General features: G+C 46.7%; 3 protein-coding genes and 1 long non-coding RNA gene across 7 annotated transcripts; 2 read left to right on the top strand and 2 right to left on the bottom strand.

The window, feature by feature from the left end:
- Positions 1–26,793: 26,793 nt before the first annotated feature.
- ATPSCKMT (ATP synthase c subunit lysine N-methyltransferase) lies at positions 26,794–56,908 on the bottom strand. Of its 2 annotated transcripts, none has more exons than XM_043887198.1 (5): positions 56,738–56,908; positions 49,623–49,912; positions 48,814–48,951; positions 46,949–46,999; positions 26,794–39,589 (listed from the first exon to the last, which is right to left on the bottom strand). In XM_043887198.1, the coding sequence occupies exons 1-5, from the start codon at positions 56,754–56,756 to the stop codon at positions 39,419–39,421; spliced, it is 669 nt and encodes a 222-aa protein (XP_043743133.1). In that variant the 5' UTR covers positions 56,757–56,908; the 3' UTR covers positions 26,794–39,418. The 2 variants fall into 2 exon arrangements, with proteins under 2 accessions (XP_043743133.1, XP_043743132.1); XM_043887197.1 differs by lacking the exon at positions 56,738–56,908 and adding an exon at positions 54,756–54,816.
- Positions 56,909–57,028: 120 nt separating this feature from the next.
- On the top strand, positions 57,029–68,557 carry CCT5 (chaperonin containing TCP1 subunit 5). Its single transcript, XM_043887196.1, has 11 exons — positions 57,029–57,297; positions 59,941–60,001; positions 60,530–60,694; positions 62,036–62,234; positions 63,867–64,059; positions 64,140–64,289; positions 64,495–64,614; positions 65,190–65,375; positions 65,999–66,136; positions 66,556–66,736; positions 67,992–68,557. The coding sequence occupies exons 1-11, from the start codon at positions 57,193–57,195 to the stop codon at positions 68,117–68,119; spliced, it is 1,626 nt and encodes a 541-aa protein (XP_043743131.1). The 5' UTR covers positions 57,029–57,192; the 3' UTR covers positions 68,120–68,557.
- Positions 68,558–74,630: 6,073 nt separating this feature from the next.
- On the bottom strand, positions 74,631–97,717 carry CMBL (carboxymethylenebutenolidase homolog). 3 transcript variants are annotated; one of them, XM_043887509.1, is made up of 6 exons: positions 97,577–97,717; positions 86,418–86,651; positions 83,019–83,126; positions 79,259–79,401; positions 76,224–76,315; positions 74,631–75,377 (listed from the first exon to the last, which is right to left on the bottom strand). In XM_043887509.1, exons 2-6 carry the CDS (start codon positions 86,630–86,632, stop codon positions 75,198–75,200), a joined length of 738 nt encoding a protein of 245 aa, XP_043743444.1. In that variant the 5' UTR covers positions 86,633–86,651; positions 97,577–97,717; the 3' UTR covers positions 74,631–75,197. The 3 variants fall into 3 exon arrangements, with proteins under 3 accessions (XP_043743444.1, XP_043743443.1, XP_043743445.1); XM_043887508.1 differs by lacking the exon at positions 97,577–97,717 and adding an exon at positions 93,910–94,080; XM_043887510.1 differs by lacking the exon at positions 97,577–97,717 and adding an exon at positions 90,701–90,859.
- An 870-nt stretch (positions 97,718–98,587) lies between these two features.
- Positions 98,588–109,711, top strand: LOC122683704. The gene is made up of 3 exons (XR_006337793.1): positions 98,588–99,074; positions 104,595–104,855; positions 109,579–109,711. It is a non-coding gene; the product is annotated as an uncharacterized LOC122683704 (long non-coding RNA).
- The last annotated feature ends 2,576 nt before the right edge of the window (positions 109,712–112,287 follow it).

Here is a 112,287-nt window from a genome sequence, read left to right as displayed (position 1 = left end):
TTCCAATCAGAGAGGAAAAGGTAAAACTGTCTCTATTTTCAGACTGCATGATTTTATATAGAGACAACCTTAAAGATCACCAAAAAGCTTTTAGGATTAATAAATTCAAGTACAGTTGCAGGATACAAAATGAACGAATCAGTAATCAGTTACACTTCTATACACTAACAACAAAATATCCGAAAAAGAGTAAACAAAATATTATTTATGATAGCATCAAAAACAATAAAACAATTAGGAATAAACTTACACCAAGAAGCTGTACACTGAAAAGTACAAGACTTAATGAAAGAAATTAAAGGAGACAGAAATAAATAGAAATATATCCTGTGTTCATGGATTGGAAGAACATTGTTAAAATAGCCACAGTACCCAAAACAATCTATAGATTCAATGCAATCAAAATTCTAATGATACATTTTACAGAAATAGAAAAAAATTTTCTATGGAACAATGGAAGACCCTGAATAGTCAGAGAAATCTTGAAAAACTGGAAGTTTCACACTTCTTGGTTTTTCAAACTTTATTACAAAGCCATAGTAATCAAAACTGGACGCTGCTGGCATAAAAATATAGACATAGACCAGTGGGACAGAATCAAGAGCCCAGAAATAAACCCATAGATAAACAGCCAACTAATATTCAACATGGGAGCCAAGAACACTGATGAGGAAAGGATAGTTTCTTCAATAAATGGTGTTGGGAAAACTGGATAATCCCAAGCAGAAGAAAGAAACTGAACCCCTATCTTTTTCCACTTACAAAAATAAACTCAAAATGGATTTTAAAGATTTAAATGTAGAGTTGAAACTATAAGACTCCTAGGAGAGTGTTGGCAAGGGTGTAGAAATGGAAACCCTCTGTGCTGTTGTTGGGAATATAAATTGGTACATTATGTAAAACAGTATGCAGATTCTTCAGAAATTAAAACTCAAATTATCATATGATCCAGTGATTCTACCTCTGGGTATAAATATACAGAAAATGGAATCGATATCCTTTTTTTGGAAAATACAGTTTTCACGCTGTATTTTCAAAGCTCACAGTTTTCAGGATCCCGGTTCCCTGACCAGGGAATGAACCTAGACCCCGGCAGTGAAAGTGCCAAGTCCCAACCACTGAACCGCGAGGAAATCACCAAAATCAGTATTTTGATGAGATATCTGCACCCTTGCTTTAACCGCAGCATTATTCACAATGGCCAAGATATGGAAACAACCTGAGTCCATCTATGGATGAAAAGATAAAGATGTGAGACACACATACACACACTGGACTGTTAATCACCTGTTAAAAAAAAAGAAAAACTCCTGCCTTTTGCAACAAAATTAATGGATGGATGGATGGATGGATGGAACTTCATGGCATTATGCTAAGTGAAATAAGTCAGACCGAGAAAGACAAATACTGTCTGATCTCACTTACATGTGGAATCTAAAAAAGCAGAACTCACAGAAGCAGAGAGAAGGATGCTGGCTGCTAGGGGCTGGCTGGGATGGGGGAAATGAGGAGAAGTTGGTCAAAGGGTACAAACTTCCAATCATGAGTAAGTCCTGGGGCCCTAATGGTTGACTACAGTCAACTACACCTGACAGCATATACATGAAATTTGCTAAGAACGTAGATCTTAAACATTCTCGCTGTTTTGGGGTGGGAGGCGAGAGGGAGGTTCAAGAGGGAGGGGACACACACATACCTGTGGCTGACTCACGTTGATGCATGGCAGAAACCAACACAGTATTATAAAGCAATTATCCTCCAATTAAGAATAAATAAAATTCTTAAATGGCAATTATGTGAGGTGATTGAGGTGTTAATGAACCTCTTGCAGGCATCATTTTGCACATGTAAGTGTATCAAATCATCATGTTGTGCACCTTAAACTTACACAATGTGACATGTCAACTGCAACTCAATGAACCTGGGGGAGAAAAACCATAACATCTCAGAAGCTTATCCAAACAAACATCTGAGAAGTTATCTGAGAGGTTTGACCTTATGGAAAATTTTAATAAAAGATGGAGAAAAAAACTGGTTGAGAGCCTGAAAAGATAAGATCAGAGAGAGAGATGAAGAAATACATAAAAGAGAAAACAATTTCCAGGAGAAGGAACCAAAAAAATGCACAGGAAATGAAATATAATCACTGAGATATAATGTGTCTCACTTGTAAACAAGATTTACACAGCTAAAATTATGACAACACTAGATCTCTAAACCCATCCATCCCTGAATGTGGAGAAAAAGAGAATTACACACACACAAAATGGGTTCAGCATTTTAAGGCGAGATATGAGAAAGGGAAACACGTTCATGTGAGGATTGTATGATCATGTAACAAGCTAAGTCCTGCATTTTCATAATATAAATTCAACAGTAATAAAACTGTAATACATGCTGAAAGTGAAGAAACAGCAGTTCAGTACAGTTCAGTTCAGTTCAGTCGCTCAGTCGTGTCCGACTCTTTGCGACCCCATGAATCGCAGCACGCCAGGCCTCCCTGTCCATCACCATCTCCCGGAGTTTACTCAAACTCATGCCCATTGAGTTGGTGATGCCATCTAGCCATCTCATCCTCTGTCATTCCCTTCTCCTCCTGCCCCCAATCCCTCCCAGCATCAGGGTCTTTTCCAATGAGTCAACTCTTCGCATGAGTTGGCCAAAGTATTGGAGTTTCAGCTTCAGCATCAGTCCTTCCAATGAACACCCAGGACTGATCTCCTTTAGGATGGACTGGTTGGATCTCCTTGCAGTCCAAGGGGCTCTCAGGAGTCTTCTCCAACACCACAGTTCAAAAGCATCAATTCTTTGGCGCTCAGCTTTCTTCACAGTCCAACTCTCACATGCATACATGACCACTGGAAAAACCATAGCCTTGACTAGACCGACCTTTGTTGGCAAAGTAATGTCTCTGCTTTTTAATATGCTGTTTAGGTTGGTCATAACCTTCCTTCCAAGGAGCAAGCGTCTTTTAATTTCATGGCTTCGTAAAAGCATCCTATTTAGACTTATGGAGGGAAGTACAAGAGAAAACAACAAAAGGGGGTGGAAAGTGTTTGCTGCGGAAGGGGAGGGCATGGGAGGAGGAGACAGCGGCAGTTTTCAGCGCAGCCTGTGACGGTCGGTTTTGTGTATTGACCTGACCCGGCTAAGGGATGCCCACGGAGCCAGGAAAACATGGTTTCCGACATGTCTGTGAGGGTGTCTCCAGAACAGAGTCGCTTGGAACCAGTATACGGAGTAAAGAAGATGGCCCTCACCACGGCGGGCGGGCTTCCTCTGAGATCCTGAACGAAGCGGAAAGGTGGATTCTCTGTCTCTCTGCTTGAGCGGAGACACCCGACTTCTCCAGCCCTTGGACAAAGGCTCTCCTGGTGCTCGGGCTCTCAGACTCAGAGGGGACTGACCTTGTCCCACCATCACCACCGCCCCCGTCTCAGGCCTTGGAACTCAGCCTGAGTTACCCCACCGGCTTCCCTGGGTTTTGAGTTTGCAGAGTTAGACCCTGTGGTTTCTCAGCCGCTGTAACCACATGAGCCAAATCCTCTGATAAATTTCCGCTTCTAAATCAATGTATATCCTACTGGTTCTATTTCTTCAGAGAACCCTGCCTGATACAGCAGAGCACAACAGACACATTTTCTACTTCCCAGTGGTCAAAGCTGGTCGCCTGGTCAAGCCCAGCTTCAGAGTGGGAGGAATCTAAAAGGTTAGGGATGAGGCGGGCTCATTCATTGGTCCACTCACGTGATCACCATACCCCACTACCTTACTTTCTGCGGTCGTTACAAGAAGTAAATGAAGGAATACCATGCTTTCTGCGGTCGTTACAAGAAGTAAATGAAGGAATACCATGACAAGACTGAAAAAGTAGATACTCAAGACCTGAAGAATCTATAGGGGTGTCTAAGCTGAAATATCCTAGTTCAGCAGTCCCCAGACTTTTTGGCACCAGGAGCCAGTTCTGTGGAAGACAAGTTTTTCCCTGGACCTGGGAAGGGGAGGGTTCCTGGATGATTTAAGCACATCACCTTTTATTGTGCACTTAGGACTTCCCTGGTGGCTCAGAAGGTAAAGCATCTGCCTGCAATGCCGGAGACCTGGGTTTGATCCCTGGGTGAGGAAGATCCCCTGGAGAAGGAAATGGCAACCCACTCCAGTACTCTTGCCTGGAAAATTCCATGGATGGAGGAACCTGGTAGGCTACAGTCCATGGGGTCGCAAAGAGTCGGACATGACTGAGCAACGTCACTTTTACTTTATTTCTATTATTACATCAGCTCCACCTCAGATCATCACGCCTTAAATCCCAGAGGTTGGGAAACCCTGTCCTGGGACACCTCTGGCCTCTTCTCTCCAATTCCTTTGTTCGGCTGAACAGTGTCCTTGAACTATTTTAATATTCTGCAATACCTTTCACCATAGAGAGTTCTTCACTCTTCCGGTAATTTTTGTGTTCTGAGGAATGCTTAGGTATCTAAGTAAGCTTAGGTTTTGACGCTGGAAAGACAATACATGGATCTAAGCCAGGAGCTTATGAGATTTTCTCCCTAGGATCCTAGAGGTGGGAGGGCAGGTGGGATGCAGCAGTGGAGGCATCTCTGCTTCACCAAGCACGAGTTTATCTTATGTTTTATCTCCTGAGCCTCTACAAATGATTTAACATGAACCGGACTGAAACCCCACTCACCTAAGTGCTGTCGTTGGTGCCAGGCTGTCAGGAGAAACAAGATCCACCTGGAAATTCTCCCCGTGTTAATGGACAGGTACCATATATCACAAGATAGGAAGAGCCCCAAGGAGACAGGCTCACAGAATCTCAGAGGATAAACAACTGCAAGTTTGGGGCAAAGGTCCTAGTTGAGAGCTTGGTTCTCCCATCTCTCTCAATAACAGCTCTGCTACTTTAATTACAGGTTGTGGATGGTTACAGCAGGGCAGAGGGTAGAAAGGTTTCAGAGGTGCCTGTGGAGAGATGTGGGCAGCAGCCCACAGAAAACCTTAGCAGACTGGCTCCTTGCACCTGGGAGAATGCAGGACATCACTGAAGGTCAATAAAGTATTCTATCCCAGGTTTCTGCAAGGCCCCCTCACCACGTCATGTCAGGCAGGAACATGTATGAAATTTTCAGGACCCAGTGTGGAAAGAAAAGGCAAGGTGGGACTTCCCTGGTGGTCCAGCGGTTAAGAATCTGCCTTCCAACGTAGGGGATACAGGTTTGATCCCTGGTCCGGGAACTAAGATCCCACATGCCGCCAGGGCATCGAAGCCTGAGTGATCGCAACTACTGAGCCAGGGTGCCATAACCAGATCACACTGCAACGAAAGACCTCGTGCGCCACAATGAAGACCCGATGCAACCAAAAATAAACAAACATGAGAAAAGGGAAATGCAAGGTTCCTCATGCAGAACTATTAAGACAGCGACAGTGGAGCGTCCTTCTGAGCGGGGGACCCTGTACCACCACCAGGGGGTGGTGCCCCGGTAGCCAGCCCAGGTTTCCAGACCACGGGAAGCCCGCTGCTAGTGAAAGGGAGGGTCAGAGTTTGCCGAGAAAGGGCTGAGGGATTGCTGGTTCCCTCCCTTTCACAGAAACACGGTCAATCCTATCACTTTGGTTTTCTTATCAAATAATTGCACAAAAATAGCGAGTGGATGTGAAAGCTAAACACTGCTTTAAAAGCCACCTTTTCTCCTCCTGTATTCTAGAAAAAATAATCAAACCTCTGCTTCATGTGCCCTGCAGAGGACGTGAAGGGCACAGAAGGACGCATAGCCGTCCAGCTTTCAGAATAAAACTTATCTCTTATGAAAGCCCTGTCTCCTCTGAAGGAAAGATTGGCATCTGTGAGAAGCTGGGACAGGCAATTCGGGAAGAAGGGGATGACTGCCCCAAAGAAGTTCCTAAAACCTATGGAGGCATTGACTTGCTCGGACTGGAATGTATGTCAGCAATTCCATTCTCATACATCCCAATGTCTAGGTACATTTTTAATTATAATGGAACACTTTATACATGAATCATAGCCAAGAGCAGAGAGAAATATCAGCTGACCTTGAGTCACAGACACAACTTCAAGGCAGTTAAGAGCTCAGTTGTGGACTCAGAGACACTCTTCTCAAGTTCAATCCCTGTGACCTTGAGGGAGTTAAGCCTCAGTTTCCCAGTCTGTCCCAATCCCAACGTTGCCTTTCCCAGTGGTAGCAGAATTGTGTGTGTGCTCAGTCTCTCAGTTATGTCCGACTCTTTGCGACCCCACAGACCGTAGCTCGCCAGGCTCCTCTGTTCATGGGATTCTCCAGGCAGGAATACTGGAGTGGGTTGCCATCTCCTCCTCCAGGGGATCTCCTCTCCCAGAGATGGAATCCCCATCTCTTGCATCTCCTGCATTGGCAGACGGATTCTCTACCACGGTGCCACCAGGGAAGCCCGATGACAGCAGGTGAAGATACAAAGAGATGGTGAGTGGAGAGCCCACCTACACCCTGGCACCGTGAAAACGCCACACCGAATGTGTTGTCTCATTATTGAGCCACAGATCCCACAAGGACGCTCGGTCTGATGCAAAGTGCTCAGGGGTTGAGTCAGGAGCAGAAACGGAACCCCAGGCCTGCAGCCTCCCCCCAACCCCGGGATGCTGCACTCTTGACTCCAGGGATGCACCTGAGAGTCCTGGTGTGAAACGTGCCCCTTGTCTGCAAGCAGCTCCTGTCTCAGCCCTGAGGAAGAAGCCCCGAGTCGGTGGCTCAGCCTGGCGCTGGGAGGGCACGTCCACTCAGGCTCCCCTGCTGGGTCACCTGCCCTCCCCTCAATCCCCCACCCGGCCAGACTTCCCAAAACACAGGGACTGCAGCTGTCTGTTCATAGCCCCGTTCCTTCATCTTGGGCTGACGCTAAGGAGCATCCTTCTGGTGGCCCCATCTGCTTCCTCCTCACATCGCCAGCCCCATCCTCGGCCAGTCTCACTCCCACCTGTGACTGTGTGGAGCTCACTTCTGCCTCCAGCTCTGCCCAAACACCAAAAAAGTCTCTCCCTGTCCTCTGCCTGCATTACCCGACCTGGGGCTACTCGAGCTTGCTGGTGGGATGTCTGCAATTCACAACTTCTACAAAGAATACAGCTTAATCTAGAACTCGCTGCTTTCCTTTAGTCCATGTGGAAAATATTAAGTTAGATCCCTGTGACACTTGTCGTACCAAAATAAATCACAAGTGGGTCAAACATTTACATTTTTTAAAAAATTCATAAATATTGCTGAAGAAAATTCAGGCAAAGTCCCTTATGTTCTCAGAGTAGGGGAGGACTTTTATGGATGACGCAAAATCCAAAAGCTATAAATAGGAGATTTTTTTTAATCTGGATAAAGAACATTAAAATTTTATGCACAGCAAAAAAGAAACCAGTACTGCTATATGTTTGTAGCACCATGACAAAAGCCTCCTATAAATCAGTAAGAAAAAGTGCAACAGCATAATATAAAAACGGGCAAAGGATATGAATAGACTCGTCGCAGGAGGAAAAAGTGTGTTAGTCACTCAGTCGTGTCCCACTCTTTGGGACACATAGCCCACCAGGCTCCTCTGTCCATGGAATTCTCCAGGCAAGAATACTGGAGTGGGTTGCCATTTCCTTTCCCAGGGGATCTTCCCAATCCAGGGAAGAAAAACTGGTTTTTAAAACTATGAAAAATAATCTCATCACTTAAAAATACAAATTAGAAACTACAATAGAATATTATTTTCTATTATCAACTTAGCAAAGTTAAAATCTTTTTTAGAATCCGTTGTGTTGGCAAGAGTGTAAAGAAAGAGGCATTCTTATAAATATTCTTTTATACTCTTGACCGGAGATGTAAATGGGTACAGCCTCTCTGAGCAGCAATTAGGCAGTTGTGATTAAATTTTTAAAGTTCACATACCCATCAACCCGGCACTTCCTGACACACTGCTTGCACCGGATGGTCTGTCGTCAACTCTTCATCACCACCTTCTAAAGTCTCTGAATCGTAAAAGAAAAGGGAGGAGCTACATCCCCCAGAAGCCCCGCCCAGGTTCTGAGTTACTCCGCCAATGAGAAGCCCTCGCGGATACGAGAAGGGGAGGGGCCACCACTGTTTTGCATTCAGAGGTGGAGCCAGGCTGGGGGACAGGGGCCTGAGGCTTGCTCCTGGCGCCTCTTGAGAACCACCACTTTGCGCTACAGTGTGAGGTCCCTGGTGAGGGCTTCTGGGAGCTTACAGCAGTTTCACAGCGAGCTTGTAAGGACCACCCACTCAGGGGCTTCAACCTGAGACTGCTTTTTGCATCTTCTCTAACCTTAGCTCCCCGGTGGCTCAGAGAGGAAAGAATATGCCTGCAGGGCAGGAGACCCGGGTTCGATCCCTGAGTGGGGAAGATCCCCTGGAGTAAGGGAATGGCAACCCACTCCAGTATTCTTGCCTGGAGAATCCCAGAGCCTGGCGGGCTAGAGTCCATGGGGTCGCAAAGAGTCGAATATGACTGAGAGACTAACATTTACTTAATCTTCGCTGACCTGGGTGTGCCAAGGATGTGTAAGCCCTCACTCCCTTTATTAAAATCTTTAACACCAGAAATACATGGACTGGCTTCTGTTTTCCTACTGACCCCAGTCTGACATATTTATCTTGAGAATGTATCCTACAGGCATACTCATAAATGTATACACACAAAAAATCATTATTTCTAACAACAAAAGACCATATATATATATATATAATATATATATATTATATATATATATAAATAGTCGACAATTAAAAATATCATGATGCATCTATATGATAGAGTGCCATTTCCAATTTTAGGGGGAAAAAAAACACAGTGCTTCATGGATCCATGTGCACCAATTTGCAATGAAAATAATTTCAAATTAGTTTATCTTGTAAGCTACCATTTGTGTAGCAAATACAAAGAAGATTGCCAAGTATATGTATACACAAGAAACCAGTGACCAAGCATACCTTTAAGGAAAAATTAAAGAATCAGGAGTGGGAGGTAGAGCTATATTACCCCAAAGACATTTTCACTCTTGAATATTCTATCATGTGCACATATTTCAAAAAAGAAACTACTAACTAATCAGATGACATAATCATCATGAAAGGCCAGTGAGGCATCAACAAACTGGACAACATATTTCTTCCGTTTTCCTTTCTGTTTTGCATTTTTCTTGAAATTTAAAACAAGTTGGAGATGAGGACTTTGACCTTCTTGTTAGAGCATTTTAGAATAATGTCCATTTACTCTTTTGAGAATAATTTTCTACATCCATTCACACTGTCTAACACTCTCTCCTTATACCCCAAAGATGAGGTAGGAACTGCATGGAGACCTACATGCTCCCTGTTCTATTCGAACATAGGATTAGTACTTTAATTAGCTCTTTATCTTGCTGAGCTGAAGTTCCTACTGTCCTTTGGTTGATAAATTCAAGAGGTTGATTTCACTGTTTTCATATCTTACCTCTAATGAAAAAAGAATGAACAAAAAAAGAGGCACCCTGAATACTTGGGAATAGAATCCACATTCTTTCAATTTTGTCACCATCCTCATCCTTGTCGAGAGACTGGACTGATGGATGCCCTCCATGGAATGGTGATAATTTGAATTCCAGTAACACTGAAACTGGTTTCAAATCACAAGCCCTGAAAAACTCCAGCTTCAAGTCACTCTTTACAACCCCAGACCTGTGATAAATAGCTAATGTGATTCATCAGACTAATAATAGCTAGTATTTTAACTTTTCATGAAACCTTTTCTATTTCAGCAAAAACCTTTCTTTTTTTAGACCCTTATAATATTATGTATAATTGAAGTAATCAGTCGTGTCATATGTAGTTTTAAAAATGGCCATTCAACAATGTATTCAAATATACACTTTTAAATGATTATTATTATTGCTATTATTCATTTTTAGATGTAAGAAGATATTTCCCGGCTCTCTTTGATATTCCCACATAACAGAGCACTGACTATGTTTTACTCTGCCTTATACACAGTGTCCCCTGCCTTCCCAGCTACACGTGTCAGTAATCGCACATCTCTTCTTTACTTAAGCAGTTTTGAGCTGGGCTTCTCTCTCTTCAGAAGGCAAGAGTCCCAGTAGCTCTAACCCTGTCTGTCCTCCTCTGCAGGGCCAAGAGATAGACAGCCTCACACGGCTCTCCCTTGAGTCATTCTGTTAATTCAGCACCTGATCACATATCCCCTCTGAACACAGACGGGGGGGTGTTCTATAACTTATGTCAGCACTTTCTTCCCCTATACCTGCTCTGCCTCCAGGCCCCCAAGGTCTGCCTCAGGTCCCCCTCCCTGCAAACCTAAGTGACACTGCAAGAGACAGCGATCACGTCCAGGAAGCTTAAGGTAAAAGATGCATACAAGGCGTTATGGGTTGAATTATGCCCCCCCCCCAACCAGAAGATGTGTTCAGGTCTGAACCCCGGCACCTGTAAATGAACCTTGTTTGGGAATAGGGTCTTGGTGGACGTGGATCAAGTCAAGGTGAGTTCATTAGAGAGGCCCTCCTCTGGTATGACTGGTGTCCTTAAAAAGAGAGGAGAAAGGACTTCCCTGTGGTCCAGGGGTTAAGATCTGCCTTCCCCAATGCAGGGGGTGCAGGTTCCGTCCCTGGTTGGGGAACTGACATCCCACATGTCTCGGGGGCAAAAAAAAAAAAAAAAACATAAAACAGAAGCCATATTGTAACAAATTCAATAAAGACTTTAAAAATGGTCCACATCAAAAAAAAAAAACCTTTAAAAATAAAAATAAATAGAGGAGAAGAGACATAGAGACAGACAGACAGAAGGCGGTGTGAAGCAACACAGAGAGCATGCGTGTAACAGCAGAGGCAGAGATTGGCGAGACGCAGCCCCACACCAGGGACTGCCGAGGATGGCCACCCATTCCCTGGAGCCAGCAGAGGGACCTGGACTGATTCCCTCCCTCCTACCTCGAAGGAAGCCAACCCTGCCCACGCCTTGGCCTTGGGCTTCTGGCCTCCAGAAATCTGAAAGGCTACATGTCTGTTATTTTAAACCACTTAGTTGGTGGGCTTCCCTGGTAGCTCAGTTGGTAAAGAATCCGCCTGCAATGCAGGAAACCCCGGTTCAATTCCTGGGTTGGGAAGATCCCCTGGAGAAGGGATAGGCTACCCACTCCAGTATTCTTGGGCTTCCCTGGGGGTTCAGCTGGTAAAGAATACACCTGCAGTACGGGAGACCTGGGTTTGATCCCTGGGTTGGGGAAGATCCCCTGGAGAAGAGAAAGGCTACCCACTCCAGTATTCTGGCCTGGAGAATTCCATGGACTATACAGTCCATGGGGTCATAAAGAGTCAGACACGATTGAGCAACTTTCACTTTCAGTTTGTGGTCATTTGTTACAGCAGCCTCAGGAAACTCATACTTAAGGAAACTCATACATAAGGACGCTGGGTCGTCTTTAAGTTAGTCAAGGACAGGACCAGGGGAAGCCAGGCCCTGGGACCCTCCAGGCTTGGTCTCTAGCCCGTCCCCTCTACAGCTCACTTTCTTCTTCCCTCTCTCATCACAGGCCTTCCAGAGGGGCAAGATCGCTCAGTCAGCTCAACTCCAAGCTTCATCTCTCATGACTTCTGCCTCTAGAGAGACTCTAGGCTCTTTGGGTCAGGAGCCCCCTTGGACAGTTAGCTGTGGGCAGAGGTGGGAGGGCCACACTGCACGGAAGCACTGTTGAGAAGAACGTGGCCAAAGACAGCTTCCGGGAGACAGGGACGATGCTCTGACTGAAGACTACAATTCCGCCTTCTAACCTCATATGCCTGCATACATGCTCAGTCACTCAGCCGTGTCCAACTCTTTGTGACCCCATGGACTGTAGCTGCCTGTCCATGGGATTTCCCAGGCAAGAGTACTGGAGTGGGTTGCCATTTCCTTCTCCAGCCTCATATGCAATCTTCCCCCAAAGTTTCCTTCTTCCAGATTCTTCTCTCTCTCTCTCTCTCTCTCTCTCACACACACACACACACCCTTGATGTTTTCTGCTTTCTGAAGCATTGTTAGAGAGCAAACAACCTACCATACAACAGGCAACCGTGCATTCTACTCCACAGAATGTGTTCAGCTAGTTTTCAGTTCAGTTCAGTCACTCAGTCATGTTCGACTCTTTGCGACCCCATGAATCGCAGCACACCAGGCCTCCCTGTCCATCACCAACTCCCGGAGTTTACTCAAACTCATGTCCATCGAGTCGGTGACGCCATCCAGCCATCTCATCCTGTCATCCCCTTCTCCTCCTGCCCCCAATCCCTCCCAGCATCAGAGTCTTTTCCAATGAGTCAACTCTTCGCATGAGGTGGCCAAAGTATTGGAGTTTCAGCTAGTCTTAACCCCTATGATAACAACACACCAGTCTACACTCTAAGAGTTTTATTGATGACTTATTGGCAGTGCACACGGTAAAACTTCCTTGCAAGCTCATTATTCACAAAGGTATACAACAGGTATTCCTCAGGGCACTATACTTTGAGCTTGCAAATGTCTGCAATCTGCAGGAGGCCATACCTCGCCCTGTGCTCTGGTGTCCGGTTCATGTTTAAGCTAAACAAGCTGAGGATTCCCTGGTGACTCTGCCATGTTGCTGTCAACTGCTGGTGCCCATTCATTGCAGCACAAAGTGAATGGAACTGACATGGTGGATTTGAGGCCCCGACTGGCTCTGGAGACATATAACCCTTGCCTTCCTAGAGGTAGCTGAGTGGAGAAGAGTGAATGGTTATGAGAATCCATTACCGCTACTGACAAATTAACCGAAAACATGTTCTTCCTATAGTCATTCAGCAGCATCACCTTTGAAGACAGAGGACAATGCAGTGATGGATGGGCATCCTCCAATATCAGCTCCACTTCTTTATCTAATGAAGGGCAAGCTCCAATATATTGAATTAATCATATGACACAATCAAATTTTCTGTGAGAATTTTGGAGATTTTTCCTACCCATATTATTGATTACATCAATCGAGACAGACTAGGCTATGCCACAGTAATAAACACTCCCCGAAGTCTCAACGACCGTAAACATCATTTCTCACCCTGCTCGTGACTATTATGGATTGCTGGGACCCTGCTGCATGTCATCACTATTCAGGGACACAGGTTGGCAGACACTCTACCATCTGGGACATCACAGATGCTGTGGCAGAGGGGAGGGTGATCAGCACATCATGCATTAGCTCTTAAGGGGCTCTGCCTAGACAAACACCAGGTCACTTCTGCTCACATATGATTGGCCAAGGGAGCCACATGACCATGCCAATCCTCGAGGGGCCATGGAAGTACCATCTTAATGGCCGAAGAGTCCTAATGGTAATCTGCCTCTCTGGTGGCCAGTCAGCTCCGTTTTCTTCCTTTAGACAAAATTCACTTATTCCCTCCCCAAGAAGGACAACATAAAAATCCATCTAGTCACTGATCCAGCACCTCTGGGTGATATACGCTTGTCCCTTCATCAAAGGTATATTAGGCTCTTCTGGCTGGTGTGACGAAATACCGCAGACTTGGGACTTAGACGATAGAAGTTTATTTCACACAGCTCTGGAGGAGAGCTGTGGCGTCAGCAGGGCTAGCTGCCCCGAGACCGACCGTGTCAGCCTGGACCTCACCTCATAGCCTCACTTAACCTTGATTCCCTCTTTCAAAGTTCCTGTCTCTGAGTGGGGTCTCCTTGGGAGTTAAGGCTGCCACATTTGATTTGGGGGGACACAGTTCAGCCCGTGACAGCAGGTGGGACACAGCAACTAAAGTGGTCCCAGATACAGCTTTTCTCATTCTGGAGACACAAAATAAAAAGACACAGACACCCAATTTTCAAAGAGGAAACAAGGAACAGACAATGCCAACAAACATTTCTCTTTGGAAAGAGGGAGAACAGGAGATATATGACAGTGGTCTTCACCAGTCCTGAAATCCCCTGGACAAATATTGGGTTGGTCAAAAGTTTTGTTTTTTTGGCCAACCCAGTACTATGAGGTCCACCCTGGGGGAGGGGGACATTGGTCCCTGAATGTGCTCCCTGCAAGAAGCCTCATTATCCCTCATCTTCCACAGGTCTTGGCTCCACATGCAGGTCCTTGCCCCATCTGAAGTAAGCATCAGGGGACATGCTCTGCTCGGGAGCTGTATGGCTTACTCAGCCCACTTCCTGACCTAAACATTTAGGGTCCAAGGGCCCTAAACAATTTTAATTTTAATCCAATTTTAATCCGGCCTGGTGATTCTTTAGGAAGTATACTTCTTGCAACAACTTCATCAGTCTTTTATCTATTTGATTCCAGAAAACTCCATGTGCCAACCAGTTATTTTGAACACCTGTCTTGGGACTTCCCTGATGGTCTAATGGTAAAGACTCTTCATGCCCAGTGCAGGGGGGCATGGGTTCGATCCTTGGTCAGGGAACTAAGATCCCATATGGCATGGCCAAAATAAATAAATAAAAGTAAATACTCTACAAAATTAAATAAACCTTGCAGAGGTTTTAATAATGGTGTGATAGCCAAGGAAATATAATCGGTTGAATGGTTTTTAACAGTAGGCACAGAGGTCATGCCCTGGGCTGCAAGACTCAGATTTAATTCCTTTTTATTACTAAGAGGTTTTCTTGATTTTATCTCCTGCTGTTTGGAGTCTAAAATCAGTCAGCTTTTTCAATATTGCAAAACCTCAAATCTTCCATGAACTCCTGCTTGGAATCCAGCTAATTCTTTTCTGACCTTATTTCGTACAATACTTTGTCAAGTGCAGCCAGTGGAAACCAACATGTCAGTAATGCAGCTGACCCCCGAACAACACACATTTGAACTGCGCAGGTCCGCTAATGCTCAGGGATTTTTCAACAGTAAATGCTACAGGACTACACGATCCATGGTTGTCTAAGAGTCAACTGTATCGTCTTTCTGCAGCTTTTTCTAGCTGCAAATTCATTAGGCATATAACATGCCTTCCAAATAACTGTGGGCAACAGTTACACCAAAATGTTTGCACCTGCATAACAAGGATTGTCATCTTTCCAGACGTCATCACAGTTTCTTCACTGCCTACAACTTGTCCTTCAAGCCAATGACAAACTATAATTTTCCTGCTATGTTAGCATCCAACTCCTGGTAGCAATTTCTGTATCAGTCAGAATAAGATAAACTATGCTACAGTAAGTAAAAGACCCACACTCTCCACAGCCAAAAAGTGAGTTTTCTCATATTACCTGTTCACTATGCATTGGCCAGTAGGGGGCGCAGAGCAGGCACTGCTACATCTCATTTGTGCTAAGAGACCAGGTCTGACAACGAAGAAGGAAATGGCAACCCATTCCAGTACTCTTGCCTAGAGAATCCCGGGGACAGAGGAGCCTGGTGGGCTGCTGTCCATGGGGTCGCACAGAGTCGGACATGACTGAGCGACTTAGCAGCAGCAGCAGCAGCAGGGTCTGACAAAGACAACACCATCTGGAACTGTTATGGTAGAAAGAAGTGAAAGTGAAAAAAGTTAGTCACTCAGTCGTGTCCAACTCTTTGGGACCCCACATGCTTCTCTGTCCATGGAATTCTCCAGGCAGGAATACTGAAGTGGGTTGTCATTTCCTACGCCAGGAGATCTTCCCAACCCACGGATTAAACCCGTGTCTCCTGCACTGCAGGCAGATTCTTTACCATCTGAGCCACCAGGCGAGTGTAGTAATTGATGCACTAAATCTTAATGATTCTGTCCATATTTTATTGACCACGTTGAGTCACATGGCCATACCTAATTTCAAGGAGCTGGGGAATTCCAATCCTACGCTGTGCCTGGAAAAGTCAAAGTGTGAGTTGCTCAGTTGTGTCCATCTCTTTGAGACCCCATGGACTGTAGCCAGCTGGGCATTTCTGCCCATGGAATTCTGCAGGCAAGAACATTGGAGTGGGTTGTCATTCCCTTCTCCAGGAGATCTTCCCGACCCAGGGATGGACCTGCACCTCCTGCAGAGCAGGCAGATTCTTCACCATCTGAGCCACCAGGGAAGGAGACCGCAAAAATAATAGTCAACAGTCCTTATGATGATCATACTCATTTTTTTTAGATCAAGACACCTGAGAATAAGCTCGAATAAACTTTCCAAAAGACTGCACGCAAAAAGAAGACACCAGGATTTCCCTGGTGGCACAGTAGGTAAGAATCTGCATGCTGGCACAGGGGTCCTAGGTTAGATCACTGGTCAAGAGAGGATTCCACATGCCACAGAACGACTGAGCCCGTGAGCCATAATTACTGAGCCTGCAGGTTGCAGCTACTGAAGCCCCGTGAGCCTAGAGCCTGTGTTTAACAACAAGGGAAGCCAGCACAATGAGAAGCCCACTCACCACAAGCAAGAGTAACCCCTGCTCGCCTAGAGAAAGTCCATGCAAAGCAACAAGAACCCAGTGCAGCCAAAAATTGAATAAATAAATATAAATTATATATTAAAAAAAGAAGACACCAGTCTTCATCTATGGTTCTATATGCAAGAGAATACTTTAGGCCATCTCCCAATCTTTAAAATGCAGGTTCCACTGGATTTTAAGAGACAATACATGAAAAAAATAGAATTCTGTGTTCCAACAAAGTTGAAAAAAATGGATCAAAAATTAAAATGGGTTTCTTCACTGCAGAACTTTTCAGGAGCATCTCATGGAATGAGAGGACCTTGAAACCCATTTGGAGAGAAAATGGCTTTCATTTCTAAGAATATAATGCAGTAAGTGAATTATCTGGGTTGTATTTAAGTTTTGTTTCTCAGGTGAATTTATTCTGGGCTTGGTTATTTTTGAGGATATGAGCCATGGAATCCAAAAAAAATGACCTGTAACCACAGAAAGATATCTCTGAGTTATGGAACCAGGTCTAGCATGTCAGAGCTTCGTAGTTTGTGTTGCCATGATTTTAGGAGGCTCCTGGCATCTAACATAGAAAAATGTTCTCATATATGTAGATAATTCTTCTAACACAGATTCTGTTCTCTACTTCTATGCCTTAATCAGGCAAAGGGATGGACTGGGTTTTCTCTTCTCAAGCTGCCCTTTTTTTGGAGTTCTCTTCCCATAAAGACTATCTTGTCATTCATATTCATGCCATTTACTCACTCAACAGCAGAAGAAAGCTTCATCTAGATTCCATAAGGTCCATGGACCCGAACCAGACTCACTTGTGCAGCTTCACTGATTCCAACCTGTTCCACACATCTTACCCAACTGTTGCGAGGCTTTTCTTTGCTTTTGACCACAGTGTAATTTCCAAGCCCTGGTTTTCTGTTTGGAGGACAAGGAGGCTGGGTACCCATTTACATCATTACCATTGTGTTCACAACTGTTTCTTGGAACAGAACTGCTTTACAGTGTGGTGTTCGTTTCTGCTATACAAGGAAATGAAGCAGCCATATGCACACATGTATACCCTCCCCTTGAGACCTCCCTCCCACTCACTCCCATCCCACGTGGTTACAACTTTAGAAATGCAAGACTGATCATTATCTCCAGACACTAAACTGCATTATGAGCAATTTTATGTGTGATACACTCTCAAGAATGAGTCTGCTCTCTTGCTCTTCTCTTGCCTTATTTACTTCAAGAAGAACACTGGGAGTCTGCTCGAGAAGGATGATGCTCCGTGGTGATGTCTTCCCTGGGAGCTTCAAACAAGACACCACCAGCCTGCCAAGCATATGCAGGGGTGTTCCAATGTGAAAGAGAAGCTTCGCTGATCAGTGAACAGAACAAACCACAGATGCTAGTTTAGCTCTGGCTTGGATCAGAAGATGCAACTTACCCCACCTCCAAGAGCTGGTTAAAGCTCTGATTCACGCATGAACTACCCAGCCCATATGGGATGGGCCACTCAGCTCGAGCTAAAACTTTCTTAGAATTTTATAGAGTTCAGGAAGGCTTCCTTGGTGGTTCAGTGATAAAGAATCCATCTGTAATGCAGGAGATGAGGGTTCAGTCCCTGGGTCAGGAAGATCCCTTGGAGGAGGGCATGCCAACCCGCTCCAACTCCAGTATTCTTGCCTGGAAAACCCCATGGACAAAGGAGCCTGGTGGGCAACAGTCCACGAAGTCTGGGTCACAAAGAATGATACTGAAGTGACTGAGCACTTATGCAGAGTTCAGGAAAACTGCCTCTGATAGCAACCCATTGCTGTTTTCTGATCATTACCTGTTTTCTGATCATGAATAATGCCATTTAAAGCCATACTCTGTTCATCATCGCAGTAAGACTTCAGCTCAGTTCAACTGCTGTCGTGTCCGACTCTTTGCAACCCCACGGATTGCAGCATGCCAGGTTTTCCTGTCCTTCACCAACTCCCAGTTTGCTCAAACTCATGTCCATTGAGTCAGTGATGCCATCCAATCATCTCATCCTCTGTTGTCCCTTCTCCTCCTGCCCTCAAGACCCTGATGCTGGGAAAGATGGAAGGCAGGGGAAAGACTGAAGGCAGTATGACTTGCCCAGAGGTAAAATCTGTAAAGCGCTGCTAAAAGCCATCCTCCCACTCAAACTGCCTGCTCCATCTCCTTAAATGAAGTCTTAGTCTCTGGAAGTTCCCCCTTCTGGCATTAAAAAGCCCTCAGGAATAACCCATTAAAATGTTTCCCAGACTTCCTCACTAGGGTACCCCTAATAGAAGATAAGGAAGGTATCTGGAAGGAAATGTGGGAGGCATTTCTGAAAGGGTGCCAAAGTCCTTTGAAGAAGTCCCTGTTTTGTCTTTTAAATGTAAATAATTTCTGTGCTCTACTCCACAGATATTTATGCTTAATATAATCATAAATACAGACTGAAGTACTTATATCACTCAGAGTCTGATAGGGGAAACAAACTCCACCCATTATTTTAACTGAGAATTTAACATAAAAGCTTGATAACTAAGCACTGGTGTGACCTAAAAAATGCAAATAAGGGACAGTGAGATTCCCAGTCTAGTCAAAGCTATGGTATTTCCAGTATTCATGTATGGATGTGAGAGTTGGACTATAAAGAAAGCTGAGCGCCAAAGAATTAATGCTTTTGAACTGTGATGTTGGAGAAGACTCTTGAGAGTCCCTTGGACTGCAAGGAGATCCAACCAGTCCATTCTAAAGGAAGTCAGTCCTGAATATTCATTGGAAAGACTGATGTTGAAGCTGAAACTCCAATCGTTTGGCCAAGTGATGCAAAGAACTGACTCATTTGAAAAGACCCTGATGCTGGGAAAGATTGAAGGTGGGAGGAGAAGGGGGCAACAGAGGATGAGATGGCTGGATGGCATCACCAACTCAATGGACATGAGTTTGAGCAAACTCCAAGAGTTGGTGATGGACAGGGAAGCCTGGCATGCTGCAGTCCATGGGGCTGCAAAGAGTCAGCCACGACTGAGCTGAACTGAACTGAGGTTCCCAGAGGTTGTAATGCAGAAAGCAACTAAACACCCCAGGGCTGGGAAACAAAAGGAAGCGGTTGGGATCATTAAACCCTAGAAGCAGAGAAGCGAGTCCCAAAGGGGATGAAGGCCTCTGGAGCGGAGACATGAACAGCAGTGTGGGTGTTTCTGAGGGGATCAATGAAACGGGTTGTGTGCACGTGGGAAAAACTGCAATCATTATCACTGCAACATCGCATGTTGTGGGGTAAGGAACCGTCAGCAGGCAGTCAGTCACTGGGTGGTCACTAACAGGAAAAAGCAGCAAGGAGGACCCTGCTTCCTCCTCCAGCCTAGCAGCAACCCTCTGGCGCCCACTTTGGGCAGTGCCTTAAAAGGAGCAGGTCAGAAACAGAACCAAGGTTGCAGACACACAGCCCAACACCAACACACTGACCACAGAAAGGTTGGGGAAGCTAACAGCTGAATCAACACAGTCCTTGATTTTTTTTCTCCAGTATCAGTTCTGGTTGAATTGATGCTCCAAGAAGATGTACCATATGGATTCATCCAATGGCTCGACATTGTTCTGTCACTCAGCCGTGTTTAACTCTGCAACCCCATGGACTGCAGCACGCCAAGCTTCCCTGTCCTTCACCATCTCCAGAGTTTGCTCAAACTCATGTCTATTGAACTGGTGATGTCAACCAACCACCTCATCCTCTGTCGTCCCCTTCTCCTCCTGCCTTCAATTTTTCCCAGCACCAGGGTCTGTTCCAATGAGTTGGCTCTCTGCATCAGGAAGCCAAAGTATTTGAGCTTCAGCTTCAGCATCAGTCCTTCCAATGCATATTCAGGGTTGATTTTCTTTAGGATTGACTAGTTTGATCTCCTTGTAGTTCAAGGGACTCTCAAGAGTCTTTTAATTTCATGGCTCTACACACTTCTGAAAAAACATCTCCTAAAACAGTCCTGAGAAACACCAGGGGCTTCCCTGGTGGCTCAGATGGTAAAGAATCCGCCTACAATGCAGAAGACCTGGGTTCATGCCTGAGTTGGGAAGATCCCCTGGAGGAGGGCATGGCAACTCACTTCAGTATTCTTGCCTGGAGAATCCCCAAGGACAGAGAAGCCTGGTGGGCTGCAGCCCAAGGTCGCTGAATGGGACACAACTGAGCGACTAAGCACACACACTTCTGAAAAAAACATCTGAGAGCCTGGACAACACACCAGCATTGCTCTGAGCAGCCTGGTGTGAACCAAGTCATCAGGCATTTAGGAAGGTCCAAGGACCCTGTGTTCCCACTCCAGTCCAGCCACCTCTCTGTGACCGGGGGCACACTTCCTGGGTTCTCTCTCATCTAACCAGAGGGGGGTTGATTAAATTTTCTTAAACTCTGTTCCAGTTTTATAATTACTGGAGATTGCTATGGAAAAGCTCATAAGCATGGTTTTTGTGAGAGCAGAGTCAAAAACAGTGAGATTTCTGAGATCCTGTGGACAAAGAGTGTCACCAGCCGTTTCAGTAAACAAAGGATGGTGCGGTCATCAAGCCATTAGTCACTGCAGCCGCCTGACAGTGCGCCCTGAGGGGGATTCAGGATGGAAATAAACAGGATACTGACCACAGATAGTGAAGGAGCACATCAGAGGAGTTATCTCAATGAGCCAGACTCTCGCATCTTCCCTTACGTAGAAAAGCACTAAAATTGTTAACTTGAGATATCCAGGTTTTGTGATTAGCAGCTATCTTTTGATGTTCTATGTGGGTTGTTTTTATTTTTTCTACCAAAACTGTGTATCCTGGCTCCTCCCTTTCCTCTTTGGAGCCATCCTCGGAGCTACCTGAGACGCCACATTCCTGGCCACCATCCTCAGTAATCTCCCCAGATAAAACCTAACTGACAGCTTTTAGGCTGTGCATTTGTTTTCAGTCGACAGCACCCAGAAGTAACTTAGGGGTCCTGGGAGGAGGAGAACTTTGAAAAAAGGAGACGAGGGAGAAGGACGTGAAACAGGAATGAAAGAGTGATGAAGAGAAATCCGTAAGGATGTTGAGGGCAGTGCAGACAGAGCAGGAGGTGTTGTTCAGTCACTAAGTCGTGTCCGAATCTTTGCGACCCCACAGACTACAGCACACCAGGCTTCCCTTTCCTTCACTATCTCCCAGAGCTTGCTCTAACACATTGAATCAATGATGCCATCCAACCATCTCATCCTCTGTCATCCCCTTCTCCTCCTGCCTTCAATCTTTCCCAGCATCAGAGTCTTTTCCAATGAGTCGACTCTTTGCATCAGGTGGCCAAAGTATTGGAGCTTCAGCTTCAGCATCAGTCGTTCCAGTGAATGTTCGTGGTTGAATATTGTTGGAGCAGGAGGGCACCCGACATCTCTGTGATTTTGATTACCTGCATTTTGCTCAGTGGCTCCTCTCAGGCTTTCCGGCGGTTTTGAAATGTAATCACGTGTGCTCTACAGTCCTGTGTGGCAACAAGATGAAACGGGCACAAATCTCCTCCGGGGAAGGCAGCCTTTCTCCTGCGGTCAGGGATTAGAGTCCAAGGGTGGACACTTAATCATCTCCTCTCCTCCACTTTTACAGTGGGGAAGGGAAGAGACCTGTATGTACTGCCATCTGCCGCAGTGTATTTCTTGACATCAAACTCCCTTCATAGAGATGAAATACCTTGTCCTTCTTAGCATGATGGTGTTGTTTCAATGCATCATAAGTGTAATTCACTGCCTTGCAGAGGCAAAAACTGCTTCTGTCTGGATCACAGAAAAGGCAGTGAGTACCAAATATAGACAGTGTCGCTAGACTTTGTGTGTTGTGTTGATGTCAACATGCTTACAATTCCTCCTATAATTCTCCAGTGAATCTGGTTACAAATCACTGGGTAATTAAATACCCTCTTCAAGATATCATGGCTGATTTAATGAGGGCCAAACCCATCATAAGAGATTGTTAATCTGAGCTGGTGAGCTTTTTTTTTTTCTTTGTTTCATTTTCAAAGATCTTTATTACTGTAAGATATTTGGTAATATTCTTTATTAGGCTGATAAGTTTTGAATTGCTTTTCATTTTATTATCACATTAGTTCCTTTTTAATGGTTTTACTAGAACTCAGAAGTCTCCTGAGTTTTAATAACCTCTTCTTTTCAGTACTTATAGTCATGGAATTAATTGCATAAAATCATGATCCTTCACTGAATGTGTCACTGGGCCAAAATAAGAAAACACAACAGGAAGAATGAGACCTTGCAGAGTGACTGACGATTCATCTCACTACAGATTTTTCACTTTGAGACTTTCATTTGCTTTGCTATATGTTGCACGATTTCCTTTTTTTCCACCTCTAAGAATATCCTTCAGACTGAAGAGTGCTTTAGAATTCTCTGAACTGGGGGGTAATACAGTTAAACTTTTTGTTGACTTTTTAAACATGGGAAAGGAAACGTTTTTATTCACCTAAGAATATTTTCATTGTAACTGGTTTTCTTTAAAGGAGAGACAATGATAAGATGAATTACAAAAAATCATCAAATTAGCAATTAGCAAATTTTCTTAGGATCATATTTACATGTTCATCTTCCTTGATTCCTGATGGTACCAAATCTCTTAAACACAAATGTTACTTAAAGTCTTAAGGTGAAATCACCCTTGTTAAATCACAATTAATTATTTAAAGAACAAAATGTCAGCTATAAAAGGCTTGGAAACAACAGAAATTTTAAATTGCTTTATCTTAAAGTGAAGTGAAGTGAAAGTCATGTCTGACTCTTTGTGACCCCATGGACTATACAATCCTGGAATTCTCCAGGCCAGAATACTGGACTGGGTAGCCTTTCCCTTCTCCAGAGGATCTTCCCAACACAGGGATTGAATCCAGGTCTCCTGCTTTGTAGGCAGATTCCTTACTGCTCAGCCACCAGGGAAGCCTTAAACCTAAATACAGAATGTATGTAAAAATAAAACAGATTTTATTTTCTTCTAAAGTATCGGGTAACCATATGGCTTCACTGGTGAATCCTATCAAATGTTTAAAGAAGAATTAATGTAAGTCCTTCACAAAATCTACGGAAAAATAGAAGAGAAAGGAACATTTTCCAAACTCACTCTATGAGTCTAGCATTTCCCTGGTACCAAAACCAGATAAAGACATCATGAGAAAAGAAAACCACAAATCATTCCTTATGGCTATAGTTTATCCCTATAAACTCCTCAACAGAATACTAGGAAACTGAATCCAGGAACTAAAAACAAAGATCACAAGATCACCTGAATAGATAAAGAAAAACCATGTGACAAAAGCTAACACGTTTCATCATAATACTCATTAAACTAGGAACAGAAGGAAGCTTTCTCATTCTGACAAATGATCTTTACACAAAAAGCCCACAGATTACTATAGTTAATGCTGAAAGATTGAAAGCTTTCCCCCAAGACCAGGAACAACACAAGGACCTCCCCTCTCACCACTTCTCTTCAACACTGTGCTGAACATTCTAACCAGGGCAATTAGACGAGAAAAAGAAATTGAAATATGCAGATTAGATGATATGGCCTTGTACACAGAAAACCCTAAGGTATTCACAAGTACACTATCAGAGCTAACAGACAAGTTTAGAAAGGTTGCAAAGTACAAGATCAACTGCATTTTCTATACACTAACAATGAACAATCTGAAAAGGAAATTAAGGAAACAATTCCATTTACAATAGCATAGAAAAGAAATACAGAGGAATACTCTTAAGAAAAAAGTGCAAGATTTGAACATGAAAAACTATAAAATACTGTTGAAAAAAGTTAAGATCTCAACCATTACTGAGCCCACGGGTTCCAGAGCCCCCCATGCCGCAACTAGAGAAAAGGGTGGGGGCCGCGAGGAAGAGCAGCCTCACCGCAGTGGAAGATCCCACGAGCCGCAACTAAGATCCAACACAGCCAAACAAATAGTTTTTAAAAAAAGGAGAGACAGTTCTCACGCTCCCTCCCTCTCTTTTTGCCCCTACGCACCTGGAAAAAGAAAAGGCAATCATGTAAGCACGCAATGAGCAGGGCCTCCTAAAGGAGAAGAGTCCTCAAAAAAAAAAAACAAAAAAGTGAAAAGACAACCCACAGAAAAGGAGAAAATAGTTACAAATCATACATCTGATAAAAGTCTAGTGTGTGCTTAGTCACTCAGTCCTGTCTGACTCTTTGCGACACCATGGGGTCTGAAAGCCTGGACTGTAGCCAACCAGGCTCCTCCGTCCTTGGGATTCTCCAGGCGGAACACTGGAGTGAGTAGCCATTCGCTTCTCCCGAGATATTCCCAATCCAGGGATTGAACCCGGGTCTCCCACATTGTAGGCAGATTCTTTATTGTCTGAGCCACCAGGGAATCAGCTATACCCCAAGACAAAATAAAAAGTTTTTCTTTAATGGTAAAAAAAGAAATAACCAAAATAAAAAAGATTCTGTACATTAAAAATCCCAAAGAATCTACAAAGGACCTATAACAACTAATAAGTGGGTTTAGCAAGGTCATGGTCAATATGTAAAAATGAGTTGTACTTTTATGTACTAGCAATAAAAAAAATTGGAAATTGACATCTTTAAAGCATTATTTACAATAGCACTCCAAAACATGAAATACTTAGGTACAAATCCAACAAAATCTGCACAAGATCAGTACACCGGAAACTACAAAATACTGATGAAAATTGTAAACACTTAAGCAAATGTGAGACATACTGTGTTCATGAACTGGAAGACTCAATATTGTTAAGACATCAATTCTCCCAAATTAACCTGTATATTTAATGAAAATCCCAGTAGACCTTTTTGTAGAAATTGACAAGCTTATTCTAAAATTTACATGAAAAGCCAAAGGACCCACATGGCCAAAACAATTTTTATAAAGAACAAAGTTGAACCTTATCATAAAGCTGTAGTCCTCAGGATTGTATGAAATTAAAGAAAGAACAGATACATAAATCAGTGGAAGAAAATACCCAGTCCAGAAGAGACTCACATATTATTTTGTCAATTTATTTTCAACACAAATGCCATGACAATTCAAAAGAGAAAGAACAATTTTTTCAACAAATGCTGCTGGAATAACTGAATGGCCTAATGCAAAGAAGGGCTTCCCTGGTGGCTCAGCCAGTAAAGAATCTGCCTGCAATGCGGAAGACCTGGGTTCAATCCCTGCTTTGGAAGATCCATTGAATGAGGGCATGGCAACCCATTCCAGTATTCTTACCTGGAGAATTCCACGGACAGAGGAGCCTGGCGAGCTACAATCCATGGGGTCACAAAGAATCAGACAGGACTCAGCCACTAACACACACACACACACACACACACACACATACACACACATGCAAAGAAATGGGCTTCCCTGGTAGCCACTAACACACACACACACACACACACACGCAAAGAAATGGGCTTCCCTGGTAGCTCAGATGGTAAAGAATCTGCCTGCAATGCAGGAGACTTAGGTTCAATCCCTGGGTCGAGAAGATACCCTGGAGAGGGGAATGGCTACCCATTCCAGTATTCTTTCTGGAGAATTCCATGCACAGAGGAGCCTGGCGGGCTACAGTCCACGGGGTCACAAAGAGTTGGACATGACTGAGCAACTAACACTTTCACACTTTCACATGCAAAGAAATAAGCCTTAATCCATACCTTACTCCACAATATTTAACCCAAAATAAATCATCAGCCTTAACATAAAACCTAAAACTCTAATACATCTAGAAGTAAACACAGGAGAAAATCTTTGTGACTTCAGGAAAGATTTCTTAAATGTGACATGAAAGTACAACTCATAAAAGATTAAGTTGGACTTCATCAAAATTAAAAACTGCTTTGCAAAATATACTGCTAAGTGAAGAAAAAAAGAAAAACCACAGACTAGAAGAAAATATTGGCAAAACACATGTCTGATGAAACACATCTCATATATATTTGTATCCTAAATATATAAAGAACTATCAAAACTCAGTAATAAGTAAACAAACAACCCAACTTAAAAACAGGCAAAAGACCGGAATAGACACTTGGTTAAAGAACTGATATGTTATGGATAGCAGATAAGATTATGAAAAGATGCTCCCCATGACATCATTTTAAAAAATGCAAAATGATGCTCTAATAAGAAACCAGTACAAACTCATTTGAACAAGGGGAGAAAACTCAGATAACCAAGCGCTGATGAGGGCGGCAAGCTACCAGAACTCTCCAAAGCTGCCGGTGGGAACATGGACAAAATTAATATATGCACAGCCTGGCAGTTTCTTAAAACATAGCATATACCCAGCAATTCTACTTCTAGGTATTTACCCAACTTCAACAAACAGTTGTGTTCAAAAAAAAAAAAAAAACCACTATGCAAATGTTTACAGTGACTTTATTCATAATCATCAAGAACTGCAAAAAAAATCCAAATGTTTCTCTACTGGGGAATGATAAAATCAGATGCATCCCATACAACAGATCCCTACTCAGCAATAAAGATTAATAAACACACGACACAGATGAATCTCAAATGCATAATGCTAAGTTAAAGTAGCCAGACTCAAAGGTTTACATTCTGTATGTGTTCAGTCGCTCAGTTGTATCCCACTCTTTATGGCCCCAAGGACTGTAGTCCACCAGGCTCCTCTGTCCATGGGATTCTCCAGGCAAGAATACTGGAGTGGGTTGCCACTTCCTGCTCCAGGGGATCTTCCCAACCCAGGGATCAAACCCACAGATCGAACCCACGTCGTTTGTGTCTCCGGCATTGGCAGGTGGACTCTTTACCACTAGCGCCAACTGGGAAGCCCTTACGTCCTATAAGACTCCATCTATAGGATATTGTGGAAAATAGAGGGACAGGAAGTAGATGAGTGGCTGCCAGGAAGCAGGGGTTGGGAGAGGGTCTGACCACAGAGAGGCACAATGGAATTTTGTGGATACTGGGATTATTCTATATCTCATTGTGTGGTAATTATGTGACCCTCATGTATTTGTCAAAACTAACAGCCCTGTAAACTAAAAAGTCTTTTCTTTTTCTGTAAATTATACTGCAAATTTTTATGTGTATAGCTTTAATATTTTACCATTAATACCTTAAAACATTAGGTCAAAACATTCTAAACGGTTCTTTTATATGGTATCATTATTGGCCTGCCCTTGGAAGTTATTTCTATTTCCTTAGGCCAGAATATTGGTTTTTCTGAACAAAGGATTGAAAACTGAAAGGAAAAAAAAAAAAACACATATCAAATCCACTTTGAAACTTTCTCCTGCTGTGGGGGAAAAATTGTAAATAGCAAATCACCATCCTTCATCATTTCCCTTCACATACAAATCAAGCAGTAAAATCCTCTTCCTTGTCTTATTTCTAGCAATAGTTCATTTCTTCTGGGGCAGAATTCATCACAGTCCATCTGAATTATTTGCATGTTTGCTTAGCAGTTTGTAAGATTTGACCAATAGTCATATGGATAATTTGAAATATTTGTTTGTTCCTATTGCTCTAAACATAATCCATTGCATTCTTTAGCAAAGTAATTATGCTTGAAAAAAAATCAGAACTTTCTGTTTTAATGGAAACTCTTCTTAAATAGGATCAAAATCGATGTCTTAAAAAGCATCAGGTAAAATCCTTAACAGACAATCACCAAACTACTGAAGACAAAAAACACTGACCTATGAACCAAAGAGTGAAACAGAATAAAATGTAAATCCACCGCGTACTTATCTCAGAGAACTGCTGAGCACTCAGGCTTTTTTCCTTCTCTCTGCCTAACTACTAAGTGGGTGGAAATGTTTTCCTTTCATTTACTGGAAACAAAAGTGATGCTGCGTCAGCAGACAGGCTACGAAATAAAACAGGAAGAAACAAGATGACACCTAGTTAAATGCGAACAAAACAAAACATCAAGAGACTTCGTTACAGCGTGAATTTCGAGATCAAAAACTGTATGTGGAAACATTAAAATGTGGAAGGAAAAGACCCCTTCAAGAACAGAAAGAGGACACAGCAAATGCCAGGTTCCAAGATGCAAGAGACAAGACAAAAAGTAAGATGAAGGTGAGGGTCCAAGGGAAGAAAGAAAAGAGATTAAAAAAAAAAAAATTATTACCTGGAATAGCACCACCTGGGAAGTCCACTACCCAGAAAGTGATTTGTAAATTGTAAATACAAGCAGAATCATGTGGTAAATGTGAAATCCATTGTTTTATTTTGGAATCCACCACTCCCCAAATACTTAAGATTTCTGCACTGAGACACTATAAATGAAAAATTGTTCATAGGGGTAAAGCTTATCTCAATTAGCGATTATACTAAGAAAAATTTTTCATTAGAAATTTCAAATTTAGACTCATTTACTCAGAAAGAAACCAGCACTGTGAGAATTCTATAGTCATCAAACTATATATAGTTTATATATAAACGCAAAAAGAAAAAGTTTTAAAAATCAGAATGGATAGCAAAATGTAATCCAACTTGGGCTTTTTTAATATACAGAGAGACAGCCGGGTGAGTTAACGGCTCTTAATGAATCCATGTTAGAATAAAATATTGTCCAGAAATGACTTTATCCCTGGGGATATTGGAGAAATTGTGTACGACAGGAGAGAGATGGCTATCTCCTGGCAGTGGCAGATATTAGTCCTGAAAAGAGGAGGAAGGTCGATTCTGGAAACTGTAGACTGACAAGAGCTAGACCTCAGAAAAGAGTTGGGCGGAGGTTTATGCACCCCAGCAGAAAGGAAGCAGAGATCCCTGCCGTGTGTGAGTGCATGGATGAATCTGGAGGACACTGTTGCAGCACAGAAAGACAGATATTTCATGATTGGACTTTCGTAGGAAATTTAAAAGATGCAGACTCCCAGAAGCAGAGAGTAGAGTGGGGGTTGCCAAGAGCTTGATGGAGAGGTGAAGGGGAGACCTTCACCTTCAATGGGTATAAAGTCTCAGTTGTACAGGATGAGTCAATTCTAGAAGTCTACTGCCCAAAACAGTGCTTAGGGTGAACAATTCAGTACTGTATGCGTCACAGTCCGTTAGGAGGGTAGACGTCACGGTAAGTGCTCTTCCCACCAAAACAACAACTACACAATACAGAAGAACCAGAAACAAGCCTTGGAGGTGATGGATATGTTTACTACCTTGACTGTGATGGTTCCACAGGTATGTGCACATGTCCAAACTCATCAAACTGTGTACATCAAGTATGTCCTGCGCTTTGTCTGGGGGGAGAGGGTTGAATATCTACTAGACCTCGGGAAACCTGTTTTTTCTTAAAGAAAAATGTGAGATAGTACATAATAAAAGAAAAAAATGTAAAAAACACACACACACAAAAAAACACAGTAGAGACTACAGGAGACAATGTGGATGGCTAGGAATGAACCCTGGCAGGGTAGCAAGTTTTCATTTTTATCCAGGAAGCCAACACCACTGGGATAAAGGAAAACAGAGCACTTCGGTAAGACAGAGGGGCCAGGAGCCCAGCCTCCCCTGACACCCTTCATTTGCCCATTTATTCCACAAATATATATGGACCAACCACCGACGATATGCCCGGACTGCCCTCCCAGCTGGGGCACAGCGACGGAGCCCAGGTGGAGGGGCCGCGGGTTCCGGGAGGGGAGGCTTCAGGGTTCTGCCTCACTGGGAGGCTCTGCCCGCGCCCTTCCCCCAGGGCGGATGCGAACGCTGATGGATTGGCTGTCGGCAACCAGAGGACGGATGCGGAGATGAGGGTCCAGCGGTCCCTTCAAACCCCTGGCAGGCGGGCAAATCAAACTCGATAAAAGATTTCGGAATGTATCTAAGGTTATTCATTGGCTTCACAAACGAAACCCCACTTGGGTCACACACACACAAAAAAATCCCATACATCAACGTAAATCGGCCATAGGTATACAAGTGTCCCCTCCCTCCTGAAGCCCCCTCCCACCTCCCTCCCCACAGCATCCCTCCAAGTTGTCACAGAGCACTGGCTTTGGGTTCCCTAAGTCATGAAGTAATGTATCCTCTAATTAAATTTTTTTTAAAAAATTTTAAACCCCATGAATGTGGTTTGTGTAACTGGGGACAGATCATGACTAACGAGCAAAACTAAAAAGTCCACATGAGTGACAGTGTCACATGTTCAGCTAATTTGAAGATAAGGAAGGAGCCTGTTTTCTGCGCTGATCCGGCCATGCCGGGGGCCATGTCTGGGTCCAGTAGCCACACTTCAGAAAGATCACACCGAATCTAGCTTCTTAAGAGGGCAGTAACCAGCCCAGGGAAGTTAATTTTTACCAAGACCTATGAGAATAGAGGATAAACTGGGAACAGGAGACAATCCTTCAAATCTTTGAAGCTCTAACCCATGGAGGAAGCCCTAGATATGATCAGGGTGGTCCCCAGGGCGTAAAATTAGACCAGTGCGTGGGACATGCCCGGGAGCCAGGTTTCAGCCAGGCTTACGGAAGGCATTTCTAACAGGGGTGTCCATGGTAAATGGGGCTCCCTGAAGGGCTGGGAGCGAACCTCCAGCCCTGGGGATCATGCCCTCAGGGCTCCCTAGACACAGAGGAAATGCTTCAGACAGGACTTACAGTCACTTAGAATCAATAACCTAAACGTTCCATTCAGCACTGTTCGTGTGTGACACTTGCTAATCTACCCAGGATGTCCCTTTTTCAGATGGTACAAAAGAGAAAGCGACAAGGCCAGTTGGGCATGACCTGTTCTGGGAGTTAGCAGCCATCTCCCAGAGGCAGCGGGAAAGGACAACGAGAATGAAGGGGAGAGGAGGGGCTGGACGCGACCTACAGTGGCCAGGAGGGGCGGGGAGGAAGGGGAGGGCTGGTCCAGCAGAGGGAGGCTCTGCCCAGGCCTGCCCGCTCTCCTCCTCGCCCACTGAGTCCACCGCCTCGCCCACCCGCCTCCTGTCTTCGTGTCTAGTTTTGGGGACTGCTGACCTAAAATCTCACAAATCGTATGTTTCTCGCTTTCAATTTTATGATAAAGACATATAACAGGGAGGAAAGAAGGAAAAACCTGAAGATGAAAAAAAAACCTCACAAACAGGATGTAACCAACACAAACCACTGAGAGTGAGTTCTCCATCGTCACAAAAGCTTGCCTCTGACAACCAGCAGACTTGCCCTGGGAGGTCCAGTTCTCCAATTTTCTGCTCTTATTTACCAGCATGGGCTTCCCAGCTGGCTCAGTGGCAAAGAATACGCCTGCCAATGCAGGAGATGAAGGAGACCAGGGGTTCGATCCCTGGGTTGGGAAGATCCCCTGGAGAAGAAAATGGCAACCCACTCCAGTATTCTTGCCTGGAGAATCCCGTGGAGAGAGGAGTCTTGCAACAGCCCAGCACACTTCAGTCCCACACTGCTGAGCCGTTCTCTCTCCAATGAGCTCTAAAAAGTGGTGTCTGGCATGTGAATCAGAGCTAATCTATGTGTATGAACTTGTAAAATTTAACTTTTCATTAAAAAGTTATATGTATGGTAAAACGCAAACATATATATGTATTTTAAAATATGTAACGAAAGATGTCTTCCTCATACATCAAGTTCCAAACGCCACCCACCCTCCTGAGACTCAAAAGCTACTACCAGTTTCTCATATATTCATAGTTTACTTCAGGTAGGATATGCATGAGTGTGTCTGAGTGTGTGTTGGAGCAAGAAGGCATGTGGGGGTGCGTGAATGCCCCATGATGACATGAATAGAAACAAACCTGCCGTCCGCCTCTTGTTGGTTACACCTGGCAACACTCCGCGCTGCAGCAGTCCCTGTTGCTCTAACACCAGTCGGCCGGCGGACCACGGGTGCAGAGGGGAGGGCATGACTGGAAGTCATGCTGGCTCATATCGGATTTTCCTGCAAGGGGAGCTTAGCTTTGAATAATCAGAGTAGAACTGGAAGCTTCGGCTGGAAGGGACGTGGCTCTCAACCTGGAGTCCTTCCTGTTGTATTTCAAGAAATTGTAACAGCAGCGTCTGCAGTGACCCGGGGCTCGCGCTGTCCCAGGCTCCAATGGTTAGTGGAGGCCCTCGGGGGCTCATCGTGGCTATGCGGTTCCCCCAGAGCAGCATTCCCAGGCTGTTTGTATAAATGACTCTCTCCCGGGCAGTCTCCAGCGCCACTGAGCTGCCAGTCTGGGCAGCCCTGGGAGTCTCCCCAGGTAGCAGTGATTCTTTCTGTGGATGCTCTGGTTTCCAAGTTGCACGGTCTCCCCAGGTAGCAGTGATTCTTTCTGTGGATGCTCTGGTTTCCAAGTTGCACGAACGCACCAACTGAGTAGTTTAGGTTAGACCGGGGTAAGGGCAGGTGGAAGCAAGCAATCTGACACGTCTCCATTACAAATTCATCTCTTTCAGCCTTACTAAAATTCAAATTTATATTAACACTCTCCTTAACAAAATACAAGTATCTTTGAAAATATAACACTTAAAAGCAGAGATGCGAGAAAAAAAAAGGGGGTTAAGCGATGAGGGGTATGGGTAAGTTAGGGCTTGGGATTAACACAGTACTTTATATAAAATAAACAAACAACAAGAACCCACTGTGTTACACAGGGAATTATACTCAGTATTTTGCAATAACCTATAAAGGAAAAGAATTTGAAAATATATATATGCATGTATAACTGCATCAGTTTGCTGTACTGAAACTAAAACATTGTAAACCAACTATACTTCAATTATTTAAAAAAGAAAGAAATTTTAAGTGCGAAGAAATGTGCAAAAAAGGGGTGGGGGGCAGAGATTTGCCTGGAGGTTCAGGGGTGACGACTTCGCCATCCAATGCAGGGAGTGTGGATTCAATCCCTGGTTGTCGAGTTAAGACCCCACATACCTCACAGCCAAAAAACCAAAATGTAAAACAGGAGCAATACTGTAACAAATTCAATAAAGACTTTAAAATGGTCCACTTGAAAATAAATAAAAATTTTGAGTACATTATGTTCTTTCAAAGAGTAAAGGATTAGAGCCTAGGACAAGGTCAGCACGGGGGGAGGTAAAGGGAAGACCGCGAGCCATCAGCCTCACGCGCCTCACGATTTTGCTGACTGTCAGCTACTCGGTATTGGCCTTTCGCCTAATGTCCTGTGATGCACTGTCCCTTCTTCAGCTGTCATGCTCTGCATGGACAACACAGCAAAGCTGTATTTATAGCAAACCCTACGAGATCTCACCACGCGAATGCATCCACCAAGTGTGGGATGCAGATGGAGTTTTTGGGGAAATCATCTGACGTTTGCATTCATTCTTAGGAAAAGTAATTCGGCTGCCCAATTGCTCATTCTACAATATTACAGAGAAGAAAAATCACTTGATTCCTCCCTCGCATCCTTGAATTAAAGCTAGTGATTGACGAGCTACTGTTTTATCCTTTCTTCTCAGATAACGTTCACCACCATAATATTAAGTTAGAAAAAGACATCTAATCCCCCTCACCTAGAAAATGCAATGGGATTTTTTTTGTTGTTCACATTCAATTTGCATCAGTCCACAGGGTCACAAGTGGGACAATTCCAATACAATCATAACTTGGTGTTTTTACAGGAACACTCCCCTCTAAAGGGAGACGGAGTCCTGTCCAAAAGGATCCCAGGCCACTGAAGTTTTCCACCTGAGCTATATTGTGTTACTTAGATGGAAATTTTCTTATGTTTATACAAATATCCACTTCTTCCAAGTAAGTTTATAGTTTGTGGGATTCCCTGGTGGGTCAGCAGTAAAGAACTCTCCCGCCAATGCAGAACACGTTGGTTCAATCCCTGGGTCGGGAAGACCCCCTGGAGAAGGAAATGGCAACCCACTCGAGTATTCTTGCCTGGAGAATCCCATGGACAGAGGAGCCTGGGGGGCTACAGTCCACGGGTTGCAAAAGAGTCGGACACGCGGTAACGACTAAAGGACAACGATACAACTTGCAACATCTTGGGGGAAGATTATTTCCTTGTGTTTAATACCCACTATGACAAGTGGTATTTTCAATCGTCACAAAATAACCCCGTTCCTAAATGGAGTTATTCAAGGAACCAACACTCAGCTGAATCCAATGAGGGAGCTGGGACATCCCAGGGACAGTGACAGCTCCTCCAGCCACCCGGCGGCCAGTGGTTGAGGGTAGGCATCTGGCAGGAGCTCCCACCGCCCCCCACCCTCCAGGACCATGGCCAGTCCCCTGCACTGAGCCCTTGACCAGAGAGAAGCCTGCCTCGTCTTTAGGTCCTCTGGCCTCAGCTTCCTGACCTGAACTCCCACTTGGCGGTCCCCAGTCCTCCTGTCCCCCAATTAAAATTCTCAACACAAAACCGCACAGCTCAGCTCGTCTACCAGCCAGCCGTTCCAGATGCCAACCCTGGTCAGACAAGCTGGGGAAGGGTCAGGGGGTTCCTGGTCTTCAGAAGGCTGCTCCTGGGTCAAGGTCCCAGGTCAGGCAGTATCAGAAGGGGTTGAGGGGTCATCAGTGACCTGTTTCCACCAGAGGCTTCAGAAACATTCCCCCGGGTTACGCAGTGCCCAGTGAACTCAACCACGTTCTCTCCAGCTGAGCCCTTGATGGGTTATAGATTCCAACCTCCTTCTCTGGTCCTGCACGCTTCCTAGCTGGAGACCCCAGTGTGTTTCTCTTCACCCATCTGCACCCCAACCCTTCAACCACTTTGTTAGTACATCCCGAAGTAGTTGTGTTTGGGGTGCTGAGTTCTGTGGAGTTGTGTGACTCGCCTTCATGGCTGAAGCCTGTCTCGATGCCGCCCAGACCCCCGGAGGCTGGCAGACAGGATGCAGGCGGCCCCGTCAGACCTGGGGAACTCATCATCAGCCCAGGTCGTCTCAGCACTCAAGTCTGCTGGAGGACGGATTTCTTCTGCAACATCTCCACCTGGTGGCCGGCCTGCCTCGGCTCCAGCATCTCTAGGGACCAGCGACTCACCAGGTACTGAAAGGACTTCATCCTGAGCGTGAACGTCACACCTGTTCGGCTCCCACCTGATGACCCCAGTTCACACCTCGGAGCCACGGAACAGGTCGAACTGCAGAGAAGCAGCCGACCGTAGTAAGACCCTGGGCTCCCGAGGCGGGTTGTAACTGAGCAAGTTAATGATCACACACATATACATACACACACACCAGGGCAGTCTGTAACTGAGCAGGTTAATGATCACACACACACGCACATGCACACACACACTGGGGCAGGTTGTAACTGAGCAAGTTAATGAATACTCACACACACATATACACACACGCACACATACATACATGCACACGTGTGCACACATACATACACACATATGCACACATACATACACACACCGGAGCAGTTTATAACTGAGCAAGTTAATGATAACACACATACATACACATAAACACACATACACACACACCAGAGCAGTTTGTAACTGAGCAAGTTAATGATCACACACACACACACACACACCCCCGTGGCTAAAAAGGAAAAATAAATACAACGCCACCTCCCTGAAGACGAGAGCACGACACTTCCAGCACATGGAAACCGCATGGGCGTGTTGTCACTTTCCTTTCTGCTGCTGCTTGGCAACCCTGCAAACTTTGAAAGATCTTTCCTCCGAACCATCTCTCATCCAAGGTAAATACCACAGCCTCCTATTTTTAATATAAATCTACTTATTTTTTGGCTGCACTGGGTCTTCGTTGCTGTGTGTGGGCTTTCTCTAGTTACGGCCTCCTCCCCAGTTGGGGTGTGCAGCTTTCTCAGAGGTAGTTTCTCCTGTGGCTCACAGGCCCCAGGCACGCAGGCTCATGGTCTTGGCACATGGACTCCGCAGCTGTGACACAGACTTAGCTGCCCCTTGGCATGTGGGATCCTCCCGGGCCACGGATCAAACCCGTGTCTCCTGCACTGGCAGGCGGATTCTTTATCACTGAGCCATCAGGGACGCCCACATCACCACCTCTAGAACGACCCCTCTTCGGATGTGTTTTCAAGACCCTATACCATCCAGAATTCACTCTGCTTATCAGAGCAGTTTCTTCTGTTCCTTTTTCTATTCCCAGTTCTTTCTATCACCCACATTAGTCCAGGGACAAACTGTGTTCAAAGCTTCCCCCATGAGCGTCAGGAGGGGAGATCCAGAGAGAAGACCCCGGCCAGGGAGGCCGCCTTCACGCAGAGCGTCCACCCACAGTTTCCAACCACCGGGAGCTTACTCAGCCCTGCCCTTCAGCGCAGTGGGCTGGTTTCCCGCCCTTCCCGGCGGGTTCCCAGGAGAGTCCTCTTGAAGCCAGGCTCCCTCTCACTTCCCTTCCTCGCCGGGGCTAAGGAAATGTTGGCTGGAGCCCAGATGGGTCTAGGTATGGCTGGCACGGCTCTTCTCAGCACCGGCTGGTCTCAGTCAGATCAGGCCGCTCTGACGGATGCCACAGTAAGGGGCTGGAACACCAAGCATCTACCCCCTCACTGTCCCGGAGGCTGGGGAGTCCAGGATCAAGGTGCTGGCTGACACAGGGTCTGGTGGGGGTTCTCTTCCCGCTGTGACCTTCTGTGGTGGACGGGGCGAGGGAGCACTCTGGGGTCTCTTTCATCAGGGCATGAACCCACCCTCAAGACCTAAAGCCAAGGTCCCCCTTCCTGATACCAACACACTGGGGAGGTTAGGATTTCAACACAGGAAACAGACATGCAGCCCATAAAATAGCTCCTCTACCTGCCAAGAAGGGCAGTCCAAGGTGAGTTCTTTCCCTCCTTTCCCCAAGTCCTTTCCAAGCCTGAGAACTCATCTCTCCCCCAACAGAACTCCCCGGTGGCAGGGATACAGGAGAGGCTCTGCTGCCCACATCCCCAATAGGACGCTCTCATGGGATGTCGGCTGTGAAGGCCGGGTCCAGGGTCACTGACCCCGTGACTTGGTACGATTCCTAAACACCACTTGGGAATGGGTGGGAGTTTCTGGGGGCTCGTCATCCCTCTGGGACATTCCAGACACACCTTCCAACCTTGCCAGCAGGCGCTCCCCCTCTAGGTACAGCCTCACCCCTCCTGTCTCCATCAGACTGCTGAGGTTGCAAATAACACAGCACCCGCGCGAAAGCAGCTTAAGAACAACATGGGTTTATCACTTAACAAGGTATCCTGAGGGCTTCCCGGGTGGCTCAGCGGTGAAGGATCTGCCTGCCAATGCAGGAGACACAGTTTGATCCCTGGGTCAGAAAGACCCCTGGAGGAGGAAATGGCAGTCCACTCCAGTATTCTTGCCTGGGAAATCCCACGGACAGAGGAGCCTGGCAGGCTAGAGTCAGGCAGGACTTAGCAACTGAGCAACAAACACCACGCTACGGCCCCAGTGGGGGACAAGACACGCCACACAACCAAGGGGTGTGCTTCTGGTCTGTCCGCCTGTCGAGACTTAAGGAGACTCCTGACGTATGCTCTGCATACTCTGCCGTACGCTCTGACAAACGTCCACAATATCCCACCCCCTCACCCCAGACACACTCGCTTCTTGTTATACCATCACACTGCTTATGTCTTACGGAGAATTCACACACGGTAACATTCACTCACCTGTTTGTCTCTCTTCTAGAACATAAACCCCGTAAGATCTGGGGACTTGCACGTCACCGACCACTGAATCAGAAAAGTTTATTACGCAGTAGACAGTCAATAAGCATTTGTTGAATGAATGAGTCTCCACTTGCTGCTCATGAAAATGAAGATTATCAAACTGATCGTATTTGTATCAGTTTAGTTAAAAATGCAAACCATCTCATTTTATCAAACCTCTCAAGATGGTTTGGTGTTCAGGTTTCAGATGTATTACTAGGAGTTTAATTCCTTTCTGTGATACACGGGGATTGTGCGAGCCACCAGTCAATATTCATTTTTCAGATATCTGAAGTCTATCTACTAACATTCAAAGGTTTTCTTGATGTGTCTTTATCTAAATCAGTTAAGTCTCTTCTCACAAATGAGAAATATTAAATAAATGGCGGCTTTCATAAAATAAAGAGGTGACTAGCAGAAATAATCTGCAGCTTCTGTTAACAAGCTTCTCTTTAGTGTCTGAAATAATAAACACCACTTACAGGCCTCAGACTCCGTGCTGAGAGTTCTACAGGTCAGACCCCAGTGCCATGTTCAGCACATCACCACCCCAACAACAGCGATCTCAAGGCCCTGCTGCTGCTGAAGTGGGGCTCTGAACCCAGGTCTGCCTTGCACCAAAGCTCAGGATGGTTTACTTCACTATCAAATCAACACCAGCTATTCCACCACAGCATGTATCTTCTCTGAATACCACAGCTCATCAATCTGAGACTCTGCCAACAGTGGCTGACATACAATTGTGCCGTGCAATACCACACTGCCAATTAGGTTACAAAACACCATCAACTGGAAGGTATGTCACAATTCAGAAATGTTAAAATGTGCATGTATGTACACAGATTTACACACACACACACATCTAAGATTGACAAAATATAGTAATCCAATAGCCTTGGAACAAGTTATTCCAAAAAAAGTGTTATAAAATATAACACTTCTCTAAACCTTTAGAAAATTAATCTTGTCCTGAAGTACAGAAAGAAAAAAAAAGTGATAAATCTAAAGTATGAATAAAGTTATAGGAAACAGCAAGCATTTACAATACATTCCCTCTTTAAAAATTATTTCTTGTCATCTGTGGCATCAAATCATATCCTTTACAATCTGCAGAGCTGCTAACGTCTCTCCCAGCCATCAGCATGAGCACAGCTTACTCGAATCTTCGCACGTCCAAGTGCTGTCAGCACACACCATGCAAAGGGGCTTTTCATCTACCTGCTGGCCTCAACTTCTGCTTATTTTCTACCAAAGTCAGGGAAAGTAATTGTCATTTCTCATTCCACAGTGGTGAAAAACATAATCTTTGCTGAAGACACAGCCTTAAGTGTCTAGAAGATCAAAGACTCCAACACCTCAGAAAACTCTGGGTAGAGCCTGTACGGGAATGACCGACGGGAAGTGCCCGGGTCTTCAGGGCCTCCCATCTCTTCCCCTGAAAGAGCGCGCGTCGTAGGCCCACACCGTGTCCAGCCCCTCCCCCGTGACCTGCGCCGGGGTCCAGCGCGGGAAGGGGAACCGGCAAGCGATGACCCGCGCGTCGTCCTTGAGTTCAAGCTCCAGCTTCTCCTCCAGCTGCGCCATCTGTGGGAACGACAGCCGTCATTTCAGGGAGCAGGGGGTCACGGGAAGGGACTCCCCAGGGTCCTTCTGTAGTGTCCCTGAAAATATCTGTGCCAGATTACTGATTGTAAAACAGACCACTCCTGGGCGACAATCCACCAAAATACAGACGTCACATGAACCACCGTTTTAAGACTATCTTCTATCATCAAATATAAAATGTGCCCTTTTTAGCAAATGTGTATCACAGATTCCCACTTCCCTAATGAAATATGGTAACTAATTCCACTTTAACTAATGAAATATGGTAGAATTAGATGATGAAAAAAAATACACTTTCTTCCAACTTGAAATATGATCATTTTACAATTCTTTTAAAAAGATATCCATAATATACCAATAATTAATGTCTTTATAGTCAACTTACAAAAAGTAAAACTCTCTTATGTATCACTTTAACATTATTTTATGAGTAATCTGTGAAGAAAGAGTTTCAATGTTTACTAAAAGTACTGACACTGTGATTACATTAGCAAATTAACAGCCACTTAAAATTTTATCTTCAGGTCCTAAAAATATATTACCACCTTCACCTCCTAAATATATTTTTCTCTATTCTTTTACTATTTTCAAATAATTTCAAACTTACAGAAAGGATACAAGAATAGAGCATAAAAAAAAATAAATAAATTTTAAAAATTAAAAAAAAAAAAGAATAGAGCAAAAAAACTGCTGTACTCGTTTACCCAGGCTCACCAGTTTTCAGCAGTTTGTCACAGCTGCTTTATCTGACTTGCTCTATGCCCCCCTCTCTCAGAACACTCTTTCTTATCCATCTGAGAGCAGGCTGCCTACACCATGCCCCTTTACTCCCTGGTACCTCAGTGTTTTCTGAGGAGCCTCAGCACAGTTATCAAATTCAGGAAACTTAACATTGTATCCCAGCAACAATCATCCCCACAGCACCCGATCAAATGCCCCAGGAGTGTCCTTCACACTGTCCCCGAGTCCAGGGTCGCGCACTGCGACCTGGGTTGTAATGGTTCCTTGAATCTGGAACAATCTCTTGCCTTTCTTTGTCTCTCGTGACAATAACCTCCTTTAAGAACACAGGCCAGTCGACTTGAAGCAGTTGATCAAACATATAATCCTGTATATGATCAATGATTGTAATGGTGTAACTCTAAACATGGCAAGATACAAGAGGGAATTTTGCCCGGACCATGTAAGATTGAGTGAGACAGCCGGCCCAGAGCCCTCTGGTTACTGCCGACAGACCTAGTCCAGTAGGGGCACACTGAGTGACCCGTCTGCAAAACCTTCGCTGGCCCTTGGAATGAGCCTTCCCAGCATCGTTAGGTTAAATGGTCACGAAATGCCTCCCAAAGGATGGTCGAATTTATGACCATAAGTAGGCCCTGTCAACTACAAATTGGCATTTGCCATCTACCTCTGTAAGGGTTAAATCACACGCTGCTGCAGCTGCTGACCACCAACACCCCCTGAAGGGATGGACAGCAGAAAAGAGGCACTCTGTGCTCGGGGAAAAATTGGCAGGGCACACCTTCAGAGAGATAGGTATCTTCAGGAGCTGATTTCATAAGCCCAATTCTTGCATCTCCTCATATCTAAAAAGGCACTAAAATCCTTCATGGTGATGAATGTGTCTCGTGACCAGCAGAAAGCTTCTGCAAAAAACATATGTGCTTGACTGTAAGTATTCCTCCTTCACCAAAATCACATAAATGCTAACCTAACCCCCTGCCTCTTTGGAGTAGTTTCTCAGAGCTATCTGAGGGGCTGTCTCCCAGGCTACAGTCCTCATTTTGCCTCCAAATAAAATTTTAACTCAAAAAAAAAAAAAAAGGACACAGGCTGGTCCCTCTGGTGTCTTGTGATGAGTGGTGTGTGCGTCCAAGGCAACGACCCAGCAGAGAGATTGTGAACTTTGCACACTCCACAGTCCTGAGCCCATGGGGTCCTTCTGCTTTGAGGGTGATGCACCCCTCAGCTAAGGAGGTATCTCGGTGTCTCCACAGGGTGGTTACTATTCCTTCTTTAAAATGAACAAGATACTGTGGGCAGACACCTTGAGAAGATGCAAATGTCTTGTTACGCGTCTAACTGTCCCCCACTGAGTGCTGCATTCTTGACGACTGTGCCAGAGTCAATTTCACTATACAGGTTGAAAGCGGCAACTTTCCAAGCCCATCCTTGCTTTCAGATCAACAGTCAGAATCTCAAGGAAGAGCTCTCTCCATCACTGTAAGCATGAACTCCTGGGTTCATCAACGGGTTATGATCCGCTGTCGTCCTCGTTTCTTCTAACACTCAAGTTGTCCGGTTTGGTCATCGGGAGCCCCTCAAGCTGGCTCCTCTCCCGTGCATGTGCCCTGACCAAACCTTCTGAGTGCTTCCTCACCACATTCAGACTCAACTAAATGTTCCAGGCTTTCACACCTTCCCTTCCCAGCCCTGGGATCAGCCACTTCTCAAACGTTCCTGGTTCCTCTGAGTGAGAAGCGATGTTTAGAAACCAAGACCTGTGCAAAAGCTACTCTCTTTAAAAGTAATCGAGCAGGACTTCCCCTGATGGCTCAGGTCCAGCAAGGCTTTGGCCCCTTCCTGGGTGATCTCAGTCCCCACTTGGCTTCAGCTCCTGGGCGCTGATGCCCCAGTGAGCCCCCTGCCTTGAGCCCAGACCTCTGGGCATGTGCCGCTGCCCACCTGACATGCCTACATGTGTCAACCCACACGTGTCCCAGACTGTATGTGCCAGATAGGACTCTGCCTGCCCATGCAGGGGACACGGGTTTTGATCCCTGGTCCAGGAAGATTCCACATGCCACAGAGCAAATAAGCCCATGCTCCACAACTACTGAGCCCGTGAGCTTTTAACGACTGAAGCCTGCGCGCCTGGAGCCTGTGCTCACAAAAAGAAAGTCACTGCCATGAGGCGCTGTGCCCTGAACTGGACAGTAGCCCCCGCTCGCCGCAGCCAGAGGAAGCCCAAGCACAGCAACAAAGACCCGGCACAGACAGAGATTAATTAATTAATCTACTAAATTAAGATGAACAAATTTTCTACAACAGTTTGATTCCTCACCTGTGTCTTTAAAAAGCAGTTTGGAAAAAAAAACTCCTCTACATGACCTGTGGCTGAAGTGAGCCAAAATTGCGATTCTTTATTAGAATCAATATCAAGATAACAATGAATAAATTCCACTAAGGATGAAATATTTTTATTTTTTTAACAGCTAGCAAAAGATTGTTCCTTAAAAAAAAAAAAAAAAGGAAAAATTTTGTTCCTTGAGGGAAAAATTAAATAAGCAAAGAATAAGACAATATGTGTTTTTCCAAAATGTCAAGGGTTTCATATGGTAATTTTGTTCATATAAAGGACAACTGTAAAGTTATTCAGATTACTATTCTTCTTTTCTCTTTTACAGATCTTTTATTTCCAAATGACTGTCATATGCTAAGTCAAGATAAACCTATGAATGAAAGGCTCTATTTCAATCATAAGAAATTAACGGACTAAATTATACATAAATATGCAACAAACCTAGGTCTTGATATCTTACACAAAGAGAAGCCACGATGTGTCATGTCTGCCTAATGAAACTCAAAATTATTCATACAATTATACGTTTCAAAGTGACATGAAACTCATCCTATTCTAATTACCTCTTCAAAACTTTAAATATAAGTTGAAACCAGGGTGCCCCCCACTGGATCTCCAGCTCATCCTGTTGTTTCTGTCCTCACGGAGCATCCAGAGTCTGACCACCTGTCACCAGCTTCTCCACCCTGGCACTGGCTTCCCCCACTGATGGCCTGGATGCCCACAAGAGCTCAGACCCGTCCCCCAGCATCTGCCCCACCCTCTACTCCCCATGGCAGGCCCTGTCCTTCCCACCTGGTCCCCCATATCTCTCCCCCGCCACCTCTGCTCACCCCCTCCCACCACCCCCACCTCCTCACTGCTTCTGGACCCACGGGAACACACCCCTCAGCACCTTTCCTTTCGCAGTGGCTGTTCCTCAACCTGAAGCACTCTTCTGGAGACGGCCGCACGGCTCCCCCTCACCTCCAATGTCCCTCTTCAAGGACGGTCTCCCTCTCACGCTTTGGTGAGCCCACAGCACTGACCCACCCCCCTTACTGTACCACAGAGTCTACACTGCCATCTCACTGAATACCTACTTTCCCAACTAGCATGTAAATACCTTGGGGCAGGGATGTTTTCTTTTTTCTCTTTATTCACTGAAGTACTTGAACAGGGACTGATGCTTAGTGGGCCCTGAATAAACACTTGTTTAAGGAATGACTGAATGTAGGATTCATGGTCATGAATCCTATTTCTTTAGCAGAACACTGAGACAGTATTTTCATTCATGGATTCATAACAGAATTCGTAACTAAAATTAAATGAGTCATCCTTTGAAGTTATGAAACTTAATTGCCCATGGAAACAGTGTACTTAAGGCGCATGTTTATATGATATTCATCCATTCCTTTAACAAACACTCCCTAGGTGATCACTCTGTGCCAGGAGCTGGGAGTCTGGCAGAGAGCTCAACAGGTCCGCCCTGTCCCTGAGCTCACAGCGCAGTGCACACGACCAACACCACCAAAGCCATCACACAAGCAGAAAAGCAGCCACATGTCCCCAGAGAAGGGAACAAGCTCTGGAAATCGTGGTCTCAGGGGTCATCAAGGGCAATCAAGGATGGCTTCTCGGAGAAAGAAACATCTAACCTCTGAGTGGTCAGCAGAGGTTCACTAACCAGGCCCAGAGCTGGGGGGACTGGAGTCTCGGGGAGGACACGGCCCCACACAGTGTGGTCCAGGAGCCAAGAGGAGGGCAGAGCCAGTGCACAGTGAGCTGGGGCGGCCGGGCGCCCAGGCCAGATGGAAGGTGGGCCTTACCGTCGCTGCTTTAAAGCAGGACGAAGTCATGGGAGGGTTTTCAACAAGAACACGACCCATCTGTCCGGCACTGCTGGCGCATGTGTTCATGGTAAGCATGGATATCTCCCATCCAGGCACTGGCCTGCCAGGTCCAATGGCACTCTTACTCCTGCTTCGCTGGACACACACGCGTGATGCAGGCTCGGGCCGCTGTAAGCCAAGCGCCGCTACGCAGAGGTATGAAGAACCGCCAGTAGGGCACCGGAAGCAGAGCTGTGAGAAACGGCCAGTCCCGCACCGGAAGCAGAGCTGTGAGGAAGGGCCAGTCCGGCACCGGAAGCAGAGCTGTGAGGAAGGGCCAGTCCCGCACCGGAAGCAGAGCTGTGAGGGACCGCCAGTCCCGCACCGGAAGCAGAGCTGTGAGGGACCGCCAGTCTGGCACCGGAAGCAGAGGGAGACCACGTAACACCGGGATCTCGCCCTCTGATGCTCCCAACACCTGCTCCGGCTTCTTAACGGCCCACGTGCGCCCAACCTGCCACAGGAAACCCTTCCTGCCATGCTGGCTCTGTCCATCCCCCAAGCCCCTGCCGGGACACTGGCCAGTGAGCGGAGAAGGGAAATGCGTTCTAACAGAAGACAGCATAGTGGGCCCAGACAGCCTAAAGAACTTTCCAGGGCCCCAGAGGACGCCCAAGAGCCAACCTGGCCCCCTGACTCCCCCGGCAGTCCCCTCCTCTCACTGTCCCCACACAGGCGAGGCCTGGGGAGGGCGGAAAGCAGGGACCTCCACCCGGGAAGCTGAGCCTCCCAGACCGGCCTCCGTGCCCTGATCAGTCCCCCTGCGTGGAGGACTCAAGTTGGCTGAATCCCTCTCGTGCCAGGAGACGTGGGCACTTTGTGCATTTCAGCTGCTCCCTTCTAACTGGGAACCGTGAAATGCTGCGCCTTATTTAAGGCTTCTCTGTGTACAGAAGAATGGCCCATAATCACAAAAGTATTTATCAAAATAACACTCTTCCCTTGGGTGAACCGTTCCCAAAACTGACTACACATCAAACGTGGTGAGAAGCCCGAGGAGCTGGAGCCCGGAGGCCAATGCTGCCCCCGGCTTGGACAGCACCTGGGGGCTTCTCAAGACAGCACCGAACATGTGTCAGCTTTCTATTTGTATAAAGCATGGATTTTAAATTAAGATTCTTTGCTTCAAAATGCCAATTATCCCAAAAGAATGCTCAAACTTCACAATAAGTAAGGAAAAAACCATTAAATTCCATAGCAATTCTGATACCAAATACGTTTTTTGGTGTTTTTTTTTAAATGATCAGAGATCATACCTTTCTACCTCTTTTCATTTCTATAACAAAAGTATAGACACCCAGGTTTCATCTTCATGTTAGGCTTGCTGAGAATTATGAACATACAGAATCCTATCACTTTCAAGAATATTAACAAAAGCACTTCTAAATACTTTTTTTTTAAAAAAAAAGAGAGAGGGAAAAAAACATTTCACCGAAAATTCTAATAGTAAGAAAAAATTTTCTCCAGCACTGAGATAGCTTAAGGAAAAATTAAGATATGAATAAGAAAGCATAACAACAAAAAAAGCCCATTTCTTTTTTTTTTCTTAATAAAAACCATATCACTTATTTAGTGGCATTTCAGCAAAAAAAACAGTATTTGCCAGGATTACTATGCCTACAATTATAGAGCTTGAAAAGTGAACGGGGATTTCTTTCTACAGTCTGTAAACCAACAATTACAATGAAAGCCTCCCATTCTCATCATCTTTCCAAAGGCTAAATTGAGGACCATTTGCAGTCCAATGCTGCAACATTTTCACTTTCGAAAGTACAGAGTCAGAATTCAACACAAATCAGCCAAGTGAGGTCAACGGAAACTAGTCAACGCGTGTGCGTGTGTGCTAAGTCACTTCAGTTGTGTCCAACTCTTTGTGACTCCATAGACTATAAACTACCACACCCCTCTGTCCATGGAATTCCCCAAGCAAGAATAATGGAGTGGGTAGTCATTCTCTTCTCTAGGGGATCTTCCCAACCCAGGGATTGAACCCATGTCTCCTGCATCGCACACATATTCCTTACCACTGAGCCATCAGGGACGCCCCATTCCATTAACTTTCCCAAGTGTTTTCAGCCAGATATAGTAAGTAAGCAGCCGTGAAAACCTACTCACATTAGACACCAGGAGCTCATAAAGCAGTTTTCAGACTCGAATTGTTAGGACTTCGGTAGATCACTGACACCTTCATCTAAAGCAGAAGTTTTAAACTACAAGACTGAATCTTTTATGATTAAACTATTAAGGCCCTAAAGTACTTTGTTAAACCAATGATCTGTCATTCTGCACATGGGAGAGCAGGCCAGAGAGAGACGGTCTGTTCGGGCCAGAAGCCCCCTCCTAACCTAGAAAAACACACTCGGGTGGCAGGAAGGGCGTACTCACCATCTGGGGCACACCAAAGATAACAACATTTGAGTACTGCGAAAAAGTGACCTGAAGGGAAGGGAGAAAACAATTCACAGATTAATTCTGGAAAGTCAAACATCAGCTTAAGCTTTATTTCAAAATGAGTAGCAATTTCCCATTTCAAAAAATAGTTGGTTTTCCAGAAAGAGACTCAAAGACTTAGAAAACAAATTTCTGGTTGCCACCGGGGAGGGGCCGTTAGGAAGTTTGCGGTGGACGTGTACCCAGTGCTATATTTAAAATGGATATCCAACAAGGACCTACTGTACTGCACAAGAACTCTGCTCAGTGTCATGTGGCGGCCTGGATGGGAGGGGAGTGTGGAGGGAAACGGATACATGTACATGTATGACTGAGGCCCTCTGCTGTCCACCTGAAACTATCACAACACTGTTAATCAGCCATTGTTGTTATTCAGTGCTAAGCTGTCTGACTCTTTGTGACCCCATGGACTGCACCATGCCAGGCTTCCCTGTCCTTCACTACCTTCCGGAGTTTGCTCAAATTCGTGTATATTGAGTTGGTGATGCCAACCAACCATCTCATCCTGTGTTGCCCCTTTCTCTTCCGGCCTTCAATCTTTTCCAGCATACATACCCCAAATCAAAATAGAAAGTTCAAAAAAATAGTGGGTTTTCACAAAGAGTGGCCCTTTTTAAGATTTCCCGTGTTAATACTTTCACCCATGTTAGCTCATCTGTTACAGTTTTCCAGAAGTTTCCGCAGAAGCTATCCCAGCTCATCCTCACAGCCACTCCACACAGGGCCACCAAGATAGACGGTCAGAAAGGCAGGGACTCAACAGTGACCACTGGTGGTCACCCTGGTAGACTGGGCCATCTGCACCCCAGCCCACTTTCTACTCTGCTCTATACGAAACAAGCTTATCGAGAACTCAAGGTTTTTCAGAACCACGTTTCTCCTGCGGAGTCATCCTTAGAATTTTGGTCCCCCTCCTCTTCTCTAAAACACTAAGTAAAAATGGCAATAAAATGGTCTTTAGTTGGAAAACTGGGGGGAAAAGTGCTTCGCCAGTCAAAATGCTTATTACCCAATAAAAGTTTTATTTACTCTATAGAGAGATCATTTACGTATATATGGAATAAAAAACAATGCAAACAAAAGTCAAGTGAATTTTTATAAGCTACTGATGACACTATTACAAAGGAAAATTCTTATTTAAGAAAAAGCATTTTATGGAGCATTCCTAAAGCAAAATTACCAGGCACTTTTTAGAGAACAAGTAAACTTGGAAATATCTTATACTTTATGAAGACACAAAGGAGCATCACAGCATGGTTGGTGGGTCCTTTCTTTTCTCCTGCACTATTTCTGTCTCTCCCTAGGTATATATACACATACACACATGAACCCACACACTGACACATTAGCACGCACACACATATACACACACACATAAACATACATACACAAACTCAGACACACAGTCTCAAACACACTTAGACACACATATTCATATGTGCATATAAATACACACACACACACACAAAAAACTATTTACCAAGAATGACATTAACAAGTTAATGCCTATATGACAACGTAGAAGACTTACAAATGAGATAAAAAAATCTTATCACTGCATAATAAAGAGAAATGAGAACATTTTAAATTGAGTAAATAAAGCCTTAGAAGTCACATGACCTGTAAAGTTATAAACCTCAAGTTTCTACTCTAAAGTAGGGCTGATTTGTAAAATCTATCAATTTAAAAGCTGTTCACATTTCATAATGCTAAAATATACACTTTAACTCTATTTTAATTCAGTTTTCAGTCATACTAACCAAAAATCATAAAGTTAGCACGTCCTCTGCCGTACGTACCTTCCACAAGTCTGAGATGTAAAACCTGGCCGACGCCTGCACCCCTTCCCGCCAAGCGCGGTACCTGGAGTACCAGACAAGCCAGGGGTTCAGCTCATAGCCCACAGCTGTGAAGCCTTCCTTTGCAGCTGCGATCACCTGCGGGGAGAGGCCGTGTTCAAGATCAGAAAAAGACATGAAAACTCCCTACTTATGTTGTTACTGTTGTTGAGTCCCTACATCATATCCAACTTTTGCAACCCCATGGACTATAGCCTGCCAGGCTTCTCTGTCCATGGGATCTTCCAGGCAAGAATACTGGGGTGGGTAACCATTTCCTCCTCCAAGGGATCTTCCCAACCCAGGGATTGAACCCACAAGAAGTAGAATTTATTCAATACCAACTAAAGGGTTTTACAGAAAATTATCCAATACTAATGGAAGACTGCAATTTTTTTCCCCAAAACACTGATTTTTCTTCCCTAGGAGTCATCCTTAGAAAAAATATAAAATAGTCAAACTACATGACTTAACATGTTTCTGTTGGTCTGTTTTTTAATGAACAAGTTCATAATAATCAATCAATTGTTCCTTTTTACCAGACATCCAGAGCACTTTCCCCTTTAAGAACAATTAAATCTGAGAAAAATAAATCCCAAAGTCCTGCTGAAGGACTGAAGTAGTTCAGCCAAACAAACACAAAATTAAATGACTATCAGGCTATCAATTTAACAAGGCTTTGCATAAGCCTCATAAGAAAAGTGAAACGGAAATTTTAAAGCATAAAACCTAAAAAAACATAAATCTTAAAACATCTTCAAGTAACTCACAATACGTCCGTCACCACTACCAATGTCCACCAAGGGTCCTCTCCTGCATTGCAACATTTTCACAACATTTTCAATCTGTTTCGTAGTTGCAGGTACAAAAGGCAAACAAATTCTTCGGAGGGCTGGTGTTACAAATGGTGTGGCCACGGCATACACGGCCACCAGCGTGCCCCCAACAATGCCAGTAAATAAGACCCCCCAACTGCTTTTCTTCAATCTGTTGGCTTCAAGACTTGTAGATGGAACAAATTCTGACAGCCTTTCTTTTTCAAGTGTTGCTGGGTGTGTCCCTGAGTTGAGAGCAGAAAAAGATATATGAAACATCAAATCAGAAATCTAAGGTAATGTTTTTTCCCCCACAGTTCTTATTAACAAATAAACTCATGCTTTCTAAAGGCTAATTTTGCTCAATACAATTGGAATTACAAATGTAGAATTCCACAATAAGTTCTACAGTCCATCAACTAGAGTGTTTAACAGAAAATTATTCAATATGAATGGAAGACTGAAATCTTTTCTTTCCAACATACTGATTTTTTCTCCAGGAGTCGTCCCCAGAAAATAACGTGTTCAAATCTATTTATGAATCAGTATCCATTATGAATCAATACCCATGGCATCACCGACTCAATCAACAGACATGAGCTTGAACAAACTCCAGGAGATCGTGAAGGACAAGGGGAGTCTGCCATTCTGCAGTTCATGGGGTCACAAAGACTCAGACAGGGCTTAGCAGCTAAATTTAGCAACTAACCAACAATGCATTAATAAAAATATTAATTATGTACTCCGTATCTTTGCGGTTCAGAACAAAACTCCATAATAAGCATAAAAATGTCTAATCATTATCCTATTTCAAATCGGAGGAAAGTATTCTACATCAAAATTGGTCAGGCATCAAAAATCCAGTGGTACAAATTCAATTCTGAAGTTAACAGAGGAGACAAAATCCTGGTTTTACTAAAAATCTTAAATAGTCATGGTAATAAGAATTTTAAAGCAGATCCATAAAGGACCAAAAAATACTCATTTCAGGGCTATCACAGTATAGAATAAAACAAACTCTAATCACTGATTACTGAGGGAATAAATGGTACCTTAAACATCCTCCTCTTGAGTTTTATGCTTTAGAATGTATTCGTAATAGGATCTCACATTTTTTATGTTGAAATTTATTTGAAATTAATTCTGAAATGGATTAATGATGGGCAAAGCACAGAGGGTAAGGGCACAGCAGCAGAGGCTGGATCCTGGCTCCACCCCTTACTAACAGCTGTGACCCTTCACCTCTTGGAACCTCAGTCTCCTCATCTGTAAAGTGGGGCACAGGATCATTGTGAGGATGAGACAAAGGGATACAGGCAGAGCATGCACAAAAGTGCGCAGCACTGGAACCCCAATGTAACAAGACCACCCTGCCCTGAACCAGCTCTCACTCTAGCTGAGGTGCTAAAACCAAAACCACAGGAATCTGTAGACAAATGGAGTAAGAGGAAGGGACACAAAAGAGTCTTATCATTTGAAGACATTAGCGTTCACAGTTTAGGGAATAGTAAGCTGTTCTAAAGGTCACTGTGTTTAGTCTCCTACTGATGCGATAAGAAATTACCATACACTAGGCGGGTTAAAAAACGATACACACTTATTAAAGTACAGTTCTGGAGGCCAGATTCTGAAACAGGGTGGGAGTGCTTCTGGAAGCCCTGGGGTAGGACGGGCTGCCCGCACTCCTTGGCCAGTGGCCCCACACCAGTCCAGCCACCGGCTCCTCCTCTGACACCCCTGCTCTCCTTTCCTGCTTAGGAAAGGATTCCTTTCCTCGGGAGCACACTGGCCCACCCAGATGGGCCAGGACAAGCCTCCCATCTTGACGTCCTTCACTCAACCACATCCGCCGAGTGGCTCAGGCAGTGTCCTCACAGGTGCTGGAATCAGGACATGGACTTACTTCTGCTTACCGTCCCTGTGTGTGCCTGCTCACTCAGTCCTGTCTGACTCTGTGACCCCACGGACTGTAGTCCACCAGGCTTCTCGATCCGTGGAAACTTCCAGGCAAGAATACTGGAGTAGGTGCCATTTCCTCCTCAAGGGGACCTTCCCCACCCAGAGATCAAACCTGCATCTCCTGCACTGGCAGGCGGGCTCTTTACCCAAGCCACCAGGGAAGCCCATGAGACGTGGTAACTTGTCGCCGTGGAGGTGAGGCCCAAGCGTGGACACAGGACAGGCCGGAAGCCCCTGGTGACCACCTCAGCATCACCAGCTCAGTGTGGCTCTGCTATTGAAGGCTGAGGTCTCCCAGAGTGAGTTGCACACCTGGTATCATGGCAGACGACCAACTCAGAAACAATAACAGAAGTCTGTCTACTCGTGGTGCCAGTGATGGAGGTAAAATAAAAGTCAAGTTTGGAAAAGTGATGGTGTTTGATAGAAAGCAAGAGTTTTAAGTACATTCTCATTCATACTTTTCAGCACTGCATGGAGGAACTTAACATGCTAATGGAAGTGCATTTGATTTTTTTCTTTTTTAAAGGCAGGCACATCTGCCTTGCCTCATATGAAGAAGTCCTTCTGCAGGTGTTACAACTGTAGAGGACAGTGATCAGAAAGATCTCAGTCACACAGCTCTGGAGTCTCAGAACTCAGAGCTGTGTAGCACGAGACAAGTTGTTGGCGCTTCCCTCATAGCTCAGTTGGTAAAGAATATGGCTGCAATGCAGGAGACCACAGTTTGATTCCTGGATCAGGAAGATCCCCTGTAGAAGGAAATGGCAACCCACTCCAGTATTCTTGCCTGGAGAATCCCATGGACAGAGGAGCCTGGCAGGCTACAGTCCATGGGGTTGCAAGAGTCAGACACAATTTAGAAAGACAGTTAAAAGGAGAGAAAGAGAGATGAGTTGTTGCTAAGCCCAAGTTTCCTCGCCTGCAAGATTTTAAAATAATACTATCCTGAGTTACTGGGACAGTTAAATCAGCAATGCCTATAAAGCCCTTAGCACAGCTGGAGAAAGTGATGACTTTTAGCCACTATTATTTTAATGGAGGAGGGGATGGCATAGGATGAGATGGTTGGATGGCATCACGGACTCAATGGACAAGAATTTGAGCAAACTCCAGGAGATAGTGAAGGACAAGGAAGCTTGGCAAGCTGCAGTTTATGGGATCACAAAGAGTCGGACATGACTTAGTGACCGGGCAATACTATCATCGGGAGGTGTGGAGGAGGTCAATAATTTGTAAAAGTTTTATTGAGACATAATTCATGTATCATACAATTTGCCCATTTAATTCAAAGGCTTTCAGTAGATTCACAGATACATGTAACCATCACCAGTTAAATTTAGAACTTTTTCATTACTTCCAAAAGGAACCTTTATGCTTTAGCCATTACCCTCATCCTCCCCGCCCCCTCTAGCCCTAAGCAAACACAAATCTAGTGTCTCTAAAGAAAGCAGACTTTCCTGCTGCATAACACAGGGAGCTCAGCGCGGTACTGGAGACAACCTAGAAGGGTGGGATGGGATGTGGTGGGGGGTGGACGGTGAAGTTCAAGAGGGAGGGAACAGGTGTATGATTCACCTTGTCGTATGGCAGATGCCATACAATACTATAAAGCAATTATCCTCCAATTAAAAATAAATTTAAAAAAGAAAGACTTTCATGAATGAAATCACAGTTCATGGTTTTTGTGACTGCCTCTTCACCTAGCAAGTGTTCCCATGATTCATCCACGTTGTACCACATATTAGCGTTTTATTCCTTCTTACTGCCAAATAATATTCCACTGTATGGACAGCCCACATTTTGTTTTCCAGCTATCTGCTGATGGACCGTTTCTCTAGCTGGGCTTCCCTGGCAGCTCAGATGGTAAAGGATCCGTTTCTCCCATTGGCATAAGCCAATAGGCAGCTGATTACATAAACTCAAATCAGACGACCCAAACAACTGTTTCACCTGTGCAGACACGTGCTCTTCAACTTAACCAGCAAAAAGATGTAATAAAGCGCTCCTGGTCTCCAGAGCACCCCTTTAGCCTGTGTGAATGGTGGGTTACACTGAGACAGTTACAAGGCAAGGGGTAAGAGACGCTCTAACGTTTACCAAACGCGGTGGGAACATGAGAGGAGGTGGAAGAAAGGCTGATCCCAATGATGCAACCAGGAAGGTGTGGGTAGAAACAGAATTTCAGCTGGACCTAAGGGTACAGGGCCTCCCACCCTGTCCAAAAGCAGTGTCTCTGTGAAACCTTTCATAAGCCAAATGGCATTAAAGCAAAGAAGCAATTACCTTAGGGCACATCTTGCTAAGGAATGCACAGAACACAGCTAGCTAGAGTACAGGTACTAACAGAAAGGGTTCAGCGATGCGGCAGCTGGACGTGGAGTGTGGTTCCCGGGAAAGAGCCCCGCGGGGTGCTCTTGCCCCTGGGGTGAATGCTGCCCCTGGGACAGCTCGCTGCCAAACTCAGAAAGCAACTTCCCTTGTCCCCTTTTATCATGAAAGTGAAAATCTTCCTTGGACTTCAGTTTGGGAAAAACAGGTACTAATGTTGGTTTTTCATAAAAGCAAAGTTGTATAAAATTTAAAAAAGGAGGGCTGCTTGTATTGAAAAGGGGACCTTCTCAAAAGAATGCCTTGGGAATCAAGGTAAGGCAAGCGGAAGAGCATTTGATGAGTACAGGGTGGGAGTCCTTGACCACTGGACTAAACGTGTACTTTATTCATCACACTGGGATGAAACTTTTTGAGCAAAGGCAATACACTATCTGTTTTTAACAAAGGCAACACCAACAGCACTGTTCCTCAATGGTATCATGCACTTTCTGTCTCAAGTTTCTACACCTACAGAAGTCTTTCAACATCACAAAAATTTGTATGAGCTTTTGAAGAAGTTACTATGTAAATCCAAACTATATATCCAAAATATTGCTATGTCAGTTCAATAAAAAACATACTGATTTTTACCAGTGAAAACCAGTCACTAAAGATTAGAAACTAAAATCAAGACTGCTTCTACATAGTGGAACTACATGTAACCATGTTCTGTATTTTCCAAGTCTCCTGTAGACATGTTATCGTACTTTCATAATTTAAAAGAATTAAAACTAAAAAGAAAAAGCCAAAACTAACCACACCATATTTCAAGGCCACTCTCGCCTGCTGAGACAGTCAACATTCTTGTCTGTGGAGTGTTTCTCTCTAAATAAATCCACTTCTTACCTATTTAAAAAAAAAAAAAAAAAGACGGCTTCTACAAATCTCTAAATCTTTTTGATGCCAAGTGTTAAGATTCACTCTATTCACTGTCATATAAATAAATCACGCAAGATTTCTGTCACATGTGCTCTTTTGAACATTCCTTTAGATGGGAGCTGTGGAGGACAACTGGCTATTTCTGTTGAGAGGTTGAAGGGAGCCAGTCCTTGAGAGTAAAGACTCAAAAAAGTGAACTTCCATTGTCTCCAGGCTTGCTTAAATACTGACTTCTGATAATAGTTGAAGACCTCAATTTCCAGGGACAGGTTTGGGTCACCTACAGCTAGAGGCAGTGACGGAGACACAAAAAGGTACGGGGTTCTTATTCAAGTCCAAGTCAAAGGAAAACGGCCAGGAAGAAAGGAGAGGCCTTTCTGGGATTATGACCTGCCATTTGTGTTTAAAGTGGCGTTTGTATTTGCACATCACAGTATTTTAGGGCTATCCACTGTGTACATTCATTTACATACAGGCTTAAAACTACAGCATATATTTTATGTCCCTTTACCGTGCATTATTTTGTCCACTGACGAAGTCTCTCCTGTCCTGGTCTAACATCTCTTGTTTCTTTTTGAAATACAGAATGTACTGATATTAGCGGGGGAAACCTTTTCCCCACGTTTTGACAGAAAATAAAGAAACTACATAGCAGACCTCACTAGACATTCCCTGCATTACACCACAATCTAAGGAGCCAAATGGAACGCAGGATTCACCACTGTGAAGGACACCGAACTGGCCAAACTAAAGTGAACTGAGACCTGACTCCAAAAGTCAAAACGTCCTTGGAACATCACTGAAGTGGGTCAAGAGGTTAAATGATCACCACTGGCCCCGGTTTCAAAACCCGTTCCTAACTGTCAGGCCACGGTTAAATGTTACAGCCCCACGCATTCATTTCAACATTTGAGCAAAACAATAGAAGGCTAGGAATAACACAACAGGGTAAGCCCCCGTTCTGTGGCAGCCGGGATGGTGGGAGGCTGGAGAGTCAAAGTCGCTCAGTCGTGTCCGACTCTTTGCAACCCCATGGTCTATACAGCACACGGAATTCTCCAAGCCAGAATACTGGCGTGGGTAGCCTTTGCCTTCTCCAGGATATCCTCCCAACCCAGGGATCGAACCCAGGCCTCCCGCATTGCAGGCGAATTCTTTACCAGCTGAAGCGGGAAACCCACAACAAATCAATTTAGGCCTACAAATGATTAGCTCGTAATCAGCGCTCAGAAGAAAAAGCAGCTGGAGGGATTCAGAGGACCTGGTACTTCACTAGGGTTGCCACGAAAAAACTTTCAGAAGCAGCACAACCCCGGGCTTCAGGGAGTGGAAATTCAGCGTAAGGCCAGGTCAATTTTCTTCTCAGAAGCTGAGTAACTCTGGGCTAGTTACCGAAGTATTTGTGCAAAACATGTGATCTCTTAAACAGTTTGCCAACGGTCAGGCACGGTTCTCCCTGAACCCGTAAAGAGAGATGCTGGTGTCATTACTGCCATTGCTGCAGCCAGGTCACTTCCCCAAAGACGCAGCTAGAAAAAGCAGCGGAGCTGTGATTCCCCAGCCGGGACAGCGGGTCTCCAGTACCCACATCTCGGAATATCGTGCCGGACTGAATGAGTTATTCGCCATAAAGCGCTTGAGAACAGCTCCGGGCGGTCAGAAACCAGGGCCAAGTACACCGCAAGCGCGAGCACTGAGCACCGAACGCCAGGCCGCGAGCCCATGAACCGGCCCCCGCGGGTCCCCGACCCGCCGCGCCCAACTCTGCCAGGCTGCTCCGGGGACTGACCGCGAGCCCCACGCCGGGCCCCAAAACGCGCCCGCGCCCCAAAGAGCCCGCCGCGCACGGCTGCTCTCACCTCCTCCTCCTCCGTCCATCGCGAGATTTCCAACAGTTAGAAAACCGGAGGTGAGCTCTACCACCTTCCCAGAACCGGGAGAGGAACGAGGGAGAAAATAATGTTCTAAGTAAATGAGCTCCTCGTTGGGAAACACTATCAAGAAACAGTCAATTTTAAAACTTTGATGAATGTCTAATTTACATCTGTTCCTGGCTTTTGGATTCTAAAGTTCCCGTCCGTGTCTTCCAACTTCCACCCTCCCCCCACAGCTTCCTGAATGATAGAAGTTTCCGAAGGCCGTGGCTTCCAGAAGGTACTGTCTGGCGTTAAACTAGTCTCAAGTGAAAAATAGGTCTCGGGCGGCCTGCACTGCGTCTGCGCGAGCTCTTGCGCCTTCCCGCGAGAGGAAGGCGGGCTCTGGGTTCCGGCGTGGTCTCCGCCGGTTGACGGAGAGTAACTCTTGCTGCTGCATCATGGCGTCCGTTGGGACCCTCGCTTTCGACGAATATGGCCGTCCTTTCCTCATCATCAAGGATCAGGACCGCAAGTCTCGTCTTATGGGACTTGAGGCCCTCAAGGTAACGGGCCCGGGACGCACTGTAGGTGGGATGAGGGGAGGCGGCCGAAGCCAGTGGTTCTGCGCGTGCGCAATGTCTGAGGGGTTCTGCCATGTGCTCCGGGGGAAGCTTGAGAGAGCCCCCTTTGGCCTCCAGTCCGTCACCCCGCGCCTGGGAAAAATCGACGTATAAGCCTTTAGTCTCATCTGTGGATTAGGGTGGCCCGCGGGTGCTCTTCAGAGTTGGGTGGGGCTGCTTGAATTCTCAGGCGGTGAAGGCGCGTCCTCGCTGGTTTCTCCAACCTGCAGGTATTCCGAACAGTGTTTTCGTCAATAGGATGCAGGAGAGGTGGCTCAGGTCACCTGGGCGGTTAGGACGCTGGCTCTTAACCTTCAGTCGGTGTCCCTGCAACGGCCTCAAAGGAAATGAGGGTAATTTTCGTCATGGCATCCTAAGGGTTTAGCCATTTCGTTTTTGAGTCCCTTTATACATGGCGTATTCCTGGGTGTGGGTCTCGTAAAAGTTAAAAACGTACACTTTTAAGGAAGAAAATACAGCTGCAAGAGTGAAAAGTGGTCACCAGTAACCGTAGTACAAGACAGTGTGTGACCGGAATCACCAGCTTTGGGAGGGCGTGTGTGCAGGTAAAAAGTCAGAGGCGGTCTTTAGGACTTTGGGTAGAGCATTGGCTTTTGGTCGGGGATGGAGTAGTGTTCTGGATGGGGGAGAGCTAGCTGCTAGGGAGAGGGAAAGCAAGAGCAGGAGAACGCCTGGCACCTTGGAGGAGACAGCAATCTGGTTTTCGCATAGTTTAAGCTGCAGGGTGGAAAAGGTGGAAGTTCTTGAGCTCCTTGACATGACCATGTTATCCTCAGGGATGGGAGGGAGCCGTTGACAGGGGTTTGAACAGAATCACAGTTTAAGTAGAACTGTACCTGAGGAGGTGGTGTTTGGGATGGAATCCATGAAGTTGGTGTGTATGACCGTGTCATCAGGTCTGAGGTGTCCCTTGTCTTGAGGTTTTACTTAAATTAAGCGCTACAGTTCTGCCCCAGGCTGTTTCACTTAGGGCAAGTTACACATCCTTTCCCAACCTCCTTTCCCAATGGGGCCAATACACCCCTGTCAAGTGGAGGACAAGAATTAAATGGGGTAACCTAAGAAGTGGCCACCCAGCCTTTGACCAATGGTAGGTACTCAAACCACTTGTGTTATGTGTTCAGTTTTGAGTTTCATGGAAAGCAACCAGCAGAGAAAGTAACACCCAGTACATGCACCCAAAATACCAGGATAACAGAAGCCACAGGTGATTTTGCCTCTGCCACATCTTTGTAATCCTCAGTCTCTTGAGACAGGTCTTAGAGAGAAATGTAGCCCCAGAGCTAGTAAAGAACAGGACCAGGGTTCAAACCCACCTCTGTCTGACAGTGCAGCCAGTAGTCTAGAGCCTGCTCCGCGGCCTCGGGGCCGATCCTGCTTTGTTATGGGGTCTGTCCTGTATGGGGTGCTTAATAGCACCCTGGCCTCCACCCTCTATGGTCCCCTCCCTGATTGTGACAACCAGGGATGTCTCTAGGCATTGCCAAACGTCTCCTGGGGGCACATTCGCCCCTGGTTAAGAACCACCTGCCTGTGGTCATTATTCTCTAAATATTTAATTGTGCAGACCTATCAGTCAAAGATGTATTTTGAGAATAACCAGTATTTTTACAAACTAGTGAACTTTGTGTCTTGTTAACCTGTGAGCTTGGGTCGCAAGGGAAGGCCTCAAAGAACATTGCATTAAACTGCTTTGTAAACTGGTCAGGATTTAATGAGCGGAGGTCTTCAGTGCATCAAGACTTCGGGGGTCAGAGGGCATGTTGGGGAGCAGGCCTTAGCCGCCCTCACTGGAACAGAGCGAGGTCTGGCTTTGAAGAACACCTGGAGCTTACAGACTTGAGAGTCGAGTCCTGGCCCTGTCAGAGTCCTGGCGACTCATTTAAGGGTGGGGACTGAGGAAAGCAGCACGTTTCGGAAGATGGATGACCGCTGGGTGGGGGGTGAACCTGAAGGGTCAGTGATGAGAGACCCTGGAAATCTGCATCGTGCGGTGGGTCAGAGTTAGGTTGGTGAGGGCAGGAGCAGAAAGACAGGAAACAAGGTATTTGGAGGGAATATGAGCGTAATTTATGGAAAGGAAAAAGGATGCATTCGGGCTTCTGTTATTTTCAGCATTGACCCCCTTGGTGGGCAGTTCTTGGTTGTGGGTTGTGTACTGACTGGACCTTTGGGGAGAGGAGTGTATTAATCCATGGCGTGACAGTTCAGGGTGTTGTGTGTAGACGGCTGGACTCCTCCCACGGAGTTAGCTTTGTACAGTGGTCCTGCACGGCCTCTCGGGTCAGACTTTCCCTGCTCTTGGCTGTAAAATGGGCCCGGAGAACCTGCCTCATTAGATGTGTTGAGGGTTATAGAGAGAACACAGAGCACTTGGTTCTGTTTTTTCACACAAGAATTGTCTTCTCTGACACTAGGAGTTGTGCAGTTTTCACAGGTAGATGTGGCCCTGTCTGCTGCCTTTTGTAGAGAATAGAAGCTGTGTCATAAGTGAGTTTTACAGCTATATGTTCTTAACTTAAAATTATGTCTAACTTGAATATTGGCTTTTTCTGTTTCATTTAGTCTCATATAATGGCAGCAAAGGCTGTAGCAAATACAATGAAAACATCACTTGGACCAAATGGTAAGAGACTTAACATTCTGTGTTTTTTAATGAAAGTTGTATAACATAAAGTAGTCAATTCAATCTGTTTACAGAAAGTTTGGAGACAGAGGGGGGCATCCTCCCCCTAATATGGTCAGATGTTTAGGATGTATCCCAGACCTTCAACACATTTAAAGTCATAATGCTACATCCAAATTTAGGTCGTGTGTTTTTTCCACTTGACATAATTTCATTAGCATTTCCCAAATCGTAGCTGTTGTCTTTTGCAACATTATATTTTGTGATATTACATTTAGTGATGCTCCATAATTTTTTTTTTTTTTTTGCAATTTCTCTAGTTTTAGCCATCATTAAATTGTTCCAATGTCTTGCTTAAATTAGCCAATCTAAAAAGGTCTTCATGGAGATATTCCTTCATGTATGTTGAATTATTTGTAATAAGCTGCTAGAAAGGTACTGGGTCAAGAAGTAAGGGTAACTGTTTCATAGGTTTAATGTAGGTTCTTTCTTTTCCCCTCAGTCATTTTAAACACAATTGTCTCTTAGGGCTTGATAAGATGATGGTGGATAAAGATGGTGACGTGACTGTGACCAATGATGGTGCCACCATCTTAAGCATGATGGATGTTGACCACCAGATCGCCAAGCTGATGGTTGAACTGTCCAAATCACAGGATGATGAGATTGGAGATGGAACCACAGGAGTGGTTGGTAAGAAAAAGCAAAATATCCTGTCTCATTTGAGAGGAGTTATTTAATATTAAGGGCTTTCTTGGTGGCTCAGACATTAAAGAATCCACCTGCAGTCCAGGAGACCCAGCTTTGATCCTTGGATCGGGAAGATCCCCTGAGAAAGGGAATGGCTACCCAATCCAGTATTCGTGCCTGGAGAATTCCGTGGGCAGAGGAGCCTGAGGGCTGCAGTCTGTGTGGTCGCAAAGAATGTTACAGGCCTAACATGCTTGCTGAGTGTTTATTCTGAATCACATCATGGGGAGACAGTCTGACAAATCCATGTGGAAGGACACGATATGAGACAAATGGCCCAGGCTCTTCAAAAGTGTCAATGTAAAAAAAAAAAAAAAGTGTCAATGTAAAAGAACAGGAAGGGAGTGGGGAGTAGAGTAAGGCAGCTCATCTAGATTCAGGGAGCTAAGAGAAGTGACAGCAGCTCTAACATGTGAAACCTGGTTGGGCGCCAGATTTCTTTTTCCAAGCTCTGAAGGATGTTTGGGACACATGGGGTCATTTGTGGGTTATGTATTAGTATCTTACCAACGTCAAGATTTCCTGAGTGTGACAGTTATGTTACAGCGATGCAGGAGACCGTGCCTATCCTTAGGAGCTGAATGTTAAAATATTCAGGAGTGACATGTCTTATTTCTGCAACTAATTTTCAAATCATTGAACAGAAAAAGCATGCGTATGTAAAGAAAACATGCAACAAAGTATTATTAATAAGTAAATTGTATTCATTATACTACTCTTGAAATTTTTTTTGAATGTTTGAAATTTTTTTAAGTTTGGAAGGATTGATGAGATGAATATCCTCAGTGTTACTTTTTCTGCATTTGAAATTTGAATTAACTTATTCAGCAAGTATTTTATACATTTGTTGGGAAGCAAACACTGTTCTGGATGTACTTGGAGTGCAGCAATATTCAAACTTGTTTTTGTGGTGCTAAAATGAGAGGAGAAGGCAACAGGTCGGGGAAGGATAGTAAACAAATTTTATTACTATAGGATGCCGGCATGAATTTCACTGAATAGAAATCCTTGGCCTAGGAAACAGGAAGGTTTTTTCCCTTATAAAAATGGTTTGTATATTACGTTCTTTGCATCCTGTATGTCACTGAGAGTTGAGCATCCATCTATGAGGGGTACCTGTTAGAACTGTGTTAGAACCAAAACGCGAGGCTCCATTTTTAGGGATGGCCTTCCCCTCTGAGACACTTTGAGCTTGAGTCTGGAACCTTCGTGCGTCCAGGACAGCGTCTCGTGTGTTTTGAGTTCTAGCGGTTGCCTGAGCCAGGTGTGCTGTCTCGCCCGCAGTCCTGGCTGGCGCCCTGTTGGAAGAGGCCGAGCAGCTGCTGGACCGTGGCATTCACCCCATCAGGATCGCCGACGGCTACGAGCAGGCCGCCCGCATCGCTATCGAGCACCTGGACAAGATCAGCGACAGTGTCCTTGTCGACATGAGGAACACTGAGCCCCTGATCCAGACGGCGAAGACCACGCTGGGCTCCAAAGTGTGCGTGTACAGTGTGGGGTTGCAGGGCGCGTTCGCGCAGGAGGCAGTGCTCGTGTGCTGTGTCTTAAAAGACAGCTCAGGATTATCCACGGTGGCTTCATCCTGATGTATGAGCTGCCTTTCTGGCTTTGTTACCTGGGTTTCCTTCCTCTTTCCTGCCGGTGTGAACATGGGCATTTTGTGTTTTGTTGGAGGCTGGATTCCCAGGTTTGGTTCAGCCCTCTTGACGTCTGTGTAAGCTGTGCAGTTCTTTACTTCTCAGGGTGGGCTCGGGGAGGACGGGGTCCCACTAGTGGGAAGTGCTCATTTTTGTAACACTTTCTACCATTTCTTTGCTGGGAAGCAGTTTAGTGGAGAGGTTCTCTTTATTCATTCGACAGGGAATTTAATGATCCAGAATTTTACTTAGTATGAAGGGGCAGTCTTGAAATTGTCTTCCATTGGCTGTTGTTGACATTTACATAGTACTCATTACTTGCCAGGCCTACTACTGAGTCTTGGGGACACAAGACAGCTCTTGCCCCCAGAGACTCAGCCGCCTCAGCCACGGGGCACACTCAACTTGAACAACAGTGGAGACTTAGGGGCTCTTGTTAAAATGTAGTGTAAAAACCTAATGTAAGGTACTTTATTGCACCGTTTGTCTTAATTCACATCAGTTCGGGAAGTTTTTAAATTTGTGCCCTAAAGGATGACATGGGCTCAACTTAGAGGGCAGGGCAAGTGCAGCAGAGACGGCTGCTTCCTTCTGTCCTTCATGGTGCCAGCTGTCCTCTTGTCACAAGTCTGAGCAGAGACCACTTTTGGGCAGGGGTGACTGTCCGGGGTGGCCTCTATCACGAGAAGAGCACTCTGGTTCTCCTGGAAGGAAGGCATTACCCTTTCTTGAAATGCACACATTCTGTGTTACTGCTTTCTAAGTTGACTCAGCTTTATTTGCAAGTCTTTAGAAAACTTCAGTAAGCATAGATCTTTACTATAGAAAACGTTCAAGTGGACCAACAAGGGCCAGATACACTCAACATAAGGTGAAGCATTGTATGTCAGTTACTTAGGACACAGTATTTTAGTTTCTTTGCTGTCTTTCCAGGTGACTTAGGATTCCAGGCACTGTATTTGGAGGGCTACAGTTGCCTTGTGGTTTTTTCAGAATCAGATGTGAAATTATCGAGCAGTCTCTTGAGATGTTAAGTGGTGCACTTCCCATAGATAAGATTGGCTTCTCCTTGGTGGTTTCATCTCTTTCCTGTTCTGTTTTGGCTTGAAAGTGTTAGTGGTATTACAAAATAGTGGTCTTGGTAAATTTTTGGTTCTTGGCATACGTTCGTGGTCTCTTAGTGTACATTTATAATGGAAGAAAATAGTACATTTCAGTTATTACTAACAGGTTTTTTCCCATCCCAGTTTATGATTCCCTTTGGGGTCCCTGGACCCGGGTTAAGCGTCCCTTCCCAGACTGCTGAAAGCGCAGGTCATGGTGACACTCTCCCCTGGGGACCCTGCACGTGGTTAGTTCTACGTGATACCTGTGGGTCGCAGTATGTCGTGTCATCTGAGTTCACAGCACGTGTTCTCTCTGGCTGCAGTCACTGTTGAGTGGACATGAGAGGTTAGTGTTGTGTGTCCCCTCAGGGTTAACAGCTGTCACCGGCAAATGGCCGAGATTGCTGTGAACGCCGTCCTCACCGTGGCTGACATGCAGCGCAGGGATGTTGACTTCGAGCTCATCAAGGTAGAAGGCAAGGTGGGCGGGCGGCTGGAGGACACCAAGCTGATCAAGGGCGTGATCGTGGACAAGGACTTCAGTCACCCGCAGATGCCCAAGGTGAGCCGTGCCTCCATGGCATCAGGCTTTTCCCTCCTGAGCCCTCCAGGTAGTTCATATGTTTCTGTCTCTTCCTGCAGCAAGTGGAAGATGCTAAGATTGCAATCCTCACATGTCCATTTGAGCCCCCGAAACCAAAGACGAAACATAAGCTGGATGTGACATCTGTGGAAGATTTTAAAGCCCTCCAGAAGTACGAAAAGGAGAAGTTTGAGGAGATGATCCGGCAGGTGCGCCTCACCGCAGCTCCCAGTGAGGTTTACGCTCACTGGGGCTGACAGGACACAGCCACTTGTGTAGTTCTTTCTCTTTTCTGTACGCTAATGCTCCCACCTATACACCCAGCTATGTTTCTCGCCTTGGTTTCAACCTTTTTTCCAATAGAAGAGCACAAAGAATACTTCTGTTAACATGATTGTGGCATTTCTTTCCCAGATTAAAGAAACTGGTGCTAACCTAGCTATTTGCCAGTGGGGCTTTGACGATGAAGCGAATCATTTACTTCTCCAGAATGACCTGCCGGCGGTTCGCTGGGTCGGAGGACCTGAAATTGAGGTAGGAAGCCCCCTGCAAGGACACTGCGTGCAGGGCTGGAGCTCGTGGAGCATCTCTGCTCGAAGCCGCTGTGACCACACCCTGCTGTGGTTCCCACGCTGTGCTGAGGCTCCACAGACCAGGGGCTGAGCTGCAAGAGGGGAAAATGCTAGAATCTTTCTTCCTGTTTGTACATGAGTTTCTGGTGTGGCATTTTCACGTGCTTTCCTTTCTCACTGCTGTCTGGTTGGCCCGCTGAGGTGGGAGACTGGTTGTGCACTTCTGTGTCAGGGTCATAAACATTCAGAGCTGCCCAGACATGGTCTGTGGCTCCACAGACACAGCCTAGTTGGTCCTCATGGGGGCGAGGGGAAGGGGGAGAGCTGAGAGAGAGTGTGCAGGGTCATAGTGGCAGGTCGCCCGCCCTTCAGAACCTTGTTCCCTGAACAAGGCATTGGGCTGGACCTTGATACTTGGGCTGGATTGGGCAGTGGTTCTAGGGAGCACGGCCAGTCTTGGGTCACGTTCGGCCCATCTGTGGTCTGGTGTTGAGAGTGCCGCGCTCACCATGCTGGTCTTTCCCTTCCTCCCGGCAGTTGATCGCCATCGCCACAGGCGGCCGCATCGTCCCTCGGTTCTCAGAGCTCACAGCTGAGAAGCTGGGCTTCGCAGGTCTTGTGAAAGAGATCTCGTTTGGGACCACCAAAGACAAGATGCTGGTCATCGAGCAGTGTAAGAACTCCAGAGCCGTCACCATTTTCATCAGAGGAGGAAATAAGATGGTGAGGACTCACTTCTTTGTCCTGCATTTTTTCTGATCTGGAATGTGGTTGGGTTTTTCGCGTAATGTATTTAGCTGGGACACTTTGAGGAGGACAGGGTCATCTTTCTTGGAGAAGCAGGGACACCTTGGGAATTCATTAGCAGTCCAGTATTAGGACTCTGCGCGTGACTGCTGGGTCCTGGGCTCTATCCCTAGTCAGGGAACTAAGATCCCTCAAGCCATGCAGTGTGGGCCCCTCCGCTACCCGCCCCCCCAAAAATAAAGTGGGGTCACAGTGTAAAACCCTGAAGACCATGTTCCACTGTTGGGCCTACAGTGCACACTTGTGGGCCTACGGTGCACACTTGCCTTTCCTCTGTCTCAGGTAGAAATGGGGACCTGGGAGAGCGTGGGTGCATGCTCCACGCTCCAGGGACAGGTTTCTAGCAGATCACGGTAAGACTCGTCATAAGGGTGTTGCTTTGTCATTTTTGTTTGACCCCCTTCACCGCTTGGTCATACGTCCTGGAGTGAGGCCTAGGCTGCCCAGTATTGTGGGAGTTTTTCCCCTAAGTTCATTATGGGGGGGGGAAGTAGAATGAGGATAGGAACCGTTAACTTAGGCAGCGTTGCTTTCCCCAGATCATCGAGGAGGCCAAGCGTTCCCTTCACGACGCTCTCTGTGTCATCCGCAACCTTATCCGGGACAACCGTGTGGTGTACGGCGGGGGCGCTGCGGAGATCTCCTGCGCCCTGGCGGTCAGCCAGGAGGCCGACAAGGTGAGGGCCTCTGACCGCGGTGTGGGACCAACCACGCGGTGTGCGGCGGGGGCTGGATGCCGGGTCTTTAATCTGAGCTGATCCTTGTGCCTGTGGAGGTGGATGCAGGTTACCACAGGCCAGCGTGTGTCAGCCTTTTTCAGACTGCAGCCTTGACACAGATCTCTGCACACTTAGTGTTACCTGGAATTGAGAATTGCTTGGACGTTGGAACTAAAGGTGCAGCCGGAAGACTGGCTTTCTTGACTTCTGACGTGTACCTTCTGCATCCTTGCCCTCATGAATAGCGGCACTCATGTTACGGCCTGTTCTGAAGACTCGTCCTGAGTTAGCTTTTCCAAGGATGTCTTTCTGTAATGTCCCCAGATAGCTGCTGGGGGTTCTGTCAAGAAAGCTGACGTGACCCTGTGCCCTTGCAGTGCCCGACCCTGGAGCAGTACGCCATGCGCGCCTTCGCCGATGCACTGGAGGTCATCCCCATGGCACTCGCCGAGAACAGCGGCATGAACCCCATCCAGACCATGACTGAGGTCCGGGCCAGACAAGTGAAGGAGGTGAACCCCGCCCTTGGGATCGACTGTCTGCACAAGGGGACCAATGGTGAGGCGCTGGGCCAAGGTCTGACCTAAACTGGGGGATTACTTGCTACATAATGTGTACCGTGAACTCATCCTGGCTTTTTAAATTCTTGCACACGCTTCAGGTACCCAGGTCCTGAATTCTAGTGTTTGATATAATTATCTGGGGAATTGTTAGGATGCTGGTCTTAGCAAGCTACAACAAAAAACTGCAGTGCAGTATTTATTCCAAAGGTGATTTCCATTGTAGAAAATCATTCCCATCTCATTTCTTTTACATAAATGTCAGTGTGGGTTCTGTATGTCATATAAAATAGCTCTGAAATTGACTTTCAGTTTACTGCTGATGCTGTGGGCGTGTCCCGTAAATCATAGGGTGTTTTATAAACGGAGTGTGTGCTGTGACTTCTGTAGTACTTCCATCGTTCATTGCTGAAAAGGTCGCACAGCCCTAGCATGTAGGGATGGTGGTCCTGGTGAATCCCCAGATTCTGTACTCATTGGGCTGTCTTGGGGGTTCTGTCTCAATCCTGACCACAGAATCTGATGGCATATTTTTTTTTACTCAGAACTGCAGATGTGTTCTGGATTTTAGGTTAACAACCTGAGGATTTAGTAACAGCAGCAACTTCTTAGACAGTTAACACTTCTTTAACTTGAATGTCTGGGTTTTTGCTGAAGCAACTTTCCTTGTTAGGCACTGTCTCACCTCACTCACTCCGGTCTTACTGACCAACGGCGTAGGGAACGTTGTGGGGTGAGACGTCGCTGAATGGTTCCCTCTTTAGCAAGTCACTGAGAAACTCACCCTCATGGAAGAGGGCTCCCTGTCCTCCAAGTGCTCCAGTGACCAGGCCCGCATTCCAGAATGTCTTGGGAACTAATGAAATTGTATTCTTCTGAAAACATAACTGGGACTAGTGGCTTTCAGAGTTCTATGTCTTTTAAGTTTTTCTCTCATTCATAAATAGGAACAAAGTATTAATGATAACGGGCTTCCCTGGTGGCTCAAAGAAAAGATTCGGCCTGCAATTCAGAAGACCTGGGTTCAACTCCTGGGTTGGGAAGATTCCCTGGAGGAGGGTATGGCTGCCCACTCCAGTATTCTTGCCTAAAGAATCACCAGGGACAGAGGAGCCTGGCAGGTTACAGTCCATGGGTTCCCAAAGAGTCAGACACAACTGAGCGACTTTCACTTTCCATTAATGCTAGGAGTATGCTGTTTTAGAATGATAAGTTTGTGTGCTGTTTTAGAATAATGAATTTGTGTTTTTCAGATATGAAACATCAACATGTCATAGAAACCTTGATCGGCAAAAAGCAACAGATCTCTCTTGCAACACAAATGGTTAGAATGATTTTGAAGATTGACGACATCCGTAAGCCTGGAGAATCTGAAGAGTAAAGAGAGAATTTAGAGTAAAATGAGTAACATCCACTACTGTGACGAAATAAATGGGTGTCTTGTGCTGCATCTACAGCTATTTATTGTTATGTCCCGTATCAGACACTGTAGTAGATGCTGTGACCACAGTAGCTGTTTGGTAGCCATAGTTTCACTTGTTCAGAGACATGAAAGTGTAGAGGTATGATCTCACAAGGTTTTGTATTTGTTATATTAAAGGGAACTCTAAACAGCCTTTATATTCTGCTCTTCAAGTTAAACATTCACTATAACATTCATCAAATGCCTTAATTGAAGGGGTTTGAGTTGAATTTTTTTTTTTTTTTTTTAATGTAGGACCTGTTTTTAAAAACAGTTTTAAACGTTTGGTTTGTTCTCAAGACTTACTTTAACATTGAGGAATATGGGCTTGGTCCTATTAAATTTATTTAAGTGCTGCATCTGTCTACATGGGTGAATCTTTGATTGTGGAGACCCTCAGAGATGAGTATCCAGCACACGACTGGGCTGTCTTCTGTGCTGTTAGGTTATACTGACTGGGTGGCCCCACAGTGCTGCGTAGACCAGCCTTAACCCTGTGATCGTCACACAGTCCCCTGGCATTGTCCTGGCCTGGCTCCACCCAGAGCCCTGGCCAGCGTCGTGCAGAGGAGGCCAGGGTGGGCACAGGCTGGCGGCACCCGCAGGTGCTTGGAGGGCCATTCAGAAGCCTGTTGGGGTTTTCTCAGAGGAGCAAAGCAAGTGAAGTTAGAGTGAAACAGAAAACATGGGTTGAGTGGAAGGAAACACCTTGCAGTTACCATGTGTAGATAGGTTGGTATTGAATTAGTTCTACTTATTGCGGGTTTGATCCCTGGGTCTGGGAGATCCCCGGAAGAGGAAATGGCAACCCACTCCAGTCTTCTTGCCTGGAGAATCCCCATGGACAGAGGAGCCTGGTAGGCCACAGTCCATGGAGTCAAGAAGCAAATCGACGTGACTTGGCAACTAAAAAGTACTGGCTCAGAGGGGCATAGCCCTTGGCAGAGGCCAGGCTGTGTTCCGAGCACTTCACCTGCTACCACCCTGTGATGGAGAAAGGCTTCTTACTGTTCACATCTTACAAATGGCCTCATTGTCCAGCATCTTCCGGCCTGCCTTCAGTGGAGTAGCGTCAGACCCTGGCCGACTTCCCTGGGGTCCCATCTCCCCATGCTGTTCTGCCCCCTGCTGGCTTGTGTTTGCTTTTCTAAAAGCATGCTTAGAGGATGTGATGAAGAAGGGCACTCTTGGCCATCAGGGTTTGGAGCCATCAGTTTCTCCTGGGAACCTGGATGCTGGCCAGTCTTAACTGTTGGGTCTTTGTGTTTGCTCCATGTTAATGCGTTGGTGGTTTCACTAGGAAACTTGGCAGTGAGCAGTAACATAGTTCTTCCTGATGAACATACAATCTAGTACGTATCTCATTGTGAAATGGATTCTGAAATGGCTCAATTATAATTTACTACCTATTGGGTGCAGCATCAGAATGCATTGATTTCAAGTTTGGTTTCAGTGCAGACACAGACCCACTCAGATAACTGTCTTGACCTGGATGAGTTGATTTACAAGGGCGAATTTCAGCCTGTGAAGAACATCCAACAGCTTGCTTTGAACCAGAGTCTCCCACGTGAAGTGGTTTGTGGTTGAATGAAGACTAAACCACTCCTCAAAAGGGAACCACGGATGTTCCTGGAGGGTTTTGGTTGAAAGAAACCATGTGGTTGATGAACAAACTCGTAGATGTGTTCTTCACATGCTTTTGATTCTTTCCAGGAAAAGCACCTCTTCTAGATACCACATTGCCCTTTATCTTCCAATTCCAAATGGCTTGTTTACATCCGTTGTGCTTTGGCTGACCCCCATCTCATGCCTGGAGGAGATGGCAACCCACTCCAGTATTCTTGCCTGGAGAATTCTGTGGACAGCAGAGCCTGGTGGGCTGCTGTCCATGGTGTCGCACAGAGTCTGACATGACTGAAACGACTTTGCATGCATAAGAGAAGGAAATGGCAACCCACTCCAATGGTCTTGCCTGGAGAATCCCAGGGACAGAGGAGCCTAGTGGGCTGCAGTCTATGGGGTCGCACAGAGTCAGATACAACTGACGCGACTTAGCAGCAGCAGCATCTCATGCCAGTGAGGCCCTTGACCCGAGGCCACATGCCCACACAGGACCCAGCACTCCTGTTGGTTCCCAGTTCCTGCACTTCCAGCTTTATTCAGTGTTTCAGGGGTTGGAGGCGAGTTCTTTATTCTTCTGTTTTCTGGCCATACCACTCAGCTTCTGGGATCTTAGTTCGCTGGCCAGGGATGGAACCTGGGCCCCTGGCAGTGAAAGAGTTCTAGCCACTGGACCACCAAGGAAGCCCCTATTTGATGTTTGTTAAATGGCTTGATCTTTAATTACAAGCAGTCACACAGAAATAGAGCTTCCCAGGTGACTCAGTGATAAAGAAACCGCCTGCCAATGCCAAAGACGTGATTTTGATCCCTGGGTCGGGAAGATTACCCTGGAGAAGGGAATGGCCACCCACTCCAGTATTGCCTGGAGAATCCCGTGGACAGAGGAGCCTGAGGGGCTACAGTCCGTGGGGTGACAGAGAGTTGGACATTACTGAGGGACTGAGCACATGTTAGAAGAATATGTGACAACTTCTGTCTGTCCTCTGTAAGGAGAGACATTGAGGTTTGCAAAAGTGGAAAGTAATGCTACTCCTCACTTTTTTCACTTTGGAAAATATAAAATTACATTAACACATCAAATGCCAGTCAGTGTAGACTGGCATAAACAAGCGGCAGGGGGTAGGGCATTTTGCAGGTCTTGACGAGTATTCAGGGATCTTGAAATCAAAATGTTTGAGAACTGCTCTGTTAGTACCTCTAATCTTCATGAGTAGTCCTGGTCATCGACAAATCCAAGAGATGCTACATAATTTGCACCAACCTGAAGTAAACTCCAGTTCATACAACACATGTTCTGAAGATAAGCACTGAAGAGCCTTATCAATACTTGCACTATAATCTTGACTCCTGTTTCAAAGACAGTTGAAGCTGACTGTGAGAACTTCCAGCTTCCGTGCTCCCACCTAGAGTCTCACCCGCCCACCCCCCTCCCTGTGGTAGGCAGGATTCTGCACCCGGGTTCAGCCTGGTGGTGCCGTCAGACACTGATCCAGATGCTGCTGTGAAGGGACTTTGCAGGTGGAGTGAAACTAGCAGACCTTAGAAAGCTGATGTGGGTGGGCCCCATGCAACCACAGCAGAAGAGAGGGGCAGGGGCACAGGACTGGACGCCCACCTGCTGCCCTGAGATGCAGGGGCCACGTGCAGGCCCTGAGGAAGGAAACGAGAGCTCGGTGCTAAGCCGCAAGGAACAGCTGTCCCAGACACTGGGATGTTCAGCTGGCCCTTGGACAGCACAGGTGGGGGCGCTGACCATCTATGCCGTTGAAAATGCAAGAAAAAATTACAGCCGGTCCTCCATGGGCTCTGCATCTGAGCGTTCAGCCAACATCAAACATGTGGTACTGTTGGGTTTACTGTTGAAAAATCTGCAAGAGGACCCATGCAGTTCAGGCCTGTTGTTCTAGAGTCAGCTGTATCTGGAAGCAGATCCTTCCCAGAGCCTGGCCAGCCAGCACCTGCAGTTGGACCTCATGAGACCCCGAGTGGAGAAACCAGCTGAGCCAACCTGGGCTTCCAGTCCACAGAACCGTGGGGTCATACACTTGTCCTGAAGCCACAGAGTTTGTGCTCGTCTGTCACACCAGCACTTTCTGGGCGCCGGACAGGATCACACTTCTGGATTCTTGTGGCCGGTGGGACCTTGTAAGCAGCTCGGGCCCATGAGCAGAAAGAAGCATCATTTCCAGGTCAAAGCACTGAGTCGCCATGCAGGGCCTTCTGGGGCCCTTTCCTCTGGGCTCAGCCAGGGCCTTGCTCCAGGGCGGCCTCCAGCCTGGCCCCTGGAGGTGACGGTGACAGCAGTTCCTGCCAGCAGCCGCGGGCACAGCAGGAGCGAGCTCCCGAGGGCAGGGGTAGAACCTCTGCATCCTCACCTGCCCCCTGCAGTTCAGTCGCTCAGTCGTGTCCGACTCCTTGCGACCCCATGGTCTGCAGCGCACAAGGCTTCCCTGTCTGTCACCAACTCCTGGAGTTTACTCAATCATGTCCATGAAGTCAGTGATGCCATCCAACCATCTCATCCTCTGTCATCCCCTTCTCCCGCCTTCAGTCTTTCCCAGCTTCAGGGCCTTTTCAGATGAGTCAGCTCTTCGCATCAGGTGGCCAAAGTATTGGAGTTTCAGCCTCAGCATCAGTCCTTCCAATGAATATTCAGGGCTACAGTCCATGGGGTCACAGAGTCAAGACGACTGAGCAACTACGCCACCACCACCAGAGGTCAGAACATTCGGGCAAGTTTCCCAAAGCCACACGGGAGCTTGACACCCAGGGGCCTGGATACTGGGACCCCTCCCCGCCCACCTCACTCTCATCCTGCTCCACACTCACCGCTGCCCACCCACCAGCAGGCCTCCTTCACTGGCCCGGCCCTGGGGTGCGCCAGGGGCCAATCAGTCCTGACCACGGACCCCCTTCAACTCAGCCTCACTCAGCCTCCTTCACGGCAGGAAGACAGCTGAGGGGAGGAGGGCCTGGGTTCTGGGAGAGCTCCCTTCTAACAGAAATTGACAGGATTTCCCTCCCTCCCCACGAGGCCTGGAGGAGAGGGGCCCAGAGCAGCAGGCAAGTACCACATCCTGACATCAGGAAGGCCCTGAGCCACTCCTGGTCCATTTAAGGGTGTCTGGGGGAGACTTCATCACTCTTTACTGTTCAGTCGCTCAGTCGTGTCCGCCTCTTTGCAACCTCATGGACTGTCGTGTCCGCCTCTTTGCAACCTCATGGACTACAGCACGCCAGGCTTCCCTGTCCATCACCAACTCCCGGAGCTCACTCAAACTCATGTCCATTGAGTCGGTGACGCCACCCAGCCATCTCATCCTCTGCTGTCCCCTCTCCTCCCTCCTTCAATCTTTCCCAGCATCAGGGTCTTTTCCAGTGAGTCAGCTCTTCGCATGAGGTGGCCAAAGTATTGGAGTGTCAGCTTCAGCATCAGTCCTTCCAATGAATATTCAGGACTGATTTCCTTTAGGATGGACTGGTTGGATCTCCTTGCTGTCCAAGGGACTCTCAAGAGTCTTCTCCAACACCTCAGTGCAGAAGCATCAATTCTTCGGCACTCAGCCGTCCTTAGGGTCCAGCTCTCGCAGCCGTACATGCCCACTGGAAACACCGTGGCTCTGACTGTCTGAGCCACTGGTTGTTCGTGGCCCTTTCACTTATTTCCAGCCCAAGAAAACCTGATATTCCAGGCTGGACCGAAACCAAACTCTGCTCCCCACAGCCCCATTTCTCTGTGGTATCCCTGCTCCTGCATGGTCTCTCGGTGACTTCAGAGGATGCTGTGTCCTTCCAGCTCCCTTCCTAATGCTCTAGAGCCCCTTCCCCTCCCCGCCCGCGCTGGGTCAGGCCGGCACCCCTGCTCCCCGGCCCCACTCGCTCTCCAGAGGAGCCCGGCCCTGCAGCCCTCCAGCCCTGGTCCCTCGGATGCTCCTACGGGAAGAGCTTCAATCAGCCGCCACACCCTCCCTGGGCCTCTGCAGGCCCAGGAAGAGAGGTTCCCTGGGGCTGAAGGGATCGTCTCGCTCCCGTCTTCTAGAAGAGAAGGGCCCCGATTTCCCCCACCCCAAAAAACCCAGCCCTGACAAGAAATGGCCCAGTAGCTCGTGCACCTTGGACCGAAAGCCCACCCGTAGCTCAGGACTCAAGCAAGCCCCCTCCCCTAGCTGGCGCAGAGCAGCCCCTGCGGGGCCCAGGCCCCAGGGGGGACACAAGCAGCCTTCAGTGTCTGCAGACCCCAGGCGCCGTGGGAGGGAAGGCTGAGGGCCAGGCCGGGTGGAGAGTCTCCGGGGTGCAGCCGAGACAGACGGCCGCAGGTCTCACGGCATCAGCAGGGTGCGGCCACAGCCCGTGGGAAAAGCCACGGATGCAAAAACTCAGAAGCCGTGGCCACCCGCGGCTAGTGAGGCTTGACGGGGGGGTGGCTCTTGAGGAGCCAGGGCTTGGCTTTGATTTCTTTTTTTTTATTTAATGGGAACCATTTTTTAAAGCCTTTATTAAATGTGTTACCATATTGCTTCTGTTGCATGTTCTGGTTTTGGGGGCCACAAGGCTTGTGGGAATCTCAGCTCCCCAACCAGGGATTGAACCCACACCTGCTGCGTGGAGAGGTGAACTCTTAACCACTGGACCACCAGGGAAGTCCCTTAGCTTTGATTTCATTTTAATGAATTTCAAGGTAAACACGCAAGCTTCACCCTCGACACCGCCAGCCTCCTGGTTGAACACAGGAGAGGTTTTTGATGCAGTTCCAACCCCGAGGACGCGAAAACAGCCGTGTTTGAAAAACCACTGCCTGCAAGACAGCCAGGTGGCAACTCTCATCCATTGTTTATTAGATTTTAGAAAAAGACAGATTCAAAAATCAGGTTTATAAGCTTTATATAATTAGTTCAGTGGAACCCTACTTTAATCTCAATATGTATATGCTCATAACAGATTCATTCCTGTAAAGACAGAGATAAAAATGAAGGTGGGCTTTTGCTCCACCTGAGTTCACATTTCATGCTTTTCATGGTTTCACCAATTTAGTTGTTCTAGAGAATGTGCTCAATTCAAGGCCAGGAAGGCCATACCCGAGCAGTCACGTGTTCCTTGGGGACCTCTAGGGATTTTTTGCTAATCGTTAGGATATTACTCTATCGCCCAAATCCTTCAGGTACTGCCTGTTGTTAAAAATCTTATCTTGGGCACATGTTAAAAATGAAAGTATTTCATACATTAACTTTTCCTTCTGAATTTGTGTTTCAAATGACACAATGAATTTCAGGATTCCTTGATTTATTTTCTGTAAAGTGAAAGAAAAATGATCTAAGCACTTCAAAGAACATTTCCGAATGAGAGCTATTTGGAGGAAGTGTGCCCTCGGCTGTGGCTACACGTACTTGCTCAGCCACTCGAGTAAGTTCCTCCTCGCCTCGTCGATGTACGGCTTGTCTTCAGGCGAGCAGTCCTCTCTCTTGCGATGCACAAAGCCATGCGTCTGCCCGGAAAACGTTTTAATTTGATATTCCACTTTGCAGTGCTCTTTCAGCTTCTGAGTCAGCAAAGAGACCTGGTTGGCAAAAGACGTCATGAACACAGGATGTTAACCCTCCAGCAATATGTTCCAGTCTCCACTCCTTCCCTGAATGCTCATCAAAGAGCTTTTACATCTGCGCTTTAAGCTCCAGAGCTAGAATGAAGTTTTCACTTTTAGTTTTATAACAGACACCATCCTAACCTCTGGCAAAGGAGAGAATTCAGTGCAGTATGTTGATAAAAATGATACATCCATTATTTTGAAGTTATACTAATATATCTACATATTACTCAAAATATACTTAATCTATTTGACCATACAATACTCAGTGAATTCAATCTGTACTTCAATAGATTCAAATGTAAGTTGTTTGAAATGTATATTCAACATTAATATAATGCATTGGTTATAATATAATGTATTGTATTTGGATGGCATCACCAATTCAACAGACATAAACTTGGGCAGATTCCAGGAGATGGTGAGGGACAAGGGGACCTGGCGTGCTGCAGTCCAAGGGATCCCAAAGAGCCAGACACGATTTGGCAACTGAACAACAACAAGGGTTGTGAATAACCACAGTAATTTCTAAACAACTGCTTTGAACCACAGTTCCCTTCTGCTTTTTCCTTATCAACATACTGGATTTAACAAAGCCATGTCTTTAAGGACAGAGAACTTATGGTAACTGGTGAGTTACACACAGGGGCAGGGAGGCAGGGCCTGCTTACCAGCAGCACTCTAGGGGTTACAATCCCCCTCAAATAAAACCCACTTTTAACATTTCAACATTGAAAAATATCTGGAGCAACACATGAGTCCTTTGGGATGTCTTCCCCGAAATGTCAAGTCGTCCTCTTAAACAAGATGCCAGCTTACCTGCTCGAGAGGAATCACAGAATCGTTTTCAGCAAAGATGAACAGCGTGGGATTCTTCAGACTGTACACGTCTTCAGCGTCTTTGATGATGCCTGGAGAATGGGAGCAGACACGAGGGTGTGAATCCCGTACACGAGCCACAGAAAATGACACGAGTTTGATTTTTCAAAGGAAGACATGTGCTTTGGGGGTTTTCTCTCTCTTCTTTTTAGCAGCTCCACAGAAGTGGCCTGGCCTATACAACTGGGCTCAAAGAGAAGGCTGCTGAGTCAGCTCTCCCTTCTCTCCACCTCGCTAACCAGGAATCAGGCCATTAAATGAGGACTGTAGACCTTGCGGGCTGCCTGGCCTGTAAAGATACAGAGCAGTCTGAAAAATACTCCCTCCTGGCGTGTGCCTTCATTTACCAAGAACTGACAACTTTCTAACCTAGACCATCTGACCAGGGCTGTTCTGGAAGTTTCTCGCAGTCTACTCAAGCCCCGAGGTTCTGACTTCAGTGTTTGACGGGATATTTGTGCTCAAATGAGACCAAGCGTATGAAATCCCCGGGAATAGCACCGGGTCCTAGAAGGTCACTTATAATAATTAGCTTTAAGTGCCTTCAGAAATTTAGAGATCATTTAGTCAAAATCCTCATGGATTCAGACAACTGTGGGTGTGCTCAGTCCTATAGGAAAATCTGTAAAAGTTTTGCAATCCATTGTCATTTTGAAATAAAAGGAGTTCTAAGTGAAAGTCGCTCAGTCATGTCCAACTCTTTGCAACCCCATGGACTGTACAGTCCATGGAATTCTCCAGGCCAGAATATAGGAGTGGGTAGCCTATCCCTTCTTCGGGGGATCTTCCCGACCCAGGAATTGAGCCGGGGTCTCCTGCATTGCAGGCAGATTCTTTACCAACTGAGCCGTCAGGGAAGCCCAAGACGAGTTCTAAGGAAAGATTATTCTGGCACCTGTTAAAGGCGACATGGATGATTTTACTCAATGAGAATTTGCAGAGGGGAGGGAGACCAGAATCAACCACACTGTAAGGACAAGAGGGATTTACAGACAATGAAGCAAAGTGAGGATTGATGGGAGGGAAAGTCACAAAGGGACCAAGAGGAATGGGGATTCTGGCCAGATAGCATTTGACAAAGCCTTTGCTGGAGACAGGGCTTCTCTGGGCACAGACAGTAAAGAAATCTGCCTGCAATGCTGGAGACCCGGGTTCGATTCCTGGGTCGGGAAGATCCCCTGGAGAAAGGAATGGCAGCCCACTGCAGTAGTCTGGACTGGAGAATCCAATGGACAGAAGTACAGTCCATGAGAGTCCTTGGGGGTCACAAAGAGTCAGACAGGACTGAGCTACTCACACTTTCTCCTTGCTGGAGGCAGGCCAGGGTGACAAGACATCGAGGGTGGGACATGAGGAGTTTGATCACGTATCAAGGGTGGAGGATTCTTGCTAAACTGGCCCAGTGGGCCAAGGACAGAGCACAAGGTCGGGACCTAAAGTAGCCTGACTCAAGGGTGGTCATAGAGAATCCTGGTCGGGGGGTTGGAGATAAAATTTCCCCATTTTCTGTAGCAAAGCTTCATAACCCAGAGAGCCTCCCTTTAGCTGCAATTCTTCTCTAGAAGGTAAGGAGCCATGGGAAAGAGGGCCATGCTTTCTGCGCCAGGTTGGGTGGCTGGACCACCCTGGTTGGTTTGAGACCCCAGGGCTCTGAGAGCAGCCCTGCTCCGCAGTCGGCACTTCCCAGTAGCGGCCACCAGGGGGCGCCGGCGAGCAGTCCACGCCGGAGCGCCAGGGTGGCCAGCCCCATTGCGCACAGCAGCAACTAGCTACTTACTAACACCTTTGTGTTAAGTTAACAGGTAAAGGGCTTTTTAAATGCTAAAAGTAAGTGAAAATACCACAGCGAGGAACCACTAAGCTAAATAAGAATCTCTAGCATAACTGTGAAATATACGACTATGAAGACAAGCCAAAGTCAAACATTTCACATCCTAACTTAGTAATGTTTCTGTACACAGATATTGAAGCTGAAACTCCAACACTTTGGACACCTGATGCGAAGAGCTGACTCACTGGAAAAGACCCTGATGCTGGGAAAGATTGAGGGCAGGAGCAGAAGGGGATGATAGAGGATGAGATGGTTGGACGGCATCACCAACTCATGGACATGGGTTTGGGTGGACTCTGGGAGTTGGTGATGGACAGGGAGGCCTGGCGTGCTGTGGTTCATGGGGTCGCAAAGAGTCAGACACGACTGAGCGACTGAACTGACTGACTGACACAGATAACACGTTCTTGTGTCACTGCTGTGATACCTTTGGCCTATTTGGATGAAATGTTTATGTTGCTATTTACATTTTAGAGTGGGTTTTCCCTTTCTTCATGTATGTGTTCAGTCGCTCAGTCGTGTCCAACTCTGCGATCCCATGGACCACCAGGCTCCTCTGTCCACGGGGATTCTCCAGGCAAGAATACTGGAGCAGGCTGCCATTTCCTCCTCCAGGGACTCTTCCCAAGCCAGCGATCAAACTGCATCTCTTGCGTCTCCTGCACTGGCAGGCGGATTCTTTACCACTAGCGCCACCTGGGAAACCCGTGTGTGTGTGTGTGTGTGTGTGTGTGTGTGTGTGTGTGTGTGCGCAGGAGGGCATGCATGTGTGAGTAGTTGAGATTTCATAGCTCAGAAAAAAAATCTTTTCAAAGCTGTGGCTAACGATATTGTTTAATATTAACCATTATCATGGAAAGAAACATTATCCACTTCATCCTAGGTGAAAAAACTTGAGACCTTGGGTTAGGGGGTTTTCCAAAAACAAAGGCACACTGTCGGGACCTTGTTTCCTCTGGTCAGATAGAACATACATCCGCCTCTAGCTTCAGATTTTTAAAACCGTTTCCTGAAGATCAGCACATCTCTATACAACAGGGTTTTGCGTTACACCCGGGACCCTCAGCTGGGGAAGAGGCTTGCGGCCACTGTCACTCAAGCCCTCCTCCGGCTTTCACTGCGTGAAAACACACGGCAGATTTACCGTAGACGGACACCCCCGCCCTGAGCTCTGGGTATTTCATCATCACGTGATGAACGGCAATTCCACCCCAGCAGAATCCCACGACGCCAATTCTCTTGGCGTGACACTGTTGCTTCAGATACTTCAAGACTGCATCGAACTCTCTAGGAAACAGAAAGGAAAGTTATTCAAGGGGAATAACCTGGTTGTTCAGTGGTTACGACTCAGCACCTCCACTGCCAGGGCCGGGGTTCAGTCCCCGGTCAGGGAACTAAGATCCAGCAAGTTGCACGGCACGGCCCCCACCCCTCCCCGCCAAAAAAAATAAAGTTATGGTGTGGCCTTGAGAGCGAGCAGGGCAGCAAGTGCCAGTGGTTACAGGGCTTTGTCAGCAGCTGTTCCAGGAGGCTCTGAGATTCCTACCTTCAGAGCCCTGTCCTCCTGCCCAGCAGATGAGTAACCAGCGCCCTATCCCCCGGGAAGTATCCCTGCCAAGTCCAGCCTCCTCCAACCACCCAGCAGGGCGGCACAAACAGGACGAGTTTGAGCAACAGCCTCCCACAGCCTCGGAATCAAAGCCAACGACCGCAGCTCAGCTCGAGGGCCTGCTCCAAGTCCTGCCCCAGAAAGCACCTCCAGCTCCTCTCCCTCCTCCTCAGCAGGGCCCAGCCGCAACCAGGAGGCAGCCCTCCTGCTTGGTCTGACCTGGCACCTTTGCGCTCCCTGCCCAACATGTGAACTCTGCACCGCCTCTTTCCTCTGGTGCCCGGAGCCCAGCGGTGCTGGGCAAGCCACAAGGACAGTGCAAGCCCGAGGGGACCGGACAGCGGCCCTCCTCTCGCAAGCGGCTCATTTGCAAATGGGTCGCTTGGAACGCCTACAGCTTTTTTTCAACTGGACGCAAGATGCCAAAATGGAGGTAGGGCTGCCAGGCCTGCCCAGAAAGTTCTGCTTGTTCTGATAAGAAAAAAATGCTGTCTGTTTGCAATTAAGGGTAAAAGAGAGAGAGCAGGAGAGAGAAAACAATTCTCTTGCACTTTTTTTTTCTCCTTTAATCGCAGGATATCTTGGAACATATTTAAACATTTGTTATCATACCATTCTGGGCGCAAGTAGTTTTCACAATGTTAGAAGAGCAGTAACTGAGTAATTCTGCAAAATGAAATGGAATAAGCCATTGTTTTTGTCATTTTGGTTTTTCTCAAATGCTCTAATCTTAAGAATAAATGTCTTAGAGTGGACAAGAAGGTAGAGGGCATTTCTGTAAAAATTCTTTAACTGACTCGAGTGAACCTATCTTTGCTTTTGTTGCTGCGAGTGTTCCCCACTTTCCTGGGAACACCAGGATTTAGCTTTAGACGAACCTCTCTTCCCCACGCTTGGTCCATATACCTTGGGGGCCTTGGTTCCAGGAGTGCAATATGTGGCTCAGGCCTGGCCTGTCAAAGCATAAGCGATCTCTGGCCACAGTGATTGGTTCAAGGATGGACTTGTGAGCCAGTCATAACCATCAGGACAAAATGGGAATTTTGCTGGGTTGCTAGGAAAAGAGTCAACAGGAGGCTGGAGCTGCTGCAGCCATCTTGCCATCCAGAGGCAAACACTGCCCGAGAACGGAGCCAGCATCAGACAAGGGTGTGGAGGTCAAATCCTGGGGATATACCTTCTGAGCTACAGATCAACCTCTGCTCAGAGCCAGAAAACACCTCTTCTAGGTTCTGTCAGCCAATTAATCTCATGACTGCTTAACCAGTAAGCATTCAAGATGGCTTTTCTTTCAAACAAAAGACTTGCCCAGGCACAAGGACTTGCGTCTATTTTCCAAATGAGTGCTTGCATTTTATGTCTCATTTTGATTGAAAAGGTGCGGTTCTCCTTACCCCTTGTGCAGGGCCCCCCTCTGGGCTGCTCTGATGCCTGCCAGAAAGGACCACCCAGATCTGAGCTCACACACAGGAGGCAGCCCCACGGGCTCTTCCTCAAAATGTCCTAACTAGTCTCTCCAGCCCAGCCCTACACGCAAAGCTGAATTTCACAGTCACATCCCAGGCTCTCGGGTTTTCTTGTGTTTCAACTTCTAATGTACTCTTAACTTTCTGCTTATTTTGTTTTTCTTTGGCTTGCAGCTTGAATCCCTGGGAGGGAGGCCTGGAAATGGATAAATGTGTGGGAGCTTGGGTCCCCAGTGATCTCGGGGTCCACCCTGGGGAAGGGAGAAAGCAGGATGGGGACAGAAAGTGGGGTGTGGCACGGTCTCTACAAAAACCTCAACTGGTCCTCAGGGAGCTTGGAGCTGGGGTGACCTCTGAAGGTTCCCCAGCTTGGGGTGAAGGAGCCGGGCCTCCGTACCCCTGCAGTGAGATTCCCCGGGATGGGACGCAAGACAAGGTGCTTCACACCCTAGAGGCAATTCCAAAGGGAGCCGCTGGCCCTGGTCTCCCCTGCAGTGAGACCCTGAGGTTGTTGCTACTTGCTGATATGCTCAGGCAAGCGGGGAGCTCCCAGGGCAACCTGCAGCATCTCCCGGGCCTGACGGACTGTGCAGGGGCCCGAGGGAGACCCTGGCCTGAGCCACAGAGAGCGGCTGCTCCGCACAGGCGCCCAGAGAGGGGGTGTCCAGAACCCAGGGGAGCGTGGGGAGTGAGGCGGGGCCGAGGAGCTGGAGCAGACAGCGGATAGGCCAGGGAGGTGACTCTGAGCAAAGGCTGATCCACGGCTCATAAGGTATCCCCGGGATGCCCATCTCCATACCTTTGTCTGATGCTGGCTCCATTCTCGGGCCCCTGGGGGCTGGGGGCAGAGGTCAGCATGGGGTCCCCTGGGTCAGGGGACAGAGGGGCCGCAGTCCGGAGTCAGCTCTAGAGGAGCGGAGAGTCCAAAGACCAGGCAGCCACAGGCAGGGAGCCTTGTTATTGCACTTGCCCCAGCCTGGGCTTGGGGGCAACTTATCAAACATGAGGCTCACATGCGTGGCAGGATAAAGTCCCATGATGGGAGATGAGGCCTAGTGGTTGGCAGAGTCATTTGCCTGGGACTCAGGTCTCTAACTCAGGAGGAACTTGGCCCTGGAGAACATCCTGCCTCTTCCCCCCGCTCCATCCTTCACCCTCCGGACAGAGAAGGGATCCGAGTGGCAGCTGAGCACTCTGGTCCTTGCTTCTGAACTGGCTGGAGCCAATTCAATGAAAGGCTGCAATCTAGGGGATTTCCCCCCCCCCCACACACACACTCTTCTTCCCACTGTTCCCTGGACCCTGGCAAGAGAGCAGCCCTGGTCTGGCGGGTCTGGTCTAAAGACCCGCCGTTTCCCCAGGGAGGTGGGGAGGATCTCTGGGGGAGGACAGCACTCAAGGCTTTGTTTCCAATCCGCTGAGCAGAAACGGGCCTGAGGTTTTCTCCAGTCTCTCTTCTCTGCCCATTGTTTCAAGCGGTTCTGCAGCCCGAGGAGGAGGAAGGAGTGTTGATCTATGGCCCCCGAGAGCCCAAGGGAGAGGGAACCCCAGGGACTTCAAGAAAACTCCCTCAGCATCGGAGCCATGAAGAATTTCCCAGAAGGCAAAGCAAGTGAGCTTGCTGGCGGCATGGTGCCTGTGGGGTTCTACCCCTCCACTGCATAGACCTTGTCTTCCTGCCTCAGGACGGACTCTATGAGCAGTGGCCCCTAAGGTCCTACGTGATGGAGAAGTCAGACCCTCCCCTCCCTCTAGCCTCTTGCTTCCTCTTGCTTCCTCTTCCTCCACCAAGACTGCCACGCTGGCTGGTGACATACTCGTAAACTCACTTATCAATCTTTCTGGCGTTCCTTGTCTTCAACCACTCTGGGAAGGTGGACCAGTCCCCCGAGGGGTGCCAAGGCTCCTGCCCGACAAAGAAGTCTGGAACGATGGTTCTGTAAAATAGGAGACCCACCCGTCTTAGTGCTGGAGCTGTTGGGACTTGTTCTCTGTTTACCTTCCTTACGAAACCTGCCGTGCTGGCAGTTCTGGACCACGGGAAAAGAAAAAGCAGTGGCCACCGGGCCAACTTCGACCACAGCAAACGGGCCAGCTGGCCCCAGGCCAGAGCATCTCGGATTTCACAACCCCAGGTGCATGGCCTCCAGCAGCCTGTTCAGAGCCCAACCCCTCTGAAACGCCTGCCTCAGCACAGTGCCTGCGAGGTGCGACACCTGGGACAAAGGTTCTGGGTGGCAGGAGCCTGCCCTCCTACCCCTGGGGAGCCGCACCTCTCAGCAGGCCTTTTGAGTTAGCCTCAGGCCAGCGGGCACGCCTCCGAGCGGTCCAGTCACCATGACCAAGCAGTTTCTCAGCCTCCGCCCAAGAGCCCAACGGGGCAGAATCTCCCGCCTGGAGGGTCTGGTCTCGGGCAGGCTCTAAAAGGGCTGAGGAGCAGACAAGAAGGCTTGTGGAGTCCATGTCAGCCTTCCATGGTCATGTCAAGCATGTCAACCTTCCACAAGCATCAGCCCAGGGACTGGGCAATGTGGCGCCAGCCAGAGACCCAGTTCCTAAACTAAAGGTCACGGCCACGGACAGAGGAACACAGATCCTCCTCCTGCGGGGGTGGGGGTGGGGTGGGAGGAACACTGAAATCAGGTCAGAAGAATCTAAGTTCAGGCCCCAGTACTGCCCCCTTCTGCCCTGAAACCTTTTGTTGTCGCGAAGTCATGTCCAACTATTTGCCTTTTGGAGACACCATGGACTGCAGCCCACCAGGCTCCTCTGTCCATGGGCTTCCCAGGCAAGAATACTGGAGTAGGTAGCCATTTCCTCCTCCTCCAGGGGATCTTCCCAACCCAGGGATCAAACCCTCATCTCCTACATTGGCAGGTGGACTCTTTACCACTGAGCCACCAGGGAAGCCCCCCTGGAACCTTAACAAGTCACTTAATCACCTTCAGCCTCTTTTTCTTGATCTGATAAAGATGGCGCCAAGCACCCACCACCCAACCTCAGAAGACTATTCTGAAGGGAAAATAGACAAGTATGAAGGGGCTTTGTAGGTCACAGGCATGTTTACTCAATTTTTATGTTCTGTCTCCAGCTAACAGACCCACCTGAACCAGTCCATCCTAAAGGAAATCAGTCCTGAATACTCACTGGAAGGACTGATGCTGAAGCTGAAACTCCAATGCTTTGGCCACCTGATGCGAAGAACTGACTCATTGTAAAAGACCTGTATGCTGGGGAAGACTGAAGGCAGGAGGAGAAGGGGACGACAGAGGATGAGATGGTTGGGTGGCATCACCAACTCAATGGACATGAGTTTGAGTAAGCTTCGGGAGTTGGTGATGGACAGAGAGGCCTCGCGTGCTGCAGCCCATGGGGTCGCAAAGAGTCAGACACGGCAGAGAGACTGAACTGAACTGAGACAGTAGAAGCCTCCATCCTATCCAGTCTCCTGGTCATAGCAGGGCGCCCGAGACCTCTGACCTTTGCTGGTCAGTTTTCTGACCAGCAAAATGAGAACCACAACAGCCCCGCCTCAGCAGTTGTTGGGAGGATACAGGGCAATCGCCCAGGACCCACCCTAGCCCAGGGTGTGGCCGACCCAGAAGGCAATCAGGATGGCTGATGTTTTTACTCCTGGTGTGGCCCCTGGAGAGTTAAGCTGCCTCATCTTCAAAAGGCTTCCCTGGTGGCTCAGCTGGTGAAGAATCTGCCTGCAATGCGGGAGACCTGGGAAGATCCCCTGGAGAAGGGAAAGGCTACCCACTCCAATATTCTTGCCTGGACGGAGAAGCCTGGCAGATTACAGTTCATGGGATCGCAAAGAGTCAGACACGACTGAGCGACTAAGCCCACATCTTCAAAAAGACACCTGAGGGCACAAAAAGGGGAAAAGTCAAATGAAGACCCTCCTTCCAGTCAATACGAAATCCACATCGCATGTCAGTGGGCGTGCGCCCTTAAACAGGTTTCTCCTGGTGGGAAAATGAGGCAGGCACTCCCTTTGGTTTGCAGCTCTCTTTTTGGGAAAACAAAGGGAATCAGAGTGCGCCACACTCAGAGCTTGCTGGGCTTACGTGAAGCTGGACAGAAAGAAGGATCCCTCCCCTCTCTCCTCCAAGCTTTATTGAAAAGAAAGTGAAAGTTGCTCAGTCGTGTCCAGCTCTTTGCAACCCCATGAACTATAAAGTCCATGGAATTCTCCAGGTCAGAATCCTGGAGTGGGTAGCCTTTCCCTTCTCCAGGGGATCCTCCCAACCCAGGGATTAAACCCAGGTCTCCCACATTGCAGGTGGATTCTTTACCAGCTGAGCCATCAGGGAAGCCCAAGAATACTGGCGTGGGTAGCCTATCCTTTCTCCAGCGGATCTTCCCAACCCAGGAACCAAACCAGGGTCTCCTGCACTGCAGGTGGATTCTTTGCCAACTGAGCCATCAGGTAAGCTTTACTGACGCTACTGCCAACACCAGGACGGTGAGGAGCAAACAGATGACAGCATTCACCAAAGGTGGTCGTGGCCACACAACGTGGCCAAGAGATGGCCTTCGGGAGCTGAGGGACGTCTCACTCTGACATGATAGTTTGTGTTTAGACCAGGATAACCATGGGCGCCCTGCATGTGAGAGTTGACCCAGGAAGAGATGCTTCAGGAGCTAAGTAATAGGTCCATTTTAGAGTTGCTGACTTCTGTCCCAGGTGTCCTGCACTAGTGTCTGTCTGGGACCCCACACGGGGAAATAACTCTCTCAGCATCCAGCAGGTCTACAAGGCCAGCCAACCAAGGAGGATCTGAAGCCCAGAGACGGTTGGGAGCAGTTGGCTTCCATTGGATATTGGCTATCATATGATATTCTCCATTTTAAGGGCTTCCCTGGTGGCTCAGATGGTAAAGCATCTGCCTGCAAAGCAGGAGACCCGGGTTCGATCCCTGGATCGGAAAGATCCCCTTGAAGAAGGAAATGGCAACCCACTCCAGTACTCTTGCCTGGAAAATTCCATGGACGGAGGAGCCTGGTAGGCTATAGTCCATGGGGTCGCAAGGAGTCGGACACGACTGAGTGACTTCACTTCCTTTTTTCTTTTCAGTGAGATAAGAAAATAGATAATGTACATCGGAACACAGTCAGGGTTTTTTGGTTTTGTCTCCTTTGAAGGGAACAAAATACAGAAATTTACGCAAATTTAAGCCCCCCCTCTCCCCCAAAAAAAACCCACAGAATTTCATACGTACGTGTACCCATTTCCTGCAATCATGTCAGCCATGTATCTGGTGTTGGGCAACTGCCAGCCAAATATATCCTGAATGACAACCACAGCTTTGCCAGCGTCCACGGGGCATTTGGTGAGATAAGCCTTGACGTGCTCCACTTGAACTTCGTGCCCCAGCCCTCCATACTCTATTCTATGGCCAATGTCACACGGACAAGGATGGGCTTCATTAGCCATTGGAGATACTCAGGTCGGGCTACAGAGAGAGAACAGGCGTTACACTCTGAGTGGTGCAAAGCCAAAGCTCACAAACAATGAGTAAACTAAAATCAAGAGTACAGAGAAAATTAATTTTAACTATGTTGTTGTTTAGTTGCTCAGTTGTGTCCAACTCTTTGCCACCCCATGGACTACAGCCTGCCAGGCTCCTCTGTTCATGGCATTCTCCAGGCAAGAATACTGGAGTGGGTTGCCACTTCCTTCTCCAGGGAACCTTCCTGACCCAGGGATCGAACCCACATCTCCTGCACTGGCAGACAGATTCTTTATCACTGAGCCACCAGGGAAATGTATTCAGGCAAGAAGTCAATGATCACTTCTAGTTCTGGGTAATAAGATTAAGGCTGATCAGAATCCACTCCCATTACAAACACTGGAAGCACAAGAGTATGTGCATGCATGCTCAGTCATGTACGACTCTGCAGCCCGACCCCATGAACTGCAGCACACCAGGCTCCTCTGTCCATGGGATTTCCCAGGCAAGAATACTGGGGTAGGCACCCAGCCCCTACTCCAAAGGATCTTCCTGATCCAGAGACTGAACCTGCATCTCCAGCATTGGCAGACAGATTGCTTACCGCTGAGCCACCAGGGAAGCCCCTATGACATTCCAGGGAAGGTAAAATAATAGAGAAAGAAATTAAATCACTACTGCCAGAGGCTGGGAGTGGAAGAAGACTGACCTCAAAGGGACAGGGAATTTATTGGGGTGATGAACATGTTCTGTATCTTGGTTTTGGTGCTGGCGACCTAGTTTGATATGTCAGCATCAATCAAACTGTACGCTTAAAAGGAGTGAATATATCATACTTCAATAAACTTTCCTTTTAGAAAAAATGGCAGATTAACAGGAGAGAGAGCATACATGTTATTGCTATTTTTAATGAGTATACAGGGGCTTTGCAGAGAAGAAGTGAAAGCCCAAAAAGGAGACACACGGCTTATATACCATTTTAACAAAGGATGATAAATTGTGGAGATGTGACCAGGAAAGACATGGGGAATTGATAAAAAGATAAGGATCTCTGAGCCCAGTTTGTTTATGCAGACTCCTCTTGGTGACAGCTCTTCTTTCATCTCTGTTGATAAGAGTTGCTCCTCTCATTGGGGGGAGGGGAGTTATGGCCTAATTTTAGGCAGAAAAACAGAAAGTGGTAGTGAAAAGTCTTTTTTCATCTGCTGTTTCTCAATTGCCTTTAGCTTGAAATAATCAGTATGCCTAAGTGCCATATTTGAGGATGGCATTCTCTGATCCTCTTCAAGTGCACGTAATTGACAAGAGGAAAGAACAGAAATAAGCTAAGAATCCAATTGAGGAAGTGAGAGAGGAGAATTCCCTGGCAGTCCAGTGGTTAGGACTCTGAGCTGCAGGGGGCCTGGATTCAATCCCTGGTCAGGGAACTAAGATCCCATGTGCAGCAAAGCTCAGCTTGAAAAAAAAAAAAAAAGCAAGGGGGAAAAACAGAATGAACCCCAAAGAAGAAAATAATGAGATGAAAATAAACAATGAAGAAAACAGAAAATGATTAAAACCTGAGTTTTTTTTGAAGAGTTATAAAATAGGTATATCTCCAGGAAACCAGTAAAAAGGACAGAATGATAAAGACACATAACAACTACAACATAATAGCACAAGGAATGGAAAAAAGTACATATTTTTCCTTTTGAAACTCATAGATGGTAAGTATGAACAACTTTATGCTATTATATTTGGAAACAGAAAAAAAAAACTGACAAATATACAGAATAAAAGAGAGGGAAACATTCCTAACTTCAGAAATCAATGGAAAAGAAAAAATAAAGGATGAGGCAGCAGGAGGTTAAAAGAGATTAAAGAGAAATAAAACCAAATGCACTGTGTGAATCTTGACTACATCCTGGTTCCAAATTGAGAACAGCTATAGGGTTTCCCTGGTAACTCAGCGGTAAAGAATCCACCTGCCCACGCAGGAAACACGGGTTCAATCCCCGATCCAGGAAGATCCCACACGGCTCAGTGCAACTAAGCCCATGCGTCACAACAGAGCCTGCGCTCTAGAGGCCGGGAGCCACAACTACTGAGCCCACGCACCTCGACTCCTGAAGCCCGCGTCCCCTAGGCCCGCGCTCCACGGCAAGAGAAGCCTGCACACTGTTACAAAGAGTAGCCGCCACTCTCTACAGCTAGAGAAAAGCCCGAGCGGCAACGAAGACCCAGCAAAAATAAACAAAATAAAGAAATAAAATTTAAATAATTAAAAATAAATGAAATAAATAAAATTGTTTGTAAAAGAAGAGCTATAAGAGACATTTGGGGAACAATCAACGAAATGAATATGGATGATAGTTGATATTACGAATTAATATTAAATTTCTACGGTGTGATAGTTATGCAGGAGAACATTCTTAGTTTTAGAAGATGTATGTTCAAGTAGGGGATGAAGTGTCAATATCTGCAGTTTATCCTCAAATAGTCATCAAACAGACATGCACAGACACACATAGACACATAAAGCAGTTATGGAAAACTGCAAACACTTGTTGAATCTAGGTGATCAGTATACAAGTTTGATTTCGGTTTGTGTGTGTGTGTGTGTGTGTGTGTGTGTGTGCGTGTGTGTGTGTGCGTGTGCGCGTGTGTGGCTGTGCTGGGTCTTCACTGCTGCATGGGCTTTTCTCTGCTTGCAGTGTGCAGACTTCTCATTGCATTGGCTTCTCCTGTGGACCACAGGCTCTAGAACACGTTGGCTCAGTAGTTGTGGCTTCTGGGCTCTAGAACATAGACCCAACAGTTGTGGCACATGGCCTTAGTTGCTCCGTGGTATCTGTGGGATGTTTCCAGATCAGATATTGAACCTGTGTCTCCTGCATCGACCAGCAGATTCTTTACCCCTGAGCCACCAGGGAGGTCCCCTTTCTTTCAGTTTTCGAAGGACAAGGAACAGTGTAACTGGAACAGAAAGATCAGGGAGGGTGGTGGGGGATATTCCTCTTCCCAGGATCCTCCGATAGCTCCCATCTCATATGCAAGAAAAGCCAAATTATTGCTGCAAGAGGGATAATGGAGAAAAGAATGAGAAAAGTCAGGGGCTGAGTAGATTTTCCAGGTGCAGCCAACTGGTTTTGTTGACAGATGGCATGGGTAGGGTACTTGACCAAAAAGAGTCAGGGGTGACTAGGTCTTTTGCTTGAGCAACTGGGAAAGGACAGAAGTTTTACTGAAAACTTCTTGAGCAGGTTTGAGACCAGGACTTCCGCCTGGGGCCTGAGAGTTTGAAATGGCTATGAGACACCCTGAGCAGAAAGTTGGATAACAACCCACGAGCTCCGGGCAGGGGGCCAAGCTGAAGGCATGCCTTTGAGAGCGATCAGCATACACAGTCAGACCTCATGATCTGCAGATTCTATATTCATGAACTTGCCTGCTTGCTACATTTACTCGGAAGGCCAAAATCAATACTTGCAGGGCTTTTGCGTCATCTGCAGGTCTGTGTAGGGCTGCAATAAATCTGAGCCACTGAGATGCGCGTTCCCGGCCAAGTTTGAACAAGGCTGCACTCACTTCCTGCTTCAGCTCTCCTGCCGTAAACAAGCGTCCTTCTCGTGGTCTATTTAGGGCCACGTCTTTTGTAATTCTGTGCTTTTTTGCTGGTGGTTTCATGGGAAGTGCTGAAGTGCTGTCTACTGTTCTAAGTGCAAGAAGGTGCTGCTGTAACCAAGTCTAAAAAACACTTATGAGAAACTGAGGGGACTTCCTTGGTGGTCCGGTGGCTAAGACTCCGAAGTCCCAATGCGGGAGACCTGGGTTCAATCCCCTGATCAGGAAACTGGATCCCGCATGCTGCAACTGAGACCCAGCACAGACAAATAAGTAAACAAATATTTGAAAAAAAAAACTGGGGAAAATCGACTGACTGGGTATTTGATGATATTGAGAATCATTTTAATGCGTGGGGGGGAGGAAGGGAAAGAGGAATCGCATTACATCAGCAATTGTTTCAGTTTTAATGAGTCCTATCTTTTATAGCAACATGCTAACACACATACCAGTAAAATGACCAGAAGTCTGGGGCTTTCCCAGTAGGCCGTGAAGGTGGCAGAGAGTGTCCAAGTTCTGACAGTGCTGGAAGTGAGGGGTTCAGGAGTGTCTATTGTACTAGTCTCTGGACATTTATACACCCTTTAGATGTTCCACAGCAAAAAGCTTTCAAACTCTCATTAAAATTTTAAACACTGTAAGATAAAAGGTTTCATTAAAAAAAAAAGTGAGGAAAACAAGATACAGACTAAACGAAGTTACTCTTTTCAAAGCAGAGGCTGTAGTATCCAGATAAAATACATAAGGAATTGTTAGAAATTAACAAGAAAAAGACAACTTCCAATAGAAAATGTTCCAAAGATATGAATAGGCAGTTCACAACAGGATATACCTGAATGGTCCATAAACATATGAAAATATACTCAACCTCAATGGTATTTAAGGAAATTATACTAAGAACAACACAACATACCATTTACCTCCTGCAGATCAGCATTAAGTCTTTTAGCACCAAGAGTTGATGCCCTTGTAGGGAGGAGGAAGGGAGTAAAAACTGCTACACACTCTGGGAAGCAGGTCAGCAAAGGCAACAATGAACGCACCCTGCAACCCAGAAATTCCCCACTGGGTGTATTCCCTGGAGAAATTCATGCATATGTGTGTATGTGCTCACACGCACACACCCACAGAGGATGTGGAAAACTGTTCTTGCCATCAAGATGTGGCAATAATTTCAAGCAACCTATGCAAGCAATCTAAGGACCATCAGGAGAAGAATGGGATACACTGTCATTTACTCACTGTCATGAGTTAAATCATGCCCCCTTCCAAAGATACTGTTCAAGTCTGAACCCACAGAACCTGTGAAAGTGCCCTTATTTGGAAATAAGGTCTTTGCAGAGGTAACCAGGTTAAGAAGAGGAACTAAAGAACCTCTTGATGAAGGTGAAAGAGGAGAGTGGAAAAGCTGACTTAAAACTCAACATTCAAAAAAATCCAGATCATGGCATCTGGTCCCATCACGTCATGGCAAATAGATGGGGGAAAATGGAAACAGTGACAGACTTTATTTTCTTGGGCTCCAAAAATCACTGCAGATGGTGACTGCAACCATGAAATTAAAAGATGCTTGCTCCTTGGAACAAAAGCTATAACCAACCTAGATGGTGTATTAAAAAGCAGAGACACTACTTTGCCAACAAAGGTCAATATAGTCAAAGCTATGGTTTTTCCAGTAATCATGTATGGAGGTGAGAGCTGGACCATAAAGAAGGCTGAGCACCAGAGAAGTGATGCTTTCAAATTGTGGTGCTGGAGAAGACTCCTGAGAGTCCCCTGGACAGCAAGGAAGTCAATCCTAAAGGAAATCAACCCTGACTATTCATTGGGAGGACTGATGCTGAAGCTACAGCTCCAACACTTTAGGCACCTGATGGGAAGAGTCAACTCATTGGAAAGGATCCTGATGCTGGGAAAGACGGGAGGAGAAGGGGACGACAGAGAATGAGATGGTTGGATGACATCACCAACTCAATGGACATGAGTTTGAGCCAACTCAAGGAGTTGGCTATCTCAAAGGAGATAGTGAAGGACAGAGAACCTGGCGTGCTGCAGTCCACGGGGTCATAAAATGTCAGGGACCGAACAACAATATCCTGGAGGAGGGTGGGTGTTACTATAATTAATGATGGGTGTCCTTAGAAGAGAAATAAATTTGGGTACAGATATAGGCATACAGGAGAGACAGTCATGGGACAACACAGGCAGAAGTTAGAGTGAGGCATCTACAAGCCAAGGAACACCAAAGAACGCAGCCACCACCAGAAGCCAGGAGAGAGACAAGGGAAAACTCTCCTTCACGGGTTTCAGGAAGAGCATGGCCCTGCCAACATCTTCATTTCAGATTTCTGGCCTCTGGACAATGAGAGAGTAAGTTTCTGTCGTCTTAAATCACCCAGTTTGTGGTGATTTGTTATAGCAGCTGCAGGAAGCTAATCCATTCTAATAAAGGACACTGTAAGTTCAGTGAACAAACTCCATACATATGTACCAAAATGTTCAATCTCGAAATCTAACGCTTTATAAAAAGACAATGGTTTTTTGATGCTAAATAAATACTAAGACCTCCAAATAATAATACTCTATGAACAAATACACTGTAGGAAAAGTGTAACACATGGGAATAAAACACACCACACATCACACAGTGGTTATTGTCAGGGGGTAAGGGATGGATGACTGTTGGTTTTAACTGTAGTTGGCACATCTTATTTCCTCAAAAAGCTTTGATTTGGGGCTTCCCTGGTGGCTCAGTGGTAAACAATCTGCCTGAAAATGCAGGAGACACAGGTTCAATCCCTGATCCAGGTAGATTCCACATGCAGCGGAGCAGCTAAACCCATGCACACAAACCCAGCTAAGCCTGTGCTGTGGCCCCCAGGAGCTGCAACTCCTGAGCCCACCGACTGCAACGACTGAAACCCGAGCACCCTAGAGCCTGTGTTCCACAACAAGAAGCCATCACAGCGAGAAGCCCTCCCGGTGCAGCTAGAGAGGAGCCCGCACTCGCGGCGCCGATGGAAAATCCTGTGCGGCGACGAAGACCCAGCACAGCCAAAATCAAATAAACAAGCAAAATTGCCTTCTTTTTTAAGTTCTGGTTTCAAGTACATAGGACAAAATATTCATATCTTAAATCTGGGTCATGTAACTATAGGTGGCTGTTACATTATATCCTGTACTTTCTACCAGATTCTAAATGTTCATAACTAGAAATAAATACATTTTAAGGAAAGAGAAATTAAGAGTTAGTCATTTGACGACCTCCCTGGTGGCTCGGTAGGAAAGAATCTAGCTGCCAATGCAGGAGACTCAGGTTTGATCCCTGGGTCGAGAAGATCCCCCGGAGAAGATCCCCCGGCAGCCCACGCCAGTATTCTTGCCTGGGAAATGTCACGGAGAGTTGCAAAAAGTCAGACTGAAAACAACAACAACAACAAGATTGCATGCTAAGCAGAGCTCTGGAAACCAGAAAAAATACGAACAGTTAGTCGTTGGATCGTAGAAAAATCTGACTGTCTCTTTCACAGCTTTGCTTCCATAAATTACATTATAGAACGAAGATTAGTAAGAGAAGTCAGAGCAATCAAGAGCAGTGAATTTCATGTCCCAGTGCACACAATTTCTTGAGAAGCAATTCCTCTGGCAGATTTTTTACCTGGGCTTTCCAATGAGGATGCAAGGCAGCAGAGAAGAAGCAACCTCGAATCAGAATCTTTATACTTGACTTTCAACCCGCTATCCACTTTCCAAAGGGAATGTTTACAGCCAGAAGAGCCACTCTCTGGGCTGATCCCGAAAGGTCCTTCTCCCACAGAAAGGGCTGGTGGCCAGGGAAGGCTTGGCCAGGCCACACACGAAGGCTGGACTCCAGCCAGAGCCTTCCCGGGGCAGAGCAGCCCGCCCAGGCTGTGTGCCCCAGCCCAAGGCCACGGCGGGCAGGGCAGACAGTCTCCCTGCCGACAAGAGCCTTGGGAAACGTGCCCTTGACACTCGACTGACTGTACTAGACATAAATTTTCTGCACAGACACTTTAGGATTTGGGCCTTTCCCTCACCCTACCCCCAAGTACACACTTGTTACAGCATAATTTTCAGGAAACAAATGAAAATTATTATGACTCCCCAAGAGTTATCAAAATGACTTCACGTTAAGGCTTGTGTATTACTCGTGTAATAAGAGGAAATAGAGCAGATGCTGTAACTGGGCCTAAGGGGAAAAGGAAAGGGCACAGATGTCTACCCAGGAGAGGGATCTTGAGATCAACTGTACGTGGAGACCAAATCGATTTTTCCCCAGGAGGGGAGGAAACCAGTTAGTTTATCACCAGACAGGTCAGAACTTACAAACCTATCAGCTACCCCCAGTGTTCACAGAACTGCAGAACAGCTCAAATACAGGGAACAGGCTGGAACCACACAGCCCAGAAGGGTGTGCTACCGCCGGCAGGCGTTCTTCCACTGAAACAGAGTTCCTCCCATGACATGACAAGGTCATGGTGAGTGATAAGGTTTCCTCCTGTAAGGGGATCGGACTGTGGGCTCACACCTATGGTGGGGGCCTCACAAAACCTACCGAGAAGAGCTTTTCCGGATCAAGGCAGGTGGGCTTGGCCACACGCGCCAGCCACGCCGAGATCAGGTCTGTGGTCTTCACCGCGGACGTCTCCAGAAGCTGGAGTCCTCTGTATGACACCAGGGGTGGCCAGGACAGACCCCAGCAGGGGAGACCCTGAGGGGCACATTTTTTTTGGCAAGGCCACCCAAAATGCAGCACTGAAACCCACGATCTACCCACCACATCCATGCATGATCCCACACAACTGTGAATGACTGCAAGAGCCACCCTCTACAGACCGGCTTTCTCATCCCTTGATAAAGATGCTCTCCTTGATCCGACTCCAGTACGGACCCTCTGACCTCTCTTCTCAGCCAGGCTCTGACTTTGGGCTTCGTTCAGTGTTAATAAGACTCCCTGATTCATGTCATTGTATGGCAAAAACCACTACAATATTGTAAAGTAGTTAGCCTCCAACTAATAAAAATAAATGGAAAAAAAAATAAGACTGCGGGCTAAGTCGGTTCAGCCCCTACTCTCCGTATCTGACTCGGTTCCTCCTCCTCCACCGCCCCCCAGGGGATGTCTGCTCACCCTGGCTCGTCTTCTGCAAGAATCCTGCTAGGTCAGCTTAAACCAGAATCCCCTGGTTTTAGTCCACTGACCCCTACTCTACTCCCTGGTTAGAAATTCCCACTTTTCATGACATTCGGAGTTAAAGCCCCTTGCCTCTCTCCTACTGCAAAATCCCGCTGGAGGGGTCCCTACAGCTATCACGATGGTCCTGAATAAACCCACCTTACCGTTTTTTAACAAGCAGCACGAATGAATAATTTTTTCTTTAACGCCCTCCAGTCCTCCTTCACACACCAAATGTCCCCACCAAGTCTAGACCCACGGGGATCCCTGAGGTGTGTTCCATCTGCAAAGTCCAAGGGGCTGCTGTCCTCCTCCCCTAAGATGCACCTTCCGGAGGCATTCTTTTACTCCATACAAATGTGTGCTTCTTGACTTCTTCTTTTGAAGCAATGATCACACCTGCCTAGTTCCCTCTTGAATGAATAAACCACAGTCTTTAGCACATGCTCATGTTTGTACCAGAGTCATGATTTTGCCTTTCATGGAAAAGTATCCTTTAACTGTGTAATTGAACACTCTCCTTTTCTCACTGGAGGGCAGAAGGCGAGAGAAATGGATGGTAAAGCTAGTGTGGGTTCCTGCTTTCATATTCCCAAGGATTTAAATAACTCAGGAGTCACACTTCCCAAAGCAATGAAGACTCTCTAACAGAGACAGAGAAGCAGGTCTCGAGGAGTGAAGCAGACGGGCATCGAGGGAAATGTAACTAGCAAAGAAGTCAAGGGATAAAGTGCCAGCAGCCTCAGAGATTTAGACATGGAAACCCCTGCAAAGGCATCAAAAGCAACACAGGAATGTTATAGGACCATGAAGGTGGCTGCTGGGAAAGGCTGGGGTGCTTCTTTTAAGGGTAAACGTTGGCACTTGCAGGGTAATCGATCTTCAGTCTCTATCCTTAGAGATGGTTCTGTGAACATCAACTCCTCCAGTTATTGTCGGTTTTCAGTAATCATGGCTTTCCCCGGTGGCTCAAACAGTAAAGAATCAGCCTGCAATGCAGGAGACCCGAGTTCGATCCCTGGGTCTGGAAGATCCCCTGGAGAAGGGAATGGCAACCCACTCCAGTATTCTTGCCTGGAGAATTCCTTGGACAGAGGAGACCGGTGGGCTACACGGATATGACTGAGCGACTAACTCACACACACAATCAGGGCTGCATCTTCCCTAGGGTTACACAGTCTTGAGAACATTAACTAGAAAACAAGATGGGATGAGGCTAGATTGGCCTGTGAACTTGGCAACCAGACACCTGCCTTTGGCCTTTTCTTGGACTGTGGCGAAGCCCAGATGGCATTCCCCCCCGATACCCACAAGACTCACTTCTGACCACCTTACTTTAAATGGGCTTTGAAAACAACAGGTGGCATTCCCATCAGCAAGTGGCCCTAAATTACAGGGCCCAGTGTCAGCATGGCCTGGGCTTCGCCTCCTGACACATGTGGCCCGGCGGGAACTGTACAGTCTCTGCTGGCAGGACCCAGCCGGCACGCAGGATGCCGCACTCCCAGACCAGCCCCCATCTCTTTTAACATCGCGCTACGTCGCTTCAGTCGTGTCCGACTCTCTGCGGCCCCATGGACTGTAGCCCGCCAGGCCCCTCTCTGTCCATGGGATTTCCGAGGCAAGAATACTGGAGTGGGTTGTCATTCCCTTCTCCATCACACCTTAATAAATGCTTCAAAGTGTGGAGAACGGACTGGACACCGGTATGCTCATTTCTCTTCCGCGTACTTTTACATGAGTAGGAAGAACTTTACAACCAAAATGTTCAACTGTAGGCACACAGTCACGAAGAGTACTTAATAGCATGTAGGAAAGGATTGTGACATGGTGTTTCATGGGGGGAAAAAAAGACTACAAATTTATGCAAAGTATGAGTTCAACTTTCTCTTCAAAATGTATGGTGAAAGTGTAGTACAGGGTAACACTCCAAAGCAGGATGGCGGGGTGGCGGTCCTGCAAGGGACAATGTCCTGCTTTGCTGAAAGCAGGTGCTGAGAGTGGACTTGGGTTCATTTCTGTGCACACAGCCAAAGACCTCCTTTGCCTCCTGCGCGCGCGCGCACGCACCCAAGTCCGAGCAGCGCCGACCTGCAGCGCAGTCCTCGGGTCAGCAAAGTACACTTACCTCCTCCGGCCGCCTGAAGACCGCTGTCCACCCCGCGAGGAGGAGGAGGAGACCGGACAGGCAGCGCCGCAGCCCTGCGGGACCCAGGGGAGCCGGTCGGGGACCAGCCGAGCGGGGAGGCGCCTTCGGCCGAGACGGAAGCGGACGCGGTGACGAAGCGCGGCGGGATCCCGGCGGGCCAGTGGCAGTCCAGGATTCCAGCCTGCGGGAAGGCCGGGGTCGGAGGGCGGGGCGGGGCGGGGAGGCCTGGAGGGAGGGGGAGGGAGGGGAGGGAGGGGGAGGGAGGGGAGGGAGGGGGAGGGGGGAGGGGGGACAGGCAAGGGAGGAGGGATGGGGGAAGGAGGGAGGACGACCAGGAGGATGAAGACCGCGAGCCCCTGAAATTTACATGTGTTCCTGGTTCCGGAGGCCTGTGACTCCTTTGTTGTTGTTCAGTGGCTAAGTCGTATCTGACTCTTTGCGACCCCATGGACTGTGCAGCTCGCCGGGTCTCCCTGCCCCTCACTATCCCTCTGCTGCTGCTGCTGCTGCTAAGTCGCTTCAGTCGTGTCTGACTCTGTGTGACCCCATAGACGGCAGCCCACCAGGCTCCTCTGTCCCTGGGATTCTCCAGGCAGGATACTGGAGTGGGTTGCCATTTCCTTCTCCAAGGCATGCATGCATGCTAAGTCGCTTCAGTTGTGTCCGACTCTGTGCGACCCCATGGACAGCAGCCCACCAGGCTCCTCTGACCACGGGATCCTCTAGGCAAGAATACGGAGTGGGTCACCATTTCCTTCTCCACACTATCTGCCTGAGTTTCCCCAAGTTCACCTCCATTGGATTGGTGATGCCCTCCAACCATCTCATCCTCTGTCCGCCCTCTTCGCTTGTGGCTTCTTTAGTGACTTAGTGAAGTCGCTCAGTCGTGTCCGACTCCTTGCGACCCCGACTCCTTGCGACCCCATGGACTGTAGCCTACCAGGCTCCTCCGTCCATGGAATTTTCCAGGCAAGAGTACTGGAGTGGGTTGCCATTTTCTTCTCCAGGGGATCTTCCCAACCCAGGGATCGAACCCGGGTCTCCCGCATTGCAGGCAGACGCTTTACCATCTGAGCCACTGAGGTGGCTTTTTTAATATAAATCAAAATTAGGCTGATTTAAAAAGTAGGTGACTAGGTATTCATACCTGACCTCCCGCCCTCTGCCTTTACTCCATTTTTTGTCAGGTCACCTGAGAGTGATAGCCAATGCAGCTGGCCACAGAGGAGGGTTGAGAAAGAAAATAGGAAGGAATGAGGGTTAAGAAAATAAGTGGCAGAGGGGAAAGGAACAGCAGTTTTTTGACCCCATAAAAATTTCATCCAAAATCTGATGGCCAGAGAGACCAGAGCCTTGCTAATTAAGGTGCTTCTAATTGGAAAACTTGTGAATTCAGATTAAGGGTGACCTTTTTCATGAGACCTTTTTTCCACAGGGGGACGATGAGTCAATAATATAAAAAGCCTGCAGCAATAAGGTTTGTGAGACTTAATCTGAGCGTTAAAGAATAATTTCCCAAAAAAGGGAAAACGATGCTCACACAGATATAAAAATGACATGTGTTGAAGGTTTTACAATATTCAGGAATTAATGAGAACACCAGGCACATGTTAAAACTAGTTCAAGAGAAAGTTTCTGGGAAGTCCACACACATGTGGAGTTAAGGAACATTGAAAGGAAAATGCAGACGAAGGCAAAACTGGCTTTTTTCCCACAAGACAGAGGCAAAGGTCAATGTGCTTATCTGTCATTTCCATACCACTCACTGAATTGTAAAATAGCTCCCAGACACTGAAAGACAAAAATCAGACAGCCTGAAGGGTGACCTCTACACAAGCATGTATTTCCATGGAAACACAAAATTGTTTCTATAAGACTGTTTCTAAGCATCTTGTAAGTACCATTTACAAGGAAGGATTAGATGTGACTGATTAGGCATCATTTTTCCTGTATTTGCTAAGTTTTGCTCTCCAAGCATCATTAGTGACTTCTTATTTATTAACATTAATTAACATGATGGATTTCATATTCGAAGCTCTATGCATGTCTTGCCAAAACTTACCAACCCAGTGCTAAACTGACACAGATACTTAAAAGTAGCTTTGTTTTGTTTTGTTTTAAAGTATCCTCCAGATCAGTGTGCATGTGCATGCTCAGTTAGCCTGCCAGACTCCTCTATCCATGGGATTCTCCAGGCAAGAATACTGGAGTGGTTTGCCATTTCCTTCTCCAGGGTATCTTCCTGACCCAGGGATCGAACACGTGCCTCCTGCATTGGCAAGCATATTCTTTACTACCTGGGAAAACGTCTCCAGATCATCCCCAACTAGCAAAGTTGTGTGGCGGATTCACATTTTACAAGACAGACTTATAATGTGAAATACACCTCTGCTCCTACCTAAGCTGAAGCTCCAATACTTTGGCCACCTTATGCGAAGAGCCGACTCGCTGGAAAAGACCCTGATGCTGGGACAGATGGAGGGCAAGAGAAGAACAGGGCAAGAGGATGAGATGGTTAGATAGCATCACCGACTCAATGGATGTGAGTTTGAGCAAACCCCGGGAGAGAGTGAAGGACAGGGAAGCCTGGTGTGCTGCAGTTCATGGGTTCGGAAAGAGATGGACACAAATGAGCGAATGAACAACAACTACATTCAGAACCGTTTGTATCTACTGTTTCCCACCAGTTTTCCTAAAACAATCCCCGAGATCCAGCCCACAAGCTTTCTCTTTGTCTTAACTTGCACCTTCCACTTGAGCCTGGCTGCAATTTTCCTTTCTCCGCCTTTTCCTCCCTGTGGTTTGGGGAAAGAGCCGCCTTCTCTTTTTCCATTTGTGCAAATCCTCTCCAGCTTTTAAAATTCTTCTCCATGAAGTTTGCATTAGTGCTACAGCTCTTGATTTTCCCTAGTATGCACTCCTAAAAAACAATTCCTTTCGCATCTTGGACTACAAACTGGCTCATTGAATCATGTATTATATTCTAGTTGATGACAACTTTGCTTTCACAAGTGTAGTTACCCGAGGTTTCTCAAGACAAAGGCTGTGAGTATTCTCTCCTCAAAATACCTGAGTGCCATAAGAGGCTGCTTACTCTTCTCCTCTCCTTGCTGTTGTTGTTGTTCAGTCACAAAGTCGTGTCCAACTCTTTGCAATTCCATCGACTGCAGCACACCAGGCTTTCCTGGCCACTATTTCCTGGAGTTGGCTCAAACTCATATCCATTGAGTCAGTGATGCCATCCAACCATCTCATCCTCTGTCGTCCCCTTCTCCTCCTGCCTTCACTCTTTCCCAGCATCAGGGTCTTTTCAAATGAGTCAGCTCTTCACATCAGGTGGACAAAGTATTGGAGCTTCAGCTTCAGCATCAGTCCTTCCAATGAACACTCAGGACTGATCTCCTTTAGGATGGACTGGTTTGATCTCCTTGCAGTCCAAGGGACTCTCAAGAGTCTTCTCCAACACCACAGCTCAAAAGCATCAATTCTTCAGCACTCAGCTCTCTCTGTGGTCCAGCTCTCACATCCATACATGACTACTGGAAAAACCATAACTTTGACTATATGGACCTTCCTGAGCATAGTGATGTCTCTGCTTTTTAATACACTGTCTAGGTGTGTGATAGCTTTTCTTCTGAGGAGCAAGTGTCTTTTAATTTCATGGCTGCAGTCACCATCTACAGTGATTTTGGAGCCCAAGAAAATAAAATTCTGTCACTGTTTCCAGAAAGTGGAAAGAGTGACTCATCTCCTTATATTAAGCCAAAGATGTGTCCCTTCTCTTTAGACTCAGTTTCATTAACTGTGAAATGAGGGATTAAAATCAATTTGGTTCTCAAATTTTATCAAGCATCAGAATCCCCTGGAGGGTTTGTTAAAGCACAGAGTGCCAGGCCCCCAAACACAGATCCTCTGATTCAGAAGGTCCAAGGCAGGGGTGGGTGGTGGTGCAGAAATTTGTGTGTCCAAAACGAGATTCTAGGTGATGATGCTAGTACTCCTGGTCCAAAGACCACACTTTGAACATTGCAATGACCAGCAAACCCACTTAGCTGACCATTCTAACCACCTAAGGACTTCATAAAATTCAGATGATAAACCTGAGCTTATTTACTGAACTGGAATCTTCCAGGGTGGTACTAGGGAAACCATATTTCAAAAAATACTTCCCAGATGAGTCTTATGATGGACCAACTTTAGGGCCCAATTGAACTAGGTAATCCGTACAGGCCATGCCAGTGTCAACCTTCCACGATTTTGTTTGGCAAGGAGAGCCTGGCTGGAGGAAGGCAGGTGCAACTCTCAGGATAAAATATCTCTTATAGCTCAGCAGAGATCATTCCCAGGTGAGCTAGTGGTAAAGAACACACCTGCCAGAGCGGGAGACATAAGAGACATGGGTTCGATTCCTGGGTGGGGAAGACTCCCTTGGAGGAGGGAACGGCAATCCACTCCAGTATTCTTGCCTGGAAAATCCCATGGACAGAGGAGCCTTGTGGGCTACAGTCCACGGGATCACAAAGAGTCAAACACGACTGCCTGACTCAATAGCCCAATCAAACTGGAAACATACAAGAAAAGGAATCCTGGGAAATAGAGCTGAGCTAGCAAGCCATCACCCTATGGCTGGTACCCTTCTGATCCTCCCCACTGCAAAGGTGTCCTGCTAGAGATACACCAGTTTAACATTAAACAGAACCCTTCACATGCCAATCTGAAACATCTGCAATTGAATTATTTCACTGCCTCAGAATTTCTCCAAAATAATGTGTAGGTATTTTTTAAAATATCTGAATAAGTAAAAGAACTCACCAAAGTATCATCACCCAGAACAAATTGAGGATCAACTCTAAACATAAATGTTTGCTTCTATCTTAAAATGTACAAACTGCTCGCAACACCCCAAAGGGCAGTTTTTCACCTTCACCAATTTCAGTTCCAAACTCCTCTGGAAAATTGATCACAAGTTAATATTTAACTCTAAAAAGAATTCCTTTTATAACTCTATTCTTATAGGAACTCTTACTGAACACTGGGATTTCACAGAGTTCCTTAATAAATTAGAGTTGTGACTCAACCGTCACAGCTGGTTATCCCTCCAAAGTTGTTTTATTTATTATTATGAAATCAGGACCGAAATTCCAGGAACTGAGTGAACCCAAAGCTGAATTAACAAGCAGGGCAAAGGCAACGTTAAACAAGACTGCTGACTCTGCTAAAGCCCCGGGATCAACAGTGACCTTGAAGGCAAGGTCAGGAAAAGTATTCCGTGTAACTGCTCCTCTAAAGAAATTGAGGAGCAAAATCAGAAAAAGTGCTGGTGTGGTTGAGAACATCTCCCAGGAATCCCTGGGGGAGAGCGTCTTGCGGTTCATCTGCTCCTATTTCTGGGCCGTGTTGCTGACTCAGCCCCCCACCCCCTGTGTGTTCAGCTGCAGGTAGCCAGCTGGGAAAGCATTGAGTCCTCTGTGCAGGGCAGGCTTCGCTGCTGAATGTCGGAAGGCTGGGTAGAAAGGAAAGTTGGTTTCTAGATGATTCGCGAACCAGTAAGCCATCTGGTCACCCCCACACAGAAAACCTAAATTGGCTTTTTTTCCTCTCTCACTTTTTACTATGAAAATATGTGAATATGTAGCAAAGTGAAAGAAAAGCTCAATAAAGTCCCATAGATTTAGATATAATTTCAGGAAGTCCCCTGGGGCTTCCCAGGTGGCGATAGTGGTAAAGAACCTGCCTGCCAATGTAGGAGATGCAAGAGTTGCAGGTTGGATCCCTGGATCAGGAAGATCTCCTGGAGAAGGGCATGACAACCCACTCCAGTATTGTTACCTGGAGAATCCCATGGACAGAGGAGACTGGAGAGCTACAGTCCATAGATTCTTCACAAAGCGTCACATACAGTAATGCCTCTACAAACAAAGGATCTCCATTCTGAGAACATGTTAGTAACTGCAATCTGCTAACAAGTCCAAAGTGTTAGCCTAGGTACCGACTAACACAGTCGGCTGTATGCTCCTGTACTATTAACCGGAGCTTCCAGGTGGCGCTAGTGGTAAAGAATCCACCGGCAATGCAGGAGATGTAAGAGACTCGGGTTCGATCTCTGGGTTGGGAAGATCCCCTGGAGGAGGGCATGGCAACCCACTTCGGTATTCTTGCCTGGAGAATCCCATGGACAGAGGAGCCTGGTGGACTACAGTCCGTAGGGCTGCAAAAAGCCAGACATGCCTGAAGTGACTGAGCACGCATGTAATAGGTTGATAATACTTTTCCCACTAGTAATACATAGAAAACAAACACAAAAAATAAAGAAAACGTTTTAAATCTTACTGTACCTTGAAAGTCCAGTGGTGCGGTACTACGGCTGGCACACAGGGGCTGGCATCAAGAGAACGGGCAAGAAGGGGTTACTGATGGGAGCTGGGAGAAGAGGTGGGAGACGGCAGAGCTGAAGAATTATCAGCAACAGGAGACGGAGGGCCAGCTACGATTTCACTCACGCCCGATCACCAAGCTACATCTCTGCTGCTTTTACGCTTGCTTCTTAACATCCTGGGCCTGAAATAAAGATACTGCATACTGTACGCTATACAGAACTATGCAGTTAAGTACACAAAAGCCCAGCCCCTTGCAGAGGATGCAAGCATGTGACATCCCGAAATTCCAGGAGCGGAGTGAGCCCAATGTATGTCAGACACGTGAACCAGCTAACATGATTGGGCATGTGAATGCACGTTCGCATCTTTGAAGTTTACAACTGGAAGGTTCATGTGAAGGGACTTCACTGTATTGTTACTGTTTGCTTCTTTTTTTTTTCTTGCGGAAGTATGTAAATTGTAGACAACATGACATTTTGCCCCTAAATAATTGTGTGGCCGTCAGCCTCCAAAATGATCCATAATACTCTGTGCTTCTGGGATTTCACATCCTTTCGCATGGTATGGGGTTGGTCCAGTAGAATACAGAAATCGTGATGCCGGTCTCGTCTGGAATTAAGTTACAACAGACACGTGGCTGCTTCCATCTTGTCTTCACTGCACCCCCCCCCCATCACTTGTTCCTGGGGGAAGTCAGCTGCCAAGTCACTAGTAGCCGCATGGAGAGGCCCTCGTAGCAAAGAAAGCATAGATGCTCCAGACCCAGTCAAGGGTCAGATGACCGCAACACCCACCAACGTCTGGACGGGAGCCTCTTGGGAGACCCTGCATGGGAACCACCGGCTAAGCCACTCAGATACCTGAGCCTCAGAAACTGCAAGGTAATAATTTCTACTGCTTTAAGCTGCACAGTTCTGGGCTAAGTTGGTAGCCTAGAGAGTATCCATTTGTAGGCAGGGTCCTGTGACGGAAACTCAAAATGTGGGAGTGGCTTTCACACCGGGCAGTGGGCTGTGTTGAGAGTATTGGTGAAAGCCTGGAGCCCTTCGAAGAAGCTGTGAATAAAAGAGTCAGGGTCTTGAGACTTCCCTGGTGGTCCAGTGGCTGAAGTGAAAGTGAAAGTCGCTCAGTCGTGTCCGACTCTTTGCGACTCCATGGACTATATAGTCCATGGAATTCTCCAGGCCAGAATACTGGACTGGGTAACCTTTGTCCTTCTCCAGGGGACCTTCCCAACCCAAGGATCAAACCCAGGTCTTCTGCACTGCAGGCAGATTCTTTACCAGCTGAGCCACAAGGGAAGGTCCAGTGACTAGGACTCTGCATTCCTAACACAGAAGGTCTGGGTTCAATCCCTGGTCAGGGAACTAGATCCCACACGCCATAACCACCTGTTCTCATGCCTCAGCTAAAGGAGCCTGCATGCCATGAGGAAGACCAAAGTTGCCGCCACTAAGACCCGGCACAGCCGAATAAATAAATACATAGTTTTGGAAATAATTTATTTTTACTTTTGGCTGTGCTGGATCTTTGCTGCTACATGGGTTTTTTTTTCTCTGATTTCAGCAATTGGGGGCTACTGTTCACTGTGTGCAGGGGTTTCTCACTGCAGTGGCTTCTCTTGTTCCGGAGCACAGGCTCTAGGGTGCTCGGGCCTCAGTAGTTGCAGGACGGGGGCTCATTAGCTGTGGTTCCTGGGCTGAGTTGCTCCAGGGCATGTGGGATCTTCCTGGCCCAGGGATAGAACCCATGTCTCCTGCATTGGCAGGCAGATTATTTACCTCTGAGCCACCAGGGAAGCCCTCTATTTTTTAAGGCAATCATTTAAAAAAAAGTAATTTTTTTTTTTTAAAAGAGCCAAGGCCTGTAAAGACTCAGGTGAGAGCTGGTAGGAAAGTGAGGGAAGTGTTGTCAGAAACTGGAGGAAGGAGATGCTGGTGATGCCACTGCCTGCAGTCACGTGGACGGAGGAACACGCACCCAGCGTGCTCATGATCTAGTCAAGGAGATTTGGAGCCAGGACTGCCTGGTTTCTGCTAGTTAGTCATAGTAAGATGTCGAGGGAGAGAGAAATGAATGGAAAGGCCGTTAAGCAGAAAGGAGCTCGGACTGAATGGTTTTCAGCTCGGCCAGAAGACAAGTTATGCTAGAATCAAGGAATGGCTTCCAAGCGAAAGGTCAAATTCAAAGCCCTGCCAGAAAAACCGTGGTCCAGTGACAGACCCTGGACTGGGCCTGTAAGTCATTTTTGAAAGGTTTCAGAAAGACATAAAGCCCTACCCCCAGACATAAAGCCCTCTAATGAGATTAAAAGTGCCTCACTGCTGTGGCCTGAATGCTCCTGTCTCCCCCAGATTCCTACACTATAATCCCAACCCCCCAGCATGATGGCATTAGGAGGTGGGGCATTTGGAGGGTGCTTAGGTCAACTTAAAAAATGCACGTGAGAGTTTCAAGTTAAGTTTTATCTGGGGCGAAATGAGGACTGCAGCCTGGGAGATAGCACCTCAGATAGCTCTGGGAAACTGCTCCAAAGAGGCAGGGGGGAAGGTCAGTATATGTGTGATTTAGGTGAAGGCAGAAGACTCTTGAGAGTCCCTTGGACTGCAAGGAGATCTAACCAGTCCATCCTAAAGGAAATCAGTCCTGACTGTTCTGATGCTGAAGCTGAAACTCCAATACTTTGGCCACCTGATGCAAAGAGCTGACTCATTTGAAAAGACCCTGATGCTGGGAAAGATTGAAGGCAGGAGGAGAAGGGGACGACAGAGGATGAGATGGTTGGATAGCATCACCGACTCAGTGGACATGAGTTTGAGTAAACTCCGAGAGTTGGTGATGGACAGGGAAGCCTGGCATGCTGCAGTCCATGGGATCACTAAGAGTTGGACATGACTGAGCAACTGAACTGAACTGAGAACATATGCGATCAAGCCTGTTTACTTTTTAGAATGTTTCTCCTGGTCTCATGAAGCTTCTGCTAGTCATGAGAAACAGTCATCTCCATGAAGGATTTTAGTGCTTTTCTAGACATGAGGAGATACAACAATTGGACTCATAAAGTCAGCTCCTAAGAATATCAGATTATCTGAAGACCCATCCTGCCAGTGTTCTGGGAGCACAGAGTGCCTCATTTCTGCTCTCCACCCTGAACCCCTTCCAGGGGTATTGGAGGTCAGCAGCTGCAGTGGTACATGACCTAATCCTTGAGGAGGTAGATGGCAAGCACCATGAAAGTGAAAGTCGCTCAGTCGTGTTCGACTCTTTGGGACCCCATGGACTATACAATCCATGGAATTCTCCAGGCCAGAATACTGGAGCAGATAGTCTTTTCCTTCTCCAGGGGATCTTCCCGACCCAGGAATCGAACCAGGGTCTCCTGCACTGCAGGCAGATTCTTTACCAGCTGAGCTATGAGGGAAGCCCAGCAAGCACCATGCCCAGTGTGAATTTGTGGTTGACAGGGTGGAGCCCCCTGAATGGGATTAGCGTTCTTATAAAACAGACCCCACCGAGCTCTCTAGCCCTTTCCACCCTGTGAGGGCACAAGGAGGCATCTGCGACCTGGAGGAGGGCCCTCACCAGAAGCCAACCAAGCTGGTACCCTGGACTCAACCCTTCAGCCTCCAGAACTGTGCAAACAGATATCTGTTGTTCATCAATTACCCAGTCTGTGGTGTTTCGTTACAGCAGCCCCAGTGGCCTGAGACACTCACAGACCCTCGTGATCAAAGGACGGTGATCCTTGGGACTTCCCTGGTGTTTAAGATTCTGAGCTTCCGCTGCAGGGAGCACAGGTTCAATCCCTGGTCGGGGAATTAAAATCCTGCATGCCAAACGGTGCAGCCAAAAAATTTCCTAGTGCTCCCAGAAGCTCCAGCTCATTGCCCCTCAGCTGTCTTCAGAAGCCTTGTCTTTGTGGGAAGATCTCATCTCGAAGAGATTCGGAAGTGTTGCCTTTGTCTAATGGGAGAAATCCCGTGGAGATTAGCAGAGAATCCATAAAGATTTTGTGAGAATTACATGCACAGAATCGTTAATGATTTGGACTGAAAGGGACAGGGGTAGTGCAAGATAGAAGGAGGTCTTTGGACCCTCAAAGTTCTACTGACAAGAAGCAGGCTGAGAATATTCCCCAGCTGCTAACACATGATACCTTCATGAAAAAGGAAGGATGAGTCACAGGGAAAGACCAAGAGCCCAGAGGGCAGTCAGGAGCCTTGGAGTATGGTTTCCAAGCCCTGAGACATGATTAAGGAACTTATGACGTTTGCCTGACTTGGAATCTTCATGGACCAGCAACTGCTTCAAACTCTCATCCTCTCCCTTTTTTAAAAAAACTTTTTATTTTGTATTGGGGTATAGTCTCTGGTGGTTCAGATAGTAAAGAATCTGCAAAAGCAGGAGACCCAGGTTTGATACCTGGATCACGAAGGTCCCTTGAAGGGAGTGGCTACCCACTCCAGTGTTGTTGCCTGGAGAATTCCATGGACAGAGGAGTCTGGGGTCTACAGTCCAGCGGGTCGCAAAGAGTCGAACACAACTGAGCAATTAACACACACACACATAGCCGATTAGCCAATTAACAGTGTTGTGATGTTTCCAGGTGAAGAGCGAAGGGACTCAGCTATATGTATACCTGTCCAGAGCCTTGGAGTATGGTTCCCAAACCCTGAGACACAATTACGGAACTTAACAACAGTTGCTTGGCCTGGAACCTGTATGGACCAGCAATTGCTCCATGCTCTCATCTTCTCCCTTTATGAGCAGGATTTTCCAGAGTGGTTATTCCGTGTCTGTCCCACTGTATGTTCAGTAGGGCAGGGTGTACAAACTGGATATCTGTGGCCCACTAAAGTTCATTATGAAGTTCTAAGCTCTAACTCCCAGTGTGATGTATTTGAAGGTGGGGATTTTGGAGGTAATTAGGTTTAGATGAGGCCATGAGGGTGGGGTTCTCGTGATAGGATTAGTATCCTAGTAAAGAGACCAGAGAACTAGTTCTGTCTCTTTCTCTTCCGTGTGAGGATACAGTAAAAAGGCAATAAAAAATTTTTTTTAAAAAAAGCCAGCACCAAGCCAGGAGGAGAGTCCTCACCAGATCTTAACCACACTGGTACCCCAATCTTGGATTTCCAGCTTCCAGAAATGTGAGACATAAATGTCTGTTGTTTAAGCCCCCCAGTCTGTGGGATTTTGTTTCAGTAGCCAGAGCTGACTAATACAGAGGGGGTTAGGGTGGAGCAGATAACTTAGTAAGAAGAACTGGAATGGAGCAATTGGATTTAAGGAACTATGATAACATCTGGACCTGATGTGCACTGTGAGATTGCGGACATTGAGCAGATGCTATCGCAGGGTGAGATTTCTGGGGACTCTGGGAGGAGCTGACTGTATTCTACATGTGGGAAGGATACAAATCTTTGGTGGACCGTGGTGGTCTGCAAGTTGGCACAAGGAGATCCCGCCTGCCTGGGATTCATCTTCTGTCCAGCCGTTCCCCTCACAATGGTTAGTCTGTCTGACTAACAGCACATGGCAGAAGTGATGGTATGTCACTTCTGATATTAACTGATTTTTGTGGCTTATCTCTTTCACCATCAGATCGCTTGCCCTGGGAGAAGCCAGCAGCCCTCTGAAGAGGGCCATGTGGTGAAGAACCGAGGCTGCTGGCCAAAGTCAGCAAGGAATGGAGGCTTCCTTCCAACAGAGAGAAAACAAGATGCTTGGGCCATCTTGGACACAGATCCTGCGGCCCCATCCAGTTTCAGATGACCGCGGTCTGCCAGCATCTGGATGGTAACCTAGAAACCCTGAGCCAGAGCCACCCAGCTAAGCCACGCCCAGATTCCTGACCCTCACACTAAAACTTTAAAGTCACTATGTGTATTAACCATGTGTATTAAGATGTTTTGATCTTGGGGGGCTCCAAAATCTCTGCAGATGGTGACTGCAGTCATGAAATTAAAAGATGCTTACTCCTTGGAAGGAAAGTTATGACCAACCTAGACAGCATATTAAAAAGCAGAGATGTTACTTTGCCAGCAAAGGTCTGTCTAGTCAAGGCTATGGTTTTTCCAGTAGTCATATGTGGATGTGAGAGTTGGACTATAAAGAAAGCTGAGCACTGAAGAATTGATGCTTTTGAACTGTGGTGTTGGAGAAGACTCTTGAGAGTCCCTTGGACTTCAAGGAGATCCAACCAGTCCATCCTAAAGGAAATCAGCCCTGGGTGTTCATTGGAAGGACTGATGCTGAAGCTGAAGCTCCAAAACTTTGGCCACCTGATGTGAAGAGCTGACTCACTGGAAAAGACCCTGATGCTGGGAAAGATTGAAGGCAGGAGGAGAAGGGGACGACAGAGGATGAGATGGTTAGATGGCATCACTGAACATGAGTTTGAGTAAACTCCAGAGTTGGTGATGGACAGGGAAGCCTGGCGTGCTACAATCCATGGAGTCCCAAAGAGTCAGACACAGCTGAGCAACCGAACAGAACTGAACTGATCTCTGGGGCCTGGAAAGGCTGCCCCTCCCAGGGCTAGCCAATTCCCAGGGAATAGAACTTAGCTTTCACAGACACATGTGAAAAGATGCTCAATATCACTAATCATCAGGGAAATGCAAATCAAAACCACAATGAGATATCACCTCACAGTTGTCAGAACCACCATCATCAAAAAGACCACAAATAACGGGTGTTGGCCATGATGTGGAGGAAAGGGAACCCCCGTATGCTGTTGATGGGAATGTTAATTGGTGCTGCCACTGTGGAATATAGTGTGGAGGTTTCTCAAAAAATCAAAAATAGAGTTACCATATGACCCAGCCATCCCACTCCTAGATATAGAGTATAACCGAAAAAAGCAAAATCACTAACTTGAAAAGATACATGCACCCCAATGTTCATGGCAGTGCTATTCACAATTGCCACGACATGGAAGCACCTGGACTGACCATCAGCAGATGAATGGATAAAGGTGTGCTGCATATACAATGAAATACTACTCAGCCGTAAATTTTGCTATTTCCAGCAACATGGATGGCTTTGGAGGGCATTGTACGAAGTGAAATAAGTCGGACAGAGAAAGACAAATACTATATGATATTACTTATATGTGGAATCTAAAAAAATGCAACAAGCTAATAAAAGGAATCGGACTCACAGATATAGAGAACAGACTGGTGGTTACCAGCAGAGAGGGGAGGAGGGGCAATATAGGAATGGAGGATGGGGGATTCCAACCATTGGGTATAAGATATGAAGCCACATAAAGTGTTAGTCACTCAGCTGTGTCCTACTCTTTGCAACCCCATGGACTGTAGCCCATCAGGCTCCTCTGTCCATGGGATTCTCCAGGCAAGAATACTGGAGGGGGTAGCCATTACCTTCTTCAGGAGATCTTCCTGACCCGGGGATAAAACCCGGGTCTCCTGCTTTGCAGGCAGATTGTTTACCATCTGAACCACCAGGGAGGCCCTTAAGATAGGCTACAAGGACCTTTTGTACAACACAGAGAATATAGTCAGTATTTTGTAATAACTGTAAATGAAGCTTGACCTTCAGTTCAGTTCAGTAGCTTAGTCGTGTCCAGCTCTTTGCGATCCCATGGACTACAGAACCCCAGGCCTCCCTGTCCATCACCAACTCCTGGAGTTTACTCAAACTCATGTCCATTGAGTCAGTGATGCCATCTAACCATCTCATCCTCTGTCATCCCCTTCTCCTCCTGCCTTCAATCTTTCCCAGCATCAGCCTCAGGGTCTTTTCCAGTGAGTCAGTTCTTTACATCAGGTGGCCAAAGTATTGGAGCTTCAGCTTCAGCATCAGTCCTTTCAATGAACACCCAGGACTGATTTCCTTTAGGATGGACTGGTTGGATCTCTTTGCAGTCCAAGGGACTCTCAAGAGTCTTCTCCAACACCACAGTTCAAAAGCATCAATTCTTTGGCGCTCAGCTTTCTTTATGGTCCAACTCTCACATCCATATATGACTACTGGAAAAACCATAGCCTTGACTAGACAGACCTTTGTTGGCAAAGTAATGTCTCTGCTTTTTAATATGCTGTCTAGGTTGGTCATCTTCCTTCCAAGGACTAAGCATCTTTTAATTTCATGGCTATAGTCACCATCTGCGGTGATTTTGGAGCCCAAAAAAATAGTCAGCCACTGTTTCCACTGTTTCCCCATCTATTTGCCATGAAGTGATGGGACCAGATGCCATGATCTTATTTTTCTGGATGATCTTAGTTTTCTTAGAACCTTTAAAAATTGTATAATAAATTAAAAATAAAAAAGAGAGAACATGCCTTT

Source organism: Cervus elaphus, chromosome 25 (assembly GCF_910594005.1).
Source record: "Cervus elaphus chromosome 25, mCerEla1.1, whole genome shotgun sequence".
NCBI classification, from domain to species: domain Eukaryota; kingdom Metazoa; phylum Chordata; class Mammalia; order Artiodactyla; family Cervidae; genus Cervus; species Cervus elaphus.
This window is presented reverse-complemented; position numbering and strand designations above follow the sequence as displayed.

Excerpts from the sequence above, each read along its gene's own strand:
- ATPSCKMT (XM_043887197.1), bottom strand. The coding sequence starts at position 54,801 with ATGTTGACTGTCTCAGCAGGCGAGAGTGGCCTTGAAATATGGTGTG. Across the intron at positions 49,913-54,755 it reads TGGCCTTGAAATATGGTGTG|GGACACACCCAGCAACACTT; the intron begins GTTAGTTTTGGC and ends CTCTCAACTCAG. Across the intron at positions 47,000-48,813 it reads ACATCTCAGACTTGTGGAAG|GTCACTTTTTCGCAGTACTC; the intron begins GTACGTACGGCA and ends CCTTCCCTTCAG.
- CCT5 (XM_043887196.1), top strand. The coding sequence starts at position 57,193 with ATGGCGTCCGTTGGGACCCTCGCTTTCGACGAATATGGCCGTCCTTTC. Across the intron at positions 62,235-63,866 it reads ACCACGCTGGGCTCCAAAGT|GGTTAACAGCTGTCACCGGC; the intron begins GTGCGTGTACAG and ends GTGTCCCCTCAG. Across the intron at positions 64,615-65,189 it reads TCGGAGGACCTGAAATTGAG|TTGATCGCCATCGCCACAGG; the intron begins GTAGGAAGCCCC and ends TCCTCCCGGCAG.
- CMBL (XM_043887509.1), bottom strand. The coding sequence starts at position 86,632 with ATGGCTAATGAAGCCCATCCTTGTCCGTGTGACATTGGCCATAGAATA. Across the intron at positions 83,127-86,417 it reads ATTGCAGGAAATGGGTACAC|AACCATCGTTCCAGACTTCT; the intron begins GTACGTATGAAA and ends CCTATTTTACAG. Across the intron at positions 76,316-79,258 it reads GGCGGGGGTGTCCGTCTACG|GCATCATCAAAGACGCTGAA; the intron begins GTAAATCTGCCG and ends CCCATTCTCCAG.